The 103,105-nt window shown below is 39.0% G+C and overlaps 4 protein-coding genes across 4 annotated transcripts; 3 read left to right on the top strand and 1 right to left on the bottom strand.

The window, feature by feature from the left end:
• Window positions 1-15,447: 15,447 nt before the first annotated feature.
• LOC139714241 (retinol dehydrogenase 8-like) lies at window positions 15,448-31,796 on the bottom strand. Its single transcript, XM_071625956.1, has 7 exons — window positions 31,703-31,796; window positions 24,306-24,582; window positions 20,037-20,216; window positions 18,070-18,163; window positions 17,108-17,211; window positions 16,595-16,623; window positions 15,448-15,663 (listed from the first exon to the last, which is right to left on the bottom strand). Exons 2-7 carry the CDS (start codon window positions 24,565-24,567, stop codon window positions 15,448-15,450), a joined length of 885 nt encoding a protein of 294 aa, XP_071482057.1. The 5' UTR covers window positions 24,568-24,582; window positions 31,703-31,796.
• A 7,752-nt stretch (window positions 31,797-39,548) lies between these two features.
• LOC139714239 (von Willebrand factor A domain-containing protein 3A-like) lies at window positions 39,549-71,822 on the top strand. The gene is made up of 33 exons (XM_071625955.1): window positions 39,549-39,580; window positions 41,090-41,210; window positions 42,070-42,240; window positions 43,232-43,356; window positions 43,829-43,918; window positions 44,462-44,516; window positions 44,984-45,085; window positions 46,104-46,210; window positions 46,572-46,697; window positions 47,552-47,660; window positions 48,468-48,533; window positions 49,216-49,347; window positions 50,260-50,401; window positions 51,317-51,420; window positions 52,182-52,357; window positions 53,086-53,205; window positions 54,194-54,268; window positions 55,209-55,303; window positions 56,057-56,376; window positions 57,182-57,226; window positions 57,850-57,954; window positions 59,246-59,333; window positions 60,253-60,381; window positions 61,186-61,286; window positions 62,823-62,941; window positions 63,395-63,428; window positions 64,737-64,883; window positions 66,074-66,180; window positions 66,830-66,974; window positions 68,183-68,334; window positions 69,066-69,192; window positions 70,814-70,949; window positions 71,504-71,822. The coding sequence occupies exons 1-33, from the start codon at window positions 39,549-39,551 to the stop codon at window positions 71,560-71,562; spliced, it is 3,762 nt and encodes a 1,253-aa protein (XP_071482056.1). The 3' UTR covers window positions 71,563-71,822.
• A 6,489-nt stretch (window positions 71,823-78,311) lies between these two features.
• Window positions 78,312-87,694, top strand: LOC139714242 (uncharacterized). The gene is made up of 7 exons (XM_071625957.1): window positions 78,312-78,447; window positions 80,305-82,361; window positions 82,838-83,082; window positions 84,654-84,720; window positions 85,379-85,750; window positions 86,244-86,713; window positions 87,359-87,694. Exons 2-7 carry the CDS (start codon window positions 80,315-80,317, stop codon window positions 87,692-87,694), a joined length of 3,537 nt encoding a protein of 1,178 aa, XP_071482058.1. The 5' UTR covers window positions 78,312-78,447; window positions 80,305-80,314.
• A 12,578-nt stretch (window positions 87,695-100,272) lies between these two features.
• LOC139714245 (myosin-9-like) lies at window positions 100,273-101,002 on the top strand. Its single transcript, XM_071625960.1, has one exon. It carries the CDS (start codon window positions 100,639-100,641, stop codon window positions 100,978-100,980), a length of 342 nt encoding a protein of 113 aa, XP_071482061.1. The 5' UTR covers window positions 100,273-100,638; the 3' UTR covers window positions 100,981-101,002.
• The last annotated feature ends 2,103 nt before the right edge of the window (window positions 101,003-103,105 follow it).

Raw genomic sequence — 103,105 nt, 5'->3', positions numbered from 1 at the left:
ATAAGATGAACCTGTCCCTTAAAACTTACGAAATACGCAGGGTAGACCCTATACAGGAAAAGGAAAACGACTTTTTTAATGTAGGTGACATAAATCACAATGAGTCCTCGAGATTATCAAACATTTTTTTTTTAACGAAGTCACTTTATTAAAGGACTTACTACACTTCACTGAATTTGACAATTTTACATTCCAAATGGTTGAATCTTAATGAAACATGGAAGCTTGTGACATCAGAGGATGACTGAGTGGAAAATAGATGTTTCCAGCATGTCAGGTATTGCATGGCCAGCGCTGCATATGAAACGTGGGGGGGGGGGGCAGTTTATACAGAGCGTATCAAAAAAGAAAAGAAAAAGGTAATCCAACTTTGGAGGGCTACGTCAGCTATGGGGAGCACAGTGTTAATTGTGAGGAAAGAGGAACTCTTCTTCTTTCTATTGGTACCTAATTATGTCGACAAATGTTATGCATGACTGAGCACATGAACTTTAAAGACAATAATGACAAATTGCCCTATTTCCAAGTTTGAGTGTCACATGAAAGGAACAATGCATGTCTCACTGAATGGATGAAATCTGACAATGAAAGTGTCCAAATAAACAAACCAGCCGGTACGAATGCACGTTTGTGTTAAGGTTTGTCTTCAGGGTTTCTTCTAACATTTCATGGTCCATATTAAACCTGCAACACGGTCACCTGTCCAATAACTTGGTCACTCCCACAAGGCCAAGCCACACAGTCCATTTTCTCTGTTCTTATTCAACGCATAGCTCGTAGCGACAAACCATGTTTTGAAAATGAAGGGAGAAAATGGATAATGGATTAACCTTTGTGGGAGTGACCAATTTATCAACAACGTGGCCATGTTGGAGGGTATGGACCATAAAAGGTTAGAAGAAACCGTAATTGCAAGCCTGCAGTCATGCAAGCTGGCCCGTTAATTTGACCACTTTCATTGACAGATCTCATCCATCCAGTGAGACATTTATTATTCCTTCATATGTCACTCAACTTGGAAAAAGGGCAGTTTGTCATTGTTGACTTTAAAGTTAATTTCCTCAGTCATGCATGACATTTGTCAACATAATTAGGTACCAGTGGAAAGAGGAAGAGTTCCTCTTTCCTCACAATTAACATTGAGCTCTCCATAGCTGACAATTATGAAATAGTTGGATTACCTTTTTTTAAACGCACTGTATTTCTGGTGCCCTGTATTGCCATGAACCAAACAAGTTGAAATAGAATACTCTTTAAATACTAAAGGTTGAACATGAATTGGTACGTAATTTACACATTCAACTAAGAAATCTCCAAAGATACCAATTCATCAATGAGAAATATTCTCAATCGATTTTAACAGAGGTGTGCTGCTGGACAAATCAATATGAGGATTGAGTTAATAGGCGAAAAGCACGTTTTCTACATTGTAAACACGTTTACAAAGCACATTACAATAATTAACATGGAAAGAAACAAGTTTTCTTTTAGAATATTTTGTTTAAGAGAATTTAAACATTATCAGATTTGATTTTACATAAATCACTAACAGAATTCCAAGATATTTGTTCATAAAAAACAACTCTAAACGTTAATTTGAAACAGTCTATCTAGTTTCGTTTTTTTCCATAGTATGAATTTAGTCTTGTATCGGTTATGATTCCAGTTTTATCAATATCAAGAGTTAGTTTGCTTGCTTTAATTCAGATGCTTATTTCATATACACGCAGTTTTATATATATATATATATATATATATATATATATATATATATATATATGTATATATGTTTATATATATATATATGTATATATGTTTATATATATATATATATATATATATATATATACATATTGAGTAGGTTGTCCACATGTTGGCGTGTCGATACACTATACTCTTTATACCCTATATACTCTATATACTATACTCTACATACTCTTTCTCAAGTGTATCAACACTTGAGGAAGAGCGAGTCGCTCGAAAATTTGTGTGCAGAAATAAACCGTTGGTGAATACAGCATGAACTTTGTTCCAGTTTTGTTTTTTATCTTATATATATATATATATATATCATGTATATATATATATATATATATATATATATATATATATATATATATACCTGTATACTTGTACTAACCTACTACTGTGAGCTGTTTAGTATATCAAAAAGGGCATCGTTTAATATGAAACGGTCTATTTGAATATCGAATGCTTTATTCAATTCAACAAACACAATAAGGGCATTATACACCATCTATTGCTTGATTATTTTCTTCTTTATGAATTATCAATTTTATGAATAACCCCGTCTATTGTCCGAAGAGATATCTATGAACAAAATAATTTCTCTCTAAAAAGAGTGATTACTAGTAATCTTTTTCAAATACACTTTGCTGATATATTAGAAAATACTGTTTGATGTTAGATTGATTTATGATAATAAACATCATTGTGTCGGCCCTTTTAAAGATGGTTGTAATTCTGGCAATTTTCCTTTTTGTATAAGATATACTTCATGCTTAACAGCTGTCAAAAAAAATACCACTGAAGAAATACCTATTCAATAAATTACACGCTTCACTACCTTAATGTAGATATCATCAATTCAAGCATTATTTTGTATTATTTTTAATTTCATCAACAATAGTTATGATCTAAACAGATGTTGCCGGTTTTAGATAGATCATATTCTAATAAGGAGTATTAAAAAAATCGATATGAACGACCTGTGACATTTGTATTCAATGTTTTTAGCTTCAATGCTAATATCTACAAAAAACAATTGTGAAAAAGAATTACAATATTTTGCATATCAGTTGTATTTTCATTATCAATTTCAAGTGATTCTATTTTATTCTTTTTTATTCATTGAAAACTTTGTTTATCAATTTTCACATTGAGTTACTATCAAATTCATTAGATGTTCTGTTTAAAATATTCCCTTTCAGCTGTTTTAACTTAATTGCCACAAAATAGCGATATTCAGTATGATGCCAACTTCTTGCAAACCGAGAAAAACATTCTTTACACTGATTCTTCAATATTTGCGTATAATATAATATTTTTCATCAATACCGTCAATCAACACATAGTCATTCCCAAAACGTATTTAGTTGATTTAAAACAAATGCAAATTAGCATTAGAATCTCGAAATACTTGGCTCTCCCGGGATACCTATATATTTTTCTCCTGTGAAAAAGCTGAAAGAGGTAAATATTGCCAAATGATAACGAATATCAGTTAACAATATACCGGACTGAATAAAAGAGCTACCGTTAGTAAAGATGTTCAGCAAATAATCATTGACTGCGAGGGCGATGGTACAATCTAACATCGCCGTTGTGGTCAGCGAGGTGTTTATCAGGCCGAGGCGAAGGCGTGAATGCTGATAGAGGCCTCAAGGATCACCAAGGAGATGTGAGAAATAGAAGATGATTATTTGCTTTATATTCCACATCGATTAACAAACTTGAAATTTCATAAAAATGTATCCCACCAACCAAGCAGAATTTTATTTTCTAATTGTGCATGCTGAATATTACAACACAGGCGGTACAATCGCAGTCCGCGGCAGTCGAATGAACGAGACTAACGTTAGATCTAAGACGATAACAAGCGATACTGATGTATCGATAATTATGCGATGTGCACGGGTGTGTGCCACTAAAACTTTCTTTGACTTGGCCGTGGCCGATAGATTCGAGCGATACCTATATCGATTGCAATCGCTGGTATGGTAAAAAGGGCTAATTAAAAAAGTATATCACAATGATATGTGATATTTTTACCAAGGCATGGATGTTGGGAGAAAACATCTCTCAGTTACGTGTTCCAATGCAAATAAAACCATTGGTCAAACATATTTATATTTCATATCCAATAAAGTAGTAAATGTTTTGTATGATTCTTGCACGACTGCCAATAAGAGGATGTTTGGTTGGTGTTGCGGGAGAAGAAAGTTTTGTCAGTGCCATACTATATGTTAACACGCTGCAGATTCCATTTTGGGTCTTGCTGTCAGGCTCTCCGAATTCATCATTAGCAATCCCACATTCTACTTCGTTTCCCTCTCTTCCTCTTTCCCTCTTCCTCTTTCTAACTTTCTATACAGAGCTTGACGGCAGGCACCAAATGGCTTAAGTAGCTGTACATGTTACTTTTTATGTCTTACTGATCATATCCTGGCGATAGTTTTAATGCAACAACAGTTTATAGTGTATATACCAAAGTAGGCTTTATGATTATGCAAATCATGTTGTACTCCTGAAACCAATGATAGCTCGGTCACAGTAATGGTTCACATTATAGTATTTTTTTTTTCTTATTTGGCACTATTACATCATCTGGTCTTATCTTCTATCCGTTCTCCGTTTCTTTTCAAACAAGCTTGCTTTCATGTAGGTCCCGTCATACTTTTCTTTGATCAACCCCATCTCGATTTCGATTTTGACCAGTTATCATTACATATAATTACTGTGTTATCACCATGTATATTGTTTGTGTTTTGCACATTGTTTACAAGGTGAAAGAACTTGTTTGATTTCTGTTATAATGTCCATAATTGAGAAGTATGGAAATAAATGAATTAAATTGAATTGAATTGATATGGCTTCCAAATCGCGGCCCGCCATTCGCTATCGTCAGTCAGTTGAGAAATTGACCTATGTACTCACATTGTTTTCGTGTTTTCAGGGGATAGGTTATCTCTAGCAACCAGAGACCTCACCTCAGTCTTTCAGAACTTAAAGGAAACCCAAACAGTGAAAGTTTGAAGAAAATCGCACAATCGATGCAAAAGTTATGAATTTTTAAAGATTTGTTGCTGGAACCGCTGGATGAGGAGACTACTAGAGGTTATGACGTCATTGTGGACAACAATATAAAGAAAATATAAAGGGAATTCCACAAAAATTCATTTTTCATGAAAATTACACATTCCATCAATTAGATACTGACATATGTTAAGGGTATTAATTATTCCCCCTGCTTTCTGAAAGCGGTTAGTGAAGTGCTCTTTCACTGTGCTAGAAAAGTGAAAGCATGTTGAATTTCCTTTATAATTGTTGTCCACACATTTGTCATAAACTTGAGTAGTCTCCTCATCCAGCGGTTCTAACACCAAACCTTTAAAAATTCACAATTTTTGCATCGATTGTCTGATTTTCCTCAAACTTTCACTAATGTGTTCTACTAATGTTCCTGCTTTCACTCAATCCACATTTCTCTTTGGGTTTAGGTTTCCTTTAACACAAATTAAATATGCAAGCTCGATTCCACTATTCAAAATCTATATGACAAAATCAAGTAAAGCTTCGTTTCAGTAAAGTTTAATCTCTCCGCTTGTGTAAAAGAAATTAGTATGATTAAAAAACCTCAAACAAATATGAACATAAAAACCAGAGTATTCATTACAAATATAATTATTTGAGTAAAACGTACATCATATTTCACGGTATATCTTAAAGTAAATAGGCGGAGAAGACTGCTATCGATAAGGAAATCGCTTGACTTGGATAACGGTCTCGAAACATTAAAATAATATGGCATGTTAGCATGTTCTCCCTTTTTGTGACTGAAGGAACAAAACACGTACACACAATCAATAACGTAAGTTTTCAAGTATTTACAATGTCATTTGACCACGGAGGACAACATAGGGGATAAAAGAAGACAGAAACGAAATTAGAGGACAAGAATAAGGGAGTGCCCGAATTGGAAAAGAAGAGAGAAGAAAAAAGAAGTTAAGAGACAGTATACAGCGATCACAGAAACACAAAACAATTCAGTATTATTTAAGGATTCATATTTGAAACAAGGAGACTTTACAGATAACCAATCACTATGATTTGGGGGGTAAAATAAATCGGAGAGCATAATTTCTCATTCGAGTAATACATTGCGAGAATTTTTTCAAGAATGATTTAAAGCATCGTAAAGAAGTACTGCGTCTAAGATCATCAGTCGATAATTTCCATGTATCTGGACCATGGTCTCTCATAGACTTTTGAGCTATGATAAGTTTAGAATTTTCCAAATGATAATCCGTTGCTTGATGGGTAGGATATAAATGAATGCTAAAGTTTTAAAATAATATACATATCTGTAACAAAAGCATTTTAGGGAGCTGAGTGTTAGTATATTAAATACTTGAATATTGCTGTTTGCCACGTATGTACATGAATAGCATAGATTCTAAGACTCTTAAAGTCATGAAACAAACTTTCAGTGCGTGCTAAGTAGTGAGAACTAGTGATATGTCTTATACGTCACGTTCGGGTATTTTTTCCATAATGGCAATTTAGAGTTAAATTGGTAATGCTATTTCCCCTGCAGACAATATTACCACTTCTGAAATAGAACAGAGCATACCATTTTTAGAGGAATTCAAAGTTTATTAGATGAAAATCGGTTGTAGTATCGCTGAGACATCCAGAAAGACACTAAGAAAAGGTGGGTCCCACCTTTTATTAGGAATGTTCTGATTTGGATATCTTAGCCATTTTAGAACCGATTTTCAGCAAATAAACGTTGAATCCCTCTTGGAATTACATGCTCTTTCATATTTCATGACTATAGGGTTTCTCATTATCTCACCAAAAATATTAGAAACCTGAAGTTAGGTCTCAACCATAACTATACAATACGCTCACTTTAAATTGATTAATCAGGTTTAATGAGAAATCCGATTCTACATTTAATAAATATGTGACCACCAAGCTCAAACCCCAAATGAAATAGGCCAAAATGAATTTCCTCTTTTGTACATAAACTAAAAGACAAGGCTCATCCTCTACTCCAAATCAATGCAAATCCATAAGCGATTCCCATAGCGACATAGGTGTATGCAAAAGCTGGACCGCGCGAAGATATATTATCATCCCCTAATGCCCCGATAACACATTGTCCAAGACAATTAATTTGGCTCAGGGAATGACAGAGCTGCAAGGAGTCATTGGTATATAAATACAAATTCTTCTTGCATCTAATAAAAAAGAAATGTATGTGCAGTATCGCAGGGTTTTACTACCCTGTTGCATATGCAAAATATACCGGAGGAAATCTAAAAAAAAAAAATCATACATGACTTACCTTGGATTGCACACACCTGTCAAAAGAATATGGGCAGGAAATTCAACTCTAGGACTGTTCAGTATAATTATCTATGTCGTTTCTATTTAAGGTCAGTTTATCGCGATATACAAGTTTGTTTGCCTATCATGCTACTTTTACGTTACTCAATACAATAGAGATTATGAGGTATTTATAGACGCCACTTCACCGTATTTGAAGCGAGTGTACCGAGTTCATGTACAGAGAGCACGGTCATTTTGGGCAAACAGCTGTGGATGTTGGACTCTTACTAGTATGGTAGCACAGTCATGGTGGTCACCAGGTTGGGGGTGGGGAGGGGTGCGCTGGGTGCAACCGCACCCCCCCCCCCTTAAACACACACACACACACACACACACACACACACACACACACACACACACTTCAGTCTGCGAGCGACCTCTACGCCGGACGCTAAAGAATTATGTTTTTTTTTCCTTTTTCTTTTTCTTTTTTGAACTAGGGCCGAAATATTCAAACAATTCAAACAATTCGCACCCCGGGCTCTGGCAGCACTGATTTTATACATATCTATTGTACAGTGTTTATTATTTATCGCCCGTACTGTACATCCGTACGGTACGGTACGGTACCTGTACGTGTGCTACAAGGATGTAGGGTCTATGTACAGCACTTTACTTCTGACCAATCCAAACTGAGAATGCGAGCCCAAGTGCGAGCCTTAGCCTCATACAATCTTTGAAGGGCAAGTATATCATTTTGCCCCCAATAATTCGCGAGACGAGAAGATTTTCTTGCTTTTTTGACCAAAAAAAAAAGTTGCCCCATGAAAAAACATTGGAGGGGCAAGCATATTATAATTTTGCCCCCCCCCCCCCGCCCCCATGATTAATAATTCCCGAGATGAATAGATTCTCTTGCTTTTTTTGGACAGAAATCTGTCCAAATATTTCACTCAAAGTGTGAGCTAGGTTGCTGAAATTCAATTCTAAAAATGCAAAGTCTCTCTCGTGTGATGGGAGGGAGGTACCCCTTCCCACACCCTCCCCCGTTTTGGTCTATTTTCCATGGACTTAATACACTTTTAGATTGACAGATTTACAAATGTTTCATCGAAAGTGTGCACCAGATCTGTCACTTCATTAAAAAATAATGCAAAAGTTCCGTCGTGTGGGAGGGGATGATTATCTCCTTTCAATTAACCCTTTCCACGCTTGGTTTTCCTTCATTTATTAGTACACTAAAAGTCTTGGGGGATTGAGAACTTCCAAAATTCAAAATGTCTTTTTGAGCTATTTTCATTTGAATTCTGAAGATGCGAAAGCTTCCTCGTATGAGGGACATCGATCCCGGAGGACAAGGGGGTAAACATATCACTTCGTCCCCCTATAATTCTCGAAATGAGGGAAAGTTTTCACTCATTGTGCAACGGAATGTTGAATTTCAATTCTGAAAATGCAAAATCTCCGTCGCGTGGGAGGATTATTCCCCTCCCACACCCTCCCCCGTTAGGCGTCCATCCACATACACTTAGCAAACTTGGGGGATTGACAAATTTCGGAATATTTCATCAAAAAGCATGTTTGATATCTGTTACTTAAATTCAAATATATTCAAAAGTTCCCTCATCTTCTTTAATCTATGTTTTTCCCGCTCTGTTCCTACCCACAGATTAAGACTCCACAGGGGACTGACAATTTTTCGGAGTATTTCACAGAAGTGTGCATCAGATTGTTCTATTTCAATTCAAAAATGTAAACGCTCCGCCGTGTAGGAAGGGGCTACCCCTTTTCACACCCTCCCCCTGTCAACTTCCATGTATCACTATGCCTACACATTGATGTTGCACACGTGGAAACAAGAGCTGATATGCCGCGAGTTAGTCAAGCAATTATCTCTTTTCTTTTTTATAGGAAAAAAAAAACTCAAATTCACCAGAATTGTGCACTAGAACGTTGATTTTCAGGTCTGAAAATGCAAAATCTCCCTGGCGTGGGAGGGGGCTATACCCCCACCCACATCCTCGCACATAATGCTATATTCCATCTTCAAGTTTTTGCCTCCCTCCCCCCTCCCCCCCCCCCCCCCAAACATGAAAATGGATCGACGCCCCTGGAATGGATTAAGTAGAGAAAGTTATGTGCTAAAAATGTGTTAAAATAGATTTTAAAGAGCGATCCCTATTCACCAAAATCACGATACCAATTAGCAGCCTTATACTCTGTGTCTGGAGACATACCAACTAAAGTTCATTGAGACTTGCTTGAATTGGCTCATTTCTAAACGGCTTCTTGTGCTTCTGATCGACCGCAATACATTACATAATTTTTCTAATTAAAATGTGAAGACCTAATTAATTATGTCAATATAGGATAATATTAAATGGATTAGTCAAATACCGGTTAGTGATTGGCTAAACACAGTCACGTGATGGAGGCACATTCGTTATGCTCGCCCATGGGCAGAACATTTTTGTAATGTTCTTCCATGGGAAAACATTTTCACGTAACAAATGACAGATGGCCAGGCCTAGGACCACGCGCGCACAGTGAATTTGGCTCTGCGCGAGCGATCGAGTGCGTTGTGCTGGTGGTTGACGTTGACGTATTTAACGTATTTGACTTACCCATAACAGATAATGACTTTTGTTTTCGGGAACATGTACCAAACGTTTCGGGAAGCTATAAGTCCCTCGACTTCGTCTCTGGATTTGAAACCCTTCGGGTGGAACATTCGGTATGTTCCCTCCCCCGCCAGTCATCATCTATATAATGTGTTTTATATACATATCATATATCTATCTAATTACAATCTATTGATAATCAAAACAAATGAAAATGAATCAATAAAGTATTTCTGAGGAAAAACAAAACAGAACAGTAACTTTGATGGTGTTGTCCATTGAATTTGGTTAAGACGAATCAGAGGTGCAGTGATTTCAGGACTTTAGGATGATCAGTTTATATGTCATCTATATTAAAGGGATGGTACAGTATTGGTGGAGATGAGAATTGGGCTCTTAACTTTTTGCGAGACACCAAGAAAACACTTATAATATGGTACAGAGCATACCATTTTAAGAGGAATTCAAAGTTTATTTGATGAAAATCGGGTTTGGAATGACTGAAAAAATCCAAAATCAAAGTAAAACAAAGCGATTGTAATAAAGTGTGGGTCCCACTCTTTATTAGAATCGCTCTTTTTTTTTGGATATCTCAGCCATTATAATAACCAATTTTCATCAAATAAACGTTGAATTCCTCATAGAATTACATGCTCTTTCATATTTCATTAGAGGTTTCTCATTATCTCACCAAATAATGTTAGAAACCTGAAATTATAGGTCTCAACCAAAACTATACGATCCCTTTAAGTAATGTGTGTATGGACGTATGTATGGGGGATTTTAGGGACACACTGTTATATCATCAATAACTATATGATATTAATGTATATATATATATATATATATATATATATATATGATAAGATATTGCCTGTTAGTCAATCTATAAGGGCAGTACATGCATGATTCGATAGGGTGCCCTCTACATCAGAGTATTCTATCTTGTCCCCAGAACCTGTACGGTAAAAAAAAAAAAAAAAAAAAAAAAAAAATCAGTACATGTATTGTTGTTTTGATTTGTTTCTTCGTTGTACGACATGATCGTTCAAAAATCAAATTCCCCTATAAAATATCCGTCCAGTATGTTTATGTGTGTATGTGTGTGGGCGTGTGTAAGGGCGTCGGAAGCGAGGGGGGGGGGGGGCGCAGAGGGGGCACCTTTTTTGAGGGGGGGGGGTGGCAAAACGAGTTTTTGTCCCCACCCCCAAGTGCCCCCTGTAACAAATAATTAATCAATTATCATAAGACAAAAATGAACAATAACACGTTTTTCTTGTCTAAACGTTGTCAATTTCATAACTGAAAATGCAAAATTTTCGCCCCGGTAAACTAATGATATACATTATTACATCCATACACTAATATTTACTTATGAGTAAATTTAGTGTATAGATGGTAGCACCGCATCCTCCAGTGTGTCCCCTGAGACATTCCTTTAGTAAACCTTTCATTTTTCCTTTTCTTCTATGCTTTCTAGTAACATAAGAATAATTTTCATTACTCAAACAATGCGATCGAGTTTAAGCTTTTAATGAGTACATCTCAGACGAATGGCAAAGTGAAAGTGGCTCGCTCGATCTTCCCGTACTTATAGTAAACTGAATAGTTTTCATAAGTTATGATCATAGTCCTTCGCCACGATTTTTTTTTAAATCCCATAGATATTTGATTTAAAATGCTCTATCATATCTATAAACGCGACTTTTATACTCTGTTTTTACAAAAAGTCCTTACCGTGGGAGGGGGTATCCCCCTCACACACCCTCCCCCGCTCGGTCGCTTCGCTCCCTCGCCGAGGATCTCACACCGTCACATGTATCCCCGTAGTCATGATCATAGTCCTTCGCAGTGATTTTTTTAAAACTATGTTTAATTCCCTAGAAATTTGCTCTATAAACGCGACTGTTATACTCTGTTTTTACAAAAAGTCCCTAGCGTGGGAGGGGGTATCCCATACCCTCCCCTGCTCGGTTGCTTCGCTCCCTCGCCGAGGATTTCACATCGTCACATTAATGTGCCCCCGTCGAGATTTTGCCCCCCCCCCCCAAAAAAAACAAAAAAAACAAAAAAAAAACAAAACAAAACAAAACAAAAAACGAAACAAAACAAAACAAAACAAAAACAAACAAACAAACAAACAAACAAACAACAAACAACAAACAAAAAACAAACAAAAACAAAAACAGAAGTGTTCCTGCGCGCTTGGGTGTGTGTGTCACTTTGTGTGTTTAATCAAATAATGTCTCTAAGTATGATGTTTAAAATGATGTTCTATCAAGTGTGCACCAGATGGCACAATTCCACATCCCAAAATATGTGTACATTGCAAAGGCAACGTTCACAAATATTTTGAAAACAACTTATGCTTATGAATACGTGCCACCAGCAGTGTATGTATACACGTACAGTTATATGTGCATGCACATGATGATACAGGAACCAACAAATCGTATAAAAAAAAGATATATCACAGGTTACTATTAGCGTCAAAACGCACCCCCCCCCCCCCCCTTGAAAAAAAGCTGGTGACGCCCCTGCACAGAGTGGTGATGTTAGTACTCCCGTAGTTTTTGTTGTTGTTGCTGCTGCTGCTGCTGTTGTTGTTGTTGTTCTTGTTGTTGTTGTTGTTGTTTTGGTGTTGTTGTTCTTAAAGACGACAACACCAATGTTAATTTGTCAAAGACGGGAGACACTCAAGCTGAAATGTGTACTCCGGTAATCTCTGGTTTCTGGCTATTGGGATGATATCGACATATAGGATTATGTATGAGAATAAATGGATGAATATTATGTATATTTTCTTATATATATATATATATATATATATATATATATATGTATATATATATACATATATATATGTATATACATGTATAATAAATTGTGTGTGTGTGTGCGTGCGTGCGTCGTTAAATCTTGTGTTGTAAGATTGTTGTATACCTGCAGTTGTAGGCATTTGTACAAGTCTTTTTGTATATTTGTAAGTATCATCATAAACTGATTATAATGTTTGTATTCGTTTCATCGTGAATATACGATGTTTTAACGAAATTCGAATGAAGAATAATATTGAAAAGCCTAGGGGGAAAAAAGCGTGTTTGCGCGTGTATGTATCCGTGTTGTTGGTATGTTAAAGTTCCACTCAATGAACAATATGATCAAGACTTAATGTAGCAGTATATAGTCATTTTCTTATGGTTATATAATTACGACGAATATTGTGCATCTGCAATCACGTGACTACGGTGGACTTTAAAGAGGACCTCCGGATGATTTTCAGACTTTTACGTTTGAACAACCATAGATTAGTTAATCAGAGTACAGAGTTTCAGAATGTATAGTGATTAGGATGAGGAATGACAATGTTTTCAAAATTTATGATAAATTGCAATGAACAAGGATGATGACATGGCAGCCTCATCATAAGAGTGCATGAGTTGGGCTCAAGGAAGCAGAACAAAAGAAGAAGGCATGAATACATTCTTCACAGGTGAACTTGTTGAGCAAGCGGTATTGTAATGGAATTACACTGCTACATTTCTGAAATATGTAAGCCTCCTATGCCATCAACACTGTTCAGTGTAATTTGATTTTTAGTTTATTGGTTTCTCTGCTCAAGGACCACAATCGATTCCACGAATCTGTACATGGAGCTGTCGAATTACGTACTACATGATGTAAAATTATGAAAATCGTCTGGAATGCCCCTTTAAGTTGCCTCCTTCGTCCCACCTTCTTAATATGCATGCTTCAGAGTTACGTCATTTTCTTTCACTTTAGTTTGTAATTTTATGTTACCTTATGTTTTAAAGTGCTATTTTTGCATTCTATCGTACCGCATAGTGACCTGAAATTATCTAGAAGGTAAGACCTATTATTCTTGTAACATTTTTGTCCTCTCCTGTTCACTTACTCACCGTGACGTTTGAAAGCACCACTATGAAATAATAACTTGAACAGTCATACATACATACATACATACATATACATTATACACTACAGTCTTGTTAATAATATGAGTATATAAAAATATACTATTGGTTAAAATACACACAATATCAAGTCATTATATTCATCATATCAAAGTTCAGCAAAATAAGACTTGAATTTTGTTTATCTAGGGATGAAAAGAGAAAAATAAACACGAACAGAAAAACGCATACACATATTTTTGGCTGTAAAAAAAAGGTATAAAAAAACACAAAATAAAGCATGATTTTGAAGTCTCAAAGTCGTTCATGCCCCCCCCCCCCCACACACACACACACACATACATAAGCACATAAACTGAAAGAAAGAGTTCTGGTGTTCCTGTATGTTGCCTGATGTAATCTTATGCGTCTGAAGATATCAATTCATACGTAATCCGAATTGTATAAAGACTAACTGTTTTGGTAAACTTACATTTTATTGCTTACTACTGTCGAAACAACGTGTGACGTAACGTTTTATTCTTTTAATGATGATTTAGTTTCCATGCCACTATCTCCTATGAAAGAGACGAACTGGTTTAAGAGCAGAAAAGAACATCAGTACTCGGTAATCAAATAAGCAGCCATTTCTAATCACTTTTTCATACATATTCCAACACTAAAAGAAGAGAGAGAAACAAACGAAGAACAAACGTAATTCTTATCTAAACAATCGAGTGCGACGATGATATTTATTAGCGTCAATCTTTTCAATAGACATTCCAAGCTTTATACATCTTGTCTGTGCTTTAGCGTTAATACAGTCATAACTTTTAACAAGAAATACTAGTACATACTTCGTTATTGTTTCTAAAGTATAGAAGTAATTTGTGTCGAAGGAGATATTGCATCTTATGCGTCTGAGTTTGAGTTCTGGATATATTTCGAACATAATTCATGTGGAATCAAAGAGTCATGTGTTGTTCACGAAAGAAGATGTCCTAAAAACACCTGTGAACAATGTGTCGAGGTGTATCCAAAGAAATGTTTACATGAAAGATCAGCTGTAATAATCTTACGGCGGAATGAAGACGTTGAAAGTAAGAAAGTTTTAAAAGGGAAATCCAGTCCAAAAAAAAAAATAAGTTAGTCTGATAAAAAAAAAGAATAAAATCATACGAGTTTAGATATAAATAATTGACTGAAATCGGATGAAAAATAATGCAGTTATGAAATTTTGAAGTTTTGCTAATTTCTGTGAAACAGTTCTTTTACAGAGGATATGAATATGTAAATAAGTGAGCTGACCATGTCATAACCTCACAATTTTCCATTGATCGTGTACAAAAAAAAATGACGAAAATTCAATGTTTCTGTCATTGAAGTCTGAAAAATAATGTTATTACTGGTTGAATAACTTCAGAATAGTGATCAGTTAGATATATCAGGAATTGAGCCTCAGGCATAATTGCGTTTGAATGAAAAAAATGAAAATTTTAATCAATGTAAGTAAATTCTGCATTTCACAGGAAGTATAATAAATGCACAGAAACTATTGAAAGATGATATCAAGTTTGAAGCATGACATTTTTTTAATATCATTTCCATCATTTAAAAACGCGTCTGTCCTGACTTTTAGAATGCTAAACTGACTAGACTACAAAGACGACAGACAGAAACCAAACATGGGTTTCCTCCCAAATACTCGCCGTATTCATTGAACCTTTCTTCTCATTCGCCATGAGGCAGCATTCCGTGACCTCATACTATAATCAAGTTCAGATGAATATAAGAATATTGAGGCCTGAGACGGTTGTCATGGAAATAGAGAATGCCTACTTAAGAATCTCGTACATATCCATCGTGGCTTTCGCCCCGATACCGTCCGTGTAGCGGTCTTCGTAAAAACTGCTGACGAAGTCGCTGGTGGGGTAGCGGAGCTTGGGCTCTGGGGTGCTAAGGACCTCGCTGACCACCTTGGCAATGTCGTCTCCCGTCTGGAAGTGGGGGCCGAAGTCCTTAAACAACTTCTCCATGAATTTTCCCATCAGCTGCAGAGAAAATGTGGATACATACATGGATGTCACTCTGACAACAGACAAACTAACATGAGGTGAACGAAGACCGGCATGTTTGAAACGATAATTGTAAAAAAAACTATGGCACTATATCTGGATTGAATTTGTGATGATAACAATCCGGGTGATGATTAACATATTAGTTAGGGCAGTATCGAGTTGTATAGTTCTTTACAATGAGGTAGAATTTATGATATTAGATTTCATTTACAAGTGATCTATCAAGCAATCATGATAGAAATAAGTACGTTTCTCACAACCGTAATTAAGACTACGGAAAAACAAAGTTAATGTGATGACAGTCTGTTCTAGAGTCTCCAAAACTGCGGCAATAATGCAGTGTATTTTTTTCTGCGTTATTGATTTGAATTTGTGGGGTTTTTTTAAGGAAAAAAGATATTAGTATACATATTAGTAGGCATTAGGCGTGAATATTCACAACTGAATGACACACGCCTTAAGATTAAAATAACAAATACAACATAAGACCACTTGACAATGTGGAATTCTGATGTCATCAAAAAATTGAATTTGCTGAAATAACAACCTCAAAGACAACAACACTAACATCTGTATAATTTTCGGAGGACGTATTCCCTGGAGCACCCCGTCATTCAGTAGGACAGGTGCTGGATTAATCGTTACTTGACAGACTATCGCACAACCGCAGCTTTCGCTGTTCAATTTGTCGTTGTTGTTTGCATTTATTCTGCTTCTCAAGCCAAACCAAAACACGATTGCATTTTTTAGAGAATTAAACGCTAAATAACAAGGAATGACATCAAAAGTACAATTTCATATAACACTACTGCATAATCATTCTAAAATAGTCATGGTTGTATAAGTAAAGGTAGGACTTCCGATTTAAATAGGAAGCAGTAGACAGCTATTACAGTTCAGTTACATCCTTAGAGAACGTATCCTCTGGTGTTACTTTGTGACATATGGAAACATACAACATGGATGCCTGGAGATTATATGATTATTTTGATGATGATATAACGGGAGAAAGAGAAAAGGAAGAGAAAGGCTAGTGATATAGTTGGAATTCCTAGAAGGCCAGTAGCTGCAAATCACATTGACGAACTCATAATTGCCACATATATAATGTGATGCTTATTGGTCAAAATTACAAATACGCACTCAGGCCTACGTATATTAATAAGTAAAACAAATGAAACGTATTCTTAGGGGCACCTTATACGCAATTAGCGACAGGAAAATTAGGACAGTATTCAAATGCTTCGGATAAATAAATGCAAGGCAGGGGCGGATCCAGGAATTCCGTGAAAGGGGGGTGGCGTAAAAAATATTTCTGCTACTTCCTGGTTTCATCTCACTTTTTTCTTTTTATTTCTTTTGTTTTAACAAAAAATAAAGAAGGGGCGCCCTCTGGATCCTCCACTGCAAAGTCAACCCTTCACCTTGGCCGATGGTGACTCGGCCTTGGCTGTCTCGGGAACTCCGCCGGCGTTTTCTGTAAATTTCGTGTCGACTGGACCAGGGCACACACTTGTGATCCTATGAGACGTGAGAGAGAAAGAGAAAACGTGGAAGAGACAAGAAGATCGAAAGGCGGGAGAAGTTACAGACTTGAACTTATCAAATAGCATCATTCATGGCTCTGCTAAATCCATGAAAATGATTTAAGTTGTCGAATATCTTTCAAGGCAAACTGTCAAGCATTTATGACTGGACTGCGTATGCTACGAACCCGTATCGTATCTAACATCACAATGAAATCAACTACATCAACTACGCCAGGCATGATTGTGATGATATCGTTCAAAACACATTTTTAGAGTCCTTCACAAGAAACATGATCGATTTTCTCTTTCTTTATTTTCTTCATTTTTGCTATTTTATTCTTCATTTTCTTCTTTCCACTGTTGCTTATTAAGTCCGCGAGTATGCCTATAAGCGAATTTTCTCCTTGCCTGATATACATGTAACGATCATGTCACATTTTCATCTAAAATCGTGTGGGTAACCAGAAATTAAAACAAACAACATAACACTCGGATTATTGTAAGTTTTGTTCTCACGCGTCTCCTGCTTGAACGGGAAAAAGAGAAGTTCACTCATTTCTCTATATACACTCAATCATTTCTATCAATATCTGCAATTATTCGGACTTGATGTGTCAGAACATCGAAAATTCACGAAAAATGAACATATCATCACAAATTTGTTGTTGTTTTTTAAGTGAAATCTAACTCCGAAACAAATCTTGAATCAGAACGCAGTCCGTGACTGAGATGTAACAGCCCCTTCCAGTGGGAATTGTTATAATTTTTTAAGTAGTAAGTAATTTTGTTTTTAGTCTCTCTATAAAAGCATATTTTCCCGCTAAATGTCTTAACATAATAGTTCACCCACCAGACGTTGAAAGGTCGTAATTCGGGGTACAAGGATTCCGTGATTCCGTCAACGGCAGCCTTTGTCCCGGCGTAGAGAGAGTTAAATGGAATCGCTGTATTCGGAGACGATTTTGGACAAAGTTTTGAGAATTATGTTATTTGGAAAGGATCCTGACACTTTTCAAACTACAACTATTTCAGATTTAAGACCGTCGCACACTATACGACTTTTGACTGACAGATTTTAGATCCGAATTAAATCACATTAGATTCAGAATAAACAGGTTTGTCCATTTCAGATCCAAAGTTGCTTAGTCGTGCGACTGAAAGTCGTATAGTGTGTCATGTGTGCGGTGGCCTTTAAATGACACACTACTGAATAATGAAAATATATCGATTAGTGTTACCAATCCCAATGATAATCATTAAACCCCGTCACAAAGTTTTTCATTTGTAACTTTTTTCCAACCATCACACCTTTCTCTCATCTTCAAATCTTCAAATCTTTTTATATATACAACACAACTGAAAGTTTTATTTATTTCATTTATTTATCAATAACCACCATGGCAGCCTAACAAGGCCGGAATGAGGTATAGTTTACACAGCAATACAAGTTGTAGTAATTCAGCCAATGAGAGTGTGTCTATAAAATGGTGATGCTGAGGGACGATATTTCTGTAATTTTCCGAAGGTTCGTTAATCTGACAAGCCTAATAAAATGAGGTTCTTTCTCCAAAGTTTCGTTATTTCCTTTACCATAATTTTCAATCATGGTCTGAAGGAAGGGAGATGCCCTAAAAATGCAATAAATTATTTAACTTGACCATCAATCTTCGTACAAGGGTGGGTGAGTGTATAAGCAATGATTAGCGTGCGGATGTGTGGTGTCCGTGTCTCTCTGTCTTTCTGTGTTTGATATAATATTCATGTCATTATATCCAATAAAGAAATTGTTATTATCATTATTTCGTTTTATTTATACAGAGTGGCCCCGTCAGTAATCAAGTACTGTTTTCCAGGGGGGCCTGTAAACACATACATGCAAGGTAACATCTGTGAGCTTGCAAATGATATGGCATTTATGAATGTGAATTTGTATATACAATAATACTTATGATTTCAGGACTTCCGAACAAAATCGAAATGCAGCATTTCGGTGTGTTTTTTTTTAAATGATAGATTTAGCAATCTTATGTGATTATTTTGTGTCATTATACGTCATATCACCCTACCGTATGATATAATTGAATGCCAAAATAGCGTAAAACCGCTAATTTTTATTGTAATTAGTTAATTCATACATCGAAAAAATATTCACAATCATTAATACTTATTCCGCTCATCCTGTTACCTACTAAAAGCGATTAGATTAATATCATGTTATTATATGCAATAAAAGTACAAAGAAAAAATGCTTTCATAAGGTGTTCATTTGGGTGCACGTCACGAGACCGACACCCACGAGTCATACAACCCACGAGTCATAGGCCAACAGCTCACAAGTCATACAGCCCATGAGTTATAAGGCTTACAGCTCACGAGTCATACAGCCCATGATTTATAGGGCCTACAGCTCACGAGTCATACAGCCCATGAGTTATAGGTCCTACAGCTCACGAGTCATACAGCCCATGAGTTACTGTATAGGGCCTACAGCTCACGAGTCATACAGTCCATGAGTTATAGGGGCCTACAGCTCACGAGTCATACAGCCCAGTAGTTCGACATTACACTCGACATTCGACAGCTAACAAGGCCCACGAGACCAACATATTAAGCCCCGTGTTGTATCTGTCGAACTCGTGGGCTGTTTCTACCTAGTGTCGAACTCTTGGGCTTTATTTGAATAGCGTCGAACTCTTCGGGTGTATGACTTATGGACCTGTTTTCAGTGTCGAACTCGAGGGTGTCGGTCTGGATTGATGACCCCGTTCATTTGCCTGTAGTAATGACATCAACATGCGTAGGTCTCTCGACACTCACGATAGGCAGAGATAACGCTGCTGATGTTTATGATGCGGCCAGACTTTCGCTCCTTCATCCCGGGCATCACTTCTTGGATCAACCGAACCGTACCGATGACATTGGTGTCAATCATGCTGCGTACATGATCCAGGGTCATGTCTTGGAAGAGCCCCAGGAATCCATAAGCAGCGTTGTTAACTGGTGTTTCGAAATAGACGTCAGATTGACATGTTTTACTCTCTTATCATAACTAGTAATAAAGGGGCATTCCAGACGATTTTCATAATTTCACATTGTGTAGTACAACAGCTCCATCTATAGATTTGAGGAATTTATTGTAGTCCTTGACCAGAGAAATCAATATTCTGAAAAACCCTAAAACGAACTGCTTCCTTGAGTCCCTACTCATGCGTTAAACTGCCCTAATCTTGCACGTATTCTTACAGTGAGGCTGCCATGTCATCATCTTTGTTCATTAAGATTTGTTAGAAATTTAGAAAACATTCTAATTCCCCATCTAATCACAATAAATTTTGAAACTCTGTACCCAGTATATCCAATTTAGTTGTTCATAGGCCTATGTAAAAAATTGAAAATCAGCCGGAATTCTTCATTGATATCTTTATTTCTGCATGTTCTTATTGGTCTGAGTTAATGATCAATCATCATCACCAACTGTGTGAGCTGATTAATAAGATTTATTCCAGAATTCTACATCATCGCTAAAGTAAATAAGTATCTCTCATGTAAGCATGTATACACATTGCTTAAAGTGTCCTTTGCTCAAGTAACATCCTCATAGTTAACCAGAGAGGCAGGTAGAGTTGACGTAACTGCTTTCCGTCGTCTCTAATTATGTAATATAAACACAATTTTTCGCAGAATGGTATAAGATTATTATCCATCATATTGACTTTTAAGTCCGGGTGTTGCGACATAAATATTGTCGCCCCGTCAAAAAAAATTGTAGCCTCCTGAAACAGGTGACAATTTGTGACCGAGTTGGCGGCTTAAATTGTCGCCCCGTCACAAATTGTTTTCTGGCGGCAATTTTTGACGGGGCGACAGTTAATGTCGCAACATCCGGGTAAACGTGAGTAGTTTTATTTTTCTGAACTTCAAGCAATGTGTCAAGTATAGGACATTACAGATGACAAGTTCAAGTCACAGGAAGTACTTTTTTAAAAATTTCTAATCAGAGTTAAGAAATTGAAAACATCACTCAAGAGAAAGTCGAGCTCTACATGTATTTCAACGAAGTGAACCCTTAGTTATGGGAATGTACAGGGTGAGTAGAAGAAAAACGTTTCAACTGAAGAAATTGTCTTTTATTGAAAAAAAAAACCAATCATACAGGAAAGGGTATCAAACATGTGTTGAACGAGTGTTTCATCTTGGGGTGCGTTTATCAACTCTTTTTCTCGGCAGAAACAGGTTTTCCAAACGGCTTTCAGGAATTTTTACGAAATGATAAACGCAAAGCTGTTTCGAAAGCCTTTTCGGAAAGCCTTTCGAAAGCCACAAATTTGTGCTTTCCGAAACAGGTTTCCTCTAGACGCCTTTTGAAGCGAGGTGTTTTGAAACGGTTTTGTACTGCAGTTACGAACCATGCATGCCTTATGACCTCTTCTCCTCGGGTCGAATGCAGCTGTGCAGTGACAGGCCAGTTATCGTGTTCGCGAAGAGTTGATAAACTATTTTGGAAGCAGTTTCCAAAGGGCTTTGGAAAGGGCTTTGGAAACGGCTTTTGAAAGCCGTTTAAACAGGGGAAAGATGATAAACGCAGCCCTGGAAGCCGTTTCTAAAGGGCATTGGAAACGGCTTTTGAAAGCCGTTTAAACAGGGGAAAGATGATAAACGCAGCCTTGGAAGCCGTTTCTAAGGATGCGTTTATCAACTTTCCCCTTTTTAAACGGCTTTTGACGGCTTCCAAGGCTGCACTGTAAAAACATCGGTGTTAGATTTAACACCACGGGTGTTAAATCTAACACCGATCAAACTTCAATAAAGGACCACACCCACAGGTGTTAAAAATGCACTGTGATGGTGTTGAAAAGTGTTCACCAAACACTTCGGGGTGTTAATTTGACACTGTACCTGGTGTTATTTTGACACTGTACTGGTGTTAATTAAAAAATGACACCACATGGTGTTGATTTGATACTTGTTGGTGTTAATATCAATGGTTTAACACCCGTCCAGCTTCAATAAGAGACCACACCAGCTGGTGTTACTTTGGTGTAAATTTATTTTCACATTTTTTCAAAAATCTAGTATTTTAATGTAAAATTCTTGATCGTCTTGTTTAAATTAAAAATCAACAAGAAGTGCAGTTGCTAAGAAACTCTTCAAAAAACAGTTTAAAATTTGGAAATGACACCCGGAGGTGTAAATTTAACACCATAAATGAGCACCGAAAATTTAACACCAGCTCGGTGTTCACTATTTAACACCGGACTTTTTGCAGTGTGCGTTTATCATCTTTCCCCTTTTTAAACGGCTTTCAAAAGCCGTTTCCAAAGCCCTTTAGGAACGGCTTCCAAAATAGTTGCGTTTATCAACTCTTCGCGAACACAATAACTGACCTGTCACTGCACAGCTGCATTGCGCAATTCGAGCCGAGGAGAAGAGGTCATATAAGGCGTGCATTGTTCATAATTGCAGTACAATACTACAAAACCGTTTCAAAACAGCTTTGCGTTTATCAGCTTCAAAAAGCTTTTACAAACAGGTTTCTGAAAACCTGTTTAGGAAACCTGTTTGGAAAGCCACAAATTTGCGGCTTTCGAAAAGGCTATCCGAAAGGGCTTTCAAAACAGCCTTGCGTTTATCAACTCGTACAATTTCCTTAAAAGCTGTTTGGAAAACCTGTTTCTGCCGAGAAAAAGAGTTGATAAACGCACCCTTTAGGGCTTTGGAAACGGCTTTTGAAAGCCGTTTAAACAGGGGAAAGATGATAAACGCAGCCTTGGATCATTCAAATGAGGGGCATTTCATATGTCTGGATAGGGTCAATTATTCACAAAGAATGACACCGTTCAATAGGCTTTTGTCCTTGTATGACAGCTTGTGCTTCAAAATCTCCCCTGACTTCGCAGGCATCATAAGATCATAAGCACTGAAAAGGTAAAGCATTGTCCGGCCTCAGTTTAAAGGAGACCTCATTGGATAATTTTTAGACTTTTACATTTGAGTAACTATAAATGTTACACCGAGAACAGAGATTCAGATTTGTAGTGGCTAGGTTGAGGATTGGGGTTAGGGTTTGAGTTAGGGTTAGGATTAAGGATGATGACATGGCAGCCTCACTATAAGAATGCATGAGTTGGGGCTCAAGGAAGCAGAACAAAAGATGAAGGCATGCATAGATTATACACAGGTGAACTTGTTAAGCAAGTGGCAGTGTAATGGAATTACACTGCTACATTTCTGAAATATGTAAGGCTCCTATGCCATCAACACTATTCAGTGTAATTCATTTATGATTTTTCAGAGTAATGTTTCTCTGCTCAAGGACCACAATAAATTCCACAAATCTATACATGGAGCTGTCAATTTATCTACTAATAATGATGTGAAATTATGAAAATCGTCTGGAGTGCCCCTTTAATACCTCACGACAGCGATCTTTCTTGACAAAAAAAAAATGCAGATTTCAAAACAATGCGACAGAGGCCTTTGCAGACGCTTCCAATGCTGTTTAACAAACATCGTGTCTTTGTAGGCAAACTGGGTAAACAATTAAAAGACATCCAGGCTGTCGAAGATCAGCTGATTGTTTTTGGTGTGTGTGTGTGTGTGTGTGTGTGTGTGTTTATCTGACTGACTGAGTGTGACTGTGTGTGTGTTTTGTTATTTGTGGCGTGATTTATTTTGTTAAGAATGTTATGTGGATCTGCATAGACTAAATTCATACCCAAATCCAGTTTTTCTATTCAAATATCGCACAAGTACTACCTCGGCACAAGTCGATTTTGCTCTCAAAGTTTGAGAGAGTTCATACCTGCGTTGAACATAAACCACAAAAGAATGATATTGGAAGATTCCGAATAAAATATCTTTGAAATCAGCGTTGATTACCTTTCTTTTATGGCTTTTTGTAACCAAAAAAAAAAAAAAAAAACCCAACAACAACAAGCAAACAAAACACAAAATTCGTAGCACTTTTTTTTTACACACCCTGTATAGTCTCAAATTGAAAGTCATGGCGTGTATTATAGCAATATGAGTATTGAAATCTTTATACAACTGAATGGAAGTGAAAGAATGATGAAAAAGATAATTTACTCAAAATATCGAGGCGGCCATGCTTGTCGTGGATTGCCTTCATTTCTCTTTTGATTTGGTCTTCCTTGGTGACGTCGAGCTCGTTGATGAAGAGCGACTTGTTGAGAAGGTTTCCCGCCGCTTTCTCGAGTTCGCCTTTCTTTGCGAGGTTCCTCATCGACGCGTAGACCAGGTACTGGCTCGGGTTCTTGGCCAGGTGGACCGCAGTGGAGAGACCGATGCCGGACGAACAGCCGGTGATGAGGACGATTTGAGGTGCCATGGTTTATCTGGTTAACTGGTTGAAGAGGCGGTTATGGGTTAACAAGAAAAGTAACATAGAAAGATACACTATTTGTAGTTACTATTTCTCTATACCTTAAATGAAAAAATCCCTTCGAACGAATGCACTGGTAGATCTTACATGCAAGAACATTTTTTTTAATGGAATTCTTCATTCAAGGTCCTTCCACTCATTCCACAGTCATGAGAGTACACTGTATTGTATCAATCCATATATATATATATATATATATATATATATATATACACACATATATATATATACATATATATATATACACATATGTATAAATATATATATATATATATATATATATATATATGCATGTGTTGAAAGTGAACTCGTACCATACGCGTTTGAAAAACGTCTTGGAATGGAACCCCAAATATGTAATCAAGGATGACAATTTTAGCAAGTAGATTTAATCGATTCATGTTCTTCTTTCGATATGCAGCACTTATTACGCCATCAATATACTGCATACAGCAGAAGACTTCTTAAGCATTTAGATCTAATCGACTTTACTATAATTTTCTTTCGATATACAGCACTCTGGTCTCCATGAATATTCTGTCATATAGCAGAGAACTTCTAATCCGTTTAAGTTAATACAGTAATCACACAAAAAAGAGGAATCCAGATATCACAAATAACAACAAAAAACACTGGATACTGTTGAACAAGACGACTGGATAATGGATTGACGCGTCGTATGTTCTGTAAGAGTTTGCTCTGTACTCCTTTTGTCTGTGATTTTGTTTGTTATATAATATGAATTTAGCAGACTGCAAGGAGGCATTTTTTTATTAATTCATTTTTTTTTTTTTTTGGGGGGGGGATATGCCCTAGCATTGCCAGGTGCAGGTTCGCATACACCTTGATCGAGCGGGAAAACACTGGTGACAAAAATGAACCTACGCTGTGTAAATAAGACCACATGCGTTCTACCATCATCATCATCATCACCGTAATCATCATAGTAGTATTTGAAGTGTCATTCTTGTGTAATGATGATTAATCATTTCGGGTGCCCGTCACGAGACCGACACCCACGAGTCATACAGCCCACAAGTTATACAGCTCACAAGTCATACATCCCACGAGTCATACAGCTCACAAGTCATACAGCCCACCAGTTATACAGCCCACGAGTTCGACACTGAGTAAATAAAGCCCACGAGTTCGACATCAAGTAAAATAAGCCCAGGAGTTATACAGCTCACGAGACCGACACTACGCACAAAAGGCTCATGAGACCGACAGTAAGCGAACAAAGCACACGAGACCGACACTACACTTAAAAGGTCCACGAGACCGACACTACGCATACAAGGCTCACGAGACCGACATGACGCAAAAGAGGTTCACCAGACCGACACTAAGCAAAGAAGGCCCACGAGACCGACAGGATGAACAGCGCCACCTATAGACCAATAGATTGTATAGGGTGTCCTGATAATAGCATAGGAAGATATGAGAGATAGAAAAGAAGAGTTGCCATCTCCGGCAGGGTGTTGCCCCATCAGTTGCCCCCCCCCCCCCCGAAATGATCAGGATCTTTAATTGTGTTTGCATGGGTGTGTGTTTGTGAAAAAAAATGAACAAAGTACAGTAAAAGTGTGTAACAGATCTTTCCACAATAAACCTGCGAGGGTGTTGATTTAGTATTAATTAAAAATTAAAAATAACGTAATCGTCTATTAAGGTAGCGTTAGGGATTCGGAAAAAAACAACCCAGATGCATCCATGAAAACAGCTATTGTATTTCACGATAAAATGTACCGTTCGGTGGAGAATAACACAAGCCACAAAATTGAGCTGAATCCCTGCGATATAAAACGTTTTAATAAGTAGAATTACATTATAGTTATAGAGAAAATTGCAAATAGATCTTACTGCAAAACGTCAAAGCAGGAGGGTAGAATATCTAATATAGAATAAGCAACTAGTGAATCGGGAAAGAGAAGAGGCAAAATTTATATCTTGTCCATCTTCTAGCTAAAAACTGGGAAAGCCTATTAAAAATAGCACGATGGCATTAACAAAGCTCTGAAATTAATCCATACATCGTTATTGTCATCTTTTAAATTCATTTGTGTTTTTTTGTCTCTTTTTGGGGGGATGAAGAATACTAATTCTTCTATTTTTTTTTTTGGGGGGGGGGGGGGCGGGGGCATGAAGAATACAATTCAATTTTTCTACTTGATAACAATGTCGCTCCCTGAAACACTTGCCCCCCCCCCCCAAGTATGTAGAAATAAATATTTGATGACGTTCATAATTATGTAGATGGTCACCATCTTTCAATTGATAGCGTTACGAAATTACACCCGCCAGTATGTTATTTTCCGTTCATGGAACACCCTGTACAGGTGATTGACATGTAGATGGCGCTGTTTATCCTGTCGGTCTCGTGGGCCGTCTTTGCCTACTGTCGGTCTCGTGGGCTTTCTTTGCTTAGTGTCGGTCTCGTGAGCCTTTTTAGCTTAGTGTCGGTCTCGTGGGCCTTTTTTGCCTACTGTCGGTCTCGTGGGCTTTCTTTGCTTAGTGTCGGTCTCATGAGCCTTTATTGCTTAGTGTCGGTCTCGTGGGCTATGTTTGCTTAGTGTCGGTCTCATGAGCCTTTTGTGCGTAGTGTCGAACTCATGGGCTGTATGACTCCTGAGCCGTATAACTCGTGGGCTGTATGACTCATGGACCTAATATTGATGTCGGTCTCGTGGACCGTATGACTCGTGGGTGTCGGTCTCGTGGGATGCCCCCATCATTTCTGTATTATGTAGTAGAGTAGAACAGGGGCAACATTGGCAACCTTCATGCTGGAATCCAACACACTTTCCTTTCAAAACACCCGAAAAAAAAAAACAAGTAGTAGGAAAAATTACAAACAGCATACATTTGACTGCTGCAATGCATCTATATAGGAGGATAGGCTTCTTCGTAAGCACCAACGGCGTAAATCCGTGCTGAAGAGTGGGGGGGGGGGGGGGGATGATCGGCGATAGTCACCATCACCACGATTACAAGCCCATAACCGGACGGGTGCAGCCAGTGGCGTACCGTGGCGGGTTGGTCAAGACATGGGGGGGGGGGGCACCTCGTGGAAAAGTAATTTTGAGGGTGTGTATGCATGATTGTGCGTGCGTGCGTGTGTATGTGTGTGTGTGCGTATGTGCGTGTGCTGTCAGTCTGGAAACTGTAATGGGGACTGCAATACATAACGGAATGTGATACATTCCACTGCGCAGTCATTTTTTCCTTATGGATTATGGAATGACGGTGTGACATCAGGAGAATTGCATAACAACTAAATGCGAGCGAGCTTGAAAATTTTGACATTTTACAGTTCCCAAACTGCCGTTTGTAGCTATTTTCCGCTTTGGAAATTAAGGGGGGCGCACCGGACGCAACTGCTGGCAATTACCGGCAGCAACATCAGGAGAATGACATAACGATTATATGCGAGCGAGCTTGACAATTTTGACATTTTACAGTCCCCAAACTGCCGGTTGTAGCTATATTTTTTTCACTTTGGAAATTAAGGGGGCGCACCGGGCGTAACTGCTGGCTATTACTGGCAGCAACATCCTAGTAGAATGGCATAGCGATTAAATGCGAGCGAGCGAAGCGAGCGAGCTTGAAAATTTTGACATTTTACAATTCTAAAACTGCCGTTTGTAGGTATATTTTTTCGCTTTGGCAATGAAGGGGGGGGGGGGGGGGGACGCACCGGGCTCAACTGCTGCTGACAATTACTGGCAGCAACATCAGGAGAATGGCATAACGATTAAATGCGAGCGAGCTTCAAAATTTTGACATTTTACAGTGACAAAACTGCCGTTTGTAGCTATATTTTTTTCGCTTTGGAAATTAAGGGAGCGCGCCGGATGCAACTGTTGGCAATTACTGGCAGCGACATCAGGAGAATAACACAACGATTATATGCGAGCGAGCTTGAAAATTTTGACATTTTACAGTCCCAAAACTGCCGGTTGTAGCTATATTTTTCGCTTTGGAAATTAAGGGGGCGCACCGGGCGCAGCTGCTGGCAATTACTGGCAGCAACATCCTAGTAGAATGGCATAACGATTAAATGCGAGCGAGCGGAGCGAGCGAGCTTGAAAATTTTGACATTTTACAATTCCAAAACTGCCGTTTGTAGCTATATTTTTTCGCTTTGAAAATTAAGGGGGGGGGGGGGGGACGCACCGGGCGCAACTGCTGCTGACACTTACTGGCAGCAACATCAGGAGAATGACATAACGATTATATGCGAGCGAGCGCAGCGAGTGAGCTTGAAAATTTTGATATTTTACAGTCCAAAAACTGCCGTTTGTGTAGCTGTATTTTTTTTTCACTTTGGAAATTAAGGGAGGGGGGGGGGGGGGCGCACCGGGCGCAACTGCTGACAATTACTAGTACGAACAGCAGGAGAATGGCATAGCGATTAAATGCGAGTGGGCTTGAAAATTTTGACATTATTTACAGTCCCAAAACTGCCGTTTGTAGCTATACCTTTTTGGCTTTGAAAATTATGGGGGGGGGGGTGCAACGGGCGCAACTGCTGTCAATTACTGGCAGTGACATCGGAGAATAGCATAACGATTAAATGCGAGCGATCGGAGCGAGCGAGCTTGAAAATTTTGACATTTTCCAGTCTCAAAACTGCCGTTTGTAGCTATACTTTGGAATAAGGGGGGCGCACCGGGCGCAACTGCTGGCAATTACTGGCAGCAACATCAGGAGAATGGCATAGCGATTAAATGCGATCGAGCGGAGCGAGCGAGCTTGAAAATTTTGACATTTTGCAGTCCAAAAACTGCCTTTTGTAGCTATATTTTTCTCTTTGGAAATTAAGAGGGGGGGGGGGGGGGGGCGGATCCGCCACTGGTAGTCAAGGGTGTCGGTTTATGTTCATGATTTGGGGAGGTATGACCAGCGAGGGGACGTCGAAGTGACCAAATGGGGGAAGGATATCCACAATCTGCACTTTAGAACATCCTCTAATATTATTGTTTGTGTTTGTGTGTGTGTGTGTGTTTTATATACATGAAAAAGTTAGGAAATAGCCCAGGTCAAGTCTTATTATTGGCAATGCAAGGCATTTTGATATAGACTAGTATGTAAAGCAACACTGCAAAATCCTTAATGATCTAGCTTTGATATAACGAAGCGTAAGGCACAAAGGTGTACATTCTACACCACATTTACTGCGCAACATTGCAGCGACTCTTTTTGCCGTTCGGATGTTCTGAACGGATGCTTATATTCAGAATGCCAACCAGGAATCACGCTGAATCGCAATATTTTGTTGGCTCCGGACTTTTTGAACAATGCTTCACGCTATATACCTCTTTAATTATGGTTGAAATAAATCTTAGAAAAATATCTTATTTCTTGATCCCCCTTTCATGTCGATTTCAAAAGCAGTTTACTAACCCTTGAATTACCATTTTGGTAAGCTTTTTATTCTTTTTTTTACCAGCGGATGGGGGGAGGGAACTTGGCGCCCCCCCCCCCCCCCCCCCACACACACACACACTTAACAGGGATCGAATGTACCACTCTTTTGCATGAAATATAAAGTATGAGGGAAGTGGCAGCAAAAATATGAAGACTTTTTTTTGGGGGGGGGGTTGGTTTTTTTTTCTTTTGCTTGTCAGCCGACTTTTGGCGGAAAATCAGACCTTGAAAGAACGAAGAATATTTGTTGTTGTTTCTCTTATCTTTTGATTTTCTTTCTTCTTGACTGACAGGTGATTTTGACTCCCCCCCCCCCCTTTAAAAACGCAGCATAGCCCTGAATAATGCCCAAATATATTCAATAAAATATTGATATGGATCTCCATTTCTTTGTATGTAATAACGTACCGGTATTATCTTCCTGTAGGTATTGCATTTTTCTATTTTCTTGATTTAAGTCAATAAAGCAATCATCCCAGGGGCATCGTTCTGTTTTAATGATGGTGGGTGGGGGAATGACTTGGAGTTGGAATATCTGTGCGAGGGAGCGGAGCGACCGAGTGGGGGGAGGGTGTGGGGGGGGGATACCCCCCTCTCAGACGAGGAAGATTTTGCATTTTCAGACCTGAAATTAAGCGATATGGTGCACACTTTTGGTGAAATTTTGGATTTACATGTTTACATGTAGGCCTATACTATTTGGCGTTGTCAACGTCTGGGCCATACCGTATGTCGATATTACTGTCTTTGCGAGCGAGTGAAGCGAGCGAGCGCTTGAGAAAATTATGTATACATTACGCTACAAGACTGTTCAGCTCTATTACCTGTCTGGAGGCGGGCGTACGAACGTCATGCAATATGCCAAAATTGATACAATTACATTTCTGCTTCCTCCATTTTTTCCCTCAAATTTCAGGGGGGATGATTGTACAGGCCATCCCCCCCCCCCTCCTCCATTTCAGGGGGGGGGGGGGGGGATATATCCCCCATCCCCCCCCCCCCCCCGGATTTACGCCCATGATAAGCACATTATCAAAACATGAAGGATTTTGCTTCCTGCAAATCGAGAATGGTAAAATGCCTTAAATGGCTGTGCGCAGAAAAATTTAAAATGCAAATGTCATCAAGCCACGAAAATAGTATTACATTTTCCACTTACTAATAAGGCATGGTCCTAACACAGAGATCCATCAAATTGCTGTTCTATGTAAAACTGACTATACTGGTTCGCAATATGCAACATTAATGGAATTTTGAGACATGCTTTCCTTTAATCCTTCTTGTAAAGATGTGCAGAGCTATCATTCACATCGAATCTTTACAACATAGACCAATGCATGGTCTCAAGTTAAACTCTAGCATTTTCAACGTAAATTATAACGACATGCAGATAAAAATCCTTGAGCGCATGAAGGTTTTACAATGTTATTAACGATCCTACTGCCTCAGTAACTGTTCCACAACATGAACTTGGCTCGGTTATTTACAGGACAGAAGACCACTGTATATACGAATTCCTCTTCCTTAATCGAAGCAACATAAATGTATTTATCAGGGCTAAAACATCGCCGACCATTTGCCGATATCTATAAGGCTTAATTCACCAGAAGAAATTAAACCAATGATAATAATATCATCATGCATGGCTTACCTTGGATTGCACAAACCGGTCAAGAAAGCTTATAGGCAGGAGAGTCGAGTCTGGGACTGCTCAAGATGTTGATGTCCCATCTATTTATAGCCAGACTAACCAAACGCGATACCAGTTTGTTTGCCTACTATGCTGCGTGGTAGACGCCACTTGAGGAGAATGCCTACCTAATGTAGGATACGCTGCAGAGCGCATGGGCAAAGTCCTCGGTATAAAAACAACAAAACTTCTAAGAGAAGTTCTTTTGGTAATGCATTTTAGGTCAATAAAAGACATTTTTCGATCATCACACCAACTGATTCGCATTATATGCTTGCGATATCACTGTTTCCTCAATGCATGTGGAATTTGAAATTTCGTGTCTCTCGGTCTTTATCTAGTTAACCCTGCAGTGAGTGCCGACTGACACAGAAAACTCCATAGCATTGTGCACACTGCCTGGAGTCCCTGGCACACAAAGGGTTAATCCTCTGCGATTCTCTTCATTTCATTTCACACAAATACTGTACACGTATCAGATCACACTTTTCATCTCAAGGACTATCTCGAACGAAATCTTGGAAAGGAATCATTTTGTCCGACACTCTTTTCCTATATATTTTACATCTCGCTGTATGTTACTCCGATATTGGATGAAGGTGCGAATTAAAGCAGAGATTCAGAATGGTGATCTTTGCCAGCAGTATCTGAAAAGACAAGTAAAAAGCCTTGCGACTAGAAATTTAGACTTCCGGACACGAGGTGTATGCAATAACCCACTATTATCGCTTTTCACATCCCTAGTTGTCGTAAGGCAATATGAAATAGAAAATACAAAATAATATCTAAACAAAACATACTCGAATACCCAAACAAGCATATACACTTGAGTGTACAACACAAACATGCACATACACGCAAACGCACACCCAAATGCACATACACACACACAAACACACACACACACACACACACACACACACACTCACACACACACACACACACGTAACTGCTATGTGACAGCTACAGTAACTTCACATCCAAAGACTCAAGTTGGGAAGACACATTATTCTCAATATACATCTAACTCAAGTTTAACACTCAGGGCATAATGTGCAACAGGCAATAATTGCCAGGCTCAAACATAGCATCGAAAGAGAGGGGTATATCGGCAAATATAATGTTTGCATTTGATATATGGTTCAGTTTTCCCGCACACTGCCCCTCCTGTTATGTTTGATCAAAAGAGTCGCCGCAGGTTTGATCCAGACAGACATTGTACTATTCTTGGCGTGAAAGCATACGCGTGGTCACGTTGTTACCCAGCCAAAACTTATACTGATATGAAGCTATCTGCCTATATCTGACAGTCTGGCGTGTGGTGTTATGAAAAGGAGGTCGATGTAAAGAAACATGCTGAGTAATCCTTGTGCGGACCTGGGAACCAACGCAATACCACATTAGTCGGCTGTGAATTAGATAGCGTGTCTAAAGTTCATCATGTTGATATTTATATATAGTTATAGATTTAGTAGCGTTAAATTATAGTTTGACATCCGATGTTGTTTAAGTGATTTTGTTACCTCGTTATCATGCAATAACAATTTATCCACCAAGATCATGATAATAACTAGATATGGCTGGATTCGGTAACATCTAGAAACTTAATTACTGAGTCTGTGGTTATGGATTAAAAACTACCTCTTGATCTGGTTGTTATGTCTAATGCAGGTTAGCAGTGCATTAACCTTACACACGTTTTCTTGGGACCAAGCATCTGCATCCATGTAGGTTCCAATCGCACTCAATTTATTCCTTTACTTTACTACATACTTTAGATTGATTTCGATAGATTTTGTGTCACGTGAATGTATCATAGTTTTTATATACATGTACTGAACTCACAATTTATGTGTTACTTTACATTGTCATGGATGTATGCTGCAACTACAACACTGTATAAGTTGTGTGGAAACTGAATGAATGAAATGAAATGAAATAAAATGTACTTGAGTCGCTGGTAGCTTATGCTGGTGAAGGAAATGTGGGCGATAGGTATGTTGTGTTGATAACTGGTTGTATTGTATGGACTACCGGTTGTCTTGTATGAATATAGGTGTGGGTAGCTTCGTCTTACTGTTGATTTGCTGTTACTTCTTCATCACACATTCATCGAGAATCCTACAACATGCAAGAACGTTTCTCTATCGAAAGCGAAAAGTATGTTGAACATGAAAATCGAGCTTTTATTTAGCACCAAGTGCGTGAGTGTGTAAAATATAGAATGAAATGAAAATGTAACTTCTCTGCCTATATATGACCACACTGACTTACTGACAGGAAACGGCCATGTTTTGATGACGTCACATATTTATAGTGTCTATAATCTATTTTGCTGTTAGAGCACACAGCCGGGGCTGATTCTCTGAACACATTGTTATCACGGCGTGTTTTTTTTTTTATTTGTTTGTTGTTGTTTTTTTAAGAAAACGAGACAATTCGTGTGATTGCATTCCCGTGTAATGGAATTGGGTTCAAGGAATACCACTGCTACGCCAGTAAATTCATCAGCAATGGTTCCGTCCTATTTTCCCAGAGTTTTAAGACATTCATTGTCTACATAAAGCAAGATAATAATTATGACGACTCGTAAAGCTACATTGCACTGTGAGTTTTCATGGTAATGTTTCGATCTTTGGCCATTGAAATCAGGGCAAGGAAAAACATTTTGAAGGGATGGTATGATTTTGGTTCAGACGAGGATTCAGGTTTTTAACATTTTGCGAGATGATTGGAAACTACTTATACGAAATTAAGAAATATTAAAGACCATATACAACTCTAAGAGAAATTCAAAGTTTATTTGACGAAAATAAGTTTTAAAATTAATTTTAACTTAATAACATTTTAAAATAGCTGAGATATCACAATAAAAAACGTCTTACTGAAAGTGGCAATCCATCTTTTATTAGGACTACTTTGTTTTACTTTGTTTTATTATTTTCAGTTTTTGATATCTCCGCGATTTCGAACCAAGCTTCATCAAATAAGAGAGAAAAAAATCGTCGGCATCACATGCAGCTGGATTCTGTTGTCATTGACCTCGGACCAGTGAATTATTGTTCGATATTAAACGAAGATACTAAGAGCTAAGAGCGTCAGAGTAACATTGTACCAAACACACAGAGTAACAGCAATGACATATACAGCAGCCGTATGAGGAACATATAAGCTCAGTGCGTTGTACACTCGAGCCCAGTACCAGCTAAGACTCTGTTTCCGTCAAAAGTAATGAAAAATATATACTAGCAGTATACACTTGAGGGCACAAAATAATGATCAGGCCTAAGACACGCCTACATGTGCAAATGTTTTATATTTATTTGCATTAAAAAAAATAAGGAATGATATTTGTGTGCATTGCACTGTGGAACTTTTTCCTTACCTTCTCTAGAATGTTCTTGTGTACACAGTCTACAGACAGCAGAGCAAATTTAGTATTGCTGTTTGCACAGAGAGCGACCAACACTCTGGTAATCGGTGTAAAGTTCAAGTATGCGATGACTCTTCATTTTTTTGTTTATTGACTTCTCAACATTTTATGCCATTATGGCTGTTGTTATGAACGATAATGTGCTATTTTTCGATGTCAGTGGTTTGAACTACGTGTATATCTATCTCTTAATTGATTTCGTTAAGATATCGTTGCTTTTTAACACTCTGAACAATTTGATCTTCAAAACAAATTTGCATGAGAAGAGTCAATCTCATCAATGATTCAACACATTTTAGTATTGTTTGTGAAACTCAAATTATCTGCTGATATTGTGGTGACGAAGGTGTCTGGTAAATGAGTGTGTGGTGATTGACAATCACTGTCGAGTATTCAGTAGCTTCAAATCATTCTAAAAGTTAATCAAATCACCTAAGCCTTACAATAGCGCGTCTAGGACATGATAATGCTCCTTACTAGCGCTGAATTCGCGTTTCACTCTCATATCTATGTTTCCTTTCCCATTTTCTACACATCCATCATCATTTCCGTTTTATACGTGTATTGTAATTACATGAATTATTGCGAAACTTTTATTTTCGAGTCATAGAACCGTAATTCGCGATGACTTTTAATTATGATTATGTAGAATATTTGTTTATCATATAACTGTAATCATTAGATCGTTTCAGTATTTATCGCTTTATTGTCGGAGCTTTGAAATATTTTGAACAAAGCGTTTTATGAATAATTATAGTTCTTGTCATTATTGCCATCATCATTGAAGAGATGATGGTATTAAGGTCGTCGTGGATCATCATTCTCACTTTGCTTATCGACACCATTGATAAGTTTTTTTTTTTTAAAGTTCCCTGACATAAATTTTGGTATTAAGAAGAGACTACTTTATTATTATAAATTAACGATCAGCAGAATAGGTTGCAGAAGTAATCAAAGAGTTCATAAATGCAGTAAAATCATAAAAGAAAGGCGTCTGTCTATATCAGACCCTCAATGAACCAGGAACCGTATTAACGATCACGTTTCCTTTTTGTATTGAAAATCTACTGTGGGCCCTAATAAATATGATGTTAAGTACGTACATTAATAATAGTTTGCTGAAGATGATATTGATCACTAAATCAAATATGATCTTCATGAAGTTCCAATGTCAATTAGGAACTATAGATCAGCAATTTATCAAGACCTGACAATCTGTAATTTCGATCTGTAATTGAGGCGATTGGCCACGCAATTTTTGATGATTTCATCAAAGCACAGGAATGCAAATCTGGTATCTTAACGGACGATAAGCTGCAGGTTTTTGCCCATACAAGATACATATTGCACAAAATCTCCCTTATTAGAAGCCTACGTTTCAGTTTCAACCAATATCATTCATGTGCTTGTGCTTGTAAACCTCCATTCATGCAGGACTTGGAAGTGTCTTCATCGGCGCAATCAACATTTGATAATTTTCTGGCATTTTTAACACTTCCTTTCGTCCCCGGCCTTTTGTCTAGCTGTGATAGCTCTTAAAACTGTTATGAGTTCAAAAGAACTTTACCCTCTGTCTAATATATCAGAATTTGCACGTGTTTACAGTCTGGCACGTCAGCGGCCGGGGGGGGGGGGGGGGGTTCGCATACCATGAGTCAGCTTTATGTCTTTTTCTTTGTCTTTATTTTTTTTCTTTCGAAGACTGACATAATGGGAAAGGAAAGTGTGTCAATACACGTATTGAGTAACAACTACCGAGTGAGGAAAAAGTTCTTCAACAGTCAAACAAACCGGTATAAATTCTGTTTGTATGACAACATTTTTTTTTTCGCGGGCCTAATTAATATGAGCTATACTTTGATTCACTCTCCCCCACTTTGGTTCTTATAACTCTAAGTATTGCAAGTGATGTTAGTAGTTCATGTATCATTGCTTCGATTATTTGTGTACATAAGAATTTGCTAAATATTATTGTATGATAATAATTGCAATAATTATTGTAACTCAGTTATGTTTGTTTCATACTTTGGTGAACACGAAGTGATAATAAATGCAAATCAAATCAAATCAAACAAGGATAGTATTTTGTAACCATAATTGGTCTTTCTTAATACGTCAACGTCATCAATCACGTTGTGTTGTTTATCGATAGCTGGTCGTAAAATATCGCTTTGTCACTGGAGCCACACAGAGTGTTGTTTTCTTTTTTCTTTCTTTGTGTTTGAGACAGTGACGGCTGGCGGGCTGTTACCTGATTTGAGGATGCATGTCGCCATAATTCTGATACGTGTAAACATGTTTGCCTAGGCAAATCTGGAATTATGAAACGGTTTGTATTTCCATAATAGACTTAGAATGCATATTGATACATTTGTACTTATATCTATCTACATGGTATATAGCTGTCTGTTTATCTCTCCTATTTCTGCAGTTATCAGATAGATGCGAATGGCTATGCATGATTTTGAATGTGTGTACTGTTCAAAGGGCATTTATCCACATTTCCAAACATTGCTTGTCGGTAAGAGGAAAGAACTCCTCTCAGACAAACATTGGCTTTTAAAGATGACAATGACGTATCATAGTAATATTCCCGTCGTAATTGTGCTAAGTCACTTTTACCAATCAAAATTAACACTCATATCACTTTGGTAAATAAATGCAATTAAAAAAAAATAAGGGAACTCCAAAAGCAATTAAATAAATCGCGAACAAATTGTTTTTTTTCTTTCGTACTCTTGTCTTTCGAGCAGAAATTTGAAACACGCTACACAGATAAAGATAGTTTCCCGAAAAAAAAATTACGTTTTTCTGAATGTGTACTACACAGATATTTGTAGAATTTAGGGACAGCCGTTATGAAACAAATCACCAATGGTCAGAAAGAAAAAAATCGATTTGAAATATGAAATCCATGAATGCAAAAATCAGTATATTACATTCGGCAATGAAAATATAACCACATCAAATCAGGTAGTCTTATTCAAAAGGTCATTGATGTGACTAATAGCGTGACGAAAATAATGCGTTTGTTTGTTTATTCATTTACCGTAAAATCACAAAGCAATGATACTACAATATGATTGGAATAGAAAACTGCATGAAGTTTTGGATTGCCCTGCTCAGCTCGGCCTTCACGGTCGTGCTGCTCTTCCGAGGGGTCCAACTTCACAATACAATGAAATCAACGAATCTAAGCTGAAAAACCTGAGGATATATTGTATGTATCACAGGTATTTTTTCTTCTTCTCTTGTTACTGTTATTTTGGTCTGGCAATGTCATAAATGCTATTGTGTTTTCTAGTCTTCGTGTTGTATGAATAGCACCAGTGCACTTAGAAACACCAGTATTAAGCACCATATAAATGCAATTACTATTATTATCATTATTATTATTATTATTATTACTACTACTACTACTACTACTACTACTATTACTAGTAGTAGTAGTAGTAGTAGTAGTAGTAGTAGTAGTATCATAATTATTATACTGTTTTAAACATTACGTAACTTTTCCGCGACTGAGCGAGCAATCTATAGTTTTCAGACATCCTTTCTATATTTTGTTGTATCATCTGTGTGCCAAGACTTCGCTCTGATTGTCACAAGTGCAGCCCAATCGTATCCTCTGTACTTGAATGGAACAGGCTAGATCATTCAATTAGATCAGCTTCTTCCATATATTCATTTAAGAGATTGTTTAAGCAAAGTTGCTATTTGTAAGTAACACACGAAATTCATTCTGGGCTTTATCATTCCTGTATAATAGCGTTTTTAATTGTTATTTCGGCATTCTGGTGAACTCTTGCTGTGGCATGTACTTTTTATGTTACTTTGCAATGTACAGTATGCTGGTATGTATCTACACTGTATTATGTCATCTTCTGTATATACGTTTTGCTATTTAATGTACATATGTTCATCAATATTATTCAGGGCTCCATGGAAGACCACTATTTATTGGTGAATGGACTACCCTGACAAAAGATTAGAAATAAATAAATAATAAATAAATAAAATACTTTGGTAGGGTTTTTTTTTTTTTTTTTTTTTTTTGGGGGGGGGGGGGGGGGGGGGGTAATTCAATTGGTCCATTTTTGCTTGCTTTGGTATCATTTTCGTCCTAGATTGATCTGTCAGTACGCGAAAGATTATTACCAGCTCCTCACAATCACAACACCTGCCGAATAATCAACGACGTGTGCCCACACGGTCCGCCTAGTCTTTCAACTGTCACTAAATAAGCCTAATTGAAGTGCGCTTGCGCAGTAGAGCGTGAGTTGGTTAGCAACATGAAAGTAACAATTGGCGATACGCAGTGACTATGGACGAGAAATAGTTTGTACGTATCGCGGGCTTTTATTCAGACTTGCAATGGATTTCCTACTTAGAGGAGATGAAGAAAGGTATGCTTTGATGAATTGTGGTCTCAAAATTAAGATATTAGATAGTATGGAGAAAAGAAGTCTCGCTGAGTTGAATAAAACGTCAGGTCATGTAGAATGTGCAGTCCAGATTTGTCGTAGTCCCACACGTGAAAACATGTGTTATGAATATAGATCCAACTGCGCAACGCCAGCCGGCATGCAGCATCAGCAAGCAGCCGCCTCCGATCCATCTGTCCATGTTCCATGCACCTCCCGCTATTACTGTTGAAGACCTAGCTAGACTTTAGTCTAGGTCTAGTTCTCATTGATCTGAAAGTTCATCTAACGTTAGACTTAATGTTAAGAACTCTAGGCTACTCGGACTTGGGGGTCTAGACTAGACTCTAAACTGAACACACGACATCAGTTCGGGAAACCCACTCACAAGGGGGGCCCCTCCTTATAAGTAACCCGTCCCCCTTATAAGTAACCCCGTCCCCCTTATAAGTAACCCCCGGGGCACCCCTTATAAGGAGTCTCCACGCTTTTTTGCAATGCAACGCGAAAATGAAAGGACTGCGGCAATTCGTTTGATTAGGTCCATAAAGCTTCACAAGTTTCCTAGTTACTCACGAAATTTGAGCAAAATCGGTTTGAGGCATCATATCTAGTACGAATGAGTATGAGTACGTATGAGTACGTACTCAGTCGCCACGTCTGCACTCAAGCATTGCCGCGCCGCCGCGCCTGGCGACACTCGCGCCAGTAATCGCTCGCATTTCAGCATTCGCATGGGTCGTTTGACATCGCATTTAAATCCATGATTTTAGATATGATGCCTCAAACCGATTTTGCTCAAATTTCGTGAGTAACTAGGAAACTTGTGAAGCTTTATGGACATAATCAAACGAATTGCCGCAGTCCTTTCATTTTCGCGTTGCATTGCAAAAAAGCGTGGAGACTCCTTATACGGGGTGCCCCGGGGGTTACTTATAAGGGGGACGGGTTACTTATAAGGAGGGGCCCCCCTTGTGAGTGGGTTTCCCGAACTGACATAGAAACTAGGTCGAGTACCATAGTAGGCCCCCTCTATAAATTAAATGATGGTAAACTCTAACGTTAACTACAATATCTGTCATGTCTGTCTAACTAATATTTATTTCACTGTGCCTGTACTGTAGCTGTAGTAGTAGTGTGTAATGCATGCCAAAAGATTGAATTGTTGGACAGACGTTTGAGGGAGCTCCACAACAAAAGATGTAAGAATTACCTATCCAATTTGTAAAGTCAAGTCCAGTATTTCACATGTAACCGTTAAGTGATTTCAGATGTTAAATTACTAAAGTAAATGATTCACTTGTTCAATGTTAACTCAGGAGATGTATGATCTAGATTATTTTTGCTGTAGTTACTGATAAAAGATACATGTATTTGCTACAGTATAAGGCAGCTTTTTCAACCATCTTTGAATTACCTGTATGTCAAAGTTTGTCGTGAGATTTATTTTTTTTTTCTCCGATGCATTTTCTCTGGGCTTGATAATGGTAGGCCTGGAACTGCACAGACGTACCACATCGGAGAGTCAGCTGATGAGATCATCGACGTGAATGACAGTGAAGGAGAGGAGGGGGAGGAAGGAGACCATTTTGAGAATCATGAGGAGGAAGAGGCTGCCACAGAGTAAGTAGTCCTGCATGCAGTCATTCTGAACTCCCTTAATTTTAAAAATGTTAAATTGCATCACATTCAGCAAAGGTAAATGTTAGAGAGTCTTTCGTAGGCAAGGGATGCCAGTTGTCAGGGAGAATCCTGAATTCATTCCATGGTAGTATCAAAGTTCAGGCCCTTTCGTGAACAATTTAGCATTATGTAGATGTACTGTATAAGCTGTTATTTTCGCGAGGGTTTAATTTTTGAGAATTTCCCCAACCCAATGACAGTTGGATCGCGAATTTTGCAACACACAAAAATGTCGCCAGAAGCTAGAGTAATGATACATTTAAATTAGTGTCAGTGTTGATTCGCGAAAACAACATCTCGCAAAAATGTCTTTGGCCTCCTCATTCGTGAAAATATCTACGCGAAAATAACAGTGTATACAGTATTTCAAGCACTGTCTTTCATTCTATAACTGGCATCCCTGCATGAGTTTGTGATGGTTGACTGGACCATACTTTGTTTTGGTTCAGTTGTATTTAGCAGCTTAAAATGAATGTCTACCTTGAGAGCATTGCTCAAGCATTACTTTCTTACATTACTTTACTTTATTTTACTTTACGTTAGTCCCACAATGATGTAGGCCAAAGCCTGTTCATCAATCAAAACTTGATCTGAGGACTTGTCAAGTTGAAGAATTAGCCTGAGTAAGCCCGAGTTAGCCCCAAGCTACCGGTAGTTAGCCCCGAGCTTTACACATGGAACCATGTACTCTGCCCTGAACTCTGAATGATAAAGGCCTGTGGAGGAAACCGTGATCTCAGTTGAACTACATTTTGTATTCCATCTGCAGTAGGTCTTCGGGTAGCCAGCGCACATTCCTGACTCAGGCCCATCTCCAGAGCAGAGGTCAGCGGCAGAAAGGTCGCGTCAAGTCAATGCAGTCCCAAGACCGCCCTCCCTGGGTGTCACCCACGACCAGGGGTGCAGTACCGACCCCCGACCTCATGGTGACACACATCAACCAGACCCATGATCAAATTGTGAGTACCGGTACCGATAGAACATGCCAAATGTCTTCCCAACCCATTTTGTAGCTGTGATGTCACACATGATCAGCTTATCAGTAAAAAATGTTGAGAAATCTGCACTCAGCAATGTTGTTATTATACTCTTGATTATGACAGCAGATTTTTATTGTGAGATGTAATGCGAGGAAGCTACAGTGACATTTTCTGTGTTTTTTTTTTCTTTTTTGGGGGGTTGTTCTAGGCAAATCCTACGGCTAAATTAGCTTGTGTTTATCACCAAATTTAGCAACAAGGATGTATATGATCCTTTTAAAGATGTTATTGTATATCTGTGACACATTTATTTCACGTATGTCTTAGCTGCAAAGTACAAAGTTTTGCCATGTTTGCCCCCCCCCCCCCACACATATGAGTTCATGTTTAGATTTTGGGACAAGGAAACTTTGCGTAAATGTGACCTGCCTGCAACTACCGGTAGAGAATTCTCTATGTAATACATGCTCACAAATGATTTCCACTGTTAGTTTTGGTAGTTACTGATTGTCTCCTGGTATATCTATCTCGGCCACTTTTGTAAGACATGATAATTGCCTTGTTACTTGTAGTAACACCCATAACAAAAAGAACTGTCAGGGCCCTGTTTCATAAAGCTGTTCGTAAAGTTATGAACAACTTACCAGAGACTGGTGGTCAGTTGTACTGAATTATGGAAATTCTGATAAGTATAGCACATCAGAACTGATTGCCAGTCGCTCGTAAGTTGTTCGTAACTTTACGAACAGCTTTATGAAACACCCCCCCCCCATACCATTCATACAAACATGGAGTACAGTGTACTTTGAGATTATGATGTACAAATGTACATGTCGAAAAAAAAAAATATGAGAAGAGAGAAAAAAAAAAGGCCTGTTACGTAGAGTATTGTAGCATGGTTAGCAGAGGAAAATTTTTTCACAGTTGCATTATGACCAATGTTTCTCATATTTTCCACCACACCGTGTAGAGAGCCAGGGACATGTCAGCAATTTACAATGAAGGTCAGACGTCGGAGGACTGGCTGGCTAACCACAGCGTGGAACACTTCAAACTCACCCTGAAAGACCTACTCACGAGAGGGCAAGTGGTCAGGTGAGCACTAAATTTACCTTTTCTTGACTTCAGTGATGGCCAAAGATACTTTGATTTCTCCTCATATGGGCCATGGACCCTTATTAAATCTTGTATAATGACTTTCAAAGCAAGTATTTTGGTGTGGACATTTTTACAGTTCTAGTTAATTTACAGTTAGAACCATTCGTGTCTATATGTTTGGTGAGGCATTTACATTTTTGATGGCCAAGCGTTTTAGAACAGCATGACCCCTGTGTATGTGCTCTTTGTCAAAAATCGCAGTGCCACTTTATTCCCCTAAATTCCATAATATCCATGTAGTGATGTGCAATGTAGTGCTTACAATTGTATGTCTTACTTGTTTTATATCATTTTGATATCATACAAGAATTATTTCACTTGTGATCACGTGAAAGTGTGCTAATTGAGCTATGCATAATGGTGAAACCCATGAATCAAATCACATCAAATCACTTTTCTTTCATCGCAGGCCAACCAACATGAGACATGCAAATGGTCCTGCGAGGCAACTTCAGTTTGAGGCCACTGCGGTCAACGAATTTGAGTACAAGCTCTATGAGTAAGTCAAAGCTGATACCAGTACCAGCGCTTGCTTGTGGTTGTGCTTCCGCTTGTCTTCTTATCTCTAACGCTTTTGGCAGTATCATTTATGGTTAACATAGCTCGTAAGTTGATGTACACAAAGCTTATTCACTCAATCTACTGAAATGGTCGTATTTGATGAGATCCGTCAGGTGCTGTCAATTATTCATTCAAATCATTCATTCAAAAAAAAAGAGTAAAGTTTAAAGGAAGCAAGGAAGCAACAAAATTTGCTATGGCACACCTTTCTGTATCATTGACTTCCCATGCCCTTCAATCAAACAGTGCCTTTGTTTTGTTGGAAGCTCGTCGTGATAGACTTTTGTTCTGCATCTGCCCTTGATAATGCATTCATGTGAAAAATTCAGTTTAACGAAATGTTATCCACATGCGTCACCATTTTTTTTTCTTTCCCAGTGTAACAACCAAACAAATTATAGAAAGGGAAAGTGAGGAATCCATTTATTATTAAACAAAGACTGACAATTGGTGCACCCTTTGTGCTCTTTTTGTGTTTCAGGTGTATCGAAATGTACCACAACAGAATCAAGTGGCTGCTGAAAGGAAGCAGAAAGGTACAGTCGCTGAATCATGGATTACTCTTACGTCTGGCCATGTCTCTCATGGCTCGTACAATATTCATTAACATTTTAACATTAATTGACATTATCTTCGATCTGGCAATATGATAGCATATTCATGGCATTGTGAAATATATTTCTGCTACTTGCCCCAGTGGGCATTCAGGCGAGAGCCCCGCACTGTTCACTGTCCTTTTAGTTTACTTGCCCCACAGTGAGCTTTAGTTGTCCTTGGCAAGCAGGCAAGTAGGTTACTTCCCCAACATTCAGAAATTGATAAATACTATAATACTCAGCAATGTCTACTTTTCAAATAACTGTTAGATGGAATGCAGCTTTGACTTTCAGGGTGTTTCACCTTGAATATCTTTTCTTGTATTTTCAATTTGTTGTGTATGATGCAACAATTCCAGTAGATGATGTGTTTGTCTGTATGCTCATCATGACTCTTTACCATGCAGACGTTTGGGATGGTGAAGGGGCGCAAGGTAGCAGTCCTCGTAGACAGCTCGGATGCAAACACAGGGTTTGGACGTATCTCTATCTTTCGGCAGGCTCTGACGGTAAGTTGAAGCCCGCAGCATCTCAACTTTTCACTGGTGTTGTTTGACAGTTCACGAACCCATTATACAAGAGGGCACTATTGGATGTGATGGTGATTGCTGCCAGCTTCATTACTGAGATTGGCTATGTAGAGCCAGTTGACTGTCAACTGAAGTAGTGCCGTAGACCGCATATTTATATGCAAATTTCCATGGCAAGCTTACAAGCAAGCTGTGTCCTTGAGGGATCCATACATGTAATTGTATGTAGTAGGCAGACTCGGCTGAGAACAACAGCCAAATCAACAGATGAACCAATATCGACATTATTTTGACCATTTTGGACATGATGTGTAAGCATGGATCCATTCACATGTCAGTAAAAAGAATACACCTACTGTTGTAAAACAGTAGGTGTCATTCATCTTCACAATGCATGTTGCCATGGTGACACCACCCTCAAGATATTCAGCCGGTGCCAGGTGCAGTCACTCCACAGTCCACAACACCTGTGTGCAGTGATCCCTATCAAGGCCTTCATGCACGGCTGCCACCCTAACTGAGCAGTAAAAACATGTATGTGAGTTAGTGTTTTAGAATTAATCTGCCCTACAACCTCAGCAAAAGAAGCTGGAAAACGAAAGGAACAAGAGTCAAAACATAAGGCAAGTCAAAATGACAGAAAACCAAAAACAAGTCATTAATTACCTACTTTGTTTAGTTTGTCATCTCAATGTAATACAGTGCACTAACGAACATGGTTACATTGAACAGGTTATTCCAGTGACAATGAGGTAAAATTCATGTTTTTTATTGTTTACTTTGGTTACAACAAAAGAAACTTTTGGTCCTGCTCTATGTTTTGAATATCATTATCCACTTTATGTATTCTATTGTGTATTTGTTTGGTTATAACAGAATTTTGATATAACGAAAGAAAACTGCTGGTCCTGAAGACTTTGGTAGAGTCCACTGTAATGTTATTGTACTCATTCTTGAAATTTCTCTCTCATTTTTCTTTTTTTTCTTGGTGATTCAGGAGTTGATTGATGAACAACTCCATGACAGGGAGATGCTCCATTTTGTGTCTTTTGGCACTGAAATGGACTCACTGTGGGACAGACCAAGATTTGTCAACATCAGAATGTAAGTGACTTAAGTCCCTGAGGAGTTTTTTGGGGCATTGACACTCCTTAAGATGAGCCATTAAACTTTTTAAGAATTGATTTGTTTTTGTTTGTTTTTAATTGTTTCATCAGGAAAACCATGGAACCTGAATGTTATTTCAAACAGAGTATGAAGAAATAAAGTTGTAGCCCAAATATATATCAGAACAAATTGATATGTTTATCTAATTTGATTTAAAAAAATAGATTTCAAGGTGCCTTTGTATGTTCATTTGTTTAAAAAAAACCCAAGACATATTGTAATCTACCGCGTGAAATATTGTGTCCATTGCTCTCATAAACTTCAATATTTGTATGCTATTATTTATTATCTTGCCCAGGTTGGATGAGGCCAGGGGATGGGTGAACAAGATCAGCAATCAAGGAGGATGCAATCTCCTCTCAGCTCTCAAGAAGATCTTCAGGACCAAGGACGTGGATTCCATTATCGTTGTCCTTGGGAGCTGGTGAGATACACACCGCTTTATACCTTACCCTGCTACCTTCATGATTTGTCCTTTGTCGCTTGAATGTACTGAAAAGAAAATACTTAACAATTATCCAGGCCTGTTCGCTACAATAATTTTTTTTTTTCATTGTTTGCAGCAATAATGCTAGTCTTCATCTTCTTCACTGCAGCAGTGATTTGCCAAGCACAAATGTAACCCTGGAAATTTCTGTTTCTCATCAATGCAGCAGTAAATTCTTTCATTATGCAATTTATTAAAGTTTTCTCCCCCCTTTTCGCCCCCATGATGTTGATTCCCCTTTTATCCCCATGACTGGGAAAACATCCCCCCCCCCGAATTAAGTAATGAATTCCTCTCACCACCATGACCACAACAATATCATTTATTTCCTCCTTGATATAGATTGCAGTGAGAAATTGTTCTTTGTGTTATAAGTGAATTCCGCCATTTCAGGTCAGATTGTGATGAAAGGTCTTATATTTTGCTCAGTCAAGTTTGCTCTTTTTACTATTATTAAAGTTATTAAACCCCGCTTAATGATAATCATCATGATATCAGTTTATAAAGGGTAAAACCTATGTAAATACATTTTTCTGCGACGCAGAAGCTTCTGATATATACGCAATGATGATGGACAGTTAAATGAAGAGATGTGTCTTGAGTCTTGATTTTAACAGTATGAGGAATTGCACTTAAAATGTTTTTCCCCATTCTGTCAGAGATTAACTCTTGTGTGATAATTCTTCTGTGAAAATAAGTCTGCCTCTTCCCTGCGAATGCAAAAAAAAAAGAAAGAAAGACATTTTCCCCTCAAAGCTGCAATAATGTTTATTTCTTTCCTGTGATTTCAGCGCCGATCAGGGCTCAGACGTACTTGTTGAGTTTGTGTCCCAGACTATCTGTGGCCAGAGGATTCCCCTCCACTGTGTGGCGTTTGACTGCAACAACCACCTCACAAATGTAAGTCTTAACCTAAACACTGGTCACTGGGGTAAATAGGAACTTTGTCATTGTGTGGACGGAGATGCCGTTCTCATACTAAAGCGGTTTCAAATGCCTGCAGTGCATTCGTTACTTCCGCGGTGTCATCACCCATTTCAATTTTTTTGCAGTTATTGTTATGATGTCATGGCCCCGTCCCCTCCCGTGGGCTGGCTATTGGCGCGCCAAGCAATGGCGTCATTCCCGTCCTGAATCTACATGTAGGAGGATGTGAAATCCTCAGAAGACACGTTCGCGATTCTGGCATTGAATGTGCCTGAGAACTCGGAGCATGCGCATTTCCCTAGAATGACGTCAGTCTGTCACTGTCCATGTCCAGGACATGAAATGGGAAAGTCCCTAATAGGTTGTTGAGGCACTGGCAAGCACTCTTCATAGCAGTAATGCATATCGGGGAATTTAGAGCAGTGTTACCTGTGGACAGAGAGAGAAGGGGTAGTGCTTGCAAAGTTGAAGAGAATTCAAGAGGAAGTGAACTTATGAACTTCATGCATTTATTTTGTTACATAGCTGGAGTAAACACACTTTTTAATTACAAGTAGTGGCCTTGTTTATGTGTTTAGGGCTTTTGGGGGAATCTTGACTTTTTATTGTACGTGAAGACCTACAAATTGATTGAAATAATGTTTATATATTCTTAAAAAGTGACATTTTGAAATGCTAGAAAAGAAGGAAAAGTTTGTCATGCACCCCAGTACCCAGAGTAAAAAGACTGCATTTGTTAGTAACTGACAATAATGGCATCTCATTTTATTCCATTATCAGCTAACTCTCCGGAAACTGGCAGAAGCATCGGATGGCAGGTATCATGTCTATTCATCCGGTGCAGAGGTAAGCAGGCAACACGGCTGATGCAAGATAAACATTTTCTATTGAATGCAAATTTTTCTGAGGGTCTTTTTTTCACATCTGTACCATTACATAGAGATTTACAGACACTGATTGTATAAAATGATTTTAGAGCTTGGTTGATGCAATGTTTTTACTACACTGGCATCTTGCTGGTTCAACAGATCCACATGATTTGTTTATGATGTTGAGAGCATTGGGGCTGCTAAAAGTACATTATATGTCTTGTTTTGTGATAAAGTTCACTCATTGTAAGACATCTCAGTTGCATGTTTTTTCCACCAGGTGAGGCAGCAGGATAGGAACTTATTCATTTAGTTCATCTTTGTAATATAAATCAAATGTTTTAAAGCAATTGTTTTGATATGTACCGTAGATGTAGCCAGGGTTACCCTTCTCGGGTCTGCCAGGACTCAAAATGCCACTGACATTGTAAACAATCACACTGGCTATGGCAATGAAAGTCCAGTTTTTACTTTGTATTATTTTATGTTGTTACTTGATATATTTTACTTTGTTATAGTTAATGTATGTTTCATTGAGAAATGAGAAAATGGATTGAAATGGAAATGGAAATGGAAATTGAAATGTATTCAGCGCTTCATGATGGTGACTATGTGACATACACTGTATCTCTTTATACTCTCCATCTATGATTTCACAGGAGCAAATCTACACCGGCACGGACATCACGGTCCTCCTGCGAGAGATCAAGAGAGCCCAGGATGTCATCAACAAGATTGCGGAGATGAGACAGGGCATGATGGGAGATGCCCTGGTCAGCATCCTCAACGAGGTACGACTGTCTGATGCAAGGAACTAGGTTCTAGATTACAAAAGTGCTTTTTGTTTGGCACAGTTATTGTCATAGTTTGTTTGTTTGCCTTATGTTATTGGTTTCTTCCACAGTTGTAGTGATGCTGATAGATACATCTTATATTTTGTGTGGAAACTCAAAATGCATTCTTTCTCTAAGTGCCACATTTGCCAACTAGTTCATGTTTTTCAAGTGTGGCATACTGTAAAACACGATATTTAAAGAGTCACTCTCATGGATGTGTATGCTATAAATGATGCTCCGACTGGCTGAACATTTGAATGTGCCATGCTGTAAGGGAGAAGAATTGTCAGTGAGGGAGGGTACTTCAGCATGAACGATGAGATCCTTAAGGTTGTGGGGACATTGGTATGTGAGGATTGGAGTATTTGAACGACCGGTAAGAGACGATTAGTGGTGTGAAGGATATGGTGATTGTATGTTAATGCCATTTATTTTTACCCATAAATACTGAAAAAAAAAGAATATTGTGGAGAGGAGGTAGATTAGGATGGAAGGTGGTTACAAGGGGTGTTCTAGCTGTCAGTGGTGTCCTGCTTGTTGGTTTTTGGTTTGAGAACTTCAGATCTGGGGAGAGAACAAACTTTGTTGAAGGCATGTTGAACTCTCCTGGTACCAGATCCCCTTGCTGCGAGATGTCTCTTCAGGTTCCTGGCATGGAAAGAAAACTCAGAATCCTCAGAGCAGATACGGCGAAGTCTGAGGGCTTGACTGTAGGGGATACGGGTTTTGCAGTGGCGGGGGTGGCAGCTGGCTGAGTGAAGGTACTGATGGGTATCTGTGGGTTTAGTGTAGAGAGTGGTGAAGCGCTTTGAAACATGTCTGCCTTAAGGGCTACATAAATTTTTCCATATTTTTATTACACAATAGATCTCGCTGGAGGTGCAGAAGCTCCCCCAATCCAGGTTTCTGCCCCGCCCTCCCAACCATGCTGGAGCCCTCAGCATTGAGGAGCCCGCCTCCTTCATCCCCAAGTCCTCCCATGACTGGCTGCAGCAGAATGGACTAAAAGGTGAGACATAGTTGAAACACATTGTGTAGAACTGGGCGTTTTTTCACAATGTGGAAATTTTGTGCATTTCTCATGACATTAAACTTGTGGGAAAATAAAAGCACACAAAATTGTTTGCTTGTCATGTGTACAATTTTATTTTTGATTCCGCTGAATTATAAACATGTGAACTTCATCTCACCCAGCTGAGCACAAAAAAATAACTTGTGATGAAAAATTTGCACTGTTACAATGAGTGTTGTGGGCAGTTGGTGTGATGGTAGTGTTCCCTGTGACAATATTTACCTGATGTTGCCTTACAGACAGTTACAGCTTGAATTACATGTATTTTTAAAACAGTCAAATCTCAAATTCCAGCTGTTTTCGAAGAGCCATTGCCTGATGAATTGATGTACGTTTTGATCATTGTCTGAGGCAAACTTTCCTCAAAAGTTGTGGCCAAGAAAATATGATGATGAGTATGATTATTACCTCCGCCAAGGAAAGAGGAGGTTATGTTTTCATCAGCCAGGTTTGGTCTGTTTGCAAAATAACACAAAAATTTGTCAACGGATTTGAATGAAGCTTGCAGGTAAAGTTGGTAATGACACCAGGAAATGATGATTAAATTTTGGTACTGATCTTGGAATTTTTATGGATCTTTGAAAGATTTTTGATAATTTTGCAGATAGGGTCAATGAACTTGGGAGTTCAAACTGCTCATATTTGAGGGTTTGCTTATACGCTCTACAGTGCATGCTCTGCTTGGGCGAGGTGGCGTGTACGTGGAAGCTGATGTCGTAAACAAAAGGCCGCTATATTGGGAAACTGGGCAATTTTCAGCATGCATGTATGGATGGAAATCAGCTGCTTGGCAGAAATCTGCTCTCTCCAAGTGCTTTTCTATTTAAACTTTTGATGTTTTTGTTTTTGCAGCCAAGAAGCTGAGTCTCTACCAGGTCCTGGCCCCCAATGCATTCGCACCCATCGAGGAGTTCATACCAATCATCAGGAAATCAGTTCGTTCGCAGACACATGAGGTGAGTGACTACAGTTTCCAGCTGGATTCATTGGATCAGGGCTGCCAGTTATCACGTTCTTGTTTATGGTATTTAATATGTTTTTCCTTCATCAAAATAATCATTAGAAAGAAGAAGGTTTAGAATATAATATACATGTCTTTATTTTCTGAAAATTGATTTACACATTAGTTGAAAGCTGAAAATGTCAAACTTTTTCTTTCTTTTTAAAGAAAATGTAATTTTTGCCTTCAAAATGTCTTTTTGCTAACCATCTGTATGTTCATTGATCTGTAGTGGTTGACATCCCTACATTATTATTACATATATCTAAACAAAGACCATTGGGCCTATTATGTAAAAATGGAAATAGCAGCCTTTGATAAAACAGTTGTCACCATTAAAAGGTAGTTCCCCAGACATTTCATACATAACACAGGCAGTTTGTGAAGTGACAGAGTTACTCTTCTAGTATCACCCCAAATCAGTTTGTATGTAATCCTTAAACATGAAAACACATAAGCAGGCCAAAGATACGAGGAATAGAGATGTCCTTATAAACCCTGTTGCATAAGCATCTTACCTCTATAGATCATTTTGTCCTGTTTATGTGTGGATCACAAATAAAATTTGGCTGTAGAGAGAAACACTGTCGCATCATGTCCCATTTTGTCAAATTTTGGTAAGAAATCTTCACAGTTTCTAGTGACACGTGGTCCATGCCTCTTTGTGTCCAAGATAAATTCAGCATGATTTTCCAACGGCCATGTTTCTCACAACAGAAAGCCATGACTCAGTTTGAGTGGCACGACGGCAGCATCAAGAACGTGCACGTGGACCCGACCCTCCTCTACGACTACCAGAAGCAGCTGGGTGCCATGGTGAAGCTGTACGAACGCCGCATCGACTGGCTCTCCAAGGACAGCAGGAGGCTCTTTGGCACCATCGTCGAGAAGACGTGAGTGGCGTGCACGCAAGTGGTCTGTCTGTCTGTTTAGACGAAGGGATGTTGTATGTCCCTGTGTACCATTGTCCCCCCTAGTAGGCGGTCTGTGTCTTTGTTTTCTGTCTGTCGGGAAGTCTTACTGTCCGTCTGTGGAAAGTCAGTTACTCTAAGGATATGTATATTGCAAACTAAGGATTCTTGATTTTTTAGTTGTCATGCGTGTCTTTCTGTCTGTCTGTCTGTCTGTCTGTGCATGTGGTTTTACATGATACCTACCTGTACGTTGTAGAACGCTTTGGAAAAGGCTGTTTGTAGCAGCCCTGCACAAGGGATTCATATGTACTTATAAGTGAAAATGATATTCATACGTGAGTTTACAACTAAGACACAATGGTATTGACTGGAGAAAAATTAGGTGAAAAGCACGGTAACAGTTTCATACAATGTAGGTATTGTACAGATATGTCATCGATGAGATGAGACAAATCTTTGCAAAGTGGAAACCTTTTGTGAGGAAAGTAATCACCAACAAAATTGTGGTATCAACTGAAGGTTGTAATCGCTGGTTGTATTTTGAACATGGGAAATTGTAGTGTTCATAGATAACACCTGCTTTTCTTGCGAGTATGATACTATGTGTCAGTGGCTATACGGAATGCTCTGCAAATGTGAAGGATGTGTTTAGATAGATTTGAATATTTTTGCATCCTCATTTCTTGTTCTCTATATGCATCATCCAGAGTGGTGTTCATCATAGACCTGTCCCAGTCTAACGTCAACTACCTGGTCCACATCCAGCACTCGCTGAGGCTCCTCCTGGAACAGCAGCTGGCGAACAAGGAGGGATTCAACATCATTGGGTAGGAGTGTCCTTCCATCTGTCAGCCTCTGTGTTTGTGTTTTCGTCTGTCTGTACCGTATGTCCCCCAAAAAAATTACAACGGGACCCTCCACAATGATAACTTTTAAAATAGTAAATCAATCCAAATACGATTTCAGGGTATGAAACTACAACTCATTGCCCACATCTTACAGAAAACCCCATTCAATTTACTTCAGTGGCCAAAGAGAAATGAGGAATTTTGTAGAGCATGTCAGGAATCTCTTCCCTCCAAGTTCTGTCTATTGTGTTTCACATTAATGTGCAGTTCCAAGAGCATCCAAGTGCTAAACTTGGAAGACTCAGACTCATGACATGCTTTGCGACAATCCACATTTCTCATGTAACAGCTTAACCAAATTGAATAGGATTTTCTGCAAAATAGAGCTAAGATGTTACCTGTACATTTGAAGACCCTGAAGTAGCATTTGGACAGTTTAATCATATTGGGTGTTATCAATGCAAAAATCCAATTGTAATTTTTTTGGGGACATACTGTACATCTGTTGTTCTCTCCTTCTCCATTTATCCATCTATTTTTCCATCTATCCATATATGTATTTGTTAGCTTACAGTGTACCTGGGCTCAAGCGTGCTTTTGCGATCATATTGCCAGATATTTGCCACCATCATCATTACTGTTGTTATTTATTATCATCATCATTATGATGATGGTGATCATCATCAATGTCACTACTGTTATCAGTATTACTATTATTATAATGATGATAGAATTATAATAAGAACAATAATTTGAATGATGATACTGCTGCTGCTGCTGCTGCTGATGATGATGATGATGATGATTATTATTATTATTATTATTATTATTATTATTATTATTATTATTATTATTATTATTATTATTATTATTGTTATTATTATTATTATCATCATTATTATGAGTAGCGTTTGGTGAAGTAGTTATGATCGATACTGACATTGTTATTCTCTTCTCTATGTGTTAGATTTGGGAGCACAGCTCGAAGCTGGAGGCCGTGCCTACAGGAACCAACAGAGGCCAATCTACAGAGTGCTTGGAAGTGAGTACTGGAGATCTGTACTGGTGTATCTACCCCTCTCAATACCATGCCCATAATTGATAGGCTTTAAGTCATTGTTCAGAATCAAGCTTAAAAGGGAGCACAATCTTTAAAGGACAAGATCACCTTCATATACATTTGGATTGAGTGCATGCACCAGTATCAGTAGAACACATCAGTGAAAGTTTGGGGAAAATCATACGGTCCGTTCAATGATTATGAATTTTTGAAGTTCCTGTGCAGTCACAGCTGGATGAGGAGACTGCTACAGTTTGTGATGTCACATGCGTAAAATGAACATGCGTAGAAGGAAAATTTAAAGAGAAATCCACAAAATTTCAATTTTGTAGAAAGTACACATTTCCTCAACTTGTTATTGACATATGTTAAGGGTAGTATTATTCCCCCTGCCTTCTGAAAGAGGCAAGTCCAGTGCTGTTGTATTGTGCGAGAAAAGGGAAATATGCTGAATGTTCTTTATATCTTCTGTTGAGAATGAGAAGGGCGTTAAGTGGTCTTGAACACTATGGGTTTTGTGGCAACTTAACGCCCTTATCATTCTCAACCGACGATATTTTCTTTACATTGTTCTACGTGTGTGACATCACAAGCTGTAGTAGTCTTCTCATTCAGCAATGGTGGCACTGAAACTTCAAAAATTCATAACTTTAGAATGGATCGTCCAATTTTCCTCAAACTTTCACTGATGTGTTCTAGTAATGTTGCTGCATTCTCTCAATGCACATGTATGAAGGTGAACTTGACCTTTAACTCTTGTATGGTGGTTTTAACTCGGTCATTACTATTGGCAAGCTGATATCTGACAATGTGAGGGGAAGTTTGAGATGCCGGACCATATAGGGTTAATACAGTGAGTCACTTCTAATGCATCAGTTGGTTATCATGTTAATCAACCGCTTTGTCTTTATGCCCTTTGTAGGTGGGTTCTTGGTCTGGAGTGCAATGGAAGCAGGAACTTCATGGCTGCTCTCAGAATGGCCCTGGAGAACGAGGAGGACAGGAAGAGAAACTCAGGTCAGGAGAAAGGGTCAAATGTTGAAAAGAAGACATGTTGTGCTCTATTCAAGACAAGGTGGGTCTTCATCAGCTCGAGCTTGAAGAATAGCACGCTTATGGGGATCAGAGAAATAAGCCCAAAGTCAGCTGAAATGTGCGATCGCGTCTTCACCAGCTTGAGCTTCAGGCGCCGTCAGGTTTAAAAGCTGGATGCTGGCGCATGCGCACTTAAACAAACGGTAGTGGCACGAACACACTCCGACCCGACTGCCTACTTTCCTGCGTGGTGTGCAACACCTGCAGTGCTGATGTTTAAGCTCGAGGTGATGAAGACGCGTTAAGATTAGCGTGCTGTCTTGCAAATTAGCTGGCTATTCTGCAAATAAGTCCAAGATTTCTTTAGCTTAATTTCCAATCAGAATAGCGCGCTATTTCGGTCTTTATTGCAAAATTAGCGGGCTGTTTTCTGATCGGGCTAAGTCTTTGGATCAGAAATAAGCTAGTGGTGCTGAAGACCCACCTACTGTGTTAGCAGGAATATCCAGGCCAGATATTCAGTGTCATAACAGATTAGGATAATGCTATGTACCCTGACAGAGTTTCTAGTGACACAAATGCTTTCTTTGACATGAATGTATATGCAAAGGAAAGAGGTAAGCAGTGTTACACATGTTGCATATCACTATTGTTCAAGACGCATTTGTTTCTGTGAATGGAGACCCAACAGACTTATCAAGTTTTGCATTGCTCTTGTGAATTCCTTACGTCCAGTGATCGGAGGACTCTACCTCTTCACAAGCGGCATCCCTGACCAGCCCTCCGACATCATCTGCTCCTACATGGAGGAGGCGGCCGCCGGTCAAGCCACCAAGGTCCATTCCATCCTCTTCAACGTGGACGACTTCGACGGGGCCAACGGGGCCGTCCCGGGACGCTACGCCAACGTGACTCAGACGGCGGAGTGCCTTCGGACCCTGGGTCATGTGACGGGCGGGAGATTCCATTGGTTCAGGGAGACGGGGATCATTGAGAGTGATGACATTAAGCTGATTCTATGTGAAATGGACAAGGCTGTCAACTACTCACAAAAAGTGAGTCCATTCAAGAGAAATCGTGCTTATTGACCGATTCGGGTTCGTTGAGGGCAGCAGACAATTTGTGGCACTGGTCGCAGCCATTAGCTCATTTTGCGGTGTCCCAGCCTACTTCCCCTCCTCTCCCCCACCTCACGGGCAACATGTTTATCGCGCACATGTAACAAAGGTTCGCGCACTAAGCAAGCATTTGCGCACTCAGTACGAGACGCCTATTGGCTAAAGCAACCATGCATCAGTTTTTCATTCCGTGCGCGTGCTAATGTAGGGAGAGGGGTGGGGGAGTGGGAGGGGGGGGGTCGGCTGAGACACCGCAGTAATGGCGCTGCCCATGCCAAAAATACACATAGCGCGTCACAGAATCGGTCAATTGTAAAGAGTGTTGATGATCTGTTTCTTGCGCAGTTTTGTCAAACTCCTGTGTCATTTCTGTCAGATTTGGAATGATGCAGCATTTTGTTTTTCAGAGCTAATACTTCTCATTCTTACATGCAGACTGAATCTTAGTGGTTTAATACTATACATCTGTTTGTATCCATTAATTCAACCTTTCAAGTGGATTAAAATCAGAATGTTGTGAATTCAACAGATTGCTATTGCCAGCTTGTAGATGGTTTCATACTTTTCTTGAGTGTATTCTTGTTGATTTAAAATGTGCTCATTGTCTTTGCTGAAACCATTTTAGTTAAGTGATAATATTCAAGAATCTTTTTTAGCAGCCATTACTTGTTTGCATTGTGTAACCAACATCTCTGAGACTTGCATCATGTCCATTGACTTGTTTCTGATATTTCATTTCCAGTGTGCAATGCTGGTGGACTCTGTGAAAAAGAGGTCACCGAAATATGTAAGTCCATATCACAATGCACCTTTCAAGTGTTGGAAATTAGTTGATGTGCATTTCGAAAATGCAATTGTGCAAATGGAGAAAATTTCAGAAATACTTCAGAAAGTTGAAATTACGGTTAGTCTATCTCAAGAGCAGACTTCATGATAGACAAATTCTTGTCTTTGTACCCCATCATACTGAAAATTAAAATACCTTCAAACAGCACCAAAGTAGTCTTGTTGGATTTTTCTTATCACATTGGTATACTTGCATTAGTTTGTCCAACTTGCATAGACTACAGAAATGAGGATGTCACAGTCTTTTGTTTGAACATTGTTAGCAACCAATGTGTTCTCAGATGTTCAGGCTACTCGAGGTTATTTAGAACCAGTTTCCATGGCAATGACTGGCTATGACATCACACTTCGGTTCTCTATTATGACTACGTGTCCAATTGAATCAACTGAACTGCCAACAAAAATGGTTTGATAGATGATAGAACTAAAAACATGTTGGCATTTAACCCGTTCCATACTGAATTCTGAAATCTCCATAGACTTAATACACAGGTCACCAAGTTCCCGTATTGAACGGGTTAAACGGTTAACTTTGCATCCACCCTTTGTCTTCTACACCCACAGGACCAGAGGAACGGGGAGGAGATGAAGATGCTCCCCATGAGGCCATCCTCTGGAAAGAAAGCACTGACGGTCCCCAAACACACCGGCTTAAGCCTGGCAAGATTGGTTAGTAGCACACGCCCGCAATCTGTCTGAGATCTTATACTGTATAAGCTTTTATTTTCGTGTACAGATATTTTTGCAAATGAGGAGGTCATGGACATTTTCGCGAGATGTTGTTTTCGCAAATTGACACGAAGCTGTCGTAAGTGCACTCTTACACTAGCGCATGGGTGATGTTTTCGCGTGTAGTTAAATTGTGGTCCAACAGTGATTCGCGAAATTCATGAAAATTAAACCCTCGGGGAAAATAACTTACATGGATAATAATGAGCTTATACAGTAATTAGTTTCTAAAGAATCTAACAGGTGCCAATGCAGTTGACATTTTTTTTAGCAGCAGTAATGCACCCTGTTGTACTCCTCTGATATGTATTGCGTCTTCATAAGCACTTCATGCTTTCAAGACGCTTTGTTGATCATATAAATCATAAACCTCTGTCATGTTCAGATACAGTTCATATATTTGTGTTTTGTTTTTGCTTGACAGTGATGACAGTATCTGAAAGGTTAAGAAATACCAAACTGTATGGGGCTGTCAAAAATGTTGATAATGCTAAATATAGATATCTTATATTGCTTTTAGTAAACTTTCATCATGGTCTGTGTACATGACTAGAGCAAACATAATGAAGATACTCTACAAGTATACAGAATAAGTGCAACAGTTTAACAGTCTATGAATCTAAAGGGCTGCTTTCAGTGACTGGTGGGTGCGCGGTTTCAGTGTCTTTAACTCTTTATGCGCCATGGTGTAAACCCCCTTTGTACCAAATCATTCTGAGAGAGCAATGTAGTCATGCTTTAGGAAAACATTCTCTTTTTCAAATCAATGTGTACTTTTATTGATATTTGCTACCCTGTACATGTAATCAGCAAAGTTGTGAAGTAATGCCGAGCTTTGCTTTGATGTAAATTGTATGACAAATCTATGTTGGCTTTTCCTTCAAATGACCAGTCAGTAACTCCATTATTGAAGAGGCATAACTTTTGCACACAAAACAGTGACAGAAACTTAGAATTCACTCACAAAATCCAATAGAGAGCACGGCTTGATATTCAATCACCACATAAGATGCAAGCTACATGTGACGGGAATGGAATCGCGAAAAACGCTTTCATGGTACTGTGGCATTTGGCGATTTATCGATCAGTTTGGGCGGGTTTGTGCATTTGAGCAGAGTACTCGAGGTTGGCATGCCGTCGACAGAGTCAGGCGTGCGAACGTGGCACATAAAGAGTTAAACAGAGAGATTGTGTTGACAATTTATATTCCCCATGTCTTCCATCGTCACAGCAAATTCAGGATAACAAGGAGAGGGAGGAGAAAAAATCCACAGCCTGGAGACCGTCAAGTGCCAACAAGAAGACACTGGTGCCTACACGTACGTTATATATAAGCCTATATCGCAAGGGCAACTAAGGAGGACATAAAGAAGGCAAAAGCTGGAAATCGGAGGAAGGCGAAAGAATTGTAGTAATGATGATGATGTTAATGATGATGGTGGTGGTGATGATGGTGGTGATGATGATGATGGTAATGATGATGATGGTGATGATGATGATGTTGATGATGATGATGGTGATGATGGTGGTGATGATGATGATGGTGATGATGATGATGATGGTGATGATGATGATGATGATGGTGATGGTGGTGATGATGAATCTGGTGATGATTATGATGATGTTGCATTGATAATATAGATATTAAAGATAATATAATAAGAAATGTACATCTGATTGTTGATGTCATGATCCATGAGCACTGAGAAACATCTTTTGTAGTTGGTGTAAAGTTAATCAGCCAGGCCCATTCACGAAGAGTCATCTGAAACACATATAAAGATTTAAAAAAGCTTTGAACTTGATAAATGGATTGGATTTTAAGTAACAAAGAATTTTCCCACTGAGTAGTGTAATGCCACATTTCAATAATTATTCTACAGATTAAGAAGAAGAAAAAATTATTGGACCATGAAGAATGCTATACCTGAGCCCTCTTTCATAAAAGATGTTAGGATGGCAACTCTGGCTAGAATAGCAACGTCCCGTAGCAATAGCCAGTCAGTGAGCTGCGTTCTTGCCGTTACCTTGACAGTTGCCATTCCAGCAAGAGTTGCTATCACAGTAACCTGTTTTGAAATGGGGCCCAAGCTGCAATAAAACAGCTCTTTGCAGCATCCCAGTGTCAATCAATTTCTCTCCGTATATGTAGTGACAAATATTTGCTTACAGTATAAGATAATTTTGTCATTATTTGTCCATGGAAATCAAAAAGTGTTATGCGTTTTTCTCATACAGCCCCGGAGCCCATTCTGACTCCTCACAAAAAGGACCACCTGACCAAGAACGGGTTGGAGAAAGACAAAAAGAAGCGTCCCAGCAGCGCCAAGAAGCAGGCCTTCTACACAGAAAACAAGAATGATGTTGGTAAGTGTATGACCCATCTCATCCACACACTTGTTAAGATTGAATGTATTGTTTAAAATCTGAGCAATTAGGGGGACGGGGGAGTATTTACATCTGTGACACAATATTTCCTGATGAATTTGCTTTCCTCAAGAACTGTTGTCTTTCAGTCAGGGTTTTGAATTGTTTTTCCATGCATGCAGAGACCCCAACCCTCCCGCTTTGACCCATCATAAGGCCATGTTTGCAAAATTTCCCACTCTAGCTAGCGTGACTCCTGCTTAGGATGTATGATCTCCCCTTTAAGATTCAGCTTTCTTCTGCCCAACTTTAGTTTTGTGGTATGTCTTCAAAAATAGGCAAAGATAACACCAGGGAGCATCTATAACCTTGGACTCTGGCCACAGGGATGTTATGCTTCATACTAGTGATGTGTGCATGTTCAGAGTCTCCAGTTTGCTTGGGGGGAGGGGAGGCAGGCAGGTGAATCTCCTGTTTAAGAGATGCTTGTGGTTGGAATCTCTGTGCGTGTTACTGATGACATTTTTTGTTGTTTGTTTATTTGATTATGTTTTGCTTTTTTTTAGATGTTGCCATGGTAACCTTAGACATTAAAGTCTCCAACAAAATGATAGTGAAAGATGCCTTGGCATTTGATCATCTCAGTTCATACCAAATTGTTTGAATTTGGCAACCATGTTGGTATCATGCTCTACTTTAAAGACAAAATGTATCTTCAGTGGCATTCTTTCCCTTCACATCATTAACTACACTGAATGTACCACTGACTGGCTACCACATGCTCTCTTTGTTTATACCTTTCAGGTACTGTGTACAGGCAATACCCTGAGAGCAAGAAAGGGAGCAAGAGGGGAATCCCCCACCCATGTATACCGGAGAGAGAAGACATCATGACCTCCAATCTGGTAGGAACCTTGTCACCTCCTCAGAATCACCACTGTGCCATTAGGGTTTGATGGTTAAAGGCATTATTTACCATTTGCAGATGAAACAAAAACCCAGCTTCAGATTAGTTCTAAAATATGAGTTAAGGAGAGAAACAACCAGTGTAAAAAAAGTTGATCAGTATAATCAAGTAATAGTAAATATGTATTAAAAGAAAATATGTAAACAATATCTATGATAAAATTGTCTCTGAAAAAAAAAATAGTGAGGATCTCCTTATATTTAAGGCTTTATTGCAAAATCGTTATATGGTAGGAGGTTTAGTGATACAACTGACCTACACATGTGCATCAAATGTGATACTCAAACATCTTTAAAATCACTGGTCCCAGTGGTAAACGGTGTCTTTAATATTACCTGGGCAAGATACAATGTAGAACTGTTACAATAATGATTGGTTGGAGTGGAAGATTATACAGTCAAACCTGCCTACAGCGGCCACCCAAGGGAGACGCAAAAACTGGCCATTGTAGACAGTGGCTGCTGTAGACAGGGTCATTAATGTGGCTTTTCTCTTGGAGGTACTTGTATTGTGTTTAATGGTCGCATACGGCAGATGGTAATTGCTATAGACGATAGTCGCTATAGACAGGTTTGACTGAAATTGTACTTTTGTTGCATGTATGTATGCAGACCTCCCAACCATTCTGAATCTGGAGGAAAGAATCTGAATTTTGCCCATTCCCAGCTTTTGTTTCAATAGGAGATTCCTATTTTTCATAATAATTTTACTACATGCTCCTATTTGAGCTGCTCTTTCTTTCCTACATTTGAGCCAAGTCATCCCTGTCTTTTAGTATAAGAAAGGTTGGAAAGTCTGGTCTGCTTTCAGTAGCATGATTGTAAGTTTTTGTGTGTGTATGCACCAGATAGAGAAGAATAATGGTTAAGACATATTTCAAATGATTGTAAAGAAATTCATAAATCCTTATTTGCGTTTACAAACTATGATATACACTTGTAGTAAGAATGCAGTAGTTGTTTTTGTTTTTGTCTTCCTTTGTATCTTTCCTCTTCTCTTTCTTCCTCTTAACATTTCACTTTGTTCTTTCTCCTCTTGTCTATTCCTCCTGTTCTTCCGACTTCAAATTAAAGAGACTAGTAGAGATCAATTCATTTCCAGTCATGCCGTAGGGAATATATGTTTGTCAAATATGCTCTTATCCTTTGCAAAGTGAGGGAATTGTAGAAGTAACATGGGCGTGTATACACATGAAGATTAATGTCAGTGTAAGAAAGTCACAGTCCATCTTGGCTTCACACAGACCATTTCTGTGGTTTTGTGTATCACCTTCATGCAACTAGCCATGACAGCGGAGCTGTGTCTTTTTACCTCTCGTAAGACTATTACTTTGCAATAAAATCTACTTAATACATTGCACAATTGCCATCAGTAACTACCAGGTTAAACAGCATGTGTCTCTATGCAGTGCTGTCTGTGTTGTGTGTAAGTATTAAATTAGGTAGTTACTTTGATTGTCCTGTTTTACGTCCAGTGGCTCAAGAAACACAGCCTGGCCAAGCTTCGACTGGATCTCACCAAGCTGGTCTCGGGTCCAGACTGTGCCCATGCCAAGCGACACATCGACACACTCAACAAAACCGTGTCGGCCAAGTAAGAAGCTTTGCTCTCAGGTCACCCTCCCACTTTGCTATTGATTCACAGTGTAGCCACATAAGGAGCTGTTCCATGCCATTTACTGCATTAAGTTTTCGCTCTTTTTGTTGTCAAGTTTCAAAACTGTTTGTGATCTGATCAATTTTGCCAAAAGTACAAAGAATACATTTAATGCTTTTTATGCATGATGATTTGATTCATGGTTTTGAATGAATTAGCAGACTACATATACCACTATATCAAAAAGTCTTGAATATCAGAAAATCTTGAATCTGTGTGTACATTTTATACACTGCTACTTATCCTAAGTTAAAGTGGCATCATTCTTTTTTTTTCAGTTGTAATTAATGAAGTTTCATGCATCCATGTACTTAATGGATAGACTGACTTAGAGTATGCAAATGTACGAAATTTGTCTTTATTTGTCGTTTTCTCACATTGTCATTCCAGGTATTGTGGCATCTTCCCAAGTGTGATACTAAAGGTGTGTATATTGTTGCATATTACTGACAGAAGTCCAAGATTAGAATCTCAGCAGTTCTAAATTGTTCTCAGTTCAGTTTGATTTCAATTGTGCATTTTTCCACAAAAATCGTACATGAATTAACGATGCATATATTTTGAAAAAAAAAAAATGTCTATAATAAATCCACAGTAAAGTGATCAGAGTAATCTTTAAAGTATTTGAACAAATACGATGAAGTTAAAGAAATGAACAATACGCCTATTTCCAGTGTGAGAGAGAAGAGAAAAAGAAAAGCATGAGTCTGCAGTCATAATCAGGTGTGTGATAGTGATGGTAGACAAAGAGAAGGATACACAGAAATGGACAATTTGCTATAGAAACCTGTCGTGTGCAGACTTAATGGACTCAAACAAATGAAAACAAGTGGGAAGGATTAAAGAAAAGAAGCAGAACAAAGAAGCAGTGGCTCCATGCTGTGGAGAAGTTTGCAACAAGTTTGTGCAAAGAACCTTGATTGCAGTTTTCATGAAATTGACCGGGTATCAAGTCAGCAGCTGCGAATACAAAACTTGTGACGATGAAGTATGCATTTATTGTAACTTGAATTGAATTGAATGCTCCTGATGAAATGGGGAGGGGGGGGGGAGGATTAATGATGATGATAATGATGATGATGATGATGATGATGGTGATGATGATGAAAATCAACTATATAATAATAATAATTATAGTGATGATGATGATGATGATGATGATGATGATGACGAAAATCAACTATATAATAATAATTATTATAGTGATGATGATGATGATGATGACGGTGAAGATATAATTATTATGATTATAATTACATTATTGTACATTTCTACTTCGCAATAATCCATCAAACAGATGCTCATGGTGCTTTTAGGGTTTAAGGGTAAGAAAAAAAAGTGTATAGTGCCATTTATCTATAAAGAACATTCAAAGGTGCCCAGCTCCCAGAATGTGTCGCACATTATTTACATGAAGTTGATACATGTAGGTCTTTAGTTCAGATTTGAAGGTACTAGTATCAAGGCTGTTACATTTCCGAATTTGGATTGTTAGAGAGTTCCACAGATGTGGAGCAACCGAAGAGAAGGCTCTATCTGTGCATGCTTTCAGGCAGGTATTGGGAAAAGCTAAGCAAAGTGAAAACTAAATGCATATTATAATGGGTAGCGGTAGTGGATATTGCTGGAGATTGGAACGTTTGAGGTTAAGGAATCCACCATGGAGTGTTGATTAAGAATGAGATTCACCAGGACTGGTCCTTTTTCTCCACCGGACTCTCTCTGCCTGCAGGGCAAAGTCAAGCATCTTCAGCTTCAGGCCCACGAGCTCCAGGATTACGAGCTCCAGTTGGAAGGGGTGCTGAGGAGGTACTTACGACGCCTCCAGTGGCTCCTTGGGGCCAGCAGAAGAACGTTTGGAACCGTGGTGGAGAAGAAGGTGAGGAGGAGGACTGCTTTCTTGCAGTCTTTTTTGATTCTCATCATGTTCATCCTTATTGCAACTGATTGACAAATTGCCCTACATCATAGTAAATAAGCACTGAAGTGATCAGTGACATGCGTTCTTATTCCTGATCTTTTTTACGTTGATCTTGCAATCTTATTCATTTGTCTTTCAGTTGCAATTAAAAAAAAACTTGATGCAAGAATTTCATCAATTTGAATAATTACGCAGTACCCACTGCATGCTATAAGGATAAGAACCAGCACTGGCTGGTGGCCAGAAGCTCGGTGGTCTAGTGGAGATGATGCCTGTCCAGAGATCAGGAGGTTGTAGGTTTGAATCCTGCTCTAGTATGTATGCCTGTGATTTCTGTTGTCATGGCTACAGTGGAGTCAAAAGGGGCCTGAGCTACAGTAGTACAATTATAACTGATCATTTCAGTGCTTATGTACGCTGTTGTAATGCAATTACTATCAGTTGCAGTTTTAAAAACAAAACTTGATGCAAGAATTTGATCAATTTTGACATTCATCTAGTATGTTAAAAATTTTTTGTGTGTTTAAAGTTTTTGTCTCTTTTTTACAACCCTGAAAATTAGATTCTTTTCATAAGCTGGTATACTGTAGCCGTAGTTAATTTAGACCATTCCTCAGAATACTAAAACTGTACATGGTTTTGATATTATCATGATAATAACAACAAAAATTAAGCTTCTATAGGCATATAACAGATCATTCTTCCCTATGTGCTTTACAATAACTCTTATCCATTTTGCAATCATATATTACATTGTATAACAAAAGCATACTGTAAAACGAGGAATGTTTGCGTGCATTTTAATTTTGCAAATTTCGCAAGAGATGAGTCTCGCGAAATTAAATGCACGCTAAAGATCTTGTCTACACTACACTTGTATATGCATTGAATGTTAGAGGCAACTCGCAAAAATTCCATGCTACGGATAAGGCCGTCGGCTCCCATTCGCGGAAAATTTCATGCCGCGAAAATATTGTGTTTTACAGTATCTGGCCAATTACATTTGAAATACCAGTAAAAAAAAAATCGCCATCATCATCATATTATTATCATTGTATTTTTCACTTGTTCTTTTTTTTCCCTGCTACTACAATTGTACTTCTACTCCTGTTACTCTTATCATCTTTGTCATCATCCTCTGTACACAGGTGATTGTTTTGGTGGACACCTCAGGCTCCATGGTGAGTCATATGGAGGACCTCAAGAGAGATCTGGTGGCCCTCATCTGGGACCAGTTCAAGAGGGAACACGTCAGGTATGGCAGCAGCTTGTCTATGTGTATGTCTGTGTGTTTGTAACTTTATGTGCCTTTCTCCAGATTTGCCTAGTGTTTGTGGGATGCGAGATGGGTATGGTCATTATTGTTGGGATGTAATGTAGTCGGAAATTGAACGAAACGACATAGAACTTGACTTAGCTCTTTCAGTTACAATCAGAGAATCGTACCAGCATCACCATGTCAGAGTCATAAGTCAAGAAAATTTGTAATTTTTATGAAAAGTGAAATGTATCATTGTTCTGGTATAGCATCCCGAGATTAACGGTCAAGAGAGGAAGGCGTATTGAATATGTATCTAAACTGGAAAACATGATAACTATTGAAGGAAGTGTCTGATTTTTTTCGGATTTTCATCAATGTTTTTCTCTGCTAACTTTGCTTTCTCTGAAGCCCTCATTGATTTTTTACAAAAATCGTCCCATTACTTTTGAAGTTCACTAAAATAGGGTGAAGATCATATCCTATTAGTACAATACCATCAGTCTGAATGAAGAAAAGAATAGTTACCTCTAAAATCATCTAATGGATATAATGGCCTTCTGCTCCTACCTAGAAGCTGTACTATGTGCACTATTAAAGCCGAAAAAGTACATATTTTTTTCTGATTTCTTTCTCTCACTCCCAGTTTCAATATTATCCGGTTCTCGGCCGACATTGAGCCGTGGAGGCCAGCCATCGTGGAGCCCACGGACGCAAACTGCAACGACGCCGTGCGATGGGTGTCCACCTTCGTACCGGCGGGCAACACCTGTACGCTGGAGGCTCTCAGCGTAAGTCTAATGCCGTAGGCACATTTCAGGTGGAGTTCAGCTCAATTCAACTCAGGTCATTAGAGTTGGGTGTATGTGGAGCTGCTAACTAGGGTGTGTTTCTCATATTTAGTATGTGTTTTCTTCATCCAACAGAAGGAAGGTGGTTTTCAAATGTATTTTCCTCTGATTTTTTAAAGCATTTTCAACAAGTGCAAATTTATGATTTTTTTGTTTCTTCTTGGGGGGTGTTTTTTTTGTGTGTCTTTCTGTTATTGTCATCATTGCAAATGCATTCACTGGTCACATTACAAGTCAGGCAATTGTTTATGTATAAGGGCTGGCTAACTGCAGATATCAGCATAGAAACATTCAATGTCAGACTTCAATCGGCAATGAGAAAGCTGGTGTGTGTGGTGGGAGGTCACACAACATTTTCTGCAACGATTGCTCCGGTCTTATTTTCTCCAAGGACTTAGGGTTAGGGTTGTGATAGGGTTTAGGTTTAGTTTGATGGGAGAATTAGGATTAGGGTTAGGGTTATGTTTATGGGTTGAATCTATGTTTGGCTTAATGTGCAGATATGTCATGGGAGCAATTGTCGCAGGAGCAAATGTCATGGAACCATGGTGGGAATGTCGACACACACCTTTAACCCTTTATGTGCCATAGTGTAAACCCCCTGTGTGCCACATTATTCTGACACTGCAACGTAATCATACTTTGGGAATACGTTTTGTTCTTCAAATCAGTGTAACTTCTATGGATTTTTGTTACCTGGAACATGTCAGGAGGAAAGATATGCAGAAAATGCCAAGCTTTCCTTTGTTGTATAAATTGTATGACAAATTTATGATTGCTTTTCTTTCAAATGACTAGTAGCTACATTATTGTAGAGACACGACTTTTGCAAACGAAACAGTGATAAAAACTAATTACTCGTAAATCCAGTAGGAAACACCCCATGATAGTCAGTCACCACATGGAGTGCAAGATACATGCGACAGGAATGAAATCACATGAGACGATTTCATTGTATTGAGGCATTTGGAGATTTATCAGTTGGTTTGAGCGGGTTTGTGTGTTTGAGCAGAATATGCCATAAGTTCGCACGCCGTCGACTGAGTCGGACGTGCGAACGTGGCACATAAAGAGTTAAAAAGCAGCAACGTGTTGCCATGTGATAAGCTACTGACCCAAATCTTCCACGCACTGACATTGTTCCACAGGAGGCCTTCCGTGATAGGGACGTGGAGGCCATCTACCTCCTGACCGACGGCAAACCGGACAGCAGCACCTCGCGCGTCTTCCGGGAGATCGCCCAGGTCAACACAGTCCGAGGGGTCAAAGTTCACACCATCTCCTTCAACTGCAACGATGAGTAAGTGCCCTTTCCTCTCCTTATTCCTATTGCATCACATGATTTATATAAAAAAGTTTATTACTGGGTTTGATTCCCTGCTGATTTATTTCTTTATTTGTTTATCTATCTAGTAATCTTTACTTGGGATAGCTCTAGCACTAGTTTCTATGCTGTTATTTGGGGGCCATTCAACATGGTAATGGTTAATTCAGCATACAAAACATACATTGAGGGCATCCAGTCGTGCATAACAGTTTACAATTCATGGTGAAATTGTGTGTAAGCAATTCAAAGTAAGTCATTGAAAATGAAAGAAAAGTGCATTATTATAAAAAGCAGTTATACCCTATCACCATAAAGGAATATCCTGAAACCTCTGTTTGCCGTGATATAAGATTGAAATACTGTGATGCATGGAATATTTTGCAGTGTGGATGTTATGGAGAAATTCATGCTGTACTGAACTAGTACAAATATAACATACCAGTATTTGGGGGACATAATTATACAATATGTACAGAAGTATCCTCATCTTCTAAATTATAGTCAAGCAAAGTTTACTGAAATTGGCTTAGTGCAAAATTCAAATCATGCTGAAATTTCCACTTTTACAGGAGTGCAAAAGATTGGAGATGTATATAGAAGCATGATGATATATGTGAGGTGGAAGAATAGTTTAATTTACTAATCATGGAATTGTTCAGCAGATTTCTTTATTTTCTTGCTTCTTGTCGTCGTTTCACTCCTAGGTCAGCGAACACCTTCCTGAGGCAGCTGGCTGCCATGTGTCGAGGCAGGTACCACCGCATCTTTGCTGGCATGGATGGGGACCTGGCTGTCCACAGACTGTTGGAGAGTGACTTCAAGGATACTGATGTGAGTGATGGATTGGATAGCCTTTTAAAGGGGTTGTATCGTTTTGGTTGAGACCTAATTTCGTGTGTCTAACTTTCCTTGGCGAGATGAGAAGAAACCTCTTACGAAATATGAAAGAGCAATGTTATTCCAAGAGGGATTCAACGTTTATTTCATGAACATTGTTTTTAAAATGACTGAGATGTCCAAAAACTGGCAATTGTAATAAAAGGTGGGACCCAACTTTTATAAGGATCACTTTGTTTTACTTCGTTTTTGGATTTTTCTGTAATTCTAAAACCGATTATCATCTATTATAAATTTTGAATTCCTCTTAGAAAGGTATACTCCTTATCATTTCATAAGTCCTTTCTCAGTACCGCGCAAAAAGATAAAAGCGCAATCTTTATCTCCACCAATACTATGCTATCCCTTTAATCTAGGCGGAGGATGCAGCTATTGTTTGTTGCTGTTATGCTAAACGTCTGATATGGCGAGACTATTGTCTTTGCTAAGCGATACATCTGAGGGGGTGTTTCATCAACGTTTGTCAGCGCTGACTATTTGAATCACCATAGTAACAGTCAGTGACCAGAGCCTCTCAGCCAATCAAAACCAAGGATTTTACTGAAATTGCAGCGCTGGCAAATGTTGATGAAACACCCCCCTGATGTGGCGAGACTACGAACAGTGGAAGCATCTACCGTCTACATCTCCTAGTCTTGCTTTAGTTGTTGTTTTCTTATTATCGAATATGAATCGGTGGCAGTTCAGAATTGATGATAAGAAAACAAAGACTAAAGCAAGACTAGTGGATAGAGGCGATGGATGCTTCACGCACATCCTCTGTTTGTAGTCTAGCCACATCAGACTTATCGCTTGGCAAAGGCAATAGTCTCGCTGCATCAGACTTTCAGCATGACAGTAAAGACCGTATTTGCATCCTCCGCCTAGATTATAGGTTATGGGTGGGCAGGAGAGTGAGAGCAGGAAATGTTGGAAACTTGCCACTTCAGAGCAATGGATAATTTTATCCAATCTGGTGCTGCAATTTCTCAGCACAATACAGTAGCAAGGTGCATATTTTTGATCTCAATAGGACACCAAGCTGTACCATCGAGGGGGCAACTCGCTGGTGTGAATTCTTAATGTGTGTAAAAGATTAACTCCTGCAATGTCTAGCGAGAAATGCATGTGATTGATAGACCAAGTCTATGGCACACCCATAGTGATATGATATCATATGATTTGATCTGATGCTGCAATTTCTCAACACAACACAATGTACTTATTTGTGGTCTGGATAGCAGACGAAGCTGTACACTTGAGTTGGCAACTTTCTATTTGGAGTGTGTGTATCAGATTAACTTTGACAATGTCAAGCTAGAGGTACACGTAATTGATAGACTGAGGCTATGATACAGCCATAGTGATATGATATCATACGATTTGATCTGATGCTATTATAATTTCTAAACACAGCACAGTAATGATTTGCTTATTCTTGGTCTAAATAGCAAACCAATCTGTACAATTGAGGTAGCGGCTTTCCATTCAGAGAAACTGATAGGTAGATGTAAAGTGCATTGCTTCACTCTCAGTGTTTTACATATTTCTTCCATCTTGCTGCGATGACCCTCAGTACCCGGTTTTGCCAACCTTTGAGAGTGACGACCTTCGGCTCCTGACCTCCGAGATAGAACAGGCAAGACACTTCTTAGCCCAGTCGAGGTCTTTCAGACAGCTCTTTGGGACCACTGCAAAGCCGCATGAGAAAGGTAAATGCACATCCCATTGGCCATACCCTGTCCTGATAAATGCAATTTGTGTGAACGTGCCTGTGATTATTTACATGGTCATTTTCTTTTTTCTTCACCGTGAATAGGTAAGTCCAAAGGCAAGTTCAGAAATACCATGGAAAAAGTTCAATTATCCATCACAAAATTCCCAAATCACTTTTCATGTTTTATCAGAGAACAATGTCTGTGTCTGTTTATTCATATGATTTACCTGATTCATGCTTGAGTGTATTTGAAATAACAGTGTGCAAAATTGATCCATTTTGCAGGATAAGAGAAGGTGCACTATTTTGTGGTTGACGATGTCTTTGATCAATGTATAATTAGCGTGTCATATCCTTCAGTAACAGGACTTGTAATATAATTTAATATAGATTCATCCTGAAGGCAATGATTGTCATTGTTTCTGTTCATTATTAGTCTTTATGAGGGCATCTGCCCAGTTCCACAATCTACAAGATAGAGTTTGGTTTGATCCCTGGTATCAGGTAAATGATTTTGCTTTTACTTTTTCTTCCCCCCCCCCCCCCCAGACAAATCACGATTTGAGAGAATATCAACAACAGCCAGTCAGAAACTACAAAAGACGTGAAGTCTCGCGTCTTGTGTGACGTGTATAAAGTCACAGCAGAAGTTGCAAGTGAACAAGTAGGAGCAGATAACCCAACTGTAAGCTTCATTTCCACCAACACATAAAGCCATGGATGACTGCGCTGCCCGGCAGTTTCCTCTTTGATCTTTCCGGAAGCCATCACACCTTTAGATTTATTTTGTTTTTGCAGGCTTGGCCACATTTTATCTGCAGATGAAGTATGAAAAATTCAAGTTATTTTTCATTTGTTCAGACATCATTCACCATTGGAGGACCCATTAGATTGAAGTCAATTCACACATTGGCCAGTGTGCAGTGGATGTCAGACAATCAGTCTTGCTTTTTCAGCCCTCTCATATTCTTGCAGGAGAATTTGGGGTTCTTCTTTCTTTCCGTCTCCCCCTCTATCCCCACCCCCCCCCCCCCCAATCTCTTTCTTGCTGTCTCTCTCACTCACAAAAAAAATAATAGAATAAAAGTCGCATTGGAATTTGTGGTGGAACAAAGAACACTTTTTTGAGTTTGCAGAAACATTGCTATTATAGAAAGAATTCCATAGCCATTTCAAGACACTAAGGTGGAGTAAAGCAATATTGAACACATTGTCAGAAAATTTATTATGCAATATTTTCAGTGAAAGACTCGTTTCATTCAATACCTTGGTACACTGCCAGTTTAGTAAGAAAATCTTCTGTTTGAAATTGAAGACAGCATTGTGCATAGTAAAACAGCTTATCCACATACATGAGGATGTGTCTATGTTTTTAAATCATGGTACGAACCACATTTTATTTTAGTTCAGAAAAGATCAAATTGTATTGCAAACTGCATTGGAGACATTTAGGTGCCATGCTATGTGTTCACTTGTACATTGAATCAATCATTGTCATGTCATTGCATTGAGAGTTGAAAATGTTAAAGATATAAAATCATTACTCCATCTGTTAACTTCCTCTCTCACATGAGATCCCCAGTAAAGACAGGGTACTAAGGGGACACCATGGAATGGGAAGGCTGGCCCAGTTGGGATATATTTTAGAATCCCCTTTAACTCTTCATGTGCCATGGTGGAAACCCCCTGTGTGCCACATTATTCTGAGACACAAAGGTAGTCATGCTTTGAGAAAGAATTCTGTTTTTCCAATCTTTATAACTTCTACAAATTTCTGTTCAGCTGGACATAAAGTGAGCAAAGTTGAAGAGGAATGCCAAGCTTTGCTATTTTTAACTTTTCTTTTGAATGACCAGTTGCTACATTACTGTAAAGGCATGACTTTTGCGCGTAAAACCGTGACAGAAACTTACAATTTACATGCAGATCTAGTTGGGAACACCACTTGATAGGCAATCATCACATAGAATGCAAGCTGTATGTGAGAGGAAGAAAAGCGTGAGAACCGCTTTCATTGTACTGCGGCATTATGCGATTTATCGATCAGTTTGGGCGGCTTTGTGCGTTTGAGCAGAATATGCGAAGTTGGCAAGCTGTCGACTGAGTCGGACTTGCGAACGTGGCACATAAAAAGTTAAGGAATTGTGAACAGTTTTACCACTGATCATTTTGTTAGTACACACACAGCAAATGAATTTTGACTGGAGTTGACTGTAATTGTTGAGCATACACTTTGAAGCACATATTCGTTAACAGGTACTCTTCATGGTCTGTTAATGTACCCGTGTAGGCAGCAAATGAAAATTGATTCAGTGGGGCCACCCATGTCTCCCTGCGCTACTAGGCCTTGAACATAAAAAGAAAGTTACATATATTGAAAGGATGATACAGTTTTGGTTGAGAGTGGGGCTTCAGATTTGCGACCTTTTTTTTTTGTGAGATGATAAGAAACCTCTTAGGAAATTATGAAAGAGCATACATAATTCTAAGAGGAATTCAAAGTTTATTTGATGAAAATTCATTTTGAAATGGCTGAGATATCCAAAAATAAAGCGATCCTACTTAAAGGTTGGGACCCACTTTTAATTCAGATCACTTTATAGTAATTTGTTGTTCGATATCTCAGCCATTCCAAAACCGATTTTTATGAAATCAACTTTGAATCCCTCTTAGAATTGTGTGCTCTTCAACATTTTCAGGTATGTCGCAAAACATGAGAAATTGAATCCTCATTTCAACACATACTATACCATCCCTTTAAAGTTTATAATGAGTTGATTTCATCCTTTTGTAAAACAGATTATGTACTAGTAATATTTCTATGTATTGTCGGGCCCAATACTGTGAGCAATAGTGTTTAATAGGTATCAACGGAAAAACATATGGCTTCCATACGTTCAGATCTACATTTGATGTTTCTTACTCTCATAAGATGTCACTAAACTACTAAACAGTTTGTCTCAACACTTGAAGGTGTTTATGTGCTGAGGTAAGGCAATGCAAAAGAAAGAGACTTGATAATCACCAGAAATCACTTATTCTTGTCAATTTGAATTACAGCATAGTGCTTATTACACATAACATACATTTACAAATATTTTAGCAAGGTGATCTTCATCTTTATCTCATGCTGATAGGTGAGAAGAAAAGAAAATGGTGATAAGTTGAATGAGGTTAAAACCTTTGTCAGTTTCCAGCTGATGGCACGCAATCTTCGCTGGTCATTAAAACAGAATTTCTGAGGGTATGAGAGATAGAGGAGAAAACTGGTTTTGTAAAGAAAAACAAAAACAATATTTTTACCATATTTTTGTGACATCATGCTTTGTTACTGATGTCATAGATTAATATGTAAAGATACATACCTTGAACACTGCTGATGTGAATGATATGAGGTGGTATGCTTTCCCTTCCAAAGTATGGAAGGATGTAGCCATAGATTAATAATTTGGGTAGATGAATCTTACCTTCATGTACCTCACAATGCAAAGATATTGGCTGGATGACTTGTTTTTCCTGTCTAAGTGGTTGTCGTATTTGCGTCTTCAGGTTCTAAGGGAAGTTTTTAGGTTTTTCTCTAAACAATGAATTTGAGAACATTCAAATTGAAATCTTTTGTGCTGGAAAACAACTCCGTAGAAATGGCAAAGCATGAAATCAAGTCCTTCGCTAAAGAAGGAAGGAGAGAAGAAGATGAAAGCTTATTCCGTAGTGAAATTTGTGTTTGATCTTTCTAGAGTAGATTTCTCAGCAATAAAAGCATCAGAGAAGAGCAAATTTATCAACGACATTTCAACTACATGTATAGAGTGTGGGTTACTGTCAAAGTGAAAATTTTTGTGCAAGTAGTTTTTTCACGCTCGGACTGGTAAAATGAAGTTTCCATGTTTTGAATTCTGTGGAATCATGATACTAAGTAGTATTACTTGTAGGAAGCGAAAATTTTGATTTTTGCGCCAGTTTTATATCATGCAAAATTCAACATGGCAAAGATTTCCCCTTTTGCAGGAACTAAATGCCGTAGTATTTTGACTGAGGCTCTAAGGGCAGCAATGCATGTAAACTATGAATGCAATGATGGTTCTATAAAATATACCTCTTGACACACGCTGGTTACTAATTTGAAATCAGTCATAATTTATCATCAAAACTCATCATTTTTCCTATAGAGCTGATAGTTCTGTAATCAAGTAAAAGAAGCAGACTGCTTAGATGTGTACCGTGTGCTCTGTTCTGTGAAAAACTTTGTCATGTGTAAAGTGGTTCTGGCTAAGAAAAATGTGTCCACTTCTCTTTAATACTCCATTTCTATTTCTTGTGTTATCATGGAGATATGGCAGGAAAGCCTTGCTACAAAAAGCCTCAAATCCAAGGCATTGTTAGACTATGAGAATAAATTCCATGCAGTTTGTGTATTCAGTGACTTACAATCATGTGTAGTCTCGTTGAAATAAAGTGATGTGTAGTCTTTAAAACGAAGGGCTGTCTCGCCAGTAGAACGTATTATTTTCTCCCCTTGCTCTTGTGGCTGCTGCATTGGATGCAATCAAAATGATGTAAGTGTTGAAATCTGTGAATAATTCATTATCATGCAATTATAAGTGTTGTACATTAATAATGTTTTGTGCAGATATGATTTACTCCATAACTTTGCCTGTTATGTCTTCTTCTTTTTCTTGTGAATAGATTATATTTGGCTGAAAAAAGCAACAATAAGTGCAAACTGTACTTATTTCTGAGAGTGGTCTTGAATTATATATATACACCTGTATATATATATGTGTGTGTGTATGTTTGTTTGCGTGTGTGTGCGTGTGTGTGTGTGTTATTCTGTCGGTCAGTGCTTATTTTAGAGATAATTTGCACAGTGACAATGATGACATCACAGACAATGATGATATGACTAGATATACCCAAGTTATGGCTCTTCATGTATGGCCCTGAGATTAGTAGGGCCCATCAGCCAATTGTCGTGGACTCGTTTACACACCTTTCTCAAGAGGTGAATTGCAGATGAATCTTCCTGTGTAAGAATATAATATGCTCGGGACAGGATTCGGATATAGATAAGATCTTCAATCTATGCTTGAGTTTAGAACGTTCTCCACCAAACCACTTTACTTTAACAGATCATCAAGATGGACAATTGCACTCGGATACACATAAGAAACTATAAATAGAGGAAAGAGAGAGAGAGGGTTGGGGAGGAGTGTGGTAAAGCAGAAGCAGTAGTATGTGTATTTGAGTAAGTCATTTGGTGGAAGACACTAATGATTGAAATGTGCGTCAGTGCTGCACACTTGCAGCTTTTCTTTCAGCCTTTGCGGGCCAATAAGTAATTGTCTATCTTGTCTCTGATACAGATTAAAAGAAGACTGGATCAAATTAGACACATACCCATTCATTTTCATCTTTATGAATCGGTGGCAGATCCAGAGGGAGGTGCAACCGGCACACGCCCCCCTTTATTTCTCGTTAAAAACAAAAGAAATAAAAAGAAAAAAATGATAGGAAACCCAAAAGTGGCACCAGAAATATTAGTTGTGAACCGCCCCCCCCCCCCTTTACAGAATTCCTGGATCCGCCCCTGTGAATAAGAATGTTTCGCGATTGCTGCAACTTGTAATACTTACACTTGCCACTGCAACAAAGAGAAATAATCATGCTGAATTAGTTTATCGCATGGCATGGTAATACCTGTATGTATATACCTGCGATTTGTTTGCTGTAATTGTTGGAATTTGCATGAAATGGATGCTTGGTATGCGTCTGTGAAGGTAATTTTGTGCATGTGGAGATAAGATATGTTTGTTGTTGTTGTTGTTGTTGTTCAGACTGTATTTAAAGCTACCAGAACACAATTTAGGCAGGACAAAGTGATTGAGTCATTACAGCTTGGCAGTGATCACGCATATCAGGTTTGAGCATCTTGATTGTTGCTAGGGTGATTGCATCATATAGTTTCTATTGACAAGTGCAAACACAGAGCATTATGAAATGATATACAACAATTACTAAACAACTGCAATTCAAAAGAAAAAAAAAACATTTCTATTTTTTTCGGGGGAAAACCTGGTGGCTGTCTGCATTGCAATAGACCTGTTCTGATAGGTAGTCCTACGTAGTGTCATTCTAAGTGAATCCTTTCTATTTTCCCGTGAGTATGTTATTAACAGAGAGATAGGTAAATAAAGATACATGTATATATTATTATTATAATATATATATATATATATATATATATATATATATATATATATATATATATATATATAAGGATGTTTAGGCTGGCAAGCCAATTTTGGATGAACAGATGAGTGGACACATAGATATATAGATAGATAGGGAGACACAGAAAGACAGATTGACAGATGGGCAGATAAAGATAGATAGATAGATAGATAGATAGATAGATAGACAGATTAGATAGAAATATATAGACAGATTGATAGAGAAATATAAAGATGGATAGATTGATCAATAGAGATAGTGCTGGTTAGAATAATAAATAAATGGATGGATAGATTGATTGATTGATAACTAGACAGATAAAGAATGAGACAGATGCCAGATAGATGGAGAGCTTTGTGGGTGATGGATAAAATACTTACGAATACATGTATACATGGTGATATTTTGTTTAGTGTTGTCTTTCATTCCGTAACAATTTGAGACATCACTTATTTGCACAGTCGACTTCAAAGTTAACTTGATCAAGTCACATAGGCCAAATTCTGTTACATATATATATATATATATATATATATATATATATTTTTTTTTTTTTTTTTTTTTTTTTTTTTTTTTTTTTGCTAATTTCAGTCATAATTCTTGTCTTGTAAGTTGTAACATGCTTGTGTGATGGGATACTGGGACCAGAGAAATTGGCCTATCGTATATATGACATTCGATATCTCTTACCCTGGCCAGCTAATGGATTTGTAATGTTATGAGAGAAAGCAGCACTCCAATCTTTCCTAGAGATTTATTCCTTATTTCATTTTCTTTATTTCTGTCTTTCTTTCTTATATTTGCATGTGTCAGCTGTGAAATTGAAGTCATCGATTCGCGGAAACGGGTGTCGTGCGTTGCTGGATCAGCTGCGGGATTTGTAGTACATTGTACTAGTAATCAGTACAGCTGTACAATCACTCATGACATTCATTGATACCATTGGCCGTTCACTTGTCAAAGAAGTGCAGTAACGCAAGAGTACAGTACCTAGTACTACATGCAAACTCTTGTACACTTGTTCTAAGACCGCCACCCACGCAGGTAAATGTTACTGGCCAATCACATCGCAGCTTTCTGAAAGGCGTCGTAGCTTTATTTGCTCAATTTGCATACAACAAGATGGCGTCCTTCCCAGACCGCTATTTTGATTGTCGTAAACGTTGAAATTCTTACTACATACAGCCCCTACGTCATGGCTTGTTCAAGTTGTAGAGGGGAGAGTGACGCCTGGATTTGACAACATAAAGTTATGGCAAAAAGTGAGTATTACTGCATCATATATAACGCCTTCACTTTGTTTTAATTTAGAGTGACCTGTTATTTTGAGGGAGAAATCCGTCCAACATGTCTTGACATGTCCAAGCGCTTTCCCTATGTGAAAAATGGAGTGGTCGGAAGTGAATGAGAAGCGACCCTCGATTGGTAGTAGAACGATTTAAATTCCCCCGCAAATTTAATATTTTTGAATTGAAAAGCCTCATATTTTCTTCATAAGATCAAAGTATGATATTTCAAGAACAATATGCTCTTGTTCATAGTGCGGTATACAGCCGCAGAACATTACAATGTCACTGACAATACGTTGTGGAGAATTAGTAATTTCTCGTCGAACTGCTTGTTTGTGTCGAGCAGACGTTAACAATGCACGTTTAACACACTGCACTGCACTGTGGACTGTGGGTAGTCCCATACGTACATCGAATATCCAGGGACAGCTTACAGGGGCGGCTGGAATACAGCATTAACAATAACATCCATTGCATTTTCTTCAATCAAACTGAACTGATTCTGTGACATTTATTGCGTAGTTAAAAGTGTTCTAGGTTACTTTTTTTTTATAATACATCTCTACTACGACTAGGTCTACTGTCTACTGAACGTAACCATTGTAGCCGTTAAACAGTGAATTCTCTAGCCAAGGCAGGCAGTTGTTTCTAATGAGTCATGACCAAGCGTTGTGGGACCAGACGCGTACATGGAGTCACTTTGAAGGGGAAATCCAACGATTTAGCAGGTTAATTCTCACACAGTTTTCAGAGTATGTTGTCTAGTATATGAGGAGTCTATATCAAGTCTGAGGTAATAGAGGGTGCATATTCTATGTAAAATAGGTAAGTTTTCATGCGCGAACTTAAGTGTCCGGAAACCCAACCCCCCATCGTTCATACTGGTACAGCTGTATCTAATCTAGACTTCTTTTTTTTGTCTTACTGCTAACTTAGAAGTTCTAATATGCCAAAGTCAGTAATGTTAAAGAATCATCAGTTGTAACCTGCAGCCCAGGTCAGTCGATCATCAACAAATCTGTAGAATCTACACTTTGTACTAAAATTGGAAGCACTGCACTGTACTGTGTTAGTGTAACTCACTTTTGCAGTAAACATGGGATTATGAATAAGACGGTGAAACTGACATAATGTAGGCCCTACATTTTTCTAGCTGCTCATTCAAGGGATGATATATTTTTTCCATTGGCCATGTTTTACTACAAATATCAAATAAAATTTGCACATTGACAGCCATTGTAAATATCTTCTGGAGGTCTATTCCCTTGATTTTGCTCTGTCACTTATCTCCCACATCCACATGTTGTGGTATATCTGTTTGCTCTGGTGATTTACACTGTATAAACTCTTGAAAGACAGTTCGAGGAAGTCATGTTTACTATCGAGCTATCCTAAGAATGGCTTTATATTGTATGCAGTAAAAATACATGGTAGAGTGTGATGTAAAAAAAAAAAATGAAAAAAAACCTGCACCGAGGTTCGACCTCCAGTGCCAGAATTCAACCACATGCAAAAGCATAGGTTTAATAGTACATGTAGCAGGCAGTCAAATTTGGGACAGCGTTATGGTAAAATTATGGGCAGCTTGCTTTATGCTAGAGTAGTTAAATCTACTGTATATTGTAAACAGTAAAATCAATGCAATATACATTTGTACGCAAAAGTCCAAACCAAATGTACATACTCTCCCAAGGTATAAAAAGAACAAATTTTGAAGGGAGAAGGATTGGAAGGACTGGAATGTTTTCTTGTTCAGGAAAGTGGTCCAGAATACTGTAGGCAGATATCCAAAGAAAGCAAATGTATGGCTGTCTTTATTGCCTACCACAGATGCGTCCCAATGCAACGGTTAAAGGCTCTACATGCTGTAGCAGCCGAGGACCGACTGATCACCAAGGCCAAAGATCGTCGCGCACAGGACCTTGACCTCCGAGGACTCTCTCTCGCACACATCCCAGACTCTGCCTGCTGTGGCACACTGGTGCACTGCCTGACCTCGCTGGACGTCAGCCACAACCAGCTGACCTGCCTGCCATCATGCATCGGTCAGCTCTGCCAACTGGAGGTGCTGAGGGCATCCCGGAATGCCCTGTCTGCACTACCTCGGGAACTGGACAGGCTGTGTTGCCTGAAAGACCTGGATTGTTCTCACAACAGGCTCACGGATATTCCCTCCTGCCTGGATAGCTTGCAATATCTTGAGCGACTGAATTTTTCTGGAAATTGTATCACCAGACTTCGAGCAAGTACCTTTGGCTTGCCAAGATTAAAAAGGTTTCATGTGACACGAAATGCGATACTCAATGTACCTCAAGATGTGTATATCAACGGATTGCAGGCAATCCGTTCTTATTTTGGACTCGACATTAGTGTGCCACAGCAGGTCTGTGAGGATGTTGTAAATACACAGTATTCATCCCTTCAGGAAGAGCTTCAACATCTCCAGCTCAAGCATGTACAGAGAGAGCCAAAATTTAAAGCACCATCTGCTACTACAGGCGCTGGCGACTATCAGACTAGTGCATTCAGAACTGTCAGGAACGGTGCTGCAGTGCACAAACCGCTCCTGCGTCTGGAGTCAGATGGACTTGTTTCAACCAGTGATTATGGTTCCTGTACTGGATCTCAGCTAGGAAGTGGCATTCAAGATGACAGGAATGATGTCAACAGTTGCTGCGGAGACCAAGGAAGCGATGCAGGTGACGTCACTCCCAACTCACGTGATGAAGAGGGTAGATGCGACCACTGCCATCAGCCACTTATTCCAGAAGTTGACTTTGACGATAACGAGTGTGTTGATTTCATCCTGCCAAATAGGGCTAGATTTCTAAAATGTGGCCTTGCAGCAGTACTAATTCCTGAACATAACAAATCAAACATCTTGCGGAGCGAGTTCTTCATTGAGTTCGAAGAAGGGTTACAGTATGTGCCTGAACTTGGAGATCATGTGATCCAGGCAGGGCCTGTAGTATTCCTTGGCCCCCATGGGGCTGCCTTCTACAAAGACAGTCCAGCAATCATTAGATTACCACTCCATGTGGATGTAGGCGTGTCAAGGATTCGATGCTTCACCAGTGACACAGATGACCTGGAGCCACCAAACTGGGTGGAGATTCCGTCATGCGACTTCAGTACTTTCCGGGAATATGTGCTCATTAGAACACAGCATTTCTCTCTTTTTACTGTTGTGCTTGACTCATCTGCACCAGTTGTCTCAAGGACTATCAAGTGGGATGTTGGTGGTAAACTGGTGGTTGAGCAAGTGCCTGGTGTAGCTGTTGATTTTCCGGTTGGGTCCCTGACAGAAGACGTTGATGCCTCCATCAAAGTCCTTTGTTCGGAGCTCTCACCGGAAATGAGGACCAATCTACATCCAAGTGATGCCCTGGCTTCACCAGTGGTGGTGCTCAGCCCTCATGGCTACTTCTTCAAGAAGCAGATAGACAGCAAGGTGATGATCCACCTGCCTGTCCCACACTACAACAGGATAGTCCAGCAGTTTGGCATAGAGGCCCAGCTCTCGGTTTGGCACAGCCCCACTGCAGAAGGTGAGCCTGTTTTGTGGGAGAAGCTGGATGTTGATTACATAATTGGGGAGGATGAGTACAACGACTGCGTGGTCTCCATTCCCGTGGAGCACTTCTCCTGGTTCACAACCCTCTGGAACGGCATCAAGCAGAAGCTGAACAACACAGGCATGGCGATGGGCTTCTACTCTGGGGGCGCAGTCAGCATGAAGTGCCAGGCGTGGATGCTTGAGAATCCAGACACGGACAAGTTTGGCCTGGTGGTCATCTGTCACCGCAGTGACGACAACTCTATGCAGGATGTAGGGAATTATGCCAAGAATGTGGGAGGGAGCCTCAAACCTGTGTCTATCCTTCCAGGTATGCCTATTGTCATTACTCAAAGTCATCTTTTGGCTAGTTATACATTGTCAAAGGGCACTTTGGTCAACTCAACCATGTTTCTCAATTTAGATTAATGATTTTCAGTTCATTTCTCTTTTTAGCACATTGTCTATTACAGTTAACTTGCATTATAATGAAGTCCTCATGACCGGCAGTTGTCTTTTGTTATATCAAAATTTCATTATGACTTAACAAATAAACAATAAAAGATACAGAGCACATAATGTTGCGGCCTGAATTTTTACTTCATTGTAACTGAAATTTTGTTATAACTGTGTTCATAATAATTGGAGTGCACTGTACAGTATGAATGGTAACTGGAGGAAGAATGCTATACTGTTTTTTTACGCTTAATGTAAAGTTGGTTAAACTTTTTTTTCTTTGACAACGAAAATTGTCATAACATATATTGCATGTTACATTAACAAGTGAAATATTTTGTTCTTGTACAGGTGGGGACATCATAGTGAAGCTTGGCCGCTCAGAGTACTTTGAAGCAGACACTCAGGCCAGTGAAGATCCGAGTCTGGAGAAAGAGGAAGCTAACTACAACGGCCGAGAGTTTGAGATGCAGTTTGCTCTGCGCTTCAGGGGAAATAGCAAGCCGAGAGTCAGTGAGATCTTTGGCAAAGTCTTTGTCAAGAGGAGGAGAGCCGATGGCACAGAGGAACGCCTCTTTGAATTCAACCTTATCAAGGTACTTCAAGAACTATGCCTCATTTATGATCCAATAACTATGATACATTATTATATTGAAATTCCCCTTTTCTGAGGTACACTGTAGAGCCAGTGTATAGTATGGAAATTGATAAAAAGGTATGGATTGTACTTCACAGTCAGTTCATTTTGAACTTGAAACTTGATTTATTTTGATCTCCAGCCTCTGACAACAAAAGCTGCCAAAATTTTAATGTACAATTAAGTGTGTGTGTTGGAGTATTGTCATGACTTGAACTTTATATTTCTCTGTCTTGAAAAACATCATCAATTCTACTGTCGAATGCATACTCTTCATTTCCCTACATGAGGAGAAAATACTACGGTGTATCAGATGTGCAGTACCATGTCCTACTTTGTCTTTTCCATACAGTAGAGAAATTGATATGCAAATGCCTTTGCAAGTATGGTTATGTGACTTCAGCATTAATTTCCATACATTAAAGTCGGTTGACTTTTTCTTTCTTTTTTTTCTTTTATTTTCTTCTCTTTTTTTGGTGTTAATACAGTAGGTAATCCTTGAAATGTACCTTCTTTTGTTTGTGGATTGATGAGACCTTCTAAGGGGTATTTCCTAAAGGTTTATGGAAATTAATGGTGAAGAAAATTCAGTGATGAGTTTGTGCAGGGGTCTGAAATGCGGGCCACCGTGAAAGCCATACCTTGCTTTTGAGCCGCAGTCAACTGACTTACCTGTGGTTTTGTAGGTCTCGACTCTGGCATCTCAAGTAGGTGAAAGCTGCATGCAAACTGAGAATTTTCTTTCTTTTGAAATGCTATCACCAAGTTTCTAAAGTTACCTTCTTGAAATGTGGGTCTTTTCAGTGAGATGGTTACATGGTAGTTACTCTCATTCAAGCAAGAAACACTGTCCACTGAAGAGTGAGAAATTCCCATTTGTAAACTCTTCAAGTCCCATAACCTGCATTTGTGATTTGATGCTGACTCTGGCCTGTTTATTTATTTTTTTTTGATTCATTTGTAATGTTTCATGACGAATAGCACTTAGTAAGTGTTTTTTATTTGAGTCCTTTGTTATTCAGTCACTTATTCAGAAGTACACATTAATGTTTGTTTCTGTTACAGAATATTCAATACCCTCTTAATTGTTAAATGCATATCAAATTCTTAAATCGGCAGCACATTTTAGAAGATAAAGTTCCTGAATCTTTCTGAAATTGGCTAGTACTAGGCAGTTTTAAAAGGAAAAGTTGTCAATGCATTCAATGCAATATAATGAAGTGGAGGCTTCCCCAAGCATTAATTAATGAACCATTCTGGTCTCCTGGTCTATGCAAGTTCTTTCTTTCTGTGAACATGAATTGCATAAATTGTTACACTGGGCAAGTTTATGCATTATGTCGCTTTGACTTCGAAAACAAGTGAAATGCCTAACCTACTGAGAAGAAAGAAAGATCATTAGGTAAATGTGCACATGAGCAAATAATGAACTGGCTTATGGAATGATGACAAGATGAAACTTTCTCCAGTATAGTTGCCCCATGACCTGATGAGTGAACTGCATGACCTTATATCACTTTCATTTTGTAGAAGAGTGATGAGGTTGATGATACTCCTGAGGATCCCTGGACGGCTGCATCACTGAAGGAACTCGCAGGTAGAAAGCTACTCCCGCATTTATTTTGATTGCGTTTTGTTCAGATAGAATCCTATGTTTCACACATAATATACTACAAGTTAAAAAGATGTTGCTATGTAATCCATGTTCTAGAATCTCTACTGTCTAAGTTTTGTGATATGTGATGCTATTTTATCCTGCCTAATTGTTTTGTGCATGCTTAAAAAAAGGACTGATGAGAAAACACTTGTGCCTCTGTGGTTATGTGGTTTGTGGTGTTCACCTGCATACATAGTTGTTTTTTTCTGAAATGCAAATAATCCTCTGAAATATATATATTTTTATGTGAATGAAAGGTTTTTGAAAATGTGACTTGAAATTCTTTTTTTTTTTCATGATAAGTTTCAGTTATATCCCACTGCTCATACAGTCAACCTTGCCTAAGTCAAATCTATTTGAACTGAAGAAATAGCTTCGACTAAGATAACATTTGACTTAGGAGGGATTAAAATCAATAGAGTATAAAGAGAAGAGGACTTGAAGAGACCTTTGACTTAGGCGATTATTTGACTTGCCGGTATGCGAGGTCGACTTAAGCAAGGTTGACTGTATTCGTCTTTGTTTCATGTAAGATCTTCTCCCATAAACAAAACCGGATCTGCCATTATATGCGACCTCAACCCATCTTTACTTGCAGACTTACATGGCATCACCAACGGCGATAACTGGAAGATGTTTGCCCGGGCCTTGGGCTTCAACCTCCAGGACATCCGCACCAAGCTGGGGAGGGCAGCAGACCCCTTTTCCGAAATTGTCGTCATGTACCGGCGGCAGGGTGGGGAGTACGATGAGTTCCTCCACCAACTGAACGCGGTCGGGCGCAAGCTGCGCATCAGCGACGATCCACCAGAGGATCCTTCCGCGCCCAGTGGCAGCGGTGAAGGCCAGGGCTTGATGCAGATGCTGTCGTGGAAGAACTGGTTTAGCTCGGGGGCAGGAACAAGAGGAACCCCTTCCCAGTCGGGATCATCATCTCCGCGGAGCTTGCCAGAAGATGATGAAAATCAGCGTAAGATAGTTTGTTTTAAGATAATCTAGAGAATTGGGAATTAATCTCTTTGGAAGTTGATACACGTAATAGGAGAAAATGCCATGGTAATTTGCCGTAAAATTTATATTTCATATTTGTATTTCCAGTTACAGGGAAAGTAGATATTTTCTTGTGATTTTTCTTACTAGGCCGGGTTAGACGATTTTTGCACGTTTAATTCTGCGGAAGTGGGACATCAATTACAGGAACATGTTGCCTGCTATAATATTCGCATGCTTTTATTTTTGTGCTTCCACTTTTACAGTGGTCATAAAAACTCACAAATTCTATGTGTCAATTCAGTTCTACATGAAGCTACACATGTATAAAGCGTGTAGATTCCCTGTTAGGCAGTTAAGGAGACATCCTCTTATGTTGTCATGTCAATTCATGTTACCAAAATTATGAAATGCCCCCACCATGGATGTACTTTTGTGAATTATTCTATTAATTATCTTAATTTATATTTTAGCTGGTCCCAGTGGTCTGCAGAGCGGTAAGCGCAAACGCCTTTGTGTGACATGTGAGGCAGGTCCCTCTCCTTCCACACCCAACGTTGCTAAGCGCCTTCGCCTGTCTCCAACCACATCGGAATCATCAGGAGGTAGCGAAGACACCGTTCACCACCATGGGCTGCCTCCCCACTTCAACCAGGACCAGTCCCCACCCCGCACCCCTAACGTTGGCGCCTTCTGTAGCCTCCCCACCTCTTCCAGATACTCGCCCCCGCACATTTCCAACACTGGTGGGCTCTCCGGGCTCCACCTGACTCACAGCAGGGGAAACATGCCAGTCTTCACCCCGGGCCTGGGGATGTCGGGCCTCCCCAGTCATAACCCATATGGTGCAGGTCCATCGGGGCTGCCTGCATCTAGTGGTGTCCTGTATAATGCCCCGCACACTTCCGTCCAGTATGGTGCCATACCAAACACTGCACAGCAGGTAAGTGACAGATGAAGTACACTGTACTCACAAGTACACCTGTATCAACTTTGTCCTTACTGTGGGCAACCTGTCTGCATGTTGATATATGGCATGTACTCTTTTAGGGGTGCTTGTCTTGAAAGAATTAGGAATAACTGAAGTTCCGGAATTAGCATCTGTCGTAATGATAACTTGAAGGCAGCGGAACAAACAATTGAGCTATAAACCAAAAGATTAGGGGGGGGGGGGGGGGGGGGGGGGGGGGGGTGCGCAAAATATTATAAAAACTGTTGTGAAAAGCTACAGTTGTGATTATTTGTATACTGAGTCATTTGGAGAGATAGGTATTTTACACTGCAAATGTTGGCTGTACTGCAATTGATTAGAGAGAATTTGTGTCTCTGTAGTAAAGTTCTTAGCACAAGTCAAAAGGTTTGGATTTTATCATTGTAATAACAGCTGGATAGATGGGTTCTTGTCTTTCATATTCTTCTCCTTGTCATCATTGTTTTTATTATCATGATCTCATTTAAAATTATCATTGTCATTATTCATAGTGTTGTATGTGTCATTTGCATTGCCATCTTTATTCCCTGCTACTATATGTGAACTTTTATCATTTCCATTCATCATCTTGATCACCCCACCCCATGGTGGTTCCAGGCCATGCCAGTTGCCAGTGACCCAGAGAGCCTGCTGAAGGCCAACCAACAGGAGATCACCCAGACACAGCTGTACCACATCGCCTCCCTCATCCAGAACAACTGGGTCAAGGTGGCGCGCTACATCCGTGACGATGAGACTCTGGAGACGGACATCAAGTCTATCCGGGACTCAAACCCGTCCAACCCGGAGGAGCAGGCCACCCAGATGCTCCTGCAGTGGCGTGAGAAGTGCCCCGACCGCTGCTACCGCGGGATGCTCTATGGCGCCCTCTGTGACCTCAACCTCAAGTCTGTGGCAAAGAAGTGTGAGGCCATCTACAGGAAGTCGCGATGACGACCAATAGACTGATGCGTGGAGGGCTATCAATCCAGTCAAAGAGATCCCTAATAATGTTCCAATGTCTTAGCGAAACATGCCTAGGAAAAATGATTCCCTTTCGTTCGCCTCGCTTGCTTATCAAGGATCGTGAATCAGTGTGTGTGAGGCATCTTAATGCAGTCAACATTGGCCAAGTCTGTTTTATCATGTTTCAAGCTGAAAGTTTGCCTAAAGTCTCGCTTTAAACCCCGGAATACTTCACACCTGTTGATGTACCTGTGGTCCTTATGCATCAACCCAAGGGTAAATGCATATCTTTGAAATTGTCCAGCTTTGTGACCATATTTGTTTAGGATGAATATCAGAGTGAAGCTCAGTCCCAAACTCACTGACTTGATGAATTCTGGACTGTCATCCTGGCAAGCACATTCCCAAGAAGATCATGCACGTATCCAAGTACATTGAATGTTTAAAGTGTTTTGGCTTACCACATTGACATTTCACCCTCAAAACATTTTCATAATGCATCAAAAGAATTTCCCAGAATGTATTTCTCGTAAATGGCTGCATTATGTTTCTTGTGAGACAATTTGTAAATAAAGATTTTCTACTTTTCTATGGCCAAAAGGTGCAGTGCAATACTCTTGCCCTCATATTGTATTTATGTTTCCATCACTCTTCCAAATTTTGAACCCAAACTCAAATACCCTGCTCCCCATGACATGATACAAATGACTGTGTGACGTCTGCAACAAGATGGGCATTTCTTAGTTTCACAGGCCTCATCTTTCTTTTTCTTTTTATATTCAGACCCCTTTCCTCCTTTTGTTTTTCTCTTCAAATCAAGGTCCCCATTTTGTATTCTGTCGGTAGCATATTTGGTCATCTGTCTTTGCCAACATCAGAAATTGTGAATTTGCTCCATGCAGTGAAAGAGAGGTGGTAAGATTACCAGACTGAAATGACAAGTTAATCTTTGTTTTGTTTTGTTTGATTGGGCATGCCCCTCTTTTTTGTTGGGGGGGGGGGGGGGGTATCTCAAGGGGATTTTGCCCACAGTCATATGGTAAACTATTTTCCCCCATATTGAATGTCTGTGTTAATATAAGAATGGTTTTTTTTTCCCTGTGATATAAATGTGTTTTATTTGTATTGAATTGCGTCCCTATACAAAGATGTTAGATTGACACTGCATCACACTTTTCAAAATATTCTTGTTGTTTTGTTTAGTATCTTTTTTGATTTGTGTGTTTAGTTTGTCACTTCTCACGCACATTGCATAACACCCCATCAGTATTTAACTGACAGTGTAACAATATCAATTTTACCAATACAGGTGACTCCCATTATAACAAAGTCCTCAGGACTGGCAATTTTCTTGGGTTATATCAAAATTTCATTGTAACTGCACAGTTAAAGTATGTAAGGATTATTTATAGATAATAGATAATAATTTTGGACCTTTGTTTTTATTATATTGTAAAGAAATTTCTTTATAACCACATTTGTTATAACGGGAGCACACTGCGTGAGGGTCCCACTGGTAAGTTGCAATTATTTCAAACAGAACAAGAATTGGTAAAGTGCAAGCCTGCTCAATATCACTCTTTCACTGTTTAAAGAAAAAATTACTTCAAATCAGAAACATAAGTAGAACAGCCTCTAATCTGCCTGTAGTCTAGTTACAATGCTGTGGTTTTTAAACATGTAAGAAAAAAAAAAGGAAACTAGCCCTGGTCAGTTATATTTTCACCAGTATGTATTTTTTCAGACTACTCCACATTTGTCCTTGATGACAGTCAAATGAAAGCAAGTGCCACCATGTTCACCATGCCTTTACAAGTTTCTCAGGAACAAGGATGATGATCAACATCCACTTTTACCATTGTAAAAATATTGTATTTCCATGTCATCCCAGTGGGAGCTCTTAATTTTTTCAAGAACATGTTTAATCACAAGAAAGAAAAAATTGTCATCCCAGGATTTTTTATCAGAAAGTGGGCAGGGCATTGTTTTTGAATGCATGTACACAATCATATGTAATTCGCCTAATTTTCACAAAAATAATAAGATTACTCTGCTGACTTTCTAGATCTAGTCAGTATACTTAAGTAGGAATACCACCCATACAACTTGCATGCCGTGTTTGATCTCTGTGGTTTACATCTAAGTGAGACACAAGATATACGACATCATAGAGGCCAGAATTCTCAGAAGAAATTTAGAATTTTTCTTCAAACTATGTACCTTTTGTTTGCATGTAAAAATGTTTGTGAAAGATCTTGTTCACCAGCAGAAATCCAATAGTGAATATGCTCTGACTTGCATATGTGAAATACATGCCTATTTTGTGCCTGTTCTAGTCCATGGACTAAGTTTAAACCATGGAAGTGATTTAAATTTCTGGTTCTTGTATGAAATTAGGTCTAGGAGACAAGATGAAGATTACAAATCATCATTATGTGGTCTTGTGTCTACTCTTTTCTGTTCAAAGTACGGTTTGACGTGATTTGTCTAAAGCATGCTCACTCTTTGCATATCTCTTGAAACTAGTTCAGATGTGATGTACAGTATAAAGCACAATGGTTTCTCAGTTTTTGATTGATGCTAGTCAGGCAATGTCTCCGAAATGTAACGTATGGGGATTGATAAATGTGACGACCCATGCATGCCACAACCAATTTTCGGGAACGGCTACCCACAGCAGAAACATGTATTACCTTACATGCAGCTGCCATAGCAGCTACATTTTATCTGAAACCTCAAAAGCTACAGAGCTGTCACTGCGATGGCTGTGATGTGTTGCAAAATTGTTTTTATAGCAAGTCTCTAGTGTTGTCATGCCCATATTGTACTGCCTTGCAAGGTCTTCATTGTGTAACATAAGTGCAGTGGACTCCCATTATAACAAGGTCCTCGGGACTGGCAGTTTTCTTTCGTTATATCGAAATGTCGTTATAACCGAACAAATAAACAATAAAAATACATCGAGTGGATAATGTTGCGGCCTGAATTTTTACTTTTTTGTAACAGGAATTTTGTGATAACCATGTTCGTTTTAATGGGAGTGCACTGTAACAACAACAAAAAAGAAAGAAAATTTGGGTTTCATGTCTGGTACTTGTGCTCCCCCCCCCCCCCCCCCCCCCTTGATATTCCTGTTGTATGCTTCCTTTTGTCTTGTCACTGAACGTACATAACTGTATATATGTGTTCCCTCTTTTCTATGTGTTGCAATGTTCACAATTGAGAGTTGAAGGCATAGGTTTGCTTGCAGTGATGGATTATGTAGGCTAACATGCACAAAGTTTTATCCCTCTTTTTCTCAAAGAGTTTACTTTCAAATCATTCCATTTCTTTTTCATCATATGTACCCTTTTTCTACTGAGTGTCTGTTTGAGAATGTTTTCACCAGTCTCTATTGCCTCATCAATGTGGGAAGTCATATCTCTAATTGCTGAATAGTTTATGGGATTGACAATGCATTTTTACCTTAAAGGGATGGTATAGTATTGGTGGAGACGAGGATTGGGTTTTTAATTTTTTTTACGAGAAATACCAAGAAACCACTTATGAAATAGGACAGAGCATGCCATTCTAAGAGGAATTCAAAGTTTGTTTGTTTTTTATGAAAATCGCTTTTGGAATGGCTGAGACTTCCAAAAACAGAGTAAAACAAAGCAATTGTAATAAAAGGTGGGTTCCACCTTTTATTAGGATTGCTCTGTTGTGGATATCTCAGCCATTTCAAAACCAATTTTTTATCAAATAAATGTTGAATTCTTCTTAGAATTACATGCTCTTGCACATTTCATAAGAGGTTTCTCATTATCTCAACAAAAAATGTTAGAAACCTGAAGAAAGGTCTTCAACCAAAACTGTACAATCCTTTTACATAAGGAAAGTTGCTTGTTTTTAGAGAAATTTGCAATTTTGAATAACAGCATGCAAGTGTTTCGGTCATGATAGATAAGGCTCTTTTTATTTTTATTGTTTTTTTTTTTAGTTATGTGAGATGTTACCAAATTACAATACTGTTCCTGAATTTCCTATCCTTCCCTCTTGATCTCACTTTTATTTTCGGCCCTGTAAATCCATGTGCTTGTTCTATTTATAGAGAACCAAAGTGTGATGTCATAGCCATTCATTCCCATGGAAAGTGGTTCTGAACAACCTCACCTTCATTGTTGCTAACCATGCTTCCACCTGGTTCCAACACAAGCTACAACAAAAGATTGACATCATCACTTTGGTACCTGTACTCTATACTCGTGTGGAAAATACTGTTTTTCTGTTTCCACCAGTGCCCTCGTAAGCTGAAATGAGCAACATCTAATTTTTACCGTGTCACCTTGCTTTCATGTGCAGAATGGTTGTCTATGAGCTTTAATTTTCTTCTGTTACATAAATGTAGGAAGCAGTATTGTGTGTGTAGTTACAGTTTCAAGATGCCAGAAGTTATCTTTGGTTTTGTTGGTATCTGTCAGTATGTACCAGTTCATTTAGGGAAGAAGATTCTACGATGTATTCTGAAAGGCAGATGAGAGATCAAATTTGCACTGGTGCATTTTATGTCACTCAACCCATCCAGTGCCAAGAATCAGCCTCTACATTCCATCTAGATGTGTGTATGTGTGGGTGTGTGTGTGTGTGTGTGTGTGTGTGTTTGTATGTGTGAATAGGCACATACACTGGTGTGTGAGTCAGTACCGAATCTTAAGAATAAAATCACTGTTTGGTCCCATTTTACCATTATTATGGAAGAGTAATAAAAAAAAGAAGTAAGTTGGTCTCTTTGTAAGAAAACAATTCATATTACTTGGAATGTAGAGGTTGACACAAGATTTTAATATAGGCAGGGTGTCTGTTACTGTGGTAACCAATATTACCACACAGTTGCATTACTTCCTGCAAAAAAATCCAAATAATATATAACAACTCTAAATTATCACACAATGCAAATGAATATTGTATATAATATAGGAGAGTAGCAGTTCTGGTTCATTCAGAGTATTGTGTTTCTGTACTTTTCTTAGAAATATGAAAGTACTACACAATGTAAATATTGTTTTATATCATATTTTGAATAATAAGAGTTTGAATATAAACAGCCAAAATCTGTGCTTGATATTACCCTTTCTTTTATTAAGTATTCCTGCTACATTAACTCTCTCTCTCTCTCTCTCTCTCTGCAACTCTCTCTGGAGTGGACTAGTATATTTATATGTATGTGTGCGTGGGTGGGTGTGTTTGTTTGTGTGTGCGTGTGTGTGTGTGTTTGTGTGTGTGTATGTGTAAAATGCAGTCAAATGCAGACCATTTCAAGAATATGCTTTAGTTGGACATGTGCACACAAACACAATGACATACATTATGTAGGCCTACGTACATAAATGATAATACATGCAGTGGTTGCACATGATTATTACAGGCCTATTCATAGGCATATACTATACACACAAATCTATGTTTATTATGTACAAAGATACATATTGTGTATGTGCATGTGGAAATTGATAGCTCCTTACAATACAGTCGGTACAAAATTATGAAAGACATGAAATACATTAATTGTACTCTTCTCAAACAAATTCAAGTGATTTTAATCTTGTACTGTATTAATGCAAGTGTGGTCGAAAAATGAAGAGGTTAACCGAGATGAAAGAAAATGGATTAAAATCCAGACTGTACATGTATATACTACATGTAGTGCATTACAAACCATGGCCCTGTTGCATAAAACCCTTACCGCTGGACTTACCGCTCCTTTCTAGCGGTAAGTCTTCAAATTAGCGGTAAATTTTAGAATCCTTGATGCTGATTGGCTGTGATGCCTAATTTTGACGGTAGTTACCATTGAAATTCAACGGTAAGTTTTATGCAACGGGCCCATGTCCGCCTACATGCAATCGAAACAAACTTTCCATTAGAGAAAAATATGCTATGCGCATGCGCGTCGTCTAACCAAGCGGGAGGCCCCGAGGAGACATCATGCGTCATAGCAACTCGCTGTTAAATGTTGGGCGTGTGCGATAACGTCATACCTTGTAACCTACATAGGGTTTATGTCTCATGGATATTAGTGCTTGTATCAAAGAGATTTTTCTCGTCCACAAGCTCTGTGGTTGGTATACAGTTTCTGTAATACATGTATGTAGTTCTTCGTGGCTCGTGCACTACATGTACACAGGCTGCTTGCGCGCGATGGCCCGGTCCGGAGCGCAGCCTGCACCAGAGTCGAAAGCAGAAAGCAGGCTAGACGATTACGCGATATCGTCAACAAGTGAAGTAGGTCGGGTCATAAGAGAGGCCTATCCGTGCGTGCGCGTTGGTGCATTGTGCGCACGATGCGCAAATTCTTTGGCGTCGCGACGTCTGAGATTGTGCGCGCAACTGAGGGAAAAGAAAAAGAAAGTAGGTCGGGTCGAAACTGCTGAAGCGAACAGGTGCATGATGTACTAAGCCCTTTTTTTGTAGTTCTGAGTACTTCTGAATCATGCAAAGATCCCACACTTTGCTTCATGTAGGCCTACTTATACAAGTAACAGCCCACTCATTTTTTTGCGTCTTACCAAAGAGGTTGCAAAATAGTATTAATCTCCAAATGTTTCACACATTTCCTTCTACCTTCATTATTGACAAAAAGCTCGAATTGCTTGCAGACTCTCAACTGTCGCCATGTACATAGCAGCACACACACACACACACACACACACACACTGACAAAATCGGCTTGACCACCTGCGAAATTACAGTGAATTAAATGGTTTAAAAAAAAAAAAAACCCGCCGCGTTGGCCCCGTTGTATTAGAGTGTGGACTGTACAATAATTGAGTATATGAATATAAGAACGACCCAAGTCCATGGAAGATCATTTCGAGTAAACTAAAAAAACTTCATATCTTTTTCATTTGTCCAGTAATATTCTATTTCACTGTGATGGGAAGGCAACATTGTATATACAAATTAGAACATATATTATTATGACAATTAACATTTACATTAATTGTGGAGAGGCTATTTTGTGTGGTGGACTTGGGTCGTTCTTTGATTCATATGGACTTGGGTCATTCTTTGATTCATATACATGATATTCTGCTATAGAGATGAGAGAAGGATGAGAGAGGGCGCTATTATATGAATGCAAGAATGACCCAAGTCCTTCATTCTTACATTGGTATAAGATTTAACTCATTCATTTCAGGCACTTCCGGGGGTAATTAGGATTTATCATTATACACAAGATGAGTCCTTGCATAAGCTACAATTTCCCATGTCAAACTGAATTTGGCCAAAAGTTGGACTTGGGTCGTTCTTATATTCAGGTCTTCAATCGTAAATCTGCAATCAAGTTAACCACCAGTGACATCTTGGCTTTGATTGGCTATGGAATAGTCACTGTTATAAATGGTAGTTACCGTTTATTGCGGGTTACCAGAGTTTTCTTTTTAATGCTTCGCCACGCCTTCTTTGTCTTCGTCATCTTTGATAATTTATAGGGTGCTTACTGTGACTCTGACTGACTGCCCGCCCGTATCTGACAGATGCAGACATCTGTATATTCTTTAAACTATTTCTTCCACAGACACAAAAAGAGAATATACATAGGCCTAATTGCCGTCTACCATAGGTGAAAATAGATAACAATCTTTTAAGTATTTCTTACACACACACACACACACACACACACCACCATCACACCCACACACACACACACACACACCAGCACACCACGCACAAACACAATTTGAGAATGTACTTGCATGCCATCTAGGTGATAAATAGATCAAACATGAAGAATTGGGTCGCAAAACGAGATGTGATATCATAATCTTACTGTGCCCAAATTAAACGTACAAAAATAAAGTAAGAATATGAGATATTTTCATCATAGCGTCCAGAAAGTCCTTGTTTTGCAACATATGTGAGGTACCAATGGAAAGGTACTATTTTTCTCTAGCCGATGAAGCACTTACTTTAAAAATGTTTTAAGATGGCGTTTAACCCGTTTTGCGATTAACTGTTCAAACTATAAAACATATAAGGCCTACAGTCAAACCTGTCTATAGCGGCCACCCATGGTAGACGAAAAAGTAGCCGTTATAGACAGGTGAGCGTTATAGACGGGTTCTTTAACATGCTGGTTTTTTTTTTTTTTGGGGGGGGGATGTGTTATTAGTGATCGTATATATACCACAGGTGGTCGCTAAGACAGGTTTGACTGTACATAGTTCGGACATATACAATTGCTTAAGCATCTTTACGATTTACATAAAGTATAACTTAGGAAAATATTGAGCATGCACAGATGTCCAGATATATTCTTACCTGTAAATGGTAACATGGAAGAGAGATTGAAATGCAGAAGGTAGATGAAGGGGGGAAATGAGAAAGGGTGGGGTATAGCAGAATGGGAACGGGTAAAAAGGGGGAAGAAGGACACAACAGCAGTTGTACATGAAGAAATAAAAAAAAAAGGAAAATAAAATTATATATAAAAGAGGTGTCGAAGATTTAAACAAAAGAAGGGATATGGCATGTAAAGAGAGAAGTCATGCTGTGCATGGGTGCGATGTAGGGGAGCCTACACTGACCATTTATATACATACAAAAAAGCGCACAATGTCAGAATTGCTTTGTAATGTCACAGTTTTTGATTAAAAAAAGGAGTACATGTGATGTCACAATAATTTTTGTGACATCATATCACAAATAGTATGTACTATGTACTTCTTGGAAAATGTCGTCATAAAAAGTGACGCCATTTTGCAAATAGTAAGCCATGGAGTGTCAAGCATGGCAACATCTTAACTCAGATGAAAATATCTTTAATCACATGAAATTTGTATAACCAATCACCTTAAGGGATAAATTTTGGTTCCCAAATAAGATGCGTTTATAGTTATCCAATTAGTTTTGCTCTGAAAATTAGAAAAAGCCCCATAGAGTCAACTTTTATTTTTGTCAGGCAAGGGGTGCTGCGTAATATTCATCGATTGAAAACAAAACAAAACAAACACATGTAGCTAGAGTAAAATAATAGGCCTATGATGTACTACGCAAAATTTTTAGCAAGAACGAAAGGTTTTCACCACTGTCATGTTTACTTCCGCTAAAGTAGCTCCAATAACTATTGAGGCAGACCAAAGAACGTCGATAACGGCTGCGCTCTTCGGGAAGAATATCGTCGTATACCTTACTGTATACCTTTAAGTTATAGCGCCATCTTAGTTGACTTACAACACACCCTCGATTTGCGGTGTACACTCTCGGCTGACTCCTGGGCCTGTTTTAAACCATGCTGGTCTTGGTGTTGTATGGCTAAGAAAAGGGGAAGGATTTAGTAATAATTGGATGTTGAGCACCTTGAAGCTGAGATTAAGTGATATATCTAAACAGGATTTGATGGCAAATGTTTGGTCAAATAGAGTGTGTTTAAATTATAGGATTTTTAAGACGAATAGTCTCTTTGAAAGGTATTTAGTTTGTTGAGTAAGAGGGATATAGAATTTCATTGAGCCGTTTTAGATATAGGTCAAATCAGTTGCCAGTTAAAGATTTGTACAGTCATTGTTTGATGAAAGGGATCTTCAATTCCCTTGTTGTGATAGACATGAAACAGGTGATGAATTTCACTATGTTTTCGTATGCCCCTTCTTTGAAAAGGAAAGACAGTTATATTTAAGCAATCATTTGGTTAAACGTCCTTGCTCAGTATACACACGTCCAGATTATTTTCATATTCGCATTTAGGACAGCTTAAAAGATTAGTATTATTTGTGAGGCTGATCATGTCATATTTTGCAAATTTGCAGAAGCCTGCATGAACAAGTTGAGTGTACTTTAGTCAAGAAAGAAAATATTGTAACTCGTAGTGGTAGAAAAATTAAGCATCCAGCAGTGATACTCGATCTCTAGTAGTTGTATGTCACGATTGTTTGGTCGTATGCAGAGACTCCAACCCCAAGCACCTTCTGATCTGGAGATTCTCCCGCCTGAAACCCTTAGCAAACGGGAGACTCCAACTTGATGTGTGCGAAGCGCTAAATTCCCAGGGTTCTAGATGCTCTCTGGTGCTATCTAAGGCTTATTTTTTCAACATACGATAGAAATAAGTAAGAAATTCTTTCCAACGGGAGACAAAGAGCCAGGGCGGGAGAAATTAAATCTCAAGCGGGAGAACGGGAGATTTTGCAAAAATGGGTTTTCGGCGGGAGATCTCCCGTCGAAAACGGGAGAGTTGGAGTCTCTGCGTATGGTTCATACGATTAGTTAACCTTGCTTGCCAATTTGCATATCACTGTATACATGTTTAGTAGGTATAGACTATTTTATGTACATCATTGTAATATATCACAAACATGTATTCTTTGATATTGTAATGACCATATCTTGTATTTATGTGTCAGTGTACTCTCATACCCCGGAATGGGGTCGGAAGAGTCGAATAAAATCTAAAATCTAAAATCTAACACAATACTTTCTGCGTCTTGAAACTCACTGATATTCTAAAGGGTTGTAGCTGATCATCCTGTCCAGCCCCTGTCTCTGATTTAAAGTGAAGTTCATCGTTAATTACATTAATTCCAATCTCAACCCTACACATTGCCCACAGAACTTTTGTAGTGTTGTTGTTGTGGTGGTGGTGGTAGGGGTAGTGGTGGTGGTGTGGTGGTCACGATGGTGGAGAGTGTATATTCTGCATGGAGGGTGGATCCGAGGGATGAGTACAAGTTAATGGTTATAGGTCAAGGGTCAATATCTTCTTTCATTCATGATAAATTCAACTGTCAGTAGAATTCCAGCCCAGTACATTTAGCATTGGGATCACCAGCGGACATTGACATTTTATCCAATCGAAAAAAAGACTTAACATTGTTCATTGATTCTCTCCTGGCATCACACTTCAGTTTGAAAAGCCGTATGCGATGTTTCTTCATTTTCGTTGTTTTGTATACTAGATGTAGTATGTCGAATATTTGGAATTATTGATATAATGGAAAATCTACATCATCTGAAAAGCCCCAAGTGTAGCGTCTAAAGCTCATCTTTCCATAAATAGACAGCAACAAACGTCAGAACATGATCAATCTTCCTGTTGGACAATTCATCAATTTGTGTTTTTTTCCCCAGATATTTTGTGACAACATGGTATAAGGCCAACCTTTTTATAGGCGCTAAAAGGGCCATCGGTTCTCGAAGATCTCTGCAAAAGAGAAAAATGTCGACGCCCAAAACAGTTGCCGATTTTGTAGCTACTCTTTCTAGAATTGCCGTCATCACGATAAGACCTATGCCCGCAGCTCAGCTCGGAGACGATGATTCGTATACTCGCTATTTTGTCACGCAAACTGCTGTGCGTGTGCGATGCGGTCGGCTCTTGCGGTACAGCCCCTCCCACCGGCTCCGCTTGTTGATTGTTTGTAATGCGGTCAGACGAACGCTTGTTTTCTTTTCACTTCTTTTGAGTGCTGAGAGAGAACAACTCACCTTCACTGAGAACTGACCATATTTGGAAACCGGAACTCTGGTCCGATGCATGACGATTTGAATACTTGAGTAGGCCTATACAATACTTCCGAGTATAATATACCTTCGTTGCTGGTTGTTGTTGTTGTTGTTGTTGTTTTCTTCGATGAGACCTTGCGGCAATGACATTGAAGTACACACTAGTAGATAATCATGGTGTAGTGTCGCTTTTCGGTGAATATATTTGCCACAAGTATGAATTCCACAAGAGAATGTTATTCTCCTGTAATTGAAGCTGAAGTTAACTATTCGTATTCTTTTCATTATCAGAGTATGGGCCATCTCTTCAGCTTCGGGCTACTAAAAAAAAAAGAAAGGTCGGGAGCAGTTTTTTTTTAAGTTAAAAAAAAACATGTATTTTGTCCTTTTTTTTCTTTTTCTTTTTTTTTTTTTTTACATCTAATGCCTCTCAACTCTAGCTAACAAGTTATCATTCAGTCATGCATTGACTACATTATTTTATAGTTCGAGTTTTCTCATTGAAAAAAAACCCAACAAAACAAAACTAATATTCATCTTATTAGACTTTGGGTTTGGTGGGATTTTTAAATCAACTGTATTACCTCTCAACATCGATTTCTCAAGTGGATCGCCTTTCCCCCTCTCAAACACTCAAGAAGGGTAGAAAAAGAAAGTGATAAGGTGGAGTGGGGAGTGTCCTTTTCGAAGCCCGGGTGTTGTTAAGATCACGTGACTGTTTCGATCAATGTGTACAGTGGATGAGTGTACCCTTGCGTGGAGTGTTTGTGGCTTCCACATAATTGCGCCGAAAAAAAAAAAGGTGATTACTGTACTCGCACGCACGGGCGGAACTTCTGCATGCATGCAAGTACTAGGTAGCTGTGCGTATTTTCTTTTTTTTTTTCGCTCTATCTACGTAGTAGGCGAGGTCGTGCATGGTACATACATTTTGTACTGCACATACAGGCGCGCGTACGCATCTCGCTGCGCCGTCATATCTCATAGCACGGTACCGTTAGCTGGCGCTAGCCCTCTCTCCTCAACGTTGGGATCGGACGCGACGACATGCACTGAAACTCTATTGCACTAGCACCGCATCCCCGCACTGACTGTACTGCATCTGCTCGTGGATCTCATCACCCACAGTTGCGCCGCCTTGGCCCAACGTACGTACGTATTATCAGCCTATCCTGATCACACATGGAGTACTTGGACCTAAATTATCCACACCTGTGATTTTGAAGGGATATTAGTTCTCTACAATTACTTTCGGACAAGGTTGGGGAGTGAAAATTGTATGTCGGGGCATACGGCTCGACATTTCTGCGATCCAAATACTCGCACAATTACTCCTTCACCGCCTTTGCAAATCGGTGGGATTCAGGAAGTGCACGAGTGTCTAGGAGCTCTGTACTGCAGCACGTTGACAGTATTACCGAATTCAGAAACGCCGCAACTTGTGACTCAACATGGCGGACTCAGACTTGAAATACCTCACTGTTGACAAGAATAAGATCAACGACCCTGCTTCCCATGCCGCCTGGTCATCGAAGAAACTGGTATGGATTCCAGACGAAGCAAACGGATTCGTGGCTGCGAGCATCAAAGAAGAGAAGGGCGACAGTGTCGTTGTGGAGGTAGCAGATACGAACAAGAGGCGGACAATCAACAAAGATGACATCCAAAGGATGAACCCACCCAAGTTCTCCAAAGTTGAGGATATGGCTGACCTGACCTGTCTGAATGAGGCATCAGTCTTGCATAATCTCAAGGACAGATACTACTCTAGTCTCATCTATGTAAGTATCTAGACTATGCCTTGAAAGTGACACATTATTGGGGGAAATTTTACCTGACATTATGATTGTGTCTCAACTGAAAAAGTGTGATTGGGATACTGATGCCGGGTCCAACTCAAGAACAGGTGGAATGTAGACACCCAATCCCATCATTTGCCCATCCATTTGAAACTTGTAGAATACAATTTTTATAACCTTCATTCGTTATCATTTTTTCAGAATTATTTTCAACAATGAAATCTTTTTCTTCTCCCTATGGCAATGGCAGCCAGTAATGCAAGCAGCCCATAATTCAACCACAACGGCTCGTCAACGCCGTCCAAAATTTTGACTGCCTGCTACGCATAGACCTCTAAAGTACAGTCGCAGTAAGTCGCCACGGCTGTAAAGTCGCCAGACATTCACATTTAACGTAGATCGCGCCGCGATCGGAAATCAGCTCGCGCGACGGATTTTCTTCACCCTCAAAATGTATTCGTAATTCACCTTTTTCCTCCGTAAAAACACAAATAATTGTAATCAAAATTTATTTTCCCATATGTAAAAGGTGACAAAACCATTTTTAATGCAAGGATGTTTTTGATTTAAAATGGATTTCAGGTGGCAGATCAAGGAAGGTGTTCAAACGCGGTGACGGAAAATGAATCCTACATTGAAGTGTGTGTATAACACACACGCTAATAATGTGTGGCAGGCTATGGGCGGCGGCCTAATGTAGTGCCAATTGTTAGTTCGCCAACGCGGAAGTGCGCTAGGAATTACACACAAATGGCAACTTAGCGGTAATTGACGTTAGAAACTTATGCTTTTTTAGTTTTGCACACAGTTGAACCCTGGCATGGGAGGTCAAACCTTGGTGTGGGTGCTGTAGTGCTACCGTCTCTGGTTGCTACAATACGTGCATTTACGGTTCTTGCGTCACAAGGTATGATGGGACGGAATTCTAGTATGCTAGCACAGCGACAATTGGAATGCAGTATAAACGTTTTCTCATCAGTCTCACACTCGGCCAGCCGTGCGAGGAGTGAGCTCGCACGGCGGCACGGAGGGCAATCGGTTGTGCGACGTACAACTACAAGTATGTAAATCACGCATGCAACTCATTTTCAGTGGAGATCAAGTTTTGCATACTCGTTTTCAGACAATTTTATTGTATTTGGAAGGTAAGAAAGTGATTTGACATTGATGCACTTTGTACGAGTACATACTTTGTTGAGCTCGAGTGTGAGATTGATAAGAGTTTACACTGCATTCCAATTGTCGCTGTGCTAGCGGACTAGAATTCCGTCCCATCATGCTGTGCGACGCAAGAACTGTAAATGCACGTATTATGCTGACTGTCTCTACTCCATGTACTATCTAACATTAGATCTTCTACGTATGTAGTCACCTGGAGCTAACCACAAGTTGGCATCATTTGCTTACCTTTTTTTCTTGTGTGTGGGTAAATATGTGGTGGACTTTATGGTGTGTGCTGCATCGATGCTGCACTGTTCAAAATGCCATACGCTGAGATGAAGAGCGTAGAAGAGAGCACTGTTCAATGTCCAAAAGTTCATTGCGAAAAAAACCCCAAAAAACGTTATGATACTGAAAACTGTTTGTGAATTTGATTGCAACTGTTCATGAATTTGACTGCAACTGTTTACGAACTCTTACAAAATTCAAAACTTACATGTACCACATAACACACATTTGCAAACATTAGCCGCTCAGCAAGAAACCCCCTTCAGTAGGTTGGAAATTATAGAAGGCTTGGTAAGAGTTTCATTTGTATGGACAATGTAACCACCTAGGGGTCTACAAAATAATGACCAGTGCAGGGTGTGATTGATGTCACATGTTGTTGTTGTTGTTGTTTTGTTTGTACACAGCTGGGACTACAACATGTAAGGCCCTACTGGACTGCCAAGTTTGTTAGAACTACATGTAGTGCTGTTCAAAGTATTTTGTTATAATATGTAATGGTAATCTTGAATAAAATGCATTATGACCAAAAAAAAAAAAACACTTTCAATATCTGAAAGCCTAGTAATGGACAGCAAAGTTTCCCATTTGCAAGAGTAGTGGGGAGAAGCAGCCAAATTCTGTATTTCATCGTTCATGCAATGCAAGTGGTTTCAGAGTGCCAGTCTCT

The sequence above is a fragment of the Diadema antillarum genome, unplaced genomic scaffold, assembly GCF_040938485.1.
Source record: "Diadema antillarum isolate AM-2024a unplaced genomic scaffold, OU_Dant_1.0 seq00002201_RagTag, whole genome shotgun sequence".
Taxonomy (NCBI): domain Eukaryota; kingdom Metazoa; phylum Echinodermata; class Echinoidea; order Diadematoida; family Diadematidae; genus Diadema; species Diadema antillarum.
This window is presented reverse-complemented; position numbering and strand designations above follow the sequence as displayed.

Bases quoted from the DNA above. Each gene is read 5' to 3' on its own strand.
- LOC139714245 (XM_071625960.1), top strand. From the start codon at position 100,639: ATGGCGGACTCAGACTTGAAATACCTCACTGTTGACAAGAATAAGATC.
- LOC139714242 (XM_071625957.1), top strand. From the start codon at position 80,315: ATGCAACGGTTAAAGGCTCTACATGCTGTAGCAGCCGAGGACCGACTG. The intron at 83,083-84,653 runs GTACTTCAAGAA...TTCATTTTGTAG, and splicing joins TTGAATTCAACCTTATCAAG to AAGAGTGATGAGGTTGATGA. The intron at 84,721-85,378 runs GTAGAAAGCTAC...CTTTACTTGCAG, and splicing joins ATCACTGAAGGAACTCGCAG to ACTTACATGGCATCACCAAC.
- LOC139714239 (XM_071625955.1), top strand. From the start codon at position 39,549: ATGGATTTCCTACTTAGAGGAGATGAAGAAAG. The intron at 46,698-47,551 runs GTGAGATACACA...CTGTGATTTCAG, and splicing joins ATCGTTGTCCTTGGGAGCTG to CGCCGATCAGGGCTCAGACG. The intron at 62,942-63,394 runs GTAAGAAGCTTT...TTGTCATTCCAG, and splicing joins AACAAAACCGTGTCGGCCAA to GTATTGTGGCATCTTCCCAA.
- LOC139714241 (XM_071625956.1), bottom strand. From the start codon at position 24,567: ATGGCACCTCAAATCGTCCTCATCACCGGCTGTTCGTCCGGCATCGGT. The intron at 18,164-20,036 runs GTGAGTGTCGAG...CTCCGAATACAG, and splicing joins CAGCGTTATCTCTGCCTATC to CGATTCCATTTAACTCTCTC. The intron at 16,624-17,107 runs GTTGACTTTGCA...TATGTCACAAAG, and splicing joins ACCATCGGCCAAGGTGAAGG to TAACACCAGAGGATACGTTC.